This window comes from Mesoplodon bidens (assembly GCF_964165515.1).
Source record: "Mesoplodon bidens genome assembly, chromosome: 7".
In the NCBI taxonomy this organism is placed as follows: Eukaryota; Metazoa; Chordata; class Mammalia; order Artiodactyla; family Ziphiidae; genus Mesoplodon; species Mesoplodon bidens.
The window spans coordinates 78,928,360-79,030,766 of record NC_138164.1 but is presented as its reverse complement, the minus strand read 5'-3'; the positions used below and the strand labels follow the sequence as shown (position 1 = coordinate 79,030,766).

General features: G+C 40.1%; 1 protein-coding gene across 1 annotated transcript; it reads right to left on the bottom strand.

The window, feature by feature from the left end:
* Positions 1-9,131: 9,131 nt before the first annotated feature.
* HEPHL1 (hephaestin like 1) lies at positions 9,132-81,807 on the bottom strand (the record flags this gene model as incomplete). Its single annotated transcript, XM_081238533.1, has 20 exons — positions 81,535-81,807; positions 69,966-70,210; positions 60,785-60,997; positions 59,981-60,160; positions 54,800-55,054; positions 51,683-51,851; positions 47,627-47,766; positions 47,351-47,482; positions 45,551-45,762; positions 42,218-42,368; positions 33,436-33,648; positions 30,327-30,540; positions 26,055-26,194; positions 23,494-23,634; positions 19,854-19,960; positions 16,159-16,381; positions 14,695-14,834; positions 9,950-10,112; positions 9,430-9,501; positions 9,132-9,334 (listed from the first exon to the last, which is right to left on the bottom strand). The coding sequence occupies exons 1-20, from the start codon at positions 81,702-81,704 to the stop codon at positions 9,132-9,134; spliced, it is 3,483 nt and encodes a 1,160-aa protein (XP_081094659.1). The 5' UTR covers positions 81,705-81,807.
* Between the last annotated feature and the right edge of the window lie 20,600 nt (positions 81,808-102,407).

The following is a 102,407-nucleotide window of genomic DNA, read 5'->3' as shown; positions in this document are numbered from 1 at the left end:
AAGGCTATCGAGCGGGTTAGACCAAGCCGGTGCGGAAGAGGGAACGCTGGACTCTTCCAGAAGCACTGCGGGACAGGGAGGCGCGGGGTCAGTGGTGGTGAGCCCTGCGTCTGACTAGGTCTCAGGTGTCTGTGCTTAGCCTCCTGCTTTCCCCGTGGGAGCCTCGGTCTGGGAGCCAGCAGTGGGTGTCTGCGGGAAGCGGGTGCTGGGGGAGAGCTACTTCTGAACCACTTTCAGGTAGTGGATGCTGAGAAATAGTCAAGAGACGCTCTAATCAGCAACATTTGGGGGCAGACAGGACCTTTGAACGTGAGGGCTCCTTGGGGTTGGGCTGCCTTTTCTGCTCTTTGTACATGGGCAGGTCCCTGCACACAAGCCTCTTCTTTGTGCCCTCAACTGCCATATGTACATCTCCACCCTGCCCTGCCCTCTGAGCCCTCATCCAATGGCCTGCACCACTCTCCACTTAGATGACTCACAAGACCAGGACCACACAGTGGCCAGGACCGCAATCCTTATCCTCAACTGAACCTGAACTCCAGTCTTCCCCATCTTGCTCAGTGCACCACCATCCACCGGTATGCCCAAAGCAGAAAACTGGAGTGCCCTGTGTAACATTGCAATCTCTCCCCAGGTGCCATAACCAATTTCCAAATCTTGCGGCGTCTCTCTCCTAAATGTAGAAAATCTCATAGTTTTTCTCCACCTGCGCTGCCAACGCTCCTTGCCGCCATCCTCTCTCCTAACCGCATACAGGTTATGTACCCTGCAGGCCCGCAAGCCATTCGCCCCCATGGCTGCCAGAGGGAGCTTTTAAAAGCGCCCATCTGGGAGCTTCCCTGGTGGCACAGTGGTTGAGAGTCCGCCTGCTGATGGAGGGGACACGGGTTCGTGCCTCGGTCTGGGAAGATCCCACGTACCGTGGAGCAGCTGGGCCCGTGAGCCATGGCCGCTGAGCCTGCACGTCCGGAGCCTGTGCTCCGCAACGGGAGAGGCCACAGCAGTGAAAGGCCCACATACCGCAAAAAATAAAAATAAATAAAACAAAAGCTCCCATCTGATCCTTTCACTCCCCTACTTAAAGTGTACATTGTTTTTAGGATAAAATCCAAATTTCTTAACATGGCCACTGCCTGCCTTATCAGCTTCACTACTTTCCGGTCAGTTCTTCAAGTTAGCCAGCCCCATGCGTCCTCCAGACCTTCCCCTGCCCAAAACACTTCCATGGTAGCCTCTTTGCCTGGCCAACTCAGATTCACCCTCCTGATCTCTACTGGATGTCACTTCCCAGGAGAGTCTTCCCTGATAATGCTAAACTAGATTAGGTCCCTTTGTTAAATATTCTTGTAATACCAGCTGTGGACCTTGGAAAAGTTACTTGCCCCTCCTGTACCTCAGTTTTTTCATCTGTAAAGTGTTTATACTGCTTAGGATTGAGATAAAGATCAAAAGAGTTAATATATGGAAAGCGCCTAGGACATTGCCCGGCAATTGATGAGTGCTCTGTAAATGTTATCCATTACTGTTGCCCTCTATTTTTCCTTCTTAATGAAGATCACAATTATAATTCAACAAATATGTGTTTGTCCATTTATTTAACGTTTGTCTCCCCCTTTATATGGTAAGCTTCATGAGGGCAGGTCCGCACCCGTGTATACCAACCACTCTCATCTCCAGCACTTAGCACAAATGCCTGACACGTAGTAGGTATTTTAATAAAGGTTCATTAAATGAAGGAATCTGAAAATCTTTCACTTTGAAAATTGTTTAAAAACAGGTGGCCCAACTTACATTCATTTTGCCATACATTCAAGGCATGTATTAGAGGGTAGTGATGGGCCAGGTCTGGGCTGGATGGATGGGGAAGCAAAGATGAAGTGACGCATTCCATTTCCTTAAAGATCTCATGGCTTAGTAAGAGAAATAAGGTATGTGCACAATTAACTATGATACAGGTTAGAAAGTGTAAGTAATATTGAGAAATGTGGGGTATGCCAAGGGGTGTACATAAAAAGATGGGGCCTGGTGGGATGCGTCTGTTTGTGGCAGGCAGACCTGGCACAGGAACTTTCTAGGAGGGAGTGAAAGTGGGAAATGGGAAGTGGAGACCTTCCCATTAGGAAATGGGAAGTGGAGACTTCTGACACTGGTATAGGGAAGCAGAAGGTGAGGGAGACAAAAGTGAAGGGGTTGGGGCCAGAGAAGTTAGTCTGGAATTTTTTTTTTTTTCAGTAGGCACTAGAGAGGTTTTGGACAGGAGTAATATACAGAGAGCTGCGCTTTAAAAAGATTAGTCTTCCAGCCACATGTAGAGTGGATTGAAATGCAGAGTGGAAGTGGAGAGGCCAGGTAAGAGGCTGCTGAGATTTTGCACATGAGAAGTAATCAGAGCCCAAACTGGCACCTTGTCTTTGAGAACAGACATGAATGGCACAGAAAAGAGTGGTGGTACGCCCCCAGCCTCCTGTCCGCATGCTGTGGGGCTCAGCACCTCTCCCACCCGGTGCCCCAGATGGCATCGTCAGGGCACTGGCTGGGCAGGGGCTGGCCATGACCCTAGTGGAGCCCCTGGCCAGGAAGGCCTGGAGCCGCCCCTCTCCCCTATATCAGGTGCTCAGCTGCGAGAAGAAGAATTTATTTTTTTAGTTGCTTTTGTCTTGGGCCTGGGATGCTGGCCTGTGAGGGGCCTGGTGGGTGGCAGGACAACTCAGGAGGGAGCTGGGGGTGGTGGTGAGATAGCCCTGGGACCTGGGACGCTTTGCTGCAGTGCTGCAAAGCTTGCAGGTGGACACACCTCTCCTCAAGCTACAAAATACAGAAAGAAAGTTTCCCAAAGAAACTCTATGGGACTAAAAATAACTCTGCATGCACAGTTGAGGCAAATTCTGGACCAAAAGATAACAAAAGACAAAAACAAAAACAACTCAACTGCCACTTCTGAAGAGCAGGGAACAAAAACAGGGTATTGGGGGCTTCCCTGGTGGCGCAGTGGTTGAGAGTCCGCCTGCCGATACAGGGGACACGGGTTCGTGCCCCGGTCTGGGAAGATCCCACATGCTGCGGAGTGGCTGGGCCCATGAGCCATGGCCGCTGAGCCTGCGCGTCCGGAGCCTGTGCTCTGCAACGGGAGAGGCCACAACGATGAGAGGCCCACGTACTGCAAAAAAAAAAAAAAAACAACCAGGGTATTGGGAGCAAAAGCAGGGTACTGCGCATGCCTCCTGCACACAGCACCACCTAAGGGGTGGGCGCGACACCCAAGCCACCCCTCTGGCCTGACCCCTGGACACACCCCTACCCTCACCCCATATAACGAGCAAGCAAGCACAGGAACCTGTGGTTTGTTTTCACTTCCCCCTGCTACAGCAGGGGCCCCAATAAAACCTTCCTGAATTTCTTGTCTGGCCTCTAGTCAATTTCTATTAATTGGGGAAGGCCAAGAACGGTATCGGTGGAATAACCAGGTCTCCTCCAGGCCAACCCTACCCCCTGCCCCCAGGGCCCAGGCTGGTGCTGGGCGGGGCTGTCCCCATTACCTCAGCCACGGCCGACAACGTGACCATATTAACAAGGTAGCACGGAGCATATCAATAAAGATTATTCTGATTAAAAAAAAAAGGGGGTGGTTAAGGGAGCCATTTTTCCTACTGCAAAAATCAGATCAAATAATCTAACGTGTGCCAAGTTTCTCTGGCAGGAAATGAGAAAGTAAGGGCCTGGGTTCAACTCCTGGACTGGCCACTTACTTGCTATGTGACCAAGGGTATATCACTGAGAATCTCTAAGTCTCAGTGTCCTCATTTGCCAAATAAGGGTAAGACCGCCTACCTCATTGGGTTGTTCTAAGGATTACATGGGATCATATATGTAACAGTGCCTGCCACATCATGGGCACTTAGATTTTTTTTTAACATCTTTATTGGAGTATAATTGCTTTACATTGTTGTGTTAGTTTCTGCTGTATAACAAAGTGAATCAGCTATACGTATACATATATCCTCATATGCCCTCCCTCTTGCATTCCCCTCCCACCCTCCGTATCCCACCCCTCTAGGTGGTCACAAAGCACCGAGCTGATCTCCCTGTGCTCTGTGGCTGCTTCCCACTAGCTATCTATTTTACATTTGGTAGTGTATATATGTCCATGCCACTCTCTCACGTCGTCCCAGCTTACCCTTCCCCCTCCCCAGGGCACTTAGCTTTTAATCTGTCACTACCAGTCTCAGGAGTTTAAGGTTCACATGAGAGTATGTATAATGTTGCTTTTTTTAAAAAATAAACTTCAATTTGTAGAACAGTTTCAGATTTACAGAAAAATTGAGTAGATGGTACGGTTTCCCCTATATGGTACATTTGGTACAATTAGCAAACCAATATTGATAAATTAATATTAATTAAAGTCTAGTTTATTGAGATTTCCTTAATTTTTACCTACTATCCTTCTTCTGTTCTAGGATCCCATACAGGGATACCATATTATGTTTCGTTGTCTTGTCTCCTTAGCTCCCCTTAGCTGTGAAAGTTTCTTAGGATTTCCTTATTTTTGATGACATTGCTTTTTATAATTATAATGTGCATTTAGGGATTAAATAACACATCCTCCTCCAAATCCTCCCTTCCCCCACTCCTTATCCCAGTGTCAGTAGTTAGAAGACCAAAGCAGCTGTGGGCTTCACAGCTATGGTGCCAGAACTCTGTTTTGTTTGTTTGGTATCCTTGACACTTGAATATGAGATCTTTCGTGACCAAAATAGTCAAAGTCAAGATAGTTAAGCCCTGTTCTGCCTGTTCTGTTTATATATTCATTTATTCATTCAAGTAATATTTGCTGAGCAACTATTATGTATCTACACTATGGTCTGTGCTGGGGATGCAGCAGTGAGCAAAACAGGTCTGGGGTCCTTGCTTCCATGGAGCCTACATTTCAAAGAAGCAGACAAAAATCAAACTAACGAGTAAAATGGATATGTCCCGTGATATGTGCTACAAAGGAAAACAATGGAAATTGGAAATAACAGGGGGAGGGGCCCACTTTAGAAAGGGCAGTCTGGGGAGCGCACATCTGAAGTAGGAAAGGCAGGAAAGGGGAGGAGGGTGCTAGAGAGAAAGAGCATTCCAGGCACAGAAAGCAGTAGGTGCAAAGGCTCTGAGGCAAGAAGGAACTAGCAGGGCACAGGAACTGATAAAAGCTGGAGCAGAGAGGAGGCAGAGATAAAGTTGGAGAGGTGGACAGGTTGGGCAGCCAAATCGGTCTGAGTCTTACTGGCGAAGGTAAGGAGTTTGGATATTATTGAAAGTGAAGTGGAAAGACAGTAAAGGGGATTCACCAGGGAAGTGATGTGATCAGATGTGGAAGAACACTGCTGCAGCTGTGTGGACTGTGGCTGGAAGGGACAGGAGTGACAAAGGGAGAGACTGGTTAGGGGACTGCTACCATCATCTGCTTGAACAGGACTTGTAGTCTGCAACCCAAGGAGGAACACATTTTGAATTTATTAGCATAAAGATGGTTTTCAGATCCATGAGGATGAGTGAAATAACCTATGGAGAGGGTGTAACAAATTACCACAAACTTGGTGGCACACATTTATCCTCTAACGGTTCTGGAAATCTGAAGTCCGAAATCAGTTTCAATGGAATAAAATCAAGGTGCCAGCAGGACGAAGCTCCCTCCAGAGGCTCTAGGGGGGAATGCATTCCCGTGCCTTTTCCAGCTTTTTTTTTTTTTTTTTTAACATCTTTGTTGGCGTATAATTGCTTTACAATGGTGTGTTAGTTTCTGCTTTATAACAAAGTGAATCAGTTATACATATACATATGTCCCCATATCTCTTCCCTCTTGCGTCTCCCTCCCTCCCACCCTCCCTATCCCACCCCTCTAGGTGGTCACAAAGCACCGAGCTGATCTCCCTGTGCTATATGGCTGCTTCCCACTAGCTATCTATTTTACGTTTGCTAGTGTATATATGTCCAGCTTTTAGAGCAGTGTTCCTCCATCTCCAAAGCCAGCAGCTCAGCATCTTACTTCAGTTGTCACACAGCCTCCTTCTGTAGTCAAATCTCCCTCTGTCTCTCTCTTATAAGAACACTTGTGATTACATTTAGGGCCAATCTAGGTAATCTGGTATAAACTTCCCATCTCAAGATTTTTAACTTAATCATAGCTATAAAGTCTTTTTGCTATATAAGATAACATTCACAGGTTCAGGGATTAGGACATGGAATCTATGGAGATATTATTCAGCCCACTCCGGAGGGCAAAAGGGAGAAAAGGGCCCAGTTCAAGCCCTGGGTCATGCTAACATTTAAGTCAGAGGGAGAAGAAGGAACTAGCAAGAGACTGAGAGGGAATAGCCACTGAGGAAGAAGGAAGGCTGGCAGGTCATGTTGTAGAGCCAAGGAACTGGAGGGTATCTAAAAGGAAGGAGCTGCCAATGGTTACTGAGATGTTAAGTAAAATAAAGATGGGGAAGAAGCCACAGGAAATGGAATCGTTTCCATTATGATTATTATGGTTCTTATGGTTTTGATAACAGCAGATTGGGATGCAAAGTCGGGGTGGGGCAGGGCCCTCTGGATGGGAAGCCATTGGAATGGGTGGAGGGATGCATAGGGTGAGGTGATATAGACAATGTGTGGGCAGTACTTTCAGTTCTGCTATCAAGGGCCCAGAGAAACTGAGTTGGAGGAGGTTATGGAGTTAAAGGCTAGGGCTTTTTGTTCGTTTGTTTGTTTTGCGGGCCTCTCACTGTGTGGCCTCTCCTGTTGCAGAGCACAGGCTCCGGACGCGCAGGCTCAGTGGCCATGGCTCATGGGCCCAGCCGCTCCGCGGCATGTGGGATCTTCCCAGACCGGGGCACGAACCCGTGTCCCCTGCATCAGCAGGCGGACTCTCAACCACTGCGCCACCAGGGAAGCCCTGTTTTCTATTTTTAATGAAGGGTATTGTTGATGACTTCATGCAGGAGGGAAAACTGATAAGTGAGGGAATGAAGTTCTTGGGAAAGCAAGAAGGGATGAGGTCCAGAGTTAAGGGAGAGATTGGCCCTGCTAGGAGCAGGGACACTTCTTCTGTTGTAACAGGAGGAAAAGATGTGTATAAATGTGGTTGATTAGAATGAAGAAATGTGGTACATTTGAGGAAACCATGTTTGGGGAGAGTGTGTTATCTGTAGAGATATATTGTTACTTTGTTTCATTTCTTCTAACGAGTATAACTAGGATAGTTGCTAAATATCTAAAAGATAATTCTCCTTTAACTAAACACCTGCTCCAGGTAAAATAAATTACCTATCACTGTACCCGGGGTAGGGGGTTGGAAAAAAACATGCAAATAGCCATCTTTATGATATGTGAAACTTTATTAAAAAGAGAAATGGTATAATCAAACTACTTTGTGGTTTCATTTTCATTAAAAAATAAACTAAGAGAAAAGGAAAAAACTTATGACTAAATAATTTGTTGTCTAGGTGAGTTATAAGTCTGTCATGTATCATGATGATTATTATGAAATCATACAGCCTACACATGTCTGAAAACTGTAGAGCACATACTACAAAATCTCATTATCAGTGGTTAGCAGGCTGGAATTCAAAATCCTTGGGTACCATGTTTGCTATGACATTCAAGTAGATTATAAACAGAACTATTAGCACTAGCATCCTGTTTTATGTAAGACTATAGCCTCTATCAAAATACCCGTTTCTCCTCACCAAGATGAAGATGAGAAAGTATGAAAAGTCCCTCCACCAGAGTATTCTTTAGGTCCTAATTGTTCACCTGGACAGCCAAATGATCCACTGTTAAGGCAGATGTACTAGTATCACTCATCTGGCAGCAGCGTGGGCTAAAGGCAATTTCTCAGTCTAGTAATAAATGTTGCTTTTATCAATCTTACACCTAAAGCTTAGGCATGCATATAGAGTATGGATTGCCTCGTAATGGCTTGAGTTTAGTTGTTCAATATTTTATTTTGTATTTGAGACTTGAAAACTGTAATACATATCTCAGAGCTGATTTGTTGGTTTAAAAAATTGCCACCAGGACAATTTTGCCTTTTCTTTTCTCTCCTCTTCCCATCAGAGGCTATGTTTTTAAGAGGCATGGACTCGAGGATTTTGTGAACTCCCTTCTCTTCCCAGCCAGTCAGCTGCATCGACTAATTCTTCCTGGTGTTTTTTCACATGATGAGACTGTCTTTATTTCATAAAAGATGGAGACTGGGAAAGATCCTCCTAACTGAATGTAAAATCAGACTCAAGATTCAAGGTCAGACTTGCCTCCTGCAAAGTCCCTCCCCACTCCCCTTAGGAGCTCCCACTAAACTCTCAGGGAGTGTCGTGACTCACAGTGGGAGAACTAGCCTGCTATTTCAGATTCCAGCCCTCCACATTCTGAAATACAAATACAAATTCTCTAGTTGATTTTTGAAAATACAAACATTGCCACAGAAACATCTTGTAAAAATGTGTAACATGAAGTGAGTCGTAAACATTTAATTATCTCTACAGGTTTGCATAAAAATGGCAGAATTTTAAAAAATGCATACAACTCTGCCTTTTGCAGCAAACAGTGCACAAGCTATTTATATGAAAGAGGAAAAGGCCAGGGGAGCTGGCTAAAGCCTCCAAAATTTTCATTTGGTCAAATTCTATCAGCAGATACTGATTTAGACATTTTCATGAACTCCTCAGAAAGTTATTTTTCCTGGAACAACTAAGGGAAGCATGTTACATAACAACGTTGAAAAATCAGCACCATTCAAGTTAGATGTCTGAGGCAGTGTAACTCTTTCTCGAAATTGTCCATCTAGAGAATTTGACAGTTTGTTAAGGAAGCACTATCTAATCTAAGAATTATGAAAGACAGAAAACAAAGATATCTTTCAGAGGTCTTCCTACTTCAGCGAATTCATTCAGAGAACAGACTGGGTCAGTTTTCTCAGTCATGCCCACTCTTCTTTTTCTCTATTTTATCCTGAGGATTATTCACAGCCCCTTTAAAATAAATAAATAAAATAAAATTGCTTTGAATGTGTTCCAGAGGTTCAGAGCCTGATCCAGGAAACAGTGTCAGACTTCCTTGGTGAACGATACCCTGGTCCATTTTCCCTACTGAGGAAGACCGGCAGGTCACAGAGCATCCGTGGGGAGCGCACAGGACTGGACTTCCTGATATGCCACCCGCTTCCTTGCAGAGCACAGTGTGAGGGAGAGAATCACCGTGACAGCCAGAAGGAGGAGTCCGATGATGAAAAGGATGACCAAGGCTGCTTTGGCTCCTCTGGGACCCAGATTCTTGCCGAAGAAGTAGAGCTGCTCCTTGCCAGGTTCTTCTGTGCAAAAGAAAAGTAAGGTGTCAGGCCTCTGCCTTTCCCTGGGGAGTGAATACTGACCCTTCACGTGCAGGATTAGGGGAGGGTATCAATACCATTAGAGGGTGCTGTGGCCGGGTGGGACGCTCCTCCAGAAGGAGGCTTGGTGGAGTAAGGGATCCTGTTGTCTGGACAAAGAAGACAATTTGGTGGTTTATAAACAATAGGAGTAGATTCTTTTCATGACATGAGTTGTTTCAGGAGTTATGTCATTTCACCAACAAAGACTTTATCCCACCAGTATCTGTAAGTCTTTGTTGGATACTCACTGTGCTACTTCATGCCAGTACGCATGCTGTTCGTACCCCATCCACATTACAAGCTTCTGCTCACCTGTTAAGATTCATCTATGGAACCTTGGCTCATGTCTCCAAACTGTTAATCATTGCTTCCTTCTGCTGTCACTGAACCCTGCACTCTGCACTCTATCTTGGCATATGTCATATTCTATTATGGTTAAATGTCTGTCTCTCTTCCTTGACTCTGAGCTCCTTGGGGGCTCTCATGCCTCCTATTTTCAGGGTATACAGGAAGCCTGGTGCTATCTAAGCCAGCATCACTGACAGATAACAGTACCAATGTTTCGAAGGACTGTGTAGGTTGTCTCCATGCCAGCATGGATGTGGTCAGATACGTGACAATGTAATAACCATGTCCCTGGGTGATCCGCAAACAGTTCAATGGTTTGGAATGTCCCAGGAAAGAGGTCATATACATCTTCTCGGTAAGATTTATCTATCTGCAGAAAGAAGGGAGTAATAAAGATAAGAACAGAAATCAATAAAATCAAGAATAGGAACATAATAAAGGTAAATCAAAGAAACCAAAAGCTGGTTCTTTGAACAGATTGATAAAATTGTTAAACCCTGTGGAAGCCAGCTTGTGATGGCCTCCAAGGATCCCTGCCTCCTGATATTCATAACCTTTGTAGTCTCCTCCTACATTGTCTGAGGGTTCGTCCTTGAAAGCAATAGCATATGGCAGAAGTCATGGCATTCTACTTCCAAGGGTCTTAGACCCTCTCTCTCACTCTCTCCCCTTGGATCATTCACTCTGGGGAAAGCCAGCTCCCATGTCATACCCACATGGTGAGGAACTTAAGCCTCTGGTCAATAGTCCTATAAGTGAGCTTGGAAGTGGATCATCCAGCATCAGTCAAACCTGATGACTGTAGTTTCAGCTGACATCTTGACTGTAGCCTGATGAGAGGTGCTGATTCAGAACCAACTAACTAAACTATTTCCAGCCTAACCCAGAGAAATTGTGAGATAATAAGAGTGTGTTGTTTTAGGCCACTATGTTTTGGGTTGATGTGTTATGCAACAATAGATAACTAATACAAACCTCTAGACAAACTGACCAAGAAAAAATTTAAAAAACACAAATTACAAATATCAGAGATGAAAGAGGAGATATCACTAAGACTTTATAGACATTAAAAAGGATAATAAAGGAATGTTTTGAACAACTGTTTTGTCCATGAATTCTACAACTTAGATGGTATGGACAAGTTGCTTAAGATGAAAACTACCAAAGTTTACTCAAGAAGAAATAGATGACCTGAATAGATTATCTATTCAGGTTAGATCTATTCAGGTTATCTGTTAAAGAAACTGAAATTATATCTATTAAAGAAACTGAAATCATATTAAGACCTTCCAACAGATTAAACTCCAGGTCCAGATTGCTTCATTGGCAAATTCTACCAAACATTTAGAGAAAAAAATAATACCATTTCTAAACAAACTCTTCCAGAAAACAGAAGAGGACAGAACACTCTCAACTCATTTTATGAGGCCAGCATTAGCCCAATTCTAAAACCAGACAAATAATTTACAAGAGAAGAAAGCCACAACCGATATTCTTTATGAACGTATATGCAAAAATCCTTAACAAAACACTAGCAAACTAAATCCAGCAATATATAAAAAAGGATAGTGCATCATGACAAAGTAAGGTTTACCGGGGAATGAAAAGCTGGTTCAACATTTGAAAATCAGTCAATGTAATTCACCAGTAGACTAAAGAAAAAAAATATGATCATCGCAATAGATGCAGAAAAAATAGGATTTAACATCTGTTCATGATTAAAACCCTCAGCAAACCGAAAGTAGAAGGAAGCTTCCTCAACCTGGTAATGGGGTCTACAAAAACCTACAGCTCACTTTATATTCAATAGTGAGTGACTGAATGCTTTCCCCCTAAGATTAAGAATAAGGCAGGGATCTCTACTTTTGCCACTAATATTCAACATTTTACTGGAGATCCTGGCTAGTGCAATAACACCAAAAAGGAGTGGGGGAGGGGGTGCATATAGATTGAAAATAAAGAAATAAAACCATCTCTATTCACAGACAACATGATTTGCCATGTAGGAACCCCCGCCCCCCAAAAATAACCATCTACAAAAAGAAAATCTACAAAAGATACTAGAATTTGTCAGCAAAGTTGCAGGATACAAGGTCAATTATACAAAAATCAGTTATATTTCTATATACTGGCATGACAATTAGAAATTGAAATAAAAAGAATACCATTTATACTATCACCAAAACCCATGATATTGGTAATCTAACAAAATATATGCAAGATCTGTGTGATGACAACTACAAAACATTGATGAAAAAAATCAAAGAAGTTCTAAATAAGTAGAGAGATATGCCATGTTTGTGGATTGAAAGTCTCAATATTGTTAAGATATCAATTCTCCCCAAATCAGTGTACAGGTTCAATGCAATCTCAATCAAAATCCCAGCACAATTTTAAAAGCTGATTTTAAAATTTATATGGCAAAGATCTAGAATAGCTCAAACAATCACCATCTGATTTCAAGACTTTTTATTACACTAAAGCAATCAAGACAGTGTGGCATTTAAGAAAGGACAGGCATATAAATCAATGTAATAGAACAGAGAGCCCAGAAATAACCCACATGTATATGATCAATATGATTTTGACACAGAGGGAAAAAGGATAGTCTTTTTGCTGAAAGGTGATGGAAGAATTGGACGTCTAGGGACTTCCCTGGTGGTCCAGTGGTTAAGACTCCATGCTTCCAATGCAGGGGGCATGGGTTTGAACCCTGCTTGGGGAACTAAGATCCCACATGCCATGGTGCAGCCAAAAAAGAAAAAGAAAAAAGGAAAAGAAAACTTGGATGTCTCTATGCAAAAAATAAACCTTGAACCACATATAAAAATTAACCTAAGATGGACAAGAGACCTAAATATAAAACCTAAAACCATAAAACTTCTAGAAGAAAATCTTTGTGACCTTGAGTTAAACAAAGATTTCTTAAACATGACACCAAAATCATGATCCATAAAAGAAAAAAATGATAATTTGGACTATATCAAAATTAAGAATTTCTGCTCTTTGATAGATAATGTTAAGGGAATGAAAAGATAAGCCACAGACTAGGAGCAAATATTTACAGATCATATAGATAGAAAGGATTTGTATCCAGAATATATACAGCACGCAAACTCAACAATAAGGAAACAAACAATCCAATTTAAAAATGGGCATAAAATTTGGACATCTCACCAAAGATTTACAGATGGAAGATGGTAGAAAAGATAATCAGTATCATAGCCATTAGGAAAATTCAAATAAAAAACGAGATACCAGAATATACTTAAATGGATGGCTGAGAAAAAATAAAGTAAGAATGGAAGATACCAAGTGCTGATGTGGATGTAGTTGTGGTCAAGTGGTACTCTCATATATTTCTGGTAGGTGTGCAAAATGTACTGCCTCTGTGGAAAACAGTTTGGCAGTTTTCATAAAGTTAAGCATATACTTAGCACATGGCCTAGCAATCCAACCCCTAGATATTTTCTCAAGGAAAATGAAAACTTATGTTCCCACAAAAGCATGTACACAAAGGTTTATAATGACTTTATTTTTAGCAACCCCAAACTGGAAACAACCCAAATGTCCTTCAGTGGGGGAACGGATAAACAAACTGCAATACAATGGAATATTGCTCAAAGATCGAATGGAACAAACTGCCGTTACAACAAGGTGGATGCAATTCAAATGCCGATACAAAATGAAACAAGCCAGATTCATAATGCTACAGACTGTATGATTTCATTTGTATAACATTTCAGAAAAGGCAAAACTAAAGAGACAAAAAATAGTTCAGTGGTTGCCAGGGGTTAAACATAGGGAAGTAGATGACTCTAGAGGGTGCAAAGGGGACATTTTAGGGGGTTGATGGAGGTGTTCCATATTTTGATTAGTGTTGGTTACACCACTGTATGTGTTTACCACAATAGAACTGTATACTAAATAGCGTGCATTTTGCTCAGTGTAAATTATAGCTTAATTTAAAATATTTATGTATGTATATAAAATAATTTGTATATATATGTAAAATAATTGTATGATTTTATAAATTTTACTACATTTTATATATTTTTAATATAATTTTAAAAATGCAGATTGAAAAAGCCAAGTTCTGAAAAGCAGCATAGCCATTTAATATGTGAAACTAAAATCATTGTAGGTTAGTACTTGGTGTCTTAAACTGTGTTGAATGAATATACAGAGGGGAGAGGATATTAGATGTTTCATTAGTCGCTCTTCATTCCTGTATAATTGGAAAAGGAGCAGTGCAGGTTTTCCCTGCAGGTTAGATGTGATTATCCTTTTCTATTCTACTTCCTTGTAGACTGCACAGCTCTTGAGATGACAGAATATTTGGATCTTATCCCTGAGATTCTGATTCATCAGGTCTGGGGTGGGGCCTGGCAGTCTGCTTCATTAATGGCTCCCCAGGTGATTCAGCACAGCCAGCACCACCCATATGGTGCAGCTTGATGCTGCAAAGCCAGAAAGCCACGCATGGTCCAGCCCAGCCCACTAGGGCAAAAGTCAAGGTAAAATTTTGGGCCCAAGCCAAAGCTTGAAATACCTCCTTTACTAGAGAGGACTATTCTGTTGGCTAATCACATAGAAAAGAAATGGAAAAAGGGAAGGGAAAGAGAAAAGAGAAAAGAAAAAAAAAAAGAGGAAAAAGAACAAAATACTATGGGTACTTTCATATACGATACTCCAGAGTGGTCAGAATTATCCCCATATAACTGATGAGAAAACTCATCTGAAGCTCAGAGGTTTTTTTTTTTAACAAGCATAATAAAGTATATATTAAGAAATATCTACCAGTGGAAGGACACAATCATATTTTTCTGTTCCATTCTCTAATATTCACTAACACCCCTCACAAGCCTTATTGCCAAATAACTCTCATTTCACAATGGAAATATATTGAGTCTATTAGTAAGTCTTCCCCAAAACACTTTTCTTATACTTACCTTGAAAAGAAAGCTCTCAGCATGATAATGAATGGTGTGTATGTCCACTTCACTTCCTATTCCTAATAGATACCAGTTTGTCATTGTATTTTCATTCATGATGAGGCCATGGAGATTCCCAAAAATCTTTCCATTAATAGCTAAGAAGGTAAAAAGAGAACAGCCTTTGATTAGTGATGATTACTTAATCTGGTTTTAGAACTGATTCAAGAAGATCTTTAGGTCACCAATATTTTCATCTGCCTGGTAAACATGTAATAATCTCACTCACACTTGCCAATGTCCCCACCATCTAAGACCCTAAATTCAGAGTACTAAGAAATCCCTATAAAAGATAGCCAGAAAAGAGGAATAGTAGTTTGTTTTTAAAAGCGATCTCTTGGGTAGCAGTACATGTTGGTTGGAATATGCCAAATAGCCATATTCCCTTTATGGGGTGGATTACCACCTCATGTGTGAGGTCGCCAGATTTATACCGTTCTACAGTTGAGTGGACAAAGGCCAGAGAATTAAGTTTATATAAATCAAAACTGAAGCAATTAAAAGGTATTTACTTAATATTTCACTTTCTGAGAACTAGTTTGGGGCAAGTTCCTAAACCTAGCTGAATCTCCTAAAAAAGGAAAACTTCACATGGGCTGAGCCCATGATCTAACAATTACCAAAGCAAGCTCAGTTGGGCGGACATGGCGGGGACTTTCACTCCTCTGCTTTCTACTAACTTTTTATTCTTTGCATCATGACCCAACCAAATGAGTTACATTCATTAAAAAGAGAGAGCCTACTAAGAAACTTTTGGGAGAGGGAGGCAAAATTGTAGGGGAAAGAATAGCTGAATCAGAGATCAGGCTACTATATTCTAATCAATGTTAGCAATTAACTAGTTTTGTTATCTTGGGCAAGACCTATCTTTTTGCACACTTTTGGTCAAAAGTAGATCTCAGTGAGAAAGGATAGGTATGTCAATTAGAACACATTACTTACACTTAAAAAAAAAGTACCTTAAATTTCAAAGAATTAAATAACATAGACACATTAAAACAGAAATTTGGGGATGGTGTTTCATGTTCCAGAGACAGTTAAACCAGCCCCTCAAATTTGATCAACTAGAAGTTATCCTGTATTCTTACAGAAATATACCAATAAGTGATGATTCATTTCCTAGGAATTACTTTACAGTCTGATAGTTTAGGGATCCCAGCATTCAGAGATACAGCTCCCTAAACAGTTGGTCCAAAACCTTATTGGACCTTGCGGGCAGCCAATCAATGGCTTGGCTGGTTCCCTCTGAAGGAAAGCTTTAGAGGACTTTCTTCAGTCCAGGTGCCCCTGGGAATAAAGAAGGGCTCAGAGAGGGAGGCTGGGACCTTGCACAGATTTCTGTGAGCTTATCTCAACAAGAGGGAGGCTGGGACCTTCCACAGATTTCTATGAGCTTGTCTCCTTTTTAAACCTCTGATATACCATGCATTTTGTTGCTCTCCTCAAAATCATCAGAGGGTTTAAAATCCCGTGGATCTTTATTAAGATACTTCTTAATATTGTCATCCAGATACCAGGATTCATTCTCATTAAATACCAAAAACAAGAGAACAAATTCAGAGTCAACGTCGCTTCTTCTTCCCTTTTCATTCAACACTCCTTCCCTGCATGTAATCAGAGGACCCATCAAACCACTATAGGTATCCTGAAAGAAAAATAAACTGAATTAGAAGAGCCTTTGAATAATTTAATAACACAGATTGCTTGTAAGAAAGTCATTGTAAAAATACTAAAAGACTATCTACCAAGGAATAAGTACTAAGAAATCATGAAGAATAGGGTGATCTTTGTGAAAATTTAGGACTATTCCTAAAAATTTGTTCAGAGTGAGCTTTTTTTTTTTGCGGTACACGGGCCTCTCACCGTTGTGGCCTCTCCTGTTGCGGAGCACAGGCTCCGGACACGCAGGCTCAGCAGTCATGGCTCACGGGTCCAGCTGCTCCGCGGCACGTGGGATCTTCCCGGACCGGGGCACGAACCCATGTCCACTGCATCAGCAGGCGGACTCTCAACCACTGCACCACCAGGGAAGCCCAAGAGTGAGCTTTTTGAGGGCTGAGGCTGTGTCCTTCACTCATAGCTGAGTCTCCAGAGCAGAGGCCAGTGTCTACTACATAGAAGGTGTTAAATAAATATTTGTTGAATAAACAAATGCTTATTTCTATTTTCCTGTGTGCTTTTCAAGTGAGACTGTATTTTTTTATAGAAATGTAGTTCATTTACAACGTTGTGTTAGTTTCAGGTGTATAGCACAGTGATTCAGTTATGCATATATACATATATATATATAAATATGTAATATTCTTTTTCAGATTTTTTCCATTATAGGTTATTACAGGATGTTGAATATAGTTCTCTGTGCTATACATTAGGTCCTTGTTTATCTATTTTATATGTAGTGTGTATCTGTTAATCCCAAACTCCTAATTTATCCCCTACCCCCGGTTTCCCCTTTGGTAACCATAAGTTTGTTTGCTATGTCTGTGAGTCTATTTCTGTTTTGTAAATATGTTCATTTGTATCATTTTTTTAGATTCCACATACAAGTGATATCATATGATATTTGTCTTTGTCTGTCTGGCTTACTTCACTTAGTATGATCATCTCTAGTTCCACCCATGTTGCTGCAAATGATGTTCTTTCATTGTTTTTAATTACTGAGTAATATTCTATTGTGTGTGTGTGTGTATATATATATATATATATATATATATATATATATATACCACATCTTCTTTATCCATTCATCTGTTGATAGACATTTAGGTTGCTTCCATGTCTTGGCTACTGTAAATAGTGCTGCTATGAACATTGGGGTGCATGTATCTTTTTGAATTAGAGTTTTTATCTTTTCTGGATATATACCCAGTAGTGCAATTGCTGGGTCATATGGTAACTGTATTTTTAGTTTTTTAAGGAGCCTCCATAATGTTCTCCATAGTGGCTGCACCAATTCACATTCCCACCAACAGTGTAGGAGGGTTCCCTTTTCTCCACACCCACTCCAGCATTTATTATTTGTAGACTTTTTGATGATGGCCATTTTGACTGGTGTGAGGTGAAACCCAAGTGAGACTGTATTTATAGGTATATACAGATGCTTATATTCTACGTCCTATGGGTAAAAGTTAGCTGGATGATTTAGGAATTGATATGAGCCCATGGATGACTTCCATGTCGAGTTACTCAGCCCTGAGCTTTCTTTTGATGGAAAACTCCCACATTTTCAACTGCCTATTAGCTATTCTACCTGGATGTGCCTCTTGCAACAATTCAATCTGCTAAGCGTTTCTAAAGAGAATTTTAGTATTTCCCTCAAACCATTTCCTTCTCCTGAATTCTCTATATCTGCTAATAGCACTATGATATTCCTTGTCATTTAGTTCAGGAAACTTGATTTCAGTGTTTACTTCCTCCATCTTCCTCACTCCATCCCATCTCATTTGCTATCAAATCTTACATTTCTTTTCCCTTCACAGTGTCTCTCCATTCTGTGACTTCCTTTCCACTCTATCTGCCATCCTTCTAGTGTAGGATATTAATACCTCACCCTGGACTAGAAATTGGCTCCTCTCTGGTCTCTGCTTTCCACACCTCCAGCGCATCCTGTTGACAACCATCAGATTAATGTCATCACTCCCATATCTAGAGGTCTTCAGTGACTTTCCAGTGATGGTCCTACTGAATAAAAGACTAATCCTTGACAGGTCCTGAAGCCCCTCATGTGCTCTCCCAGTGGACTTTTCTAGCTTATGCTCCCTTGCTGCTTTCCTTTTCTACCCTAGATGATAGCTGCACGGGACTCTCAACATTTCCCAAACACACCTTCTACTTCCCTATTTTCAGCTTGACTCATGATGTTCTCTCTTCCTAGACTCTCTTCCCAATGCCTCCTCTATAGCCCTGCACTCCTATAAAACTCACCAGATTCAGAGTTGTAATATCATTATGGGTGTGCACACATATTATTTTCCCCGAAGATGATAAGTTCCTTCAAGACAAGAATATTTGCAACCCTCATAGTACTTGGTGGGGTCATTTGCGCATCAAAAGGGCTCAATAAATACTTGTTGGGATGCACAAAGGAATCAACAAATAAATGTGGGTTTCCCATAATTCTAATATGTAAGTTTTTTTTTCCAGTGTCTGGTATGTTTCTCCTGAACTCTTGTGCTCTCCAATACAACTCAAGGACATTAATGCAGCCATCTAATATTTAAAATGAAGGCTAAGATAATCCCTCACTTTTTAAAATAATGGGCAATGTTTACATTTTATATCAGATATGACCTTAATTTGGACTTTGATTTACGAAGTATAATTCTAGACTAGTTTTATATACACATACCTGACTCAAGTTCAATATTGAATCTTTGCCTTTAATTTCTAAGTAAAGTTAGCCTATTTATCATTCAAATAGTTTGTAGTTTCAGTTACTAAGTTTACTTGGAGTGTATTTTCTTTCCTGAGCCCTTTTTCACACATCAAAAACCATGGTATATTGGGCTTCCCTGGTGGTGCAGTGGTTGAGAGTCCACCTGCTGATGCAGGGGACACGGGTTCGTGCCCCGGTCCGGGAGGATCCCACATGCCGTGGAGTGGCTGGGCCCGTGAGCTATGGCCGCTGAGCCTGCACGTCCAGAGCCTGTGCTCCACAACGGGAGAGGCCAGAACAGTGAGAGGTCCGCATACCGCAAAAAACAAAACAAAACAAAACAAAAAAAACATGGTATATATTAAATTAAAATATATATTTATTTTATGGTTATCTGTTTTACATATGACTCTTGCTTCAAACTACCTTGTAAGTTCTAAATTCGGTAACTGAAACATTGAGATTTTATTTTTTTCCCCTATACTTTAGATCAAGTGTTGGCAAACTTTGTTTTTGTAAAGCACCAGATAGCAAGTATTTTTTACTGTGTGACCCATACCATTTCCATCACAACTACTCAACTTCATCATCAATAATGCAAACAAACAGGCATGGCCATAGTTTGAGACCCCTGCTCTAAACCAATACATCTCTTCACATATACCCACCATAGTTGTGATAACTTGAATAGTCAGCTTAAAGCCATATCACCTTGAGCATTTTGGTGGCCCTCTCCACTTACCTTCACAAAGTTTACTGTTGAATAGTAAACCCATGGAATACAATTTGGATCAGATGGCCCTGGACCGGACCTTTTAGGGACATTCCATCTGTAAGTTTTTATTTCTCCTGAAACAAATGAGAAGAAATAGAAAAAATTTTTATTCATGTTACCTCTGTTCCAGACAACTTACTTGAAGAAATACAAACAGATTCTTCTTATATTTTGGTTAAAGTTTATTGCTGAGTAGAATTGCCCATTCATTAGAAATGTTCCCATTAAATTCACATCTTGACTTTCTGCAGGTTCAAAATGATAGATTTTCACTTCAGACTATAGCCTTCCATCTTAGTTTACCTTTTCTATTATCAACTGATGTTTATTCAGGAAATGAAGACTTATTTTACACCTCAATGTTTTTTTTCCTCAAATTTTGTATCTTTTTCTTAAGAGTTATGCTTGAGCATGCTTGAGTTACTGTGGGCCTCAGCCTTGGCTTCTTGTGGAATCAGCAGGGAGCTTTGTAAACTCTCACTGCTCAGGCCTCATCCCAAACCAATGAAATTAGAGTATCTGGGATCTGGCACTAGGGTACCAGTATATTCCTTAAGCTTCTCAGGTGATTCTAATGTGCAGGCAGGTGAGATCTAGTTGGAAGCAGAGAGAATCAGAGAGGTCTAGCTTCAAATCTCAACCCTAATGACTTGTTTTCACTTAACCTTGACAAGCTACTTAATCTCACTGACTTTTAGTTTCCTTATTTGTAAAGTGGATTAGTCATCCCAGTTTTCAAATTGTTGTAAGGATTAAATGAAATAAAATACCTAGAATAGTGCCTCACATTGAAGGCAGTCACTAATTGCTAATTTGTATGTATACTAATAGTAAATACATGCACTCCCTCTTATCAGGCCCAATATCTGTGCATCCCCTGGGGCTGACCCAGAGCCTTGCAAAGGAATCATAAATATATTCATGAATTATCAAGATAATCACATTGTAAAAGACTCATTTAAATTGTTGTCTCCTTTTGAACTGTGTCCCTTCCCCACCCTATCAGGACAAGTAACCTACAGCTGAATGTGAGCCACAAAGCAAAACAAAAGTTATGCTTACATGAAACTTTGCTCCATGTTTGCTCATGCACCAGTTGGTTAGCGATATAATTTTAGGTCTAGTTTCCATGATTTTCATTATAGCCCCTATGCCTTGGTAATCACAAGATAAACAACTGATATTTAGCTTTCTAAATGCAAGTGACTACAGGGGTGGTGTTAAAGTTGGAACAATCCATCGTCTACCCCAGCTGGGAGCCCAGCTCTCAACAAAAAGAGGATGCTAAGTAAATGTTTGTTGAGTGATTTAATAAAAAGGAGAAGAAGAAGAGGGAGAAGAAGAAGAGGAAGAAGAAGAAGAGGAAAGAGGAGAAGAAGGAGAAGAGGAAGAGGAAGGAGAAGGAGGAGAAGAAGAAAGAGGAGAAGGAGGAGGAGGAGGAAAGGGAGGAGGAGGAGGAAGTGGGGGAAGAGGAGGGAGGGGGAGGAGGAGGAGGAGAAGAAGAAGAAGAGGAAGGAGAAGGAGAAGAAGAAGGAGAAGGAGAAGAAGAAGGAGGGTGAGGGGGAGGAGGAGGAGGAGAAAACTGATAGGGGCTTACTTTTCTTAAAATACTAGTTTGCTCTCTTCATCGCATGCATGCCCTGATTAAACTTTCTTCTCCAAGTTGCCTGGACTTCCTGCACAAAGTTAGTTTATTGCTCCTACATCCAATCTCTGGGTTCTTCCAAATCTTTCTGCCTTGTGGGGACTGAATCTCTCTGAGTTCCAGTAAAAAAAATAGTAATAATTTCTCCTTTGCCATGCTCTAAACATTTTTCTCCCTACTCTCATAACCCTCACATCTAGGACTCTTGGAAGGCCAGTCACCATAGAGAAATTGTGTCCCTTGCCACTCCTCACCACCAGGGCACAACAACCTGGGAGGGGTCACACCAGCTTGCCCACAGCGCTACCAGAGCTCCCTGCTCCCCATGGCTAATAGGCACCTTTCTTCCCTTTAGAGTTGCTTTCAACCATCAAAAATAAATATATTTAATAGCTTTTTTGATCCATTTTAAACCATTTCCCTCTTCATCAAAGCAAGACACATCCATTATAGAAAACCTAGAAAGTATAAAAAATGTGAGGAAGTAGGAAAGATGATCACTCTGCTGTTTAAAATACCACCACAAAGATAAAACCATTATTAACATTTTGGCTTATTTCCTTCTGGTCTTTCTTCTATGCTTGTATTTTGCTCAACAAGTATTTCCCATGTTATTAAAACTTTCTTAAGTGTCATTTAATGGTTGTACAATGGTCCATTCTAAGAATATTCCAAAATTGACTATTTCTCTGTAGATAGCGTTTAGATGTTCATGAGAAGTTTCTTGAAGCAGCTTCTGATACTGGGAGTAGGAGGTGGCAGAAGTTGGAATAGTAGCCAATAATGATTTTCCTTCCCACAACCCAACCTTGAATAGATACCTTGCTAACTTTTTCTAGTGATGCATTAGATTGTTTTCTTTTCTTTATATCTATTTAAATTTTTAAAAATTTATATGACCTTTATTGCAATTATATAGCATTATTATAATGTTATTATGTGTTCATCAGAGGTAAAATGGAATATAACTCCCCTGTAATTATACCTATGGTTGCTATCAATTTCATAACTGAAGGTCACAGGGGCTCTTGACATTTATCACAAGCACACTTTAACTGTGTAAATGTTATGGAAGCTCCTTAAATTGTGAGCTCTTCTCTCCCTTCAATGCATCTTTTAAAAGCCAGTTGGAGTTCTATCTCCTTTATTAAGCCTTCCCTAATTGTTCCTAATTAAACAATCAGTCTTCACGGTTTTCCTTCTCTGAAATTTTATCAACACTCTCAGATATATTCTTGAAATTCTTCACCACTTAGAATTTCATCTTGTATAATATGCACTCTTGCTGAAATGATTCATCTTTTTTTCTTCCAAACTCATTTCAAGCATCTTGAGAGAAATGTGTGGTTAAGAGCTCAGGTCCTGAAGTCAAACAAACTGAGTTCCACTATCACCAACGTCTGACCTGGTTAAGTTCTTTACTCCTCTTTGCTTCAGTCACCTGTTAAATGGGCATAACTACCATACTTCATCAATTACAGGATGCACATTTTTTCACAATTTAGCACTTCTGATGTCAGCATGTATTTTTCAATCAGTGGCATGTTAAAGTTTAATTGGCAGCATGTTTTTTTTCTTTTTTTAGTAACAGATAAAGTAATCATGGCCATTACAATTGATGGTATTAGGTTAAATGAAATATGTTAGTGTCTACCTCCCCGGGTTATTTTAAGGATAAATGAGTTTTAAAAAATTTGTTTTAAATGTAAAAGCTGGGACAATGTTAACACTGAATATGTGTTAGCTGTTATGTCTTAATACCCTTTAAGGTTCCTAATGGAGCCGTAGGAACTCCATAAGCACTTGGTCATTGGATGAATGGTGATTTCATATTGGGGTAATGGTTGGAACACATTGACATTACAATGAGCTCTCCAAAACCCTTCAGAGTTCAGAAAAGATCAGAGAAGAGTTGAGTCTGCAGTACTCATCAGGATGGAGCAGATCTGTGGGATAAGTTACCTGGCTTTGTGACAGGCACTGGGAGTCCCTTCCCACTCTCCGTGTCCTCCACTCCGTGGGCTGAGATGGAGTAGGGCCGATTGGCCTTGTTCATAAATATGATCAGGATGGAGTCGCCCACCTCAGCATGAATCATTGGGCCTAAAGGCAAAACACAGACCTGTGTGCATTGTCGTTGCTCTTTTCAACATTGGTGTAATTTACATGTAGGTAGTATTCGACAAAATAAACGAAGGTTAGCATCGTTATTAGTGTATTTCCTCTAGAGGGAGATATTGGTAGCATTAAATATCATGTCATGTTTGGCAATTGCACCAACCTGGGTTCAAATTCTGCCTCCTTCACTTACTTATTGGAGAGGCCTTGAGTAAGTTAAGTGACCTGAGTCAACTTCCTTATCTGTAACATGAGTTTAATAACACCTTTCTCAGAGGGTTACAGTAAGGATTGAAGCACAGTAAATACTCAATAAATGCTTAAACTTTTATATTGCTGAGACATACTCTCCAGGAAAAGCTATAGCCACAGGACATGGTGACTTTTTTTGATTGTTTGTTTGTTTTTATTTCAGAAACAAGTGCCCGTTTTGTTATCATTAAGGGATTGGAAACCAAATGACTATGAAAATATAATGTCAATTAAAATTTTTTAAATTAAAATATATGTATATTTTATATATATAATTCCATGCATACTAATGATGTAGGATATGGTGACTTTCAGTTGTAATCCCCCTGTGTGTAACCTTTGGTAAGCCTAAAACTACTCATTATCTGGTTAATGGATATAATAGTGAGGATGCAATGAAATGATGTGTATAAAAGGGATTTCTGGGCTTCCCTGGTGGCGCAGTGGTTGAGAGTCTGCCTACCAATTCAGGGGACACGGGTTCGTGCCCCGGTCCGGGAAGATCCCACATGCCGCGGAGCGGCTGGGCCCATGGGCCCGTGAGCCGTGGCTGCTGAGCCTGCGTGTGTGGAGCCTGTGCTCTGCAACGAGAGTGGCCACAACAGTGAGAGGCCCATGTACCGCAAAAAAAAAAAAAAAAAGAGACTTGAGTATTTTGGTACCCATGGAGGTCCTGGAACAAATCCCCTGTGGATACCAAAGGATAACTGTACTGATGAAAGGCCTAAATAAATCTAAAATTTGTTGGACTATTATTATCTTCAGAAGAAATACTTAGTATGAATCAGAAAGTGTCTGAAAAGCACTCTTTTCATGATAAAGCTAGAAAAGAAAAATCTAGACATGTTTTTAAACAGTAGTTTGGGGTAGAGTTACAGATGGGGCATGTGCATACATATATTAAAATCACTATTTATGTATACATTACCACGTAAATTGCACATGCCTTGCTGTATTGGTGAGGGGGAGCAGATGCTTTCTGATTTACCGCCTGGTGGGTCACAGGGAACAGTAATGACCAGAGGTGGGCCTGTCCTGTGCCATTTGCAGCTTCAGAAGTGCAGACCTCTTCCTGAGCTGCAGAAAATGAATAGATGGGCCTCCCGCTCCACTGGCTGAAGTGCTGCTGGGCTTGCCTCTGATGAAGTCACTGGTTTGTGTCATTTTACTGAGCAAACCAAACCGGGGCTCTTTGGGGGGGGCGGCCCAGCCCCCTCTGCAAGATCAGCATCCTTTCTTCAAAGATCTGTCCACACACAGGGCTCAAAAGAAGGAATGTTCCCATGGGAGATTACTCATTTGGTATGACAAACAAGCTTGGGAGCTGATGTTAATAGATGGTGCAGATGGATGGGCTGTTTAATAATTTATGAATCTAGTAATCTCATGGTGCCTTATTTTAATAATAAAACACATTACAGCCTTACTATTTATATAAGTTGCCTTGTACTTTTAAAAATGGAGACGGATTTCTAAAAGTCATCTAGATTAGCCCTCTGCTTTAAGATTGCATCTTCATAATGGAGTCAGGTTTGGTGATGCTCAGGTGAAGAAAAGTGGGGAAGGTTAGCAGGAAGAGCTTATCTGATCTCCAGGTCAGGCAGCCCGGGGCATCAGACAGGCAGAGTCGGTTCTGAGAAGGCCAGGAGTTAGGGCCCCTGGAACTGAATCTAGGCCACTCACCCAAACACCCCTCTTAAGTAAGGGGTTCCTCTTTTGTCAGAATGATTTTCATGGTGTGTTGGTAAGGCACCGTGCATGGATGATTGAGAACCTTGGTGAAGTTATGCAAACACTCTGCCCGCTGTTCTGAGGCATCAACTTGTTTCAGATGAAAATTTCCTGGCTCAGCAGAGGGGTGGCAAAGGAACTTCAGGGCAACAGGTACTGGGTAGACTGCCCTGATTATATGGATTCCTGTTTGCACGTCATCTGGTAGTCTTCTTATGGCTACTGTTTGTATGAGCTGAGCATGCAGCACACTCCCTGATAATGGGAGAGCAGGAAGTTGTCATACTTGGATGAATGCAGTCAGGCTACTCTGTTCCTTCCATCCCTTCTCGGGCAGAAGTCTAACCAGACGTGTGTGTGTGTGTGTGTGTGTGTGTGTGTGTGTGTGTGCTGGCAGTGCACGGCTGCGATCTGTGCCATACCCAGGAGTGCCAAGTGCTCCTCTCGTGGCAGTTGGGCTTTGATCTCCACAAATTCTCCATTGGTGTATTCCCTGTAAACCACTTTCTTGTACTGAGAGCCAATCCAGTTTTCAGTGCGGTTCATAAATATATCTCCATGTCTGCAAATCAGAAGCAACAGGAATTAAAGTTGTTAGAGGGTAGGAAAATCCTTGAGTGCTTCTGCATGATTCAGGGGTGCACTGGAGCAGTGCTTCCCAAATCTGGCAGCAATCAGGATCTCTGTGCGGAGCTGGGTTTTTGCACCAGGCTCTCGGGGAGTGAGACCAGGATTCTGCATTTGAAGTCATCCCTGGGTGCTCAGATGTGGGCAGTCCAGCACTGGCCTATGGTCCACTCTTGGGAACCATTGCTCTAAAGCCCTACTGGGCGCTCAATCCCTGACCAGCCTTAGTTAGAGACTCATAAGAGCCCTTTGAGGTTGCACTTCTCTTCTTGGAACTAACCTCACACACATGCTCACCCATGTGCATACACACACATTCTACTACCCTGCATTCCTCCAGATTTTATACGTATCATTCTGTACCTTGTTATGCTTTTCCATTTTAAAGAGCTCAAGAAAGTCTGTGGGTTGTGTATTGTGCATATACATACAAATATATACATATATTTTGGCCATGTTGCATGGCTTGCAGGATCTTAGTTCCCTGATCAGGGATTGAACCGGGACCCCAACCGTGAGAGTGCCGAGTCCTAATCACTGGACCATCAGGGAATTCCCTAAATATAGACATAGTTGACTCTTGTTATTCACAATAGTTACATTCTAGAGAGTCACCCCAAACACTGAATTAACAAATACTAAATCATTTTTCCTTGGGGAAACACAGGGTTAGGTTCCTTTGAACCTCGGATCACAATATTTTCATCAACAGATCAATATATAACCTTGTTTGATGTGTGTTTCTGTTTAAAGACATGCAATATATATCACTGATCCATAAATACTGAACTCATGGCCAATAGTACTATGACTCATAGAATAAACTGCTAGAATGAAGCTTATCTAGCACCTGTATTTCCTCCATAAGGGCACATTACAGCCTTCCCGTGCTTAGGGACCCTAGACAGCACTTCACACCCAAGCTGGGGGAGCCATTTTAAACAGCTAAATCACCAACAAAAAGCACAAAGAAGAAAAATAAGTGGCACTAAATAGATGACCAAAAGGACACTTGTTTCCGCAGGAGAGCTGAAACAAGAAGGCAGAAGAATGCATTGTTGGTTTGACTTCTGCTGGGAATGTGAACATTAAGTGACATACATTTTTTACTGCTTTATTCATATCAGCAAATGACCACAAAAGCACCACAAGAATTGACTTGGTGGTTACAGATAAATTTCAGCGAGTAGGCAAATTCACAAACATGGAATCTGCAAATAATGAGGATCAACTATATATTTTATCTAGCACCAAGCGAGATCATCACAGAAGATGGTAGTGTATATATGTCAATGCTACTCTCTCACTTTGTCCCAGCTTCCCTTTCCCCCCGTGTCCTTAAGTCTGTCTTCTACATCCATGTCTTTATTCTTGCCCTGTCACTGGGTTCATCAGTACTGTTATTGTAGATTCCATATACGTGCCTTTGCATACGGTATTTGTTTTTCTCTTTCTGACTTATTTCACTCTGTATGACAGACTCTAGGTAGATGGCGAGTCTTGTCTGGAATCCCAGGTTAGTTAAATTACATGCATATCAGTCCACAAGCTCAGGAGTGCTAGGTATAACTTTATTTCTCTATAGCAACCTACTCTCTATTTTCAAATTCCTTCTCACTGCACAGACCCTGGCATTGTGCCAATGCTCCCATTTGTTGCCTTTCTGGGATCCTGAGGTCTCCCCAGCATGTTCTTAGGAAGCCCCAGGGAAAGACTTCCAGGTTCCAAGTTGAGGCAGAGGGTCTGTGCTGACCAGGACAATAAATGTCTCAGGGAAAACACATACTGAGGGGTAGTCTGAAAACTAGAGGTGTCCTATGATATGGCCTTGGGTCAAACAGCAGAGGCATAGCAACGGGGGTGCAGAGGGGCATTCGTTCCTGGGCTCTGATCTACAGGGGTGCCACAGATTGCCACTAGGATGACTTGGCATTTCAATTCTGTACTGCATTTTTATCTACAGATCTGTTGTATTTTTAATAGGTGAAAATGCTCTCATCCCACTTTGTTTTTATTTATTTATGGGCACAATCCAGAGTGGTAGGGGCAGGGTGCAGACACACTCAGCACCCTCTATCTATCTCTCTATGCAGCTTGGGAGACAATATCAGAAGACCAAAGCTAGCTCTTCCTGCCAGCCCAGAGGGATGGGGCTGAGAATAGAAATTACACTGAGTTTCAAGAAAATTAATTTCTTACACACTCATGGGCTAAGATTGTACACGTGACAAAATTATTATACGATGATTTCTTCAGTGATAGCAGCCTGTTAATGAAATAATCATTTTATAAAAAGAAAAATTAATATTCATTTCATTTTCTACTGCAGTATCAGTCTTTAACTTGTATTGGCAGCACTGGTTTAGCAGGAGGGGTGTCTGGTTTAGCAAACTGGGTTGGTGAATCATTGAATGAATTTTAAACCGTCCTGGCCTTGAGGCAAATCTTTTAAAAATGGAGAGTCATTGTGTTTCTTCATTTGTCCATAAGGTGGCACCATTACATTCTTTGCATTAACCTGAACCCTCAAAACAGGCCAAGTAAGAAAAGAAACAAAACAGGTTAATACTCGGAACAGCTGGGTGTGGGAGAGTTGGTGGCGGGGGCATAACCACAGAGGATTAGTATGAGGGCTGGGGAGGGGAGGGCAAGGGAAGTGTGATAATAAATATCAAAGAGGAACAAGGGTGTGAAAGTCAGCTTATGTTGAGAACAGGATTTGTCCTTCGAAAGGTCTATGTTCAACTCCAACTCTGCCAGTGACTAGTTGGACCACTTAACTGGGCCAAGTCTCCTCGTCCGTATATGGGACAGTGATATCCAAGCAGAGGGTGTTAACTTTGGGGGAAAGATCTGCAGGTCTGTGCCTGAGATGCTTCTATTCCTTTCCTCCTTGGCTTTACCCGGCGGCCCTGGTGGGCTTAGGGCAGTAGAGACCAGTGCTCATCAGCCAGCAGGGGGCTTGCAGCCAGGTGAGGGAAGGGGTCTTGGGCTATGCCCCTTAACCCTTGGGTGTCTGGCATGATACTCCCGTTTTCTTTCTTTTTTAAAATTTATTTATATTATTTATTTATTTTTAAAATTTTTGGCTGCGTTGGGTCTTAGTTGCTGTGCGCGGGCCTTCGCTAGTTGCAGTGAGCGGGGGCTACTCTTTGTTGCTGTGCGGTGGCTTCTCTTGTTGTAGAGCACGGGCTCTAGGAGCACGGGCTTCAGTAGTGGTGGCTTGCAGGCTCTAGAGCGCAGGCTCAGTAGTTGTGGCGCACGGGCTTAGCTGCTCTGCGGCATGTGGGATCTTCCCGGACCAGGGCTTGAACCCATGTCCGCTGCACTGGCAGCTGGATTCCCAACCACTGCGCCACCAGGGAAGCCCCGTGCTGTGGTTCTTAATCTAGAATCTGATATTCGAATTATTTGGGGAGCTTTTAAAAATACCAATGCCTGGGTGTTACCCCAGCATCTCATTGCCTCCGCTCATTCATTGGTGCTTAGTATTGGCCGACAGCGCTGCCCAGGAGGGTCAATCTGGAGGACTTTCTGGGTACCAGGTCATCCAAAGAGACCTGCTTTTCCTGTCCCAACTCGGGGATCTCTGCCAATGCCTCCCACGTGCTCCCTGGTTGTCCCCCACGGTCAGCGCTCGGCCAACGGCCCCCGTGGTCCTCAATCTACAGCTGCACATCCTCTCACCCCAGATCTACGCACCATGTCTGCCTCCCTCTGCATCCTTTTGTCCTCCCAGGATCACTGTGAGATGGGCCTCTTTGCCTAAACCCTTTCAGTCCAGACGCTCACTCAAAGCCACATTCGCTGGTCCGACAGCCACCCTTGAAACTAGCCAGAAGTTGTGGACCGAGCCCGCCACGGGAGTGCCCTTAAAATGACTTCAGACCCCTTCCCGGGACGGAGAGGGCAGCTTCCCTAAGCTTTCGTGCCCCTGAGTAAAATCTCTTGTCTGCCAGAACTGAGCAGACAAAACCAGGGCATTTTTAGTTTCCACGTTTGACAAACGTCCACGGAGCATGTGCGACCCCACCCAAAAGACTCCGCGGTGGCTTCGCCTGTGGTACCTTTCCCATCCTCCGTCCGAGTGCTGCTTTTCGAACTCCCAGTTTTTGTTAGGGGCATAATCCCATTCTACCTCTTCAGCGGCGATGTAAAAGGTTCTTATCATCCTGTATGGCTGTTCAGAAGGGTCCTTGTTGCCGCAGCTGCTGACCTCATATATTTGATTCATGCCTCTCGTGAAGTGGTACAGGGTGGAGCAAAACACCCTGAAGATGCCTGGAAGAGAAATAGCTTGGCGTTGTGTGCGATGCTCGAGAGTTTGATTTTGGTTTGCTAGCAAACCTATGTAATTTATTTCAAAATAACCGATAAGGTGGATTTTTAAAATATCATCTTTATATAGTATTTAAAAATCAGACACCAAGGGGAATAAGTTACTCTGAATATATTTACTTATGGGGAAAAATACCATCTGAAATTCATTTGTCATGGACAAATAAAACTTGCAAAGTTGTTGCCAACAGATGATTTCTCTGGGTCTTCCCTATTGTACACACCTATTAGAAGATGGTCAGTCCTACAAAATCACTGATAGGTAATGATTATCTTCATCCCACCCAGTTTAAAAGGAACTCATTACCCGTAAGATGAATATTCTAGACAAAGTTCAAATTAGGTCACGTTTCTGAAGTCATGACTTTTGCTCTAAAGGTGTTCATAAGCTATAAAGTGCAACACACAAGTAAGGTATTATTATTAAAGCCAAATGTATTTCTTCATTAAGCCCTTGAGCAGAGGATGGTCTTGTTTCCAATGGTAAGTCTACATTATGCCAGATGAAAAGAAAAAAGAAAAACCAACAATCATGTCTGACTGAGAACAATATAATTTTTAAGCTGAATTTTCTAGATGCCTTGGCATCAGGTATACATATCTTAACTGAATTCACCATAAAATCATATAAAACCAAATTATTGGAAAGTATCAACTTTCAGTGAAATTACTGGATCAATAAATCTTCCCTTCCTCTGGTAGACTCTGTTCTCAGAGGTGAGTGAGAGTGCGTGTCTTGTTAACTACCTACAAAGCACAGAGATAGCTTCTATCATGCTACACATGTCTAAATACTGCCAAGTTACCCCTTCAGGATGAGCCCAAACCATTGGTTCATGGGGTACCCTAACACCCCGTGGTGACCGTCATGAGGAAGGGTCTCTATAAAACCAGAGAGAAGACACCTCAGAAGACAGACATGGCGAGAGCTTCCTCTGCCTATGTGGGTCTCCAGGCAGCTCATTATTTATGTGTACATCATTCCTTCAACAGATGAGGAATTATCTTCTCTAAGAACAAAGAGGAGCTTAAGGCCTCGATTGTGGTGATGTTTTCACAGATGCATACTTCTCTCCAAACTCATCAATTTACATATACTAAATATACAGCTTTTTGTGTATCAGTCATACATCAGTAAAGTGGTTTAAAAAAAAAAGATTCAAAGAGAAAACGTTTGACTTGCAACTGACAAGCTCCTCTACCCATGTTTTGGGCACTCCTTTTGGCTTAGAGATATGGGACAGGAATTGGTGAAATAACTAAGCTTTTCAGCAATAACCGATTTATACTCACCACTAAATATAAACTGGAAAACATCATCATGTAGCTCTTTAGAAGCCTGTAGGGCACATGAGTAAGTAGCCAAAACCCTAAAATTATTCCAGCCATCTCTAGTTTTGAATGCCTCTTTCTATGAGTTAAACCTATTTGGCTGTTTTCCTCCTCTTCCTTCTTTGACCTTGAAGAATGCATTAAAAAAAGATCATTGTTCCCAAGGTATCCCTTGGGATGATTCATAATTGATCAATTATATTAATATAGAAATGTTGAATACTAGAAGTTTACAAGGCAATGATTATGGAGCTCCTATTCTGAGACAGTTCTTAGGCAAAAGTTTTGAAGCTCAAACCTCAGGTTCTTAACCAGTGACACGGAGAGGCATCTAAACTGAAGTTCTAGTGTGGAGTGAAGAAGTAAATACCTATTCATAAAGGAGACAGAGCTGGCAAGTACTCATCTTGGGTAGAATATTGGTTTCTTCTTAAGACTAATGAAAAAGTTGGGTTGGAGAAACATGTTGAACACCCGTAGCACTTGCTATTCTTATTTTTCATGAGACAGCATATGCTGCCATATATTGTTCTATATCTTTTATTAAAATGCCCTCGTTATCTAATTAGCTTGGGAATCTCTAAGAGAAGGGACAGGTACTAGTATTTCAATGGGCTCTCCATGAAATTAAGACCCAATGCAGCTTGCTTTCTGGGTGCCCAAGAGAATGAAAATAGGGAAGTCACCATTTGGGACTCATCAAGAGACCACCATCAATCTCTAAAGATAAGACAAGTTCATGTCCATAACCTGGAAGCAACCACTGGGCTGCTCATGCCTGGTTGATGCTTCAGAGCAGTAACTAAAATGATGTTTGTGCTTAAAGAGAACAACAACAACAACAACAAAAATTCCTCTTTCTTGGCCTGAATTGTTCATGGATATAAATCAAGAGCATTCTTCTAGGATTTGTGAGGCAAGGTCATTTGGAGTACTCCCACTTCTGCTTTGTGGATGTTATTTTAGACGCCTATCCTTTGTCCTTTACACTATATATTTGAAATAAAATAGTCAGTATTCTCTGATTCTAATCAGGACTATACCTCTTTCTGTACACCCGGGAGTGTCCTAATTCAAACAATTTCTTCTGGGGGAGGGCCCTAAGAGTATATGCCTGGGACAGGAATAAAGACGTAGAGAATGGACTTGAGGACATGGGGAGGGGGAAGGGTAAGCTGGGACAAAGTGACAGAGTGGTATGGACTTATATATACACTACCAAATGTAAAATAGATAGCTAGTGGGAAGCAGCCACATAGCACAGGGAGATCATCTCGGTGTTTTGTGACCACCTAGAGGGATGGGATAGGGAGGGTGGGAGGGAGACACAAGAGGGAGGGGATGTGGGGATATATGTATATGTATAGCTGATTCACTTTGTTATAAAGCAGAAACTAACACACCATTGTAAAGCAATTATACTCCAATAAAGATGTTAAAAAAAAAAAAAGAGTATATGCCTGAAGATAGGAATTTGATCACCTGAGCTGGCCCTGCCAAGTTTACCTGCATGGTCCGGCTGCATGAATGCTGTTGTGGAGACATGGGGAAACAGGGCCAGGGAGTCGCGGTGAGTCCCTCGTAGGTGGATGGTGTTCCCTTGAAAATAAACTCCATGCATGTCAGTGTCGGTGCCCATTCCAATCATATGCCAGGAAACTCTATCCTTTTTGCACATGGTTAGGCCTGGCTGGTTGCCATACATATAGCCGTTAATAGCTAAATGGAAGGAAAAAGATAGCACAGCCCACTATAAGTTTGTAGATGTACTGAAAACACATCATCTTAGTGAAAGATTATCAGTGTGTGTAGGGGCAGTGGTGTTCAAGTTCAAACTGTTGACAGAAGATCCTTATTATCAGAGAATAAATAGTCCTGGGGAAAAGTCACGTGGTGAATCAAATTTAAATGGAGACTGAAATTAACAATGAATAATGAAAATACACTAAAACTGTGCATCTGTTCTATTTAATAATATATACACAGGGCATTAATTCTAAGAATCAATAAGAAATAAACCAGGTTGTTTTTTGGAGTAATGTTTTCTGACAAAATTGTTTGATAGTATAATATGATAGCCTTCATTTCACATTTTAGGTTTGCAGATTATAAAGAGTATCATCCTTGCAAAAATATTTACAGACTTCGTTAATTTTCTCGAAGTCTTTTTTAAAGGTCTCGATATGAAAATCATTTTCTTTTGAGGTTCTTATCCTGTCATCTCCCTTGTTAAGTGTCTTTTCCTCAGTTATTCATTTAATTTTGTCAGATCCTCATTTGCAAATGGCTTTGCATTTGATTCTAGAAGTTATCATCACACATCTCTTCACTGATTTCATGGATCTTGCATCATTTGAAAAAATTGCAGTTGATTGACATTATATTTGCATGTCTAGTCAGTGGAGATGGCTTTTGGGGTTGGGGGAAGGGACACTAAATTATAAGAGGTTGGCCCTTGAGTAAATAATTTGGCCTTATGATAACTTTGATTTCCATTCCCCGATAAAATAACTGACAGAACTTTGAATAATGATCACTTAGATATGAAAACACTTTGTATCTCCAGAAATGAAAATTGTTTTTCTCTTTTACATCAACCTCAATCCATCAATAGTGGTTACCTGGAGCAGTGCCTTGAGAAGAATTGAGAAACTACATTCCCACTCTGGGAGATGAATGCTGTGATTGAATAGTACTGAAGAGTGACTGCACCTAATTATGTCTCATGCTTGATGGCCCTTAGAGAGATATTTCCACTCCCACTCCTTCTAATGCCCATTCATCATGCACATGAATGATCTGTTACAATCTCATTGTCAAATAAAATTACTTTTTGTTTCTCTATCTGCAGAATGAGTGGTGCTTGGTAATTTTACTCAAATATCTGGAATTATTAGTAGAAATTCCAAGAAGCCCTGGGGCTGCTGAGAAGAATATCACATTTTCTGAAAAAAAATCTTTGATAATGCTCTTGCAAATAAACTAAGTCTTGTCTGTTGAATGTTAAAGAGATATCATTGTAAATTGTGATGCTAATAATTTAGTCCTTGGCTGGCTGGTAGAGAATCCTCTGTTGCCTTGGAACTCTAGTTTAAAGCCTCTCTTTCCCGGGAATTCCCTGGTGGTCCACTGGTTAGGACTCGGCGCTCTCACTGCCAAGGGCCCGAGGGCCTGGGTCAGGGAACTAAGATCCCACAAGCCAAACACCGTGCCCCCCAACCCTCCAAAAAAGCCTCTCTTTCTGGAACATTCATTCAGATATTCAACAAACAGCGTTGAATATAGACTATATAATACGAGCAATGCAAAGCATTGTATGCTATATAAGGCATTTTCTCTTTGGTATTGTTGCCAACTTTCTTTCTCCCACTCATGCAAGCAAGACTGGAGACAAAATTTAATTTTTAATTAATGTGAAATTTAAAGTAAAACACGTAATTTTCCTTGAATTTTGCTTGAAAAATGACATATTCTACATGTTCAAAATATACAAATGTATTTCAAATTGCCAAACCAGGATGGGACTGGATTTGACATGGTCCATTAGATTGTTTTCTGTTTTCTATATACAGGCCTCTCATGATAAATTTCTTTTGCAACCTAGCTTCTCCACTAAGGAATTGCTATGTTTCCTAATTTATAGTTGAATTTACCTTTTCTATTGGCTACTAGAGAGGTAGGAACTACATTTTGTATTCAGTTATAACAAAATTTTTCATAGAAGATGATATTGAAGGTGCACTATTCCATGCTTTCCATTGGCCCAAGAGGGGACTCTGTTGGAACAGAACATCCAGGACCACAGGAGTCTGAGCTGGTGCTGTGCATCACTTGAAACCTTGAACTTTTTTTGGACTTCCTTGGGAGAGAGGGAAAGGGCTATTTCATTATTTTCCCATAATGTTTCCCATAATTTTTCCCATAATGTTTAATAAACATTTGTTTATTGTTTCCCAATAATCAGATGTTATGCTTGGTCCTAAGACAAGGCCTGTTATCTCGCCATGCTTGCTTTAAGCACTGAAAAAAACTTTTATTGAAGTATATTTGATTTACAATATTATACTAGTTTTAGGTGTACAACATAGTGATTCAATATTTTTATACATTATACTACATTTAAAGTTATTACAAAATGATGGCAATATTTCCCTGTGTTGTACAATATATCCTTATAGCTTATTTATTTTATTCATAGTAGTTATTTTCTCTTAATCCCATAGCCCTATCTTGCACCTTCACCCTTCCCTCTCCCCACTGGTAACCCCTAGTTTATTCTCTATGTCTGAGTCTGTTCCTTTTTTGTTATATACATTCATTTGTTTTACTTTTTAGATTCCACATATAAGTGAAACATACAGTATTTCTATTTCTCTGTCTGACATTTCACTAAGCATAATACTCTCTAGGACCATCACATAGTTGCAAATGGCAGAATTTCATTCCTTTTTATGACTAAGCTTTATTTCCATATATATATATATATATATATATATATATATATGTGTGTATATATATATATATATATGTATATATATATATATATATATATGTACATATACACCATGTCTTTATCCATTTCATCTCTTCATGGACACTTAGGTTGCTTCCATATCTTGGCTATTGTAAATAATGTTGCTATGAACATTGGAGTGCATGTATCTTTTCTTTTCTTTTTTTTTTTTTGGCTATACCACATGGCATGCGGGATCTTAGTTACCCTTCCAGGGATCGAAGCTGGGCCCCCTGCATTGGAAGTCCGGAGTTTTAACCACTGGACCACCAGGGAAGTCCTGCATGTATCTTTTCGAATTAGTGGTTTTGGGTTTTTTTGTTTGTTTGTTTGGATATATATATACCCAGGAGTGGTATTGCTGGGTCATATAGTAGTTCTATTTTTAGTTTTTTGAGACACTTCCATACTGTTTTCCACAGTGGCTGTACCAATTTACATTCTCACCAACTGTGTAGGAGGGTTCCCTTTTCTCCACATCCTCACCAACATTTGCTATTTGTGTTCTTTTTGATAATAGCTGTTCTGACAGGTGTGAGGTGATATCTCATTGTGGTTTTGATTTGCATTTCTCAGATGACTAGCAACGTTCAACATCTTTTCATGTGCCTGTTGGCCATCTGCATTTCCTCTTTGGAAAAGTGTCTACTCAGTTCTTCTGCCCATTTTTTTTTTTTTTTTTTTTTTTTTTTTTTTTTGCGGTAGGCGGGCCTCTCACTGTTGTGGCCTCTCCCCTTGCAGAGCACAGGCTCCGGACGCGCAGACTCAGCAGCCATGGCTCACGGGCCTAGCCGCTCTGCGGCATGTGGGATCTTCCCAGACCGGGGCACGAACCCGTGTCCCCTGCATCGGCAGGCGGACTCTCAACCACTGCGCCACCAGGGAAGCCCTTTCTGCCCATTTTTAATCAGGTTGTTTGTTTCTTTGATTTTGAGTTGCACAAGCTGTTTACATATGTTGGCTATTAATCCCTTATCAGGCATATCATTTGCAAATATTTTCTCCCATTCAGTAGGTTGTCTTTTCATTTTATTGATGGCTTCCTTTGCTGTGCAAAAGCTTTTATGTTTAGTTAGATCCAATTTGTTTAGTTTTGCTTTTATTTCCTTTAATTTAGGAGGCAGATGCAAAAAAACTATTGTTGGGATTTATGTCAAAGAATGTTCTGCCAATGTTTTTCTCTAGGAGTTTCATTGTACCCAGTCTTACATTTAGGTCTTTAATCTATCTTAATTTTATTTTCATATATGGTGTTATAGAATGTTCTAATTTCATTCCTTTACATGTAGCTGTCCAGTTTTCCCAGAACTACTTATTGAAGAGACTGTCTTCTCTCTGTTGTATATTCCTGCCTCCTTTGTCATAGAGTAATTGACCATAAGTGCATGGGTTCATTTCTGGGCTCACTATTCTCTTCTGTGGATCCATGTGTCTGTTTTTGTGCCAGTACCAAACTGTTTTGATTACTATAGCTTTGTATATTGTCAGAAGTCAGGGAGCATGAATCCTCCAGTTCTGTTCTTTCTTGAGATTGTCTTGGCTATTTGGGGTCTTTTGTGTTTCCATACAAATTTTAAAATTATTTGTTCTATGCTCAACATCACTAATTATTAGAGAAATGCAAATCAAAACTACCATGAGATATCACCTCACACTGGTCACAATGGCCATCATCAAAAAAATCTACCAATAATAAATGCTGGAGAGGGTGTGAAGAAAAGGGAACCCTCCTACACTGTTGGTGGAAATGTAAATTGGTACAGCCACTATGGAGAACAGTATGGAGGTTCCTTAGAAAACTAAAAATAGGGCTTCCCTGGTGGCGCAGTGGTTGGGAGTCCACCTGCCAATGCAGGGGACGCGGGTTCGTGCCCTGGTCCGGGAGGATCCCACATACCACAGAGCGGCTGGGCCCGTGGGCCATGGCTGCTGGGCCTGCACGTCTGGAGCCTGTGCTCTGCAACGGGAGAGGCTGCAACAGTGAGAGGCCCGCGTACTGCAAAAAAAAAACAAACATTTAGTTCATTTACATTTAAGGTAATTATTGATATGTATGTTCCTATTCCCATTTTCTTAATTGTTTTGGGTTTGTTATTGTAGGTCTTTTCCTTCTCTTGTGTTTCTTGCCTAGAGAAGTTCCTTTAGCATTTGTTGTAAAGCTGGTTTGGTGGTGCTGAACTCTCTCAGCTTTTGCTTGTCTGCAAAAGTTTTAATTTCTCCATCAAATCTGAATGAGATCCTTGCTGGGTAGAGCAATCTTGGTTGCAGGTTTTTCTCCTTCATCACTTTAAATGTCCTGCCAGTCCCTTCTGGCTTGCAGGGTTTCTGCTGAAAGATCAGCTGTTAACCTTATGGGGATTCCCTTGTGTGTTATTTGTTGTTTTTCCCTTGCTGCTTTTAATATGTTTTCTTTGTATTTAATTTTGGACAGTTTGATTAATATGTGTCTTGGCATATTTCTCCTTGGATTTATCCTGTATGGGACTCTCTGTGCTTCCTGGACTTGATTAACTATTTCCTTTCCCATATTAGGGAAGTTTTCAACTATAATCTCTTCAAATATTTTCTCAGTCCCTTTCTTTTTCTCTTCTTCTTCTGGGACTCCTGTAATTTGAATGTTGGTGCATTTAATGTTGTCCCAGAGGTCTCTGAGACTGTTCTCAATTCTTTTCATTCTTTGTTCTTTATTCTGCTCTGCAGTAGTTATTTCCACTATTTTATCTTTCGGGTCACTTATTCATTCTTCTGTCTCCGTTATTCTGCTATTGATCCCTTCTAGAGAATTTTTAATTTCATTTATTATGTTGTTAATCACTGTTTGTTTGCTCTTTAGTTCTTCTAGTTCCTTGTTAAACGTTTCTTGTATTTTCTCCATTCTATTTCCAAGATTTTGGATCATCTTTACTATGATTATTCTGAATTTTTTTCAGGTAGACTGCCTATTTCCTCTTTGTTAGGTCTGGTGGGTTTTTACCTTGCTCCTTCATCTGCTCTGAGTTTCTCTGTCTTCTCATTTTGCTTAACTTACTGTGTTTGGGGTCTCCTTTTCACAGGCTGCAGGTTCGTAGTTCCTGTTGTTTTTGGTGTCTGCCCCCAATGGCTAAAGTTGGTTCAGTGGGTTGTGTAGGCTTCCTGGTGGAGGGGGCTAGTGCCTGTGTTCTGGTAGATGAGGCTGGATCTTGTCTTTCTGGTGGGCAGGTCCACGTCTGGTGCTGTGTTTTGGGGTGTCTGTGGGCTTATTATGATTTTAGGTAGCCTCTCTGCTAATGGGTAGGGTTGTGTTCCTGTCTTGTTAGTTGTTTGGCATAGGGTGTCCAGTACTGTAGCTTGCTGGTTGTTGAGTGGAGCTGGGTCTTGGCATTGAGATGGAGATTTCTGGGAGATTTTCTCCATTTGATATTACATGGAGCTGGGAGGTCTCTTGTGGACCAATGTCCTGAACTTGCCTCTCCCACCCCAGAGGCACAGCCCTAATGCCTGGCTGGGGCACCAAGAGCCTGTCCTCCACACGGCTCAGAATAAAAGGGAGAAAAAAAAAGAAAGAAAGGAAGAAGAAGATAAAATAAAATAAAATAGTTACTAAAATAAAAAATAATTATTAAAAATAATTTTTAAGTAATTTTTAAAAAGAAAGAAAGAAGAGAGCACCCAAACCAAAAAACAAGTCCACCAATGATAACCAGTGCTAAAAACTATACTAAAAAAACCAAAAAGACGGACAGACAGAACCCTAGGAGAAATGGTAAAAGCAAAGCTATACAGACAAAATGACACACAGAAACATACACAAACACACTCACAGAAGGAGAAAAGGGGGAAAATATATATATATATCGTTGCTCCTAAAGTCCACCTCCTCATTTAGGATGTTTCGTTGTCTATTCAGGTATTCCACAGATGCAGGGTACATCAAGTTGATTGTGGAGATTTAATCCGCTGCTCCTGAGGCTGCTGGGAGAGATTTCCCTTTCTCCTCTTTGCACAGCTCCCGGGTCTCAGCTTTGGATTTGGCCCTGCCTCTGCATGTAGGTCGCCTGAGGATGTCTGTTCTTCGGCCAGACAGGACGGGGTTAAAGGAGCAACTGATTTGGGGGCTCTGGCTCACTCAGGCCGGGGGGAGGGAGGGGTACGGATGCGGGGCGAGCCTGCGGCAGCAGAGGCCAGCGTGACATTGCACCAGCCTGAGGCGCACCGTGCGTTCTCCCAGGGAAGTTGTCCCTGGATCACGGGACCCTGGCAGTGGCGGGCTGCACAGGCTCCCGGGAGGGGAGGTGTGGGTAGTGACCTGTGCTTGCACCCAGGCTTCTTGGTGGCGGCAGCAGCAGCCTTAGCGTCTCATGCCCGTCTCTGGGGTCCGCGCTGTTAGCCGCGGCTCGCGTCCATCTCTGGAGCTCCTTTAAGCCGCGCTCTTAATCCCCTCTCCTCGCGCACCAGGAAACAAAGAGGGAAGAAAAAGTCTCTTTCCTCTTCGGCAGGTCCAGACTTTTTCCCGGACTCCCTCCCGGCTAGCTGTGGTGCACTAGCCCCTTCAGGCTGTGTTCACGCCGCCAATCCCAGTCCTCTCCCTGGGATCCGACCTCCGAAGCCCAAGCCTCAGCTCCCAGCCCCCGCTCGTCCCGGCGGGTGAGCAGACAAGCCTCTCGGGCTGGTGAGTGCTGGTCGGCACCAATCCTGTGTGGGAATCTCTCCGCTTTGCCCTCCGCACCCCTGTTGCTGTGCTCTCCTCCATGGCTCTGAAGCTTCCCCCTCCGCCACCCGCAGTCTCCGCCCGGGGGGGGTGCTTCCTAGTGTGTGGAAACCTTTCCTCCTTCACGGCTCCCTCCCACTGGTGCAGGTCCCATCCCTATCCTTTTGTCTCTGTTTATTCTTTTTTCTTTTGCCCTACTGAGGTACGTGGGGAGTTTCTTGCCTTTGGGGAGGTCTGAGGTCCTCTGCCAGCGTTCAGTAGGTGTTCTGTAGGAGCTGTTCCACATGTAGATGTATTTCTGATGTATCTGTGGGGAGGAAGGTGCTCTCCACGTCTTACTCTTCTGCCATCTTCCTCTGTATCCTGTAGATGTGTTTTTGATGTGTTTGTGGGAGGAGATGAATTCCACATTCTCCTACCCCACCATCTTGATCCCTCCCCTCTAGGCATTTTTGTTGACTCCACACTCTGGTGGCCATTTGAGTTTGGAGTCTTGTGCATTACTCTGCCACCTTGGGTAATCTCTCCAAGACTAACAAGAATCCCATGTTACTCACACCAATTACAATGTGGGTTTGGTATTGTTAACAACTGATATAAAAGAGACAGAGAAGGATAATTAACTAATTTCTCCTACATGAAGATCTTGGATAGGAATGGCTAATGTTTTACAAATTAACACTTTAGATAGTTATACATACAACTTGATAAGAGATGCCTTGCTGGATAATAATTATCTCCAATTATCAGCTGCATTGTCAGACTTAATGACATTATTGCAAACCCAAGGGAGGGCATTTTGTCAGTAATTTCTACATTTATGATGTACTGTGATCTTTGCTAGTTCAAATTTTATATTGCTTTATCTAAGGCTGATAAAGTGCTTTAGAAGTATTAATTAAGTTTCACATCTCTCGAGATAGGGAGGTTTCACCATACCTTGTGAGTCTGAAGCCACGAAACATTTTACTCATGACCAAGAACAATACCCAAGAAACCAAACTTAAGATAGTTAAAGCATTCCAAACATTTTCACTTCAAATGCAATTATGCCTTTCCTTTACAGGAGGGAAAAACATTTTTCATACCATGCATTCGGTTGGACTTCACAAACCCTTTGTCTTCCTTGTCAACACTGAAGGGACGCCAGGTAAACTTCTGAATATTTTCATCAAGATACCTGCTCAGATTCTCATCAAAGACTGTGAATAATAGGTAAAATTCCTTGTCTATTCCTTTCTACAGAGAAGAAAGAAATGAATGTATTAAAGTACAGCTTGGAGGACTTCTTAGCTCTATTTCACTTTCAAAATTAAGTGACACAAAGTAAATTAGGGTCAATGTCAGTCATAGATTTACTAGGTCATTTTGTAAATCAGGATTCTGATAAATTCATTCTACACCCAACAAATTCATCTTCCTCATTATATCCTTCTCCCTGTCCATATGACCTCCTCAGAGGAAATAAGTCATTGCTAGAAGCTTTCCTTCCCTGTGGTACTCCTATTTTCAGGCTGGTCATCACTGTCTTATTTTCCTTACCCTAGACTCCAAGTCCTGGCCTCGGCCTCTCTCTCTGGCCTCATCTCTGTGTATTCACCCCCTAACTTATTCCAGCTACCCTGGCCTTTTGCTCTTCTGTGAACACACCAACTTCATTCCTGCCTCAGGGCCTTTGTGTGTGCTATTCCTATTGTCTAGGAGGTTCTCCTAGGTCTTGCCTGGCTCACTCCTTTATTCTGTTCCATTCCCTACACCAATATCACCTCCTCAGAGTGCCCTTCCCCGACCACCTTATACAAAACAGTCACTCATCTTCCATCCTGCCTGCAAACTCACTCTACTTTACCACACTTTACTTTTCTTCATAGCACTTATCTCCACCTGAAATTATATTTATTTATGCGCTTATATTTTTTGATGTTGCCCCACTGCAATGTAGGCTTTGTGAGAGTAGGGAAGTTTTGGGTCCCTCTCTGGATCCCCAGCTCCAACAAAAATGACTGGACAAGTAGGCACTCAATAGGTGTTTTTGAGTGAAATAATGAATTCATGTAACCCATGGACTTTGCTATGTTATGTTAATTTGAGTTGATATTCAGGGGTTACTTCCCACTGTGTATATTCCTAATCCATCTTTTTTGAGCATGTCTGACCAAACAGCATGCTGAACTGCTGAAATCTACTTTTCTTTAAAGCTGAACCGGAGAGGTAACTGTATTTTCTGTCTCTCAACCATCTTCCCTTCTCTAATATGCTCCCTTCCAATCTACCCTTCAGCCTGCTGCCTGCTCCAGAGGGATCCTCAGCAGTGCCAACTGATCATATCTCTCTACTTAATCTGGAGAATACAATCTAAACTCAACAGTGATCAGTCCCTGCCTACCTGTTCAGCCTCATCTCTCAGCCCTTCCCTCCTGGCACTTGGACTGAAGTAAGGCCAAGATCTTTGCAGCAATCTGAACTTGCTAAGTTCAGCAAGCCTGTCCTCTATGCGTGTACCCCCTCAACTTTGATGGTCTCCCACTGTAATCCAACTTCAAGGGTCAGCTTAGCTGTCCCACCCCTGTGAAGCTTTAACTCTTCATTGAAGATAAGGGTATTCTTTGCTTTATGTTCTTACTATACCTTATGTACACTTACTGCTTTTATCACATGGTGTTTTAGAAAGCAATAATTTAAGATCATTGGCTATGGAAAGAAACAACATAGGCTTAAAATTTTTCAAAATACAATATAAAAAATTGGGGGGGGTGGACAAGGGGTCAAACATATTTTAAAAGATCCTGGGCTCTAGTGCCATTCTGCTTACATGCTGTGAAAACTGGGACAAATGACTTGTCTTCTCTAAGTCCTAATTCCCTCATTTGCAAACTGAGTATGAGTAGTCCCTACTTCATGTTTTTTTGGAAGGTAAATTAGATACTATAGGTAAAACACTCAACACAACATCTGGCAAATACTAAGTACTCAATGTTAACTGTTATTAACTGTGATTGCAATTGTCCACAAGATGAGAAGGAACCATTGAAAGGAGTTCAGTTGAAGAACCTCATCATCTGAGAGTTATTTGGAATGTAACTGGGTCTATAAAAGTGGGATATTAGCTCAGGAGAAGGTTAGAAGGTAGGTGATAGGACCCTGTGTAATGATTAATTTTATGTGCCAACTTGACTGGGCTATAGGGTGCCCAGATATTTGGTCAAACCTTATTCTAGCTGTTTCCATGAGGATGTGCTTGGATGAGATTAACATTTGATTCAGTAGACTGAGTAAAGCAGATTGCCCTCCTTAATGTGGGTGGGCCTCATCCAATCAGTTGAAGGCCTTAGCAGAACAACAAAAAGTCTGACCCTCTCACAAGTAAATGGGGATTCCTCCTGCCTTTGAACTGGAACAACAGCTTTTTCCTGCCTTTGGACTCAAATTCAAACACAGGCTCCTCCTGGGTCTTGAGCCTGCTGGCCTTTTGGGTCTCCTGGGTCTCTTTCTCTGACTCACCCTGCAGATCTTGAAACTTGTCATCCTCCATAGTCATGTGAGCCAACTCCTTATAATAGTTTTCTTTCTATCTTTATACACATCCTAATGGTTCCTTTTCTCTACAGAACTAGGATTAATGCCAAATATTACAAAATATACCATTTAAATAAATAGCTTGCTATTTCCGCTTGGTAAAGTAATTTAAAATGGTTAAATGGCTGGCTTTTCCTTTTTCCATGAATGTGTTTAATATCATGCAGACAAAGCTTGAAATGCTATGCTTTGCCACACTAATCAGTGTGACTTAATTGAAACTTCTAAGTTGGGACTTGCAAGAAACAGTCTACTTGCTTTCTTGTTCCTTTGGTCATAGTGACTAATTTCCAGATTATAGTGGTGAGCTACAGGGGTTCTCAAACTTGGCTGCACATTGGAGTCACCTGGAGATTCTGATTTAATTGGTCTGGAACACCTGAATAAAGGATGTTTAAAAGGTCCCCAGGTGATTCCAATGTGTGGCCAAGTTTGAGAAAACTTGCCCCCCCAAAAGATCCCAATTTGCATTTCATATAGATCTCTGAAGCTTCTAGAATCAAAGCAATACATAGGGAAAGAGACCCACCAAATTCCAGCCACAACAAGCAGAAATCCTGGTTTTCTAAGTGGACATATGTAACTTTCAGATCTTAAATTTATATTTAAGATCTGAAACTTAAAATTTTAATTACATCAAAATTACCTTAAATTAAAATTCAGAGGTTAAATTTAGGAAAAACAAAATAAAATAAAATCCTCATTTCGTAGAAGTCAATTTCAAGAGCAATGAGGAAAAATCACTTTTTGTAACTGACTCTTTATTAATATTTACTCTCTAGCCGTATTACTGATCTCTCTCACATACAGCCCTGAGAAGAACTTGGTGACCTTTGATGGCCTACCTGTGTCCCATCAGCATTGAGAATGCCCTTTTTACAGACTAGCAAAGGCCCTACAAGGCCAGAGCTAGTGTCCTTGATTGGCTCAACAGCTGAGAAGTAAAGATAGGTCAGACAGGGGGGATCATCAGCTGTTGGGCTTATGCTTTCAGGCACCGTCCACCTGTATGTGAAAGTTTCACCTGGCTTAACGTGTGCCCCTGGTTTCAGAAATCCTGAGGAGATAAATGAAACAGTTATTCAAAGCAACAGCCAAGAACACTAACTTGTCACACTGGGTCTTCCAGCCCTGGTATGTCTCTCTCTGATGATGTACTTTGTGGAAGGACAGTTATTTTCACTGTATCCTACCAGGGAGGCCACTGCCACAATCTGCTGTTTCATGAGATAGAAGCTTATATCAAAGGATTATCTTCTTCACAGATTACATTTAATATCTACACAGATACTACTTCTTACTCAACTACCAGGTTTAGCAAATGTTAGAAGAAGAATAATTGCCCATTTATATATTAATATATAAATGTAAATTCATAAAATATCATTGAGTACCTTCTATGTGGAATATATTATACTTGGCCTTGCAGAGGATACCCCAATAAGTTAAACAAGAGACTTATCTTTAAAGAGTTTGAAATCTAGAAGGTTGAACTAGGAATAACCCAAATAACTACAAGTTACAGGAGGTAAGTGAAGGCCCAAGGTAACAAAGCTGATAAATGGCAGATCTGGGATTCAAATTCAGGGCTGTCTGATTCCAAAGACTTTGCACTTAACCCTCACATTATATTGCCAAATGAACACATTGAATCTCTCCAACTAGACTGGGGCCAGAGACTTTCTGTATCTTGTCCAGAGCTTTGCAAAAAGGTGCCCAGTAAGTTTTCTGAGTTAAACAATAGAAAATGTGGACATTTGCACTGTCATTAGTGTTCTTTCTGCACACACACAAAAGTCATTGTGAGCATTTTGACCAAGGAAGAGACTGCAGGGACAGGAAATGTTGCTGCAGCAGGGGGAGGGGAGGGTGGGTGTAGACAGGGGGAATACTCCCTCCATTCCTTCCTTCTCTGTCCCCTCCCCATCACCTGCTCTGGACTGTGACTGGCCTCATACTTGGGCATGAAGAAGTAAGTATCCCAGGAGTCATGATGTCTGTTGTAGTGATGGGGAAGGCTTCCAACGCAACCAGGAGTTTCCCAAAAGCAGTATAATGAGTGGAAGGATAATTCCTGCAGCCACTTGGTAGAAGCTGCCTTTCTTACATGTAGAGAGCCTGTGCTACATACTCTGTGATTGGGAGAGGCCATGTATGATGGTAAGCACATAATACTGGTTTTAAATAAATATTTGTCGATAGAGACAAAGCAAAGACCACGTGTAAGATTTTGATTTCAACAAAACATTGGAAATCAGAGTTCCCTTTCAGCCTTCAGCCATAGATCCCATCCAAATGCAGTAGAAAAGCTCTCCATCTTAGAGAAGTGGGGGTGACTGTAAAAGTAGATCACTTTGAGATTTATTACATTACTGAGGGAAAAGGAAAGGCATTAACATTTCCTAAGTACCTACTGTGGGCCAGACCCTGTCCTAAATTCTCTCCATCCTTTTCCAAAGCCCTATGAGGTGAGTGTCATTATCTGCATTTGATAGGTGAGAAGAATAAGGTTCAGAAGGTTGAAATAGCTGCTCAAGCTCACAGGGCTGGTAAGTAAAGGGACAAGGATTTGAACCAGGTCTGTCCAGTTCTAAGTCCTTTGCTCACTCATCCTGTTTCCTACGAAGGCTGAGGCTGGGACTTACCATCTACATTTGGGGCTGCATCAGAGGCCTTGTCATAGATCACACCGTGGGGCAAAATACTGTAGACCTTGTCGGCTTTGTTAGCAAAGGTCACTAACAGAGTATCACCCACCTCTGCCTTGATGATGGGACCTGAGAAATATTAAGAGAAGGAGAGGTAAGAGGATGAAAAGAGAGAAGTGGATAGGAACAGGAGAAGAGTCATTCCATGTTAGGTGTGCATGTCCTACTAAAACATTTCCCCTGTTCAAAACATGACAGATGGTTTCACTGTACCAAGAATTCCAAGGTGGGCTTCTGCCTCAGAGAGTCTTTTTCTTCGAGTAAAAGTTGCATCAACATACTCTATATACTGAGCCTTCCAATATTTTCCTCCTATTCTGTTGTCCCCTTGTGTGAAGTAGAGCTCAGAGTCACTGTGGAAAGAATAGGAAGTTGGCTGAGATCACACCTCTGCATATCTACCAAGTGCCTTAATTATGGAGCTTTACTGTATTGCCTTTAGCCCACTTATCGACCCTTATCTCCAGAAAAGATAGCACAGTTTTCAACAAAGTTCCCAGGAATAGTGAACCAGCCTTAAAATTCTTCAGAAGCTGTTTGATGCTCAAGCTCATTTCTCTCTTAGCCATTGTACTTTCTTCCCCAGAGGTCCAGCAACTGAAGAAGGCACAGGCAAACTCCTTCATTATCAATATTGGTATCCCAGAATGATGTCCTACAAAGTAACCAAGAGCTAACTGGTTTCTTTGCAGAATAAGCATCCCTCTATCTCTTGCTGATGTCAATATGAATAGACTCTGCATAGAGTATGCTCTGATATGTGGCATGATTAAGGAATGGAGTGTCTAGTTAATCTAATAATTTAATCAATGGAGTTACCGTACAAACTATATACATGAAATACCAAATTTCAAAGCTGTGAAATACAATGATATAACTATTAGTACTATTACTAATTAGTACTAATATCCAATTAGTATTAATACTAATATACTAATTAGTATCCAATTAGTACTATCTCTATTCTATTTCTGTCAATGGTGCCATCACTCTTGCAGACGTGCAGGCTTTGTCTTCTTTTTCTGCCTCAACTCCTTATCTTGTTCATCCTGACTTTGTAACCATTTATTTTGCACCCTTCCTTTTCTTCACCTTCATTTCTCCATCTTTTCCTTTCCTTTCTTCCCATGGTCACAACCCCAGTACATGCATGCCCTCCTCACCTTGTGCTTGGACCATTATATAAACCTCCTAACTGTGCATGCAGCATCGTCTATCTCACATTGGCTTACTCTTTTTTTTTTTTTTACCTTTTTTTAAATTGCATTTTTTGGGGAATTTTTTTATATAGCAGGTTCTGATTAGCTATCTATTTTATACATATTAGTGTATATATGTCAGTCCCAATCTCCCAATTAATCCCCCCCCCGCAGCTTTCCCCCCTTGGTGTCCATACATTCAATTTTTTTCTCAGCATACACACTACTACTACATTAATCTTCAAAATAGTAATTTTTAGTGTCATTTTACTTGCTCCAAAATCTTCAGTTGCTTTCAATTGCCAATTGCCAATCAAGTAAAGTTCAAATGATTGGAGGGCCTCTGCAATGGATATCCAGTTTACCCCAATTCTCTCTGCATTGCTCTATGTGAGTGCCCATTCCCCATGCAAATCCCCCACACCAGGCATTCACTCTCTGATCTAATCACTCTGCTTTATGGCAGATGCTTTGCATTAACCCCTGCATCTAAAATTTCCCTCTCTTTACAATTCACTTATATAAATTCTACCATTCTTTAAGACCCTATTTAAGTTCCACTTCCTCTGTGAAGTCTTTCTGGTTATCGTAGCTCTCTCTGAATGTGCAGAGAACTCACTGTCTGGACAACTCATCTAAATCTTATTTGTAACTTGCAAAATCACTTCTCTTCTCCTGTGCATTCAGCATCTTTCTCTACCTGAGATTGGGAACATTGTCTTAGACCTCCCTTCATCCCTTATGTCATTCAGTACATTGTGCTGTCACATATTACATTAAATATTGATTGAATATAGCTTAATATTTCATATTTTATAAGGAGCTTCTGAATTCTGGAAGGCTTCTAAGAAATAATTTTCAAAGTTAATTTTCATTATTTTGTTTATGGAGAAATACTGGTCAATAGAGAATGTTCATATCAAAGAGTTTTTTGTATATGGTCCACACAAATTCTTTAGGCAAGCCTCAAGTGCATTGGTTTGGTGGAAGAATGAATGAATGAATGACATTTACAATGAAAGAAACAAAGGGTATCTTATTGACCACAAAGACAATTTTTAAAACAATCCCTCAAACATTAAAAGGATTATAGGATAGATTCTTGCTGGGGATGCGGGCCTGGATGGCCACAGGAAGCCAAGGATACAGCATTATCCTTTGCAAGCAGCTCATGCAGCTCAATATCAAAAAAAACCCGAACAACCCAATCAAAAATGGGCAGAAGACCTAAATAGACATTCCTCCAAAGAAGATATACAGATTGCCAACAAACACGTGAAAGGAGGCTCAACATCACTAGTCATTAGAGAAATGACTCAAAACCCATGTCTCAAAACTACAATGCAGTATCACCTCACACCAATCAGAATGGCCATCATCAAAAAATCTACAAACAATAAGTGCTGGAGAGGGTGTGGAGAAAAGAGAACGCTGTTGCACTGTTGGTGGTAATGTAATTTGATACAGCCATTATGGAGAACAGTATGAAGGTTCCTTAAAAAACTAAAATAGAGCTACCATATGACCCAGCAATCCCACTACTGGGCATATACCCTGAGAAAACCATAATTCCCAAAGAGTCATGTACCACAGTGTTCATTGCAGCTCTATTTACAATAGTCAGGACATGGAAGCAACCTATGTGTCCATCGACAGATGAATGGGTAAAGAAGATGTGGCTCATACATACAATGGAATATTACTGAGCCATAAAAAGAAACGAAATTGAGTTATTTGCAGTGAGGTGGATGGACCTAGAGTCTGTCATACACAGTGAAGTAAGTCAGAAAGAGAAAAACAAATACCGTTTGCTAACACATATATATGGGATCTTAAAAAAAAAAAAAGGTTATGAAGAACCTAGGGGCAGGAGAGGAATAAAGACGTGGACTTAGAGAATGGACTTGAGGACATGGGGAGGGGGAAGGGTAAGCTAGGACGAAGTGAGAGAGTGGCATGGACATATGTACCAAATGTAAAATAGCTAGCTAGGGGGAAGCAGCCACATAGCACAGGGAGATCATCTCGGTGCTTTGTGACCACCTGGAGGGGTGGGTTAGGGAGGGTGGGAGGGAGACACAAGAGGGAGGAGATATGGGGATATATTTATATGTATAGCTGATTCACATTGTTATAAAGCAGAAACTAACACACCACTGTAAAGCAATTATATTCCAATAAAGATGTTAAAAAAAGGATTATAGGATAATAGCAATACTTGTTAGTATCACACTGTACATTTTATAATGCTTTCACAGACATCTTTCCATATGATTCTACAATAAGAAGTCACAGGAGTCTGCATCCACTTAATGAATTGTTCGATTAAATTTGAAAAAATACTATATGCTGCAGAAGCCCAGAGAAAATTATTCAGGTGTCAGGGGAGGCTTTACTTAAGAGGTGACATTAGAGTTAGAGTTGGAAGAAAAAAATGGCATTATACTGGACAGGGAGAAAAAGGAATTCTGCATAGAGGGAGCTTAAGTTATATCAGGCTGTCCTTGAGCCAAAAAGATTAACCTTCTTTGACTAGTTCATCATCTCCAATGAAAGAGAGTCCTGCTGAGACTTCCCTGGTGGTCCAGTAGTTAAGACACTGTGTTTCCATGCAGGAGGCTCAGGTTGGATCCCTGGTCAGGGAACTAAGATCCCACATGCCGCGTGGTGGCCAAAACAAAACAAAACAAAAAGAGAGAGTCCTGCCATATTCCCTTTTCAAAACTGTCTGCTTCATATGTGCAAGCACCTTACTCTCTTCTCTGTCAGCTTAGTATTTCTCATGGCATTTAACGCTGCAGCTTGCATACAGTAGATGCTCATAAAATGTTTGATGAATCAATGAATCTAGTGCTTTGATTTAGCCAGCAAATCATGAAGCAATAAACACTCCTCCATGTCTCAGCTGTACACATTACAGGGCTCAGAGCTCCTTAAGTGATGCCATTATGCTATCTATGCAGTATGTGCTCATAAGAGCAGTGCCTAGACTACAAATGAGATCACAACGAAAAGCCTAATAGATGCCTCTCTTATGAGAGGCTTAGCAACACCAGCAAAGAGAGCTTACCTGCCAGAGGCATTTAGGGGAAGACCACTGAATTTGTTATGGCCTTGAGGACCATAATTCCAAAGAATTTTTTCAGCTGCTATAAAATAGCGCCTCTGTTGACCCTTCATCTTGGGATGAAAAATACCACTTTTGCAGTTACCAACATTGTATTGCCCCAGCATGCCAGCTGCAGAAGAGAGGAAATCCATGAGCCAAGGTATAAATGCTCCAAAAAGAAATCATACAGGAAAAGAATGATAGATTTGACTTCATGAACATTTAAAACTTTTGTATGGAAAACAGGACCATAAACAAAGTTAAAAGTAAAAAATAAACAGTGGGTAGGAGGATATTTTAGCACATATGACAAAAGATTAATATGTAAATACCTTTGATAATAAGAAAGAAAAAAGTAAATATCCCAATAGAAAATGTGCAAGGGACATTTATAGGTTATTCACAGTAGAAATACTGCTGACCCATGAACAAATGAAGAAAAAAGAAAAGTTCAACCTTAATAGTAATCAAGTGATACTGTTGTTCATTTATGAGATTGGTAAAGACTAGAGAGACTAGTAATTATCAGTGTTGTCAGATGAACAAGGAAAAGGGAATGCTCACACACTGAATGAAGAGTAACAATTTCTAAAGGAGAATTCGGCAATATATGTCCATAGCTTAAAAAAAAATTAAACTATTCAACCCAGGAATTCTAAATCTAGTAGTTTTCCCAAGGAAATGTCAGACAAAGTACAAACATTTCTATAAATTGATGTTTATGAGTGTTTAGCAAAAAATAGGGAAAATATAAGTGTTAATAAGGACTGTTGGTTGAGTAAATTGTAATCTCCTTACAAAGGACACTGGAAGGATTAACGACGATGTAGTAGATCTATATTCACTGACATATAAATTTATTTCTGGTATATTAACAAGTGGAAAAGTAAGCTACAGGGCACTATTAATAGATTGATTTCATTTTATATATAACATAAGCATTTATATATTAAGGTCTAGAAAATAGGAAGGATATTCATCAAAATGTGACACCATTATCTCTAGAGGTAATTACTAATTTTAAAATTGAATTATACGTATCTTCTAATTTTAAACATTTTTTTCTGAGGCTATGGACAATTTAGGAAACATTGTATTTCAGTAACGTATTCCAGCTTATGTCCACAACTACTGGCCACGTTTAGCAATCTTACTAATCTCAAATGGCTGCTAATGCCTTGATTAGTTTCTTCTCAGATTTAGGGATCGTGTGTGGAGAACACTTACGATTTACCCTTTTAGGGAGTTTCATGGGGTATACCCATGGGGTATATTAGACCTCCAGAACCCATTCATCTTGCATAACTGAAACTCTGTATTCTTTGAGCTCTCAAGTGTTCTCACCACCACCACAACAAAAATGTTTAACTACATGAGGTAATAGGTATATTAATTAGCTTGAGTGTAAGGTAATCACACCTTACAAGTATAGCAAAACATCAAGTTGTACCTCTTAAATACATACAAATCCTATTTGTCAATTATACCTCAATAAAGCTGGGGGTAGGAGCAGGGAAGAATAGTAACCTTGTCTTGTTCATCTTTGTCTTCCCAGGAGAGTGTCTTATACATATTAACTGAGCAGCTCAACATTTACTGAATTGAATTTAACTGGAATAACCCAGTGGACAAATGTGAGGTTTGCTTAAGGTTGATGGGAACAAAAATGTGTTATGAAAGCAGCCCTGAAGAGCTGCATCCCTGGCCTCATAGTGACTGTGTGTAGTTAGTCAGTATCCAAGTGGAATCACACATTATTTCTTCTATGTTTATCCCATTGACACGTTTTCTTTTTATATTCTTGTTTTTACTATGTTAGGCCAAACTTTTAATATGTCATAACTCTAATGTTGCCAATGCTTCTTAACTGGCATCCAGTGGCCAGAGTCTCTCCATTGTGTCCTTTCTGCACACAGGCATCATATTTATCTTCCTAAACCACTGCACTGATCATGGCACTAGTGTGCCTAAGGATCTAGAAGGACTTACTCTTGCCTTCTAGACAATCCTTAGTCTTGCCATTCAAAGATGCTTGCCTGGGGCCCAATCTGCCTCTCTAAGGCTTCTCCTTCATCACTCCTCTGACATGAGCCTAAGGTCCAGCTAAGTAAAGACCTATTCCCAAGGAACCTGAACCAAATCATTCAACAGGTATTTGTCAACAAATGTTAATCACTCATCTTTCATAGGATTTTGTACCTATCATTGCATTGTGTCTCAATATAAGGAAGAATGTTCTCACAGAGCAGCCCAGAGATGAAACAAGCTGCTACATTACTAGGCTGGGATTAAAATATACACACTACTATATATAAAATAAGTAATCAACAAGGACCTACTGTATAGCACAGGGAACTATACTCAATACTCTGTAATAACCTATATAGGAAAAGAATCTGAAAAAGAATAGATATAAGAATATGTATAACTTACTTTGCTGTACACCTGAAACTAACACATTGTAAATCAAATATACTCCAATATAAAATGAAATAAAAATTTTAAAAAGAGATGTCCAAAAGAGAATTCAAGAATTGGATGGGGGATTGGTCCAGATTATCTATAAATTCCTTTTCAGTGCTAAAAATTTATTATTCTATTTACAATTGCCCATGTGTTTTTCCCAGTTCATGTTGCTTCCTCTGCCGGGAAAACCTTTTTCCCCTTCTTCATCTATCAGATTCCTAACCTTTCTAGGCTCAGATTAGGGACCACCTCCTCAGGAAGCCTCTCTGCTCCAGCAAAGTGATAAAGCACTTAAAGAGCATTTATCATTCTGCCTCAAGTTTTATTCATTTTGTAAATGTCTAACTATATTTAACTACTAGATTCCAGGTTCATAGAAGGTCTTATCATTTCTTTCAATCACCTCTTACCTGGTTCATAGGGATGTGATTAATAAATACCTGTTGATAAGATGCCAAATAGACATTATACATTTTTTCCTATGTTTAATATTTAATTAAATATAACACGTACAAGAATCTATCCAACAGCAGGCACTGAATGAGCACCATTGATTGCATGGTTTAATTGTACCATTGTAAGCATCTCTACACTGGTCTCTGTCCTTTTTACCTTGAAAGTGATCACTGACTTGGCAGGTTATCATCCACTTCCCAGGATTCTCAACTATCATTTCTGTTGTCAGGAAGGTGGCTGGAAAGAGGTTGACGACATCAGTCCGATGGCCTCTGCTGATGAAGGTGTTACCATAAAAATAGATGGAATGGATGTCTATCTCATTCCCCATTCCAAATAGGTGCCAGGACACTGATTCACCAACACACATATCAGGCTCGGGGAAGTTTCCAAAGAGGTATCCATTGAGCGCTGAAAAACAGAAACACTAGTGGGAGAGATTCCCCTGCAGAGGCAAGCAGATCCAGTAGAAATGGTAACACATGCTCTAGCACAGTTGAAAATTATCACAGATTATTGCTTGTAATGTTTTTGTGCAGAAAGGCATGATTTCTTTGGTAAAATACAGTCCCAGAAAGGAATGAAAAGCATTAGTCTTTTCAAGAGAAAAGCACTCAATAAAAGTGATCAGCAGCATGAAAACAGCCTTCGAGCTGTTATGTGAACACAATGAGATCAGGAGCAAACAAAAGCACTGTTCATACTTCTAGGACAACTTGGCCACCTCTTACCTCCATCTCTATTTACATATTTACCTTCCCCACCAGATCTGTTCCTTGTAATTAGAAACCCTGTCTTACCTCACAGTGGGAAAGCTGGCACATAGTAGCTACTTAAATGACAAAAGCATGCAGAAAGAAGAAAAGGATTAGAAGGGACTTATGAGACTTGTTACTTTTTTTGCCATTTCTCCCATCCCCATCCCCTGCCTCTTTAACCACCAATTTGTTCTCTGGATCTATGAACTTGGTTTGGGGGATTTTGTTTGTTTGTTTGTTTGCTTAGATTCCACATATAAAAGAGGTCCTACAATATTTGCCTTCCGTGTCTGACTTATTTCACTTAGTATAATGCCCTAAAAGTCCACCATGCTGTTGCAAATGGCAAGACTTCATTCTTTTTTATGGCTGAATAATATTCTATTATTATATACCACAATTTCTTTATCCATTCATCCATCAATGGACACTTAGGCTGTTTCCATGTATTGGCTATTGTAAATAATGCTGCAATGATCATGGGGGGTGCATGTAACTTTTTGAATTAGTGTTTTCATTTTCTTCAGATAAATACCCAGGAGCAGAATTGCTTATTTTTTAGTTTTTTTAAGGAAACTCCATACTGGTTTTCATAGTGGCTGTACCAATTTACACTTGTTATTTCTTCTCTTTTTGATAATAGCCATTCTAACAGGTATGAGGTGATATTTCGTGGGGTTTTTTGTTTGTTTGTTTTTAGTATTTATTTATTTATTTGGCTGTGCCAGGTCTTAGTTGCAATGTGTGGGATCTTTTTTTTTTTTAGTTGCAGTATGCATGTGGGATCTAGTTCCCTGACCAGGGATCGAACCCGGGCCCCCTGCATTGGGAGCTCGGTCTTAACCACTGGACCACAGGGAAGCCCCTCTCACTGTGGTTTTGATTTGCATTTCCTGATGAGTAATGATGTTGAGCATCTTTTCACATACCTATTGGCCATCTCTATTTCTTCTTTAGAAATATATCTATTCAGATCTTCTGCTCATTTTTAAAAAATAAGATTGTTTGGCTTTTTGCTATTGAGTTGTATGAGTTCTTTATATATTTGGATATTAGTTTCTTATCAGATATACAATTTACAAATATTTTCTCCCATTCAGTCAGTTGGCTTTTCATTTCGTTGATGGTTTCCTTTGCTGTGCAGAAGTTTTTACTTTGATGTAGTCCCACTTGTTTATTTTTGCTTTTGGTGTCAGATTAAAAAAATCATTACCAAGACCTATGTCAAGGAGCTCACCACCTATGTTTTCTTCTAGGAGTTCTAGAATTTCAGATCTTATATTCAAGTCTTTAATCCAATTTGAGTTAATATTTGTGTATGTGTGTAAGACAGTGGTCCACCTTCATTCTTTTGTATGTGGCTGTTCAATTTTCCCAACACCATTTATTGAAGAGACTGTCTTTTTCCGCTTGTATATTCTTACATGGGTTTATTTCAGGGCTCTCTATTCTGTTCCATTGATCTCTGTGTCTGTTTTTATGCCAATATCATACTGTGTTAATTACTATGGTTTTGTAATATCATTTAAAATCAAGGATCACGATGCCTCTAGCTTTGTTCTTTCTCAAGATTGCTTTGGCTATTCAGGGTCTTTTGTGGTTCCATACAAATTTTTCGATTGTTCTAATTCTGTAAAAAATACCATTGGGATTTTAATAGAGATTGCATTGTGACTATAGATTGCTTTGTGTAGTATGAACATTTTAACTATATTAATTCATTCAATCCATGGACACAGAATATCTTTCCATTTATTTGTGTCTTCTTAAATTTTTTTATTAATGTCATAATTTTCAATATATGGTTTTTTCACCTCCTTGGTTAAATTTATTCCTAGGTATTTTATTCTTTTTGAGGCAGTTGTGAGATTGTTTTCTTAATTTCTCTTTCTGATAGTTCATTATTAGTGTAAAGAACTGCAACAGATTTTTGTGTATCGATTTTATATCCCTCAAATTTACTTATTCGTCCTAACAGTTTTTTGGAGCCTTTAAGGTTTTCTATATATAGTATCATGTCATCTGCAAATAATGACTGTTACTTCTTCCTTTCGGATTTGGATGAATTTATTTCTTTTCCTTGCCTAATTGCTCTGGCTTGGACTTCCAATGCTATGTTGAATAAAAGTGGCAACAGTGCACATCCTTCTCTTGTTCCTGATATTAGAGGATTAGCTTTCAGCTTTTCACCATTGAGTATAACATTAGCTGTGGGCTTTTCATATATGGTCTTTATTATGTTGAGGTATGTTCCCTTTATACTCTCTTTGTTAAGAGTTTTTATTATAAATGGATGTTGAATTTTGTCAAATGCTTTCTCTGTGTCTATTGTGGTGATCATATGATTTTTATCCTTCATTTTGTTACTGTGGTATATCACCTTAATGGATTTGTGGAAGCTGAACTGTACTTTCATGGTTAAAATCCCATGGATTAATAAATCCCACTTAATCACAGTGTATGAACCTTTTAATGTATTGTTGAATTTGGCTTGCTGATATTTTGTTGAGGACTTTTGCATCTGTGTTCATCAGGAATACTGGCCTGTATTTTTTCTTTTTCTGTGTGGCATCCTTGTCCACTTTTGGTACCAGCACAATGCTGGCTTCATAAAACATGTTTGGAAGGGTTCTCCCTCTTCTATTTTTTGGAAGATTTTGAAAAGAATTGGTATTAATTCTTCTTTGAATTGTGGAATTAACCAGTGAAGCCATCTGTTTCCTGGACTTTTGTTTGTCGGAAGGTTGTTTTTTGTTTTTGTTTTTGTTTTGCAGTACATGGGCCTCTCTCTGCTGTGGCCTCTCCCATTGCAGAGCACAGGCTCCGGACGCACAGGCTCAGCGGCCATGGGTCATGGGCCTAGCCACTCCGTGACATGTGGGATCTTCCCGGACCGGGCAGGAACCTGTGTCCCCTTCATCGGCAGGCAGACTCCCAACCACTTCGCCACCAGGGAAGCCCTGTTGGAAGGTTTTTGATTACTGATTCAATCTCCTTGCTAGTATCAGTCTGTTCAGATTCTATTTCATCCTGATTCAGTCTTGGTAGGTTGTATGGTTCTTATTCATTTCTTATAGGTTATCTAATTTGTTGGCATATACTTGTTCATAGTAGTCTCTTATGATCCTTCTTATTTCTGTGGTGTCAGTTATAATATCTCATCTGTCATCTCTGATTTTATTTATTTGAGACCTTTCTGTTTTTTTCTTAGTGAGTCTAGTTAAATGTTTGTTAATTTTGTTTATCTTCTCAAAGAACCAGATCTTAGTTTTATTGATTTTTTATTGTCTTTTTAGTATCTATTTCACTTATTTCTGCTCTAATCTTTGTTATTTCCTTCCTTCTAGTAACTTTGGGCTTAATTTTTTCTTTTTCTAGTTCTTTGATGTGTAAAGTTAGGTTGCATACTTGCAACTTTTTTTGTTTCTTGAGGTAGGCGTTTATCACTATGAACTTCCCTCTTAGAACTGCTTTTGCTGCATCCCATAAATTTTGATATATTACATTTCTATTTTCATTTGTTTCAAGTTTTTAAAAAATTTCTCTTTTGATTTCTTCTTCAATATGTTGGTTGTTCAGTAACATGCTGTTTAATCTCCACATGTTTGTGAATTTTCCAGTTTTCTTCATGTAATTAATTTCTAGTTTCACATCATTGTGGTCAGAAAAGATGCTTGATATAATTTCAATCCTCTTAAATTTATTTATTAAGACTTGTTTTATGGCCCAACATATCTATCTTGGAAAATGTCCCATGTGCACTTGAGAAGAATGTGTATCCTGTTGTTTTTGGATGGAATGTTCTATAAGTATCTGTTAAGTCTGTCTGATCTAACATATTGATTAAGGCTAAAGTTTCTTAACTGATTTTCTTTCTGGATACCTACATTGATATAAGTGGGATATTAAAGTACTTTACTATTACTGTATTGCTGTCTACTTCTCCCTTTATGTTTGTTAATATTTGCTTTATATATTTAAGCACTTCTGTGTTGGGTGCACAAATATTTTAAATGTTATATATTCTTGTTGGATTGGCCATTATGTAACACCCTTCTTATTATAGTCTTTGTTTTAAAGTCAATTTAAAGTTTGATATAAGTGTAGCTACTCCAACTTTCTTTTGGTTTCCATTTGCATGGAATAGTTTTTTCCATCCCTTCAGAGTCAGTCTACATGTGTCCTTACAACTAAAGTGTGTCTCTTGTACATAGTATATAGATGGGTTTTGGTATTTTTGCTGTTGTTTTTTTTTAACCCATTCATCCCCTTTATGTCTTTTGAATGGAGAATTTAGTCCCTTTACATTTAAAGTTATTATTGATAAGTATGTGCTTATTTCCGTTTGTAAATTGCTATCAGTTTTTGTAGTTCCTCTCTGTTCCTTTCTTCTTCTCTTGCTCTTTCTTTGTTTTAGGTTCTGACAGGGATTATGTTTCTTCACTTTCTTATTATTCTCATTACAAAGTTATAAATCTTGGAAAACTAGGTTTAATATTTCTGTGTGTTCTGTATCCCGTGTAGTGCCAGATACACAAAAGGCAGTCAGTATGTACTTGATAACATGAGAGGCACTCACCGTGCATTTTGTTACTCTTCTGGAAAACAGCATCTTCTTTGTCAACTGAATCAGGGTCAGTGCAGAAATGTCTGATATTTTCCTCAAGGTACCAGCTTTGATTCTCATCCACAACAGTAAACATTATAACAAACTCTTGATCCACATCAGTCCTTGTCCCTGAATATTTATGCAGGATACCTATCAGGCACATTCAAAAGAGTAAGAAAAAAATTCAAAGTGGACTAAATCAAGATGAGCTTTTCTTCCTGCCAATGGTATCAGGTAAGTTTGAAAGACCTACATGTACAAGAGTAACCCACAACATAAAATCAGTGAAAGGCTTTGATGGAAATGATAGAACCATAGAAAACTCATAAAACAGAAATCCTCACAACCACAGACTTGGAAACCTGGCTGTCCTTAAAGGAAATATATTTTACTGACAGAGCACAGATACACTAAATCAATTAATAGGGAATAAAATAACAAAGTGATTATGTGGGTGAAATAATAAAGCAAAAGCATTCCTGGTCATTTGACTACATTTTACACTTTCCTATGTGTGGTGTCAGTGTGTATTTTTTTAAAGCATGTAAGTTTCAGAATGCTATGATTTTTTAGGCAGAAGCCTGAATTATTGTCCCTGTTATGGATCTTCTATGTTAGAAGAATTTCTTTAATCTTACAGAAAGTTTGGAAGAAGAGGCACACTCTGTGTGAAGCAAGGGAGGTAGGCAAGACGACCTGAAGATTATATACACTTTTCAACACACCTGGGAATAGGCTCTTAGGGACAGAGAGGGTGGGGAAGAGACATCTTACCCTCTTTGCACACCAGCAGTGGGCCAATTAGCCCAGAGCAGATGTCCTTAGGGGCATCGATGTGCGAATGGTACACCCAGGTCAGGCAATTTGCATCTGCTGGGGAAGGAGCATATTCTTCTCTCACTGACCAGACATAGGTATAGTTTTTGCCAGGAGGAACATTGTCATCATCCTTGTTAGTTCCATATGTTCCATCTGGGTACAGGGCTCCTTCCAAGAAAATATAAAACATAGTTAAAATGCAGAGATCACACACTACAGTGGAAAGAGCTAGAGCTTTGAAATCAAACACACATGAATTAAAATTTATTTGCTATGGGACTTGAGGCTAGTTACTTAAATTCTCACTGTCTTTGTTTTCTACCAGTAAAGCTGGAATGTTTATATCTACCCCCACAGAGATGTAAGAACTACATGAGGCAGTGTATATGAAGTGTCCTGCACAGAGCCAGATGTTTAATAAATATTCATGAAGACCCCTTCTGACAGGCCTCTAGTACCAATCAGGAAGACTTCAATCTACTTCACTTAACATCAACTGAAGAAGGAAAGGAGAAGCAGCAGAAGAAATAACAAACACTTCTTGGGCACTTACTACACATTCAGCACCTAAATTTGAGACCTGAGAGATTTTGGGTCTCATGAAAAAGATCTGCTGACCTCAAAGCTAAGCAAGTGTAGAGGTGAACACTCAGCATCCAGGCTTAAAAATAAAAACAAGGAAAAAAAAGAGCAGAAACCTTAATGGCCAACACACTATAAGGAATACAGATTTCACAGGTTTAACCCAGACAGGTTACTAAACAAAAAAGCAAGTAACATAAACAAACTTGGATGATGGCGGGATCAGAATCCAGAATCCAAAGTTGCTACAGTATATTCTCAATAATTTCCAGTTTTCAACAAGAAAAACAACAGCCACAGCAAAATGAAAAATACAAAGAAATAAGAAAGTATGATCCATACTCAAGGAAAAAAAAAGCAGCCAATAGAAACTATCTCTTAGTGCTTCTAGGTGTTGAATTCAGCAGATAAAGACTTTAAAGCAGCTATTATAAATATATTCAAGCAACTGAAAGAAACTATGTTTAAATAATTAAAGGAAAGTAGGACAAATTATTCAACAAATAGAGAATCTCAATAAGGAGATAAAATTTATACATTAAAAAAAAGAACCAATTTGGAGTTTTGGCATTGAAACATACAATAAATGAAATAAAATATTCACTAGAGTGGCTTGGCAACAGATTCAAGATGGCAAAAGAGTCATTGAACTTGAAGAGACATTGACAGAATTATCCTATCTGAAAAAGAGAGGGTTAAAAAAAAGGATTGAAGAAAATAAACAGAACCTCAGAGAACTATGGGACTAAATCAAGTATATTAACATGTGTGTGATGTAGTCTGCCAAAGGAGAGGAGAAAGAAATGGGGGCAGAAAAAAATATGTGAAGAAATAATTGCAGAAAATTTTACCAAATTTGATGAAAACACTAACTTACACATCAAAGGAGCACAACAAAGCACAAGTAGAATACATACAAAGAATTCATACACAAATATATTGTTGTCAAGCTGTTGGGGAAGAAAAAAAAGGCAAAGAGAAATGATCACATACTAAGGAGCCCCAACCTGATTAACAGTTGACTTCCCATTTAAATATTTGATATGAGAAGACAGTGGGATGACATACTAAAAGTGCTAGAGGAAAAATACCAACCAAGAATACTACATCCAGCAAAACTAGCCCTCAAAACAATAAGGCAAAATAAAGATGCTCTAGATAAGCAAAAATAAGTGAGTTTGTTGCTAGCACACCTGTCTTACAAGCAATACTAAAAGAGTTTTTCATACTAAAAGGAAATAACACCAGAGAATGTGAATCCACAGAAAGAAGTGAAAAGCACCAAAAATAGGAAAAATGGGAGTTAATATAAAAGATTGTATAAATATATTTTCCTTTGTTATCCTGACATCTTTAAAATTCATAAGATAATATACAGTTCCAAGTATAACATCACATTGCTGGGTTTACAGAGAGAGAGATGTAATGACAATATAACAATAATAGCACAAAAGGGGTGGGTGAGAATGATGTTCTGTTGGAGTAAAGCTTTTATATATTTCCAGAATTAAGTAGGTAAAAAATATGAAGTATATTGTGATATGTTAAAATGCATATTACAATCCATAGGCCAACCAATAAGAAATGAACTCAAAATATATAGTTGAAAAATCAACAGAGAAGTATAAATAGTAGATTTTAAAACATTGTTTCACACCAAAGAAGACAGTAAAGGAAGAACAGGGGAATAAAAAAGACAGAATGCATATAGAAAATAATTAGCAAGATAAGTGTAGCTCAAACTAATCAATAATTACATTAAATATGAATGGTCTAAACACTCCAATCAGTATGCAGAGATTGTCAAATTGGACAAAGAAGTAACATCCAACTATATGCAGTCTATATTTTAGATTCAAAACACAAATAGATTGAAAGCAAAAGAATGCAAATAGCAACAACATGAGAGCTGAAGTGGCTCTCAATACAGACAAACTAGATTTTTTTTTTTTGTGGTACGCAGGCCTCTCACTGCTTTGGCCTCTCCCCTTGCGAAGCACAGGCTCCAGACACGCAGGCCCAGCAGCCATGGCTCACGGGCCCAGCCACTCCGCGGCATGTGGGATCTTCCCGGACTGGGGCACGAACCCGTGTCCCCTGCATCGGCAGGCAGACTCTCAACCACTGCGCCACCAGGGAAGCCCGACAAACTAAATTTTAAGACAAAAAATGTAACAAGAGACAAAGATATTTCATAATGATAAAAGAGTCAATATATCAGGAAGATAAAACAATTATAAAGGTATTCATACATAACAAGAGTCTCAAAACACATAAAGCAAAAACTGACATAACTGAAAGGAGAAATACACAACTCAACAGTAATTATTAGAGATTTCAATACCCTTCTCTAAATAACTAGGAGAAAAACTGGGCAGAAAATCAGCAAGGATATAGAAGACTTCAACCATGCTGTCAAACTTCTCAACCTAACTGATACCTATAGAATATTCCACCCAATGACTGCAGAACACACCTTCTTTACAAGGGCACATGGAACATTCTTCAGGAAAGAAAGTAACCTAAACATAAAATAAATCTCAATAATTTAAAAGGAAAAATACTTCCATCCAAAAACAACAGAATACACTTTCTGCTCAAGTGCACATGGAACATTCTCCAGGATAGAGCATATCTTGGGTCACAAATCAAGCCTAGGTAAATTTAAGAAAACTAAAATCACATCAAGCATCTTTTCCAACCACAATGCTATGAGGCTAGATATCAATTACAGGAAAAATCTGTAAAAAATGCAAACACATGGAGGCTAAACAATATGCTACTAGACAACCAAGAGATCATGGAAGAAGTCAAAGAGGAAATAAAAAACACTTAGGAAAAAATGACAATGAAAACATGACAACCCAAAACCTATGGGATGCAACAAAAGCAGTTCTAAGATGGTAGTTTATAGCAATACAAATCCTACCTCAAGAAAAAAGAAAAATCTCAAATAAACAGCCTAACCTTACACCTAAAGCAATTAGAGAAAGAAGAACAAAAATTCCCAAAGTTAGCAAAAAGAAAGAAAATAAAAATCAGATCAGAAATAAAGGAAAAATAAATGAAGGCAACAATAGCAAAGATCAATAAAACTAAAAGCCAATTCTTTGAGAAGATAAACAAAATTCATAAACCATCAGCCAGACTCATCAAGAAAAAAAAGGAGAAGACTCAAATCAACAGAATTAGAAATGAAAAAGGAGAAGTAACAACTGACACTGCAGAAATACAAAAGATCATGAGAGACTACTACAAGCAACTATATGCCAATAAAATGGACAACCTGGAAGAAATGGACAAATTCTTAGAAAAGTACAGCCTTCCAAGACTGAACCAGGAAGAAATCGAAAACATGAACATACCAATCACAAGCACTGAGATTGAAACTGTGATTGAAAATCTTCCAACAAACAAAAGCCCAGGGCCAGATGGCTTCACAGGCGAATTCTATCAAACATTTAGAGAAGAGCTAACACCAATCATTCCAGACTCTTCCAAAATATAGCAGAGGGAGGAACACTCCCAAACTCACTCTACGAGGTCACCATCACCCTGACACCAAAACCAAAGATGTCACAAAAAAGAAAACTACAGGCCAATATCATTGATGAACATAGATGCAAAAATCCTCAACAAAATACTAGTAAACAGAATCCAACAGCACATTAAAAGGGTCATACACCATGATCAAGTGGGGTTTATCCCAGGAATGCAAGGATTCTTCAATATATGCAAATCAATCAATGTGATACACCATAGTAAGCAATTGAAGGATAAAAACCATATGATAATCTCAAAAGATGCAGAAAAAGCTTTTGACAAAATTCAACACCCATTTATGATAAATGGGTGAGCATAGAGGGAACCTACCTCAACATAATAAAAGCCATATATGACAAGCCCACAGGCAACACCATTCTCAATGGTGAAAAACTGAAAGCATTTCCTCTAAGATCAGGGAAAAGAAAAGGATATCCACTCTCACCACTGTTACTCAACATAGTTTTGGAAGTTTTAGCCACAGCAATCAGAGAAGAAAAGGATATAAAAGGAAACCAAATTGTAAAAGAAGAAGTAAAACTGTCACTGATGCAGATGACATGATACTAAACATAGAGAATCCTAAAAATGCTACCAGAAAACTACTAGAGCTAATCAATGAATTTGGTAAAGTTGCAGGATAGAAAATTCATGCACAGAAATCTCTTGCATTCCTATACACTAATGATGAAAAATCTGAAAGAGAAATTAAGGAAACACTCCCATTTACCATTGCAACAAAAAGAATAAAATACCAGGAATAAGCCTACTTAAGGAGGCAAAAGACCTGTATGCAGAAAACTATGACACTGATGAAAGAAATCAAAGATGATACAAATAGATGGAAAGATATACCATGTTCTTGGATTGGAAGAATCAAAATTGTGAAAATGACTATACTACCTAAAGGAATCTACAGATTCAATGCAATCTCTATCAAATTACCAATGGCATTTTTCACAGGACTAGAAGAAAAAATCTTCCAATTTTTATGTAAAAGTCTTTACAAAAGACCCTGAATAGCCAAAGCAATCTTGAGAAAGAAAAACAGAGCTGGAGGAATCAGGCTCCCTGACTTCAGACTATACTACAAAGCTACAGTAACCAAGACAATATGGTACTGGCACAAAAACAGAAATATAGATCAATGGAACAGGATAGAAAGCCCAGAGATAAACCCACGCACCTAGGGTCATCTTTGACAAAAGAGGTAAGAATAAACAATGGAGAAAAGATAGCCTCTTCAATAAGTGGTGCTGGGAAAACTAGACAGCTACATGTAAAAGAATGAAGTTAGAACACTTCCAAACACCATACACAAAAATAAACTGAGAATGGATCAAAGACCTAAATGTAAGGCCAGACACTATAAAACTCTTAGAGGAAAACATAGGCAAAACACTCTATGACATAAATCACAGCAAGATCTTTTTTGACCCACCTCCTAGAGTAATGGAAATAAAATGAAAAACAAACAGATGGGACCTAATGAAACTTAAAAGGTTTTGCACAGTAAAGGAAGTCATACACAAAACAAAAAAAAACAACCCACAGAATGGGAGAAAGTATTTGCAAATGAAGAGACCAACAAGGGATTAATCTCCAAAATATGCAAACAGCTTATGCAGCTCAATATCAAAAAAACCAGACAATCCAATCAAAGAATGGGAAGAAGATCTAAATAGACATTTCTACAAAGAAGACATATGGATGGCCAAAAAACACAAGAAAAGATACTCAACATTACTAATTATTAGAGAAATGTGAATTGAAACTACAGTGAGGTGTCACCTCACACCAGTCAAAATGGCCATGATCAAAACGTCTACAAACAATAAATGCTAGAGAGGGTGTGGAGAAAAGGGACCATCTTACACTATTGGTGGCAATGTAAATTGGTGTAGCCACTGTGGAGAAGAGTATGGAGTTTTCTTTAAAAACTAAATATAGAGCTACCATATGGTCCAGGAATCCCAATCCTGGGCATATATCCAGAGAAAACTATAATTTGAAAAGATACATGCACTCCAATGTTCATTGCAGCACTATTTACAATAGCCAGGACATGGAAGCAACCTAAATGTCCATAGACACAGGAATGGATAAAGAAGATGTTGTACATATATACAACGGAATATTACTCAACCATAAAAAAGAATGAAATAATGCCATTTGCAGCAACATGGATGGACCTAGAGATTATCATACTAAGTGAAGTAAGTCAGATGAAGACAAATATCATAAGATTTCATTTATATGTGGAATCTAAAGAAAATGGTAGAAAATTTGAAACTTATTTACAAAACAGAAACAGACTCACAGACTTCAAAAACAAACATATCATCACCAAAGGGGAAATGTGGAGGGGGGATAAATAAGGAGTTTGGGATTAACACATACACACTACTATATATAAAATAGATAGTCAACAAGGACCTACTATATAGTACAGGGAACTTTACTCAGTATTCTGTAATAACCTATATGGGAAAAGAATCTGAAAAAGAATGGATATATGTGTATGTATAAGTGAATCACTTAGCTGCACACCTGAAACAGACATAACATTGTAAATCAACTACACCCCAATATAAAATAAAGATTAAATTTTTAAAAATCCAGTACTTATCAAATTAAAAACTCTCAAACTAGGAATAGACGGGAACTTCCTTCTAAGAATAATCCACATCTAACATCATGCTTAATGGGAGGGAGACTGCATGCTTTCTTCCTATGACTGGGAACAGGGGAAGAATGTTTGCTCTTGCCACTATTCTTAAATACTGTCCTGAAAGTTCTAGCCAGTGCAATAAACCAAAGAAAAAACTAAGTTATACCCATTGGTAAGGAAGAAATAAAACGTTATATTCATAGTGACATGATTCTGTATTCAGAAAATTCCAAGGAACACTTTAAACATCTACTAATAAACAAGTTTAACAAGATAGTAGGATTCAAGATAAATATATAAAACTCAATTGTATTTCTACACACTAGTAACAAACAATCAAAAATAAAATTAAGAAAACTATTCCATTTATAACAGTATCAGAAAGAATAAGATATTTCTGAATAAATTTAACAAAAGAAATGCAAATCTTGTACACTAAAAGCTAGACATTGTTTAGAGACAATAGAAGTCTAAATTCCATGTTCCGATTGAAAGACTCAATATTGTCAAGATGGCAATTCATCTTTTAAATGCAGGTGACAATTTCCCCCCAACTGATTGATAAAACTCAATGCAATCCTAATCAAAACCCGGCTGAGGTTTCGTGGGTTTTTTGGTAAAAATTAATGAGTTCATCTGATATTTATATGGAAATGCAAAGGACTTAGAGTAGCTAAGTCTCGAGAAGAGCAAAGTTGGAGGATTTATGCTACCCAATTTCAAAACTTACTATAAATTCGTAGTAATCAAGACAGTGTGGTGTTTGTGCAAGGGTAAGCACATAGATCAGGGGAACAGAATTGAGAGCCCTGAAATACACCCTTATACTTATAGTTATTGATTTTCAAATATAGCCTATGAATCATTTATCTTCTATTCCCAGGACCCACAGTCAGTCTCTGGCACCTGGTGGGCACTCAGTGGAAGTATCATGAAGGTAATGAATTCTACATGCTCACCTTCACCTACTCAGAACTAACCAAATCTGGGACCTAGAGGTTTGCTGCACTTCAGATTGAGGAAAAGCACCAAGAATGAAGGGCACTCCTAATCTTGTGTCCATCATCAGAGGTGTCTCCTCTGGCTGCTTAGACAGACCTGTCTATGGCAACAGCCAGGCAAGTTTCATTGCCTTAGGACAATATTTAATAGCCAGAAGCCCGTCCTTGATGGTAAAGTAAGCTGCATCAGAGTTAATGGTGCTGTTCCTGGCATGTTCCTCAGAGCCAGTAGTGTAGCAGGTTTAACATCATTTGACACATTCCACCTGGTCACGAGCAAGAATAAAATGAAAGATGTGAAAAATACTTCTGAAGATGGAGAAATACTTCCATCTCAAAAGCCTAAGAATGTTGCTTTTAAAAAGAATTTAACTTTAGGGAGTACTCAGGAAACTGTGTTATTGAAGCTATTTAAGTACAAACAAGAAGACAGGGATGGGGGACCTCCCTGGTGGCGCAGTGGTTAAGAATCTGCCTGCCAATGCAGGGGACACAGGTTCGAGCCCTGGTCCGGGAAGATCCAACATGCCGCGGGGCAACTAAGCCTGTGTGCCACAACTACTGAGCCTGCACTCTAGAGCCTTCAAGCCACAACTACTGAGCCCATGTGCCTAGAGCCCGAGCTCCACAACAAGAGAAGCCCACGCACTGCAAAAGTAGCCCCTGCTTGCCGCAACTAGAGAAAGCCCGCGCGCAACAAAGAAGACCCAGCACAGCCTAAATAAACAAACAAATAAATAAATCAAATTTTAAAAACAAACAAACAAAAGAAGGCAGGGATGCTTCAGAAAGGAAGCACCAAAGACAGTAGACTTAAGCAGGGAAGTTGAGGTCCATGTGCACTGAGACACCCTCCCCATAGCTGAGGCTGTTATGGGTGATAGGACACAGGAATCCGTTGTGCACTCTGCTCCTTATCCAACATGGGGCCCAGTCAAGACTGATTAACAGGAAGGTTAGCATGCTTCTGGGGCCACGGTGGAGCATGTGTCAAGGGACGCCAACACTCAGTTCTGTAGCAACATAAACAACAGTGAGAAAGAAGAGAGGAAGGAAATAGGGTAAGAAAAAGGAAAAAGAGAAAGAAAAGGTGGGGAGAGATGGGGTGGGGGGGTGGGGGGGTGGGGGGGTGGGGGGTTGGGGGGGTGGGGGGGTGGGGGTATGGGGGGGTATGGGGGGGTATGGGGGTAAGGGGGTAAGGGGGAGGGGGAGGCAGGGAGAAGACAAAAGAACTTGTGTAATCTTAGAATGCGCTCTTAGAATCCCTTTCACTGCAACTGACAGTTGCCTTACTTAAGAAGGAGAGAGAAGACACCAATAATATAGGATTGATATTTACCTTCTGAATCTTTGTTGTAGAAAACGCCATGTGGATGCAAGGAGTAGGGTCGGGAAGCAAAGTTCTTTAAATGGATGACAATCACATCACCCACTTCAGCTCTCAAGATAGGGCCCAAGAATCCAAGCCAGGGAGGTTTGGGGATCTCCGTGGAATAGGTCTCATCTGTGTAGTGTCTGTATACAGCCTTTTTATAAATACTGCCTATCCTGTTGGGTCCTCTTTTGAGAAATAAGGTTGCAAGTCTAAAAGTAAGAAGGAAAATATTTTATAATTGAAATTAAAAGAGAAATCCTAATAGCTTACCTTAATAGTCCATAAAGTACTTGTAAGCATGATTTCTTATTTGGTGTTCACCAAAACCCTTCAGCCTCTGTAAAGTTGGTAAGATTAGCCTCAATTTATTAGTGAGGAAATGGAGCCTAAGAGTTAAGTGACAAGCCAGAAACAAATAGTATTCACAACCAAACGAAAACAAAACCAAAATATTCTAAAGTCACACTGTCCATTTGCCCCTTTTCATTCAACAAACACTTATTTATGCATTTACTGCATTCTCAGTAGGAGTCTATGATCTAATAATGAAAAAATTAAGTAACTACTCAGAGCAATATATGATTAAGTAAGTGCCAATTGAGTGGCTGATGCAATGGATATTGGCTCAAGTTTTCTAGGAATATATTTGTTCACAGAAAGAAACGATTGCTGTGGTGGTGGATTGGGAAGATGGCGGAAGAGTAAGATGCCATCTTCCCCACAGATACACCAGAAATACATCTACACGTGGAACAACTCCTACAGAACACCTACTGAATGCCAGGAGAAGACCTCAGACCCCCCAAAAGGCAAGAAACTCCCCACGTAGCTGGGTAGGGCAAAAGAAAAAAGAATAAACAGAGACAAAAGAATAGGGACGGGGGCTTCCCTGGTGGCGCAGTGGTTGAGAGTCTGCCTGCCGATGCAGGGGACACGGGTTCGTGCCCCGGTCCGGGAGGATCCCACGTGCCGCGGAGCGGCTGGGCCCGTGGGCCATGGCCGCTGGGCCCGCATGTCCGGAGCCTGTGCTCCGCAGCGGGAGAGGCCACAACAGCGAGAGGCCCGCGTATCGCAAAAAAAAAAAAAAAAAAGAATAGGGACGGGACCTGCACCAGTGGGAGGGAGCCGTGAAGGAGGAAAGGTTTCCACACACTAGAAGACCCTTCGCGGGTGGAGACTGCAGGTGGCGGAGGGGGAGAGCTTCGGAGCCACGGAGGAGAGCGCAGCAACAGGGGTGCGGAGGGCAAAGCGGAGAGATTCCCGCACAGAGGATCAGTGCCGACCAGCACTCACCAGCCCGAGAGGCTTGTCTGCTCACCTGCCGGGGTGGGCGGGGCTGGGAACTGAGGCTAGGGCTTGGTAGGTCAGATCCCAGGGAGAGGGGTTGGCAGCGTGAACACAGCCTGTAGGGGGCTAGTGCGCCACGGCTAGCTGGGAGGGAGTCCGGGAAAAAGTCTGGAGCTGCCGAAGACACAAGAGAATTTTTCTTCCCTCTTTGTTTCCTGGTGCGCGAGGAGAGGGGATTAAGAGCGCTGCTTAAAGGAGCTCCAGAGACAGGCGCAAGCCGCGGCTAACAGCGCGGACCCCAGAGATGGGCATGAGATGCTAAGGCTGCTGCTGCCACCAACAAGAAGCCTGTGTGCGAGCACAGGTCACTCTCCACACCTCCCTTCTGGGAGCCTGTGCAGCCCGCCACTGCCGGGGTCCCGGGATCCAGGGACAACTTCCCTGGGAGAACGCTTGGTGCGCCTCAGGCTGGTGCAACGTCATGCCGGCCTCTGCCGCCGCAGGCTCGCCACACATCCGTGCCCCTCCCTTTCCCCGGCCTGAGTGAGCCACAGTCCCCGAAGCGGCTGCTCCTTTAACCCCGTCCTGTCTGAGTGAAGAACAGACGCCCGCCGGCGACCTACACGCAGAGGCGGGGCCAAATCCAAAGCTGAACCCCGGGAGCTGTGTGAACAAAGAAGAGAAAGGGAAATCTCTCCCAGCTGCCTCAGGGGCAGCGGATTAAATCTCCACAATCAACTTGTTGTACCCTGCATCTGTGGAATACCTGAATAGACAACGAATCATCCCAAATTGAGGAGGTGGACTTTGAGAGCAAGATTTATTGTTTTTTTCCCCTTTTCCTCTTTTTGTGAGTGTGTATGTGTATGCTTCTTTGTGAGATTTTGTCTGTATAGCTTTGCTTTCACCATTTGTCCTAGGGTTCTATCCATCCGTTTTTTTTTTTTACATAAAAAATTTTTTTCTTAATAATTATTTTTTATTTTAATAACTTATTTTATCTTTATTTTATTTTATCATCTTTCTTTCTTTCCTTCTTTCTACTTTTTCTCCCTTTTATTCTGAGCCGTGTGGATGAAAGGCTCTTGGTGCTGCATCCAGGAGTCAGTGCTGTGCCTCTAAGGTGGGAGAGCCAAATTCAGGACACTGGTCCACAAGAGACCTCCCAGCTCCACGTAATATCAAATGGAGAAAATCTCCCAGAGATCTCCATCTCAACACCAACATCCAGCTCCACTCAACGACCAGCAAGCTACAATTCTGGATACCCTATGCCAAGCAACTAGCAAGACAGGAACACAACCCCATCCATTAGCAGAATGGCTGCCTAAAATCATAATAAGTCCATAGACACCCCAAAACACAGCACCAGACGTGGACCTGCCCACCAGAAAGACAAGATCCAGCCTCATCCTCCAGAACACAGGCACTAGTCCCCTCCACCAGGAAGCCTACACAACCCACTGAACCAACTTTAGCCACTGGGGACAGACACCAAAAACAACGGCAACTATGAACCTGCAGCCTGCAAAAAGGAGACCCCAAACACAGTAAGATAAGCAAAATGAGAAGACAGAAAAACACACAGCAGGAGAAGGAGCAAGATAAAAACCCACCAGACCTAACAAATGAAGAGGAAATAGGCAGTGTACCTGAAAAAGAATTCAGAATAATGATAGTAAAGATGATCCAAAATTTTGGAAATACAATAGAGAAAATGCAAGAAACAGTTAACGAGGACCTAGAAGACCTAAAGATGAAACAAGCAACGACGAACAACACAATAAATGAAATTTTAAAAACTCTAGAAGGGATCAATAACAGAATAACTGAGGGCAGAAGAACGGATAAGTGAGGTGGAAGATAAAATAGTGGAAATAACTACTGCAGAGCAGAATAAAGAAAAAAGAATGAAAAGAACTGAGGACAGTTTCAGAGACCTCTGGGACAATATAAAATGCACCAACATTCGAATTATAGGGGTTCCAGAAGAAGAAGAGAAAAAGAAAGGGACTGAGAAAATATTTGAAGAGATTATAGTTGAAAACTTCCCTAATATGGGAAAGGAAATAGTTAATCAAGTCCAGGAAGCACAGAGAGTCCCATACAGGATAAATCCAAGGAGAAACATGCCAAGACACATATTAATCAAACTGTCCAAAATTAAATACAAAGAAAACATATTAAAAGCAGCAAGGGAAAAACAACAAATAACACACAAGGGAATCCCCATAAGGTTAACAGCTGATCTTTCAGCAGAAACTCTGCAAGCTAGAAGGGACTGGCAGGACATATTTAAAGTGATGAAGGAGAAAAACCTGCAACCAAGATTGCTCTACCCAGCAAGGATCTCATTCAGATTTGATGGAGAAATTAAAATCTTTACAGACAAGCAAAAGCTGAGAGACTTCAGCACCACCAAACCAGCTTTACAACAAATGCTAAAGGATCTTCTCTAGGCAAGAAACACAAGAGAAGGAAAAGACCTACAATAACAAACCCAAAACAATTAAGAAAATGGGAATAGGAACATACATATCGATAATTACCTTAAATATAAATGGATTAAATGCTCCCACCAAAAGACACAGACTGGCTGAATGGATACAAAAACAAGACCCATATATATGCTGTCTACAAGAGACCCACTTCAGACCTAGAGACACATACAGACTGAAAGTGAGGGGATGGAAGAAGATATTCCATGCAAATGGAAAGCAGAAGAAAGCTGGAGTAGCAATTCTTATATCAGACAAAATAGACTTTAAAATAAAGACTATTAGAAGAGACAAAGAAGGACACTGTATAATGATCAAGGGATCGATCCAAGAAGAGGATATAACAATTGTAATTATTTATGCACCCAACATAGGAGCACCTCAATACATAAGGCAAATACTAACAGCCATAAAAGGGGAAATCGACAGTAACACAATCATAGTAGGGGACTTTAACACCCCACTTTCACCAAAGGACAGATCATCCAAAATGAAAATAAATAAGGAAACACAAGCTTTAAATGATACATTAAACAAGATGGACTTAATTGATATTTATAGAACATTGCATCCAAAAACAACAGAATACACATTTTCCTCAAGTACTCATGGAACATTCTCGAGAATAGATCACAAATCAAGCCTTGGTAAATTTAAGAAAATTGAAATCGTATCAAATATCTTTTCTGACCACAATGCTATGAGACTAGATATCAATTGCAGGAAAAGATCTGTAAAAAATACAAACAGATGGAGGCTAAACAGTACACTACTTAATAATGAAGTGATCACTGAAGAAATCAAAGAGGAAATCAAAAAATACCTAGAAACAACTGACAATGGAGACACGATGACCCAAAACCTATGGGATGCAGCAAAAGCAGTTCTAAGAGGGAAGTTTATAGCAATACCATCCTACCTTAAGAAACAGGATATATCTCGAATAAACAACTTAACCTTGCACCTAGAGCAATTAGAGAAAGAAGAACAAAAAATCCCCAAAGTTAGCCAAAGGAAAGAAATCATAAAGATCAGATCAGAAATAAATGAAAAAGAAATGAAGGAAATGATAGCAAAGATCAATAAAACTAAAAGCTGGTTCTTTGAGAAGGTAAACAAAATTGATAAACCATTAGCCAGATTCATCAAGAAAAAAAGGGAGAAGACTCAAATCAATAGAATTAGAAATGAAAAAGGAGAAGTAACAACTGCCACTGCAGAAATACAAAGGATAATGAGAGATTACTACAAACAACTATATGCCAATAAAATGGACAACCTGGAAGAAATGGACAAATTCTTAGTAATGCACAACCTGCCAAGACTGAACCAGAAAGAAATAGAAAATGTGATCAGACCAATCACAAGCACTGAAATTGAAACTGTGATTAAAAATCTTCCAACAAACAAAAGCCCAGGACCAGATGGCTTCACAGGCGAATTCTATCAAACATTTAGTGTAGAGCTAACACCTATCCTTCTCAAACTCTTCCAAAATATAGCAGAGGGAGGAACACTCCCAAACTCATTCTACGAGGGCACCATCACCCTGGTACCAACACCCGACAAGGATGTCACAAAGAAAGAAAACTACAGGCCACTATCACTGATGAACATAGATGCAAAAATCCTCAACAAAATACTAGCAAACAGAATCCAAGAGCACATTAAAAGGATCATACACAATGATCAAGTGGGGTTTATTCCAGGAATGCAAGGATTCTTCAATATATGCAAATCAATCAATGTGATACACCATATTAAGAAATTGAAGGAGAAAAACCATATGGTCATCTCAATAGATGCAGAGAAAGCTTTCGACAAAATTCAACACCGATTTATGATAAAAACCCTGCAGATAGTAGGCATAGATGGAACTTTCCTCAACATAATAAAGGCCATATATGACAAACCCACAGCCTACATCCTCCTCAATGGTGAAAAACTGAAAGCATTTCCCCTAAGATCAGGAACAAGACAAGGTTGCCCACTCTCACCACTCTTATTCAACATAGTTTTGGAAGTTTTAGCTACAGAAATCAGAGAAGAAAAGGAAATAAAAGGAATCCAAATCGGAAAAGAAGAAGTAAAGCTGTCACTGTTTGCAGATGACATGATACTATACATAGAGAATCCTAAAGATGCTACCAGAAAATGACTAGAGCTAATCAATGAATTTGATAAAGTAGCAGGATACAAAATTAATGCACAGAAATCTCTGGCATTCCTATACACTAATGATGAAAAATCTGAAAGTGAAATCAAGAGAACACTCCCATTTACCACTGCAACAAAAAGAAAAAATATCTAAGAATAAACCTACCTAAGGAGACAAAAGACCTGTATGCAGAAAATTATAAGACACTGATGAAAGAAATTAAAGATGATACAAATAGATGGAGAGATATACCATGCTCCTGGATTGGAAGAATCAATATTGTGAAAATGACTCTACTACCCAAAGCAATCTACAGATTCAATGCAATCCCTATCAAACTACCACTGGCATTTTTCACAGAACTAGAACAAAAAATTTCACAATTTGTATGGAAACACAAAAGACCCCAAATAGCCAAAGCAATCTTGAGAACGAAAAACGGAGCTGGAGGAATCAGGCTCCCAGACTTCAGACTATACTACAAAGCTACAGTAATCAAGACAGTATGGTACTGGCACAAGAACAGAAAGATAGATCAATGGAACAGGATAGAAAGCCCAGAGATAAACCCACACACATATGGTCAACTTATCTTTGATAAAGGAGGCAGGAATATACAGTGGAGAAAGGACAGCCTCTTCAATAAGTGGTGCTGGGAAAACTGGACACGGACATGTAAAAGTATGAGATTAGATCATTCCCTAACACCATACACAAAAATAAACTCAAAATGGATTAAAGACCTAAATGTAAGGCCAGACACTATCAAACTCTTAGAGGAAAACATAGGCAGAACACTCTATGACATAAATCACAGCAAGATCCTTTTTGACCCACCTCCTAGAGAAATGGAAATAAAATAAAAAACAAACAAATAAGACCTAATGAAACTTCAAAGCTTTTGCACAGCAAGGGAAACCATAAACAAGAGGAAAAGACAACCCTCAGAATGGTAGAAAATATTTGCAAACGAAGCAACTGACAAAGGATTAATCTCCAAAATTTACAAGCATCTCATGTAACTCAATAACAAAAATCCAACAACCCAATCCAAAAATGAGCAGAAGACCTAAATACACATTTCTCCAAAGAAGATATACAGACTGCCAACAAACACATGAAAGAATGCTCAACATCATTAATCATTAGAGAAATGCAAATCAAAACTACAATGAGATATCATCTCACAGCAGTCAGAATGGCCATCATCAAAAAATCTAGAAACAATAAATGCTGGAGAGGGTGTGGAGAAAAGGGAACACTCTTGCACTGCTGGTGGGAATGTGAATTGGTACAGCCACTATGGAGAACAGTATGGAGGTTCCTTAAAAAACTGCAAATAGAACTACCATACGACACAGCAATCCCACTACTGGGCATATACCCTGAGAAAACCATAATTCAAAAAGAGTCATGTACCAAAATGTTCATTGCAGCTCTATTTACAATAGCCAGGAGATGGAAACAACCTACGTGTCCATCATCGGATGAATGGATAAAGAAGATGTGGCACATATATACAATGGAATATTACTCAGCCATAAAAAGAAACGAAATTGAGCTATTTGTAATGAAGTGGATGGACCTAGAGTCTGTCATACAGAATGAAGTAAGTCAGAAAGAGAAAGACAAATACCGTATGCTAACACATATATTTGAAATCTAAGAAAAAAAAAAAAGGTCATGAAGAGCCTAGGGGTAAGACGGGATACTTAGGTTGCTTCCATGTCGTGGCTATTGTAAATAGAGCTGCAATGAACATTGTGGTACATGACTCTTTTTGAATTATGGTTTTCTCAGGGTATATGCCCAGTAGTGGGATTGCTGGGTCTTATGGTAGTTCTATTTGTAGTTTTTTAAGGAAACTCTGATTCCAAATGACCAGCTTTTCTCAGTCCTCCATGGGTTACTGTCACTGACAAACTCTGTGTAGGGTAGAGGGGTTATTTTACATATGCTGGGCCTTCCTCTCCACCAACAGAGCACTCATCCTTCAGCTGCAGAGGTGACTGGTGTACATCAAACCACTAGAGAGCAAAGCAGGGAGAAGGAAACACTGTGTCCAAGGCCAGATAAAGACACCAGATAAAGCTCCATGAGGGGTTGGGAAGGAAGCTGATCAGAATAAGCCAGGGCTATGGGGAAAAACTCTGTGGGTGAAGTGAAGAATTGGAGACCATTCTTAAAGAATTGGGAAAAAAATAAATGGGTAAATAAAAATATAGAAAACTTCAAAAATTGTCACATATCCCCATTCTCAGGCTTTCTTCAACTCTGATTTCTAGGCTGAACATTTGCAAATCATCTCTCTCCTTGCATTGCAAAAAATCTTTCTAGAACTGGCAAGTAAGGTAAGATGTTTTTCATTTAGTTTTGAAAATTATGTCTAATGCCTTGGAATTATACTTCTCAAGTGACTTTAAGGATTGTGTTTCAACTCCCTTGTTATACAAAGTAAGGAAATTGATGTTCAGAGAGATTATGTGACATGTTCAAGGTTACACAGCAGGTTGGGGCAGAGCAAGGACCAGAAGTCAGGTCTCCTGGTTTCTAGTCTAGGCTCTTTCCACTCATAATGGAATACTAGGCACCTGGTTGTCATGAACTTCTAAATATTGGGCACTTTCTGGGTGTGAATATCTAACCAGCAGAGAGTCCTCAGAAGTGCCGTCTACTCAACCTGCAGAAGCTAAGAGGCATGGTCACATCACCCAAGATGATTCCTTGCTCTGGGAGAAATGGCACAATGCAGAGCACACATAGTGAACTCCATACTTGTCCCATAATTGTGACATCTTCACATATGTCACCTGTGGCACCCATGACACTTGTGAACCATGGCACCTGAGACATGTGTCCTGTGGTCTTCAAGCAAGACTCAGCAGCCAGCCACAACTGTACCTTCTTAGAAACTTGCCCTGAGCCACTGGCCACATGAGTAGCACTTCCTGGCATGATTGCTGCTAAAAGCCAGCACTCATCACATCCTCACTCAGGTTCCCTTTTAAGAGTCAGGAGTCTGCCCTGCATAAACATTGCTCCTTGACACACCAGAAGGGAACCCTTGGGGACCTTGGCATTCCAGGTATGACATCTAGTATGCCAGCTTCCCCTAAAGGGCAGGAGTACTCTTCTATGGAACCACAGCATTTGTTAAACCACCTTACTCTAATCTGATGACAAACTGTGTTTTAGTCATGCCTATTTTTTTTTCCTTTTCTTTTTCACCATAACTATTTTCATACATTTTACTGTAATTTCTTCAAAGCACCATCTTCTGGCTGAAATGATCAACAGAGATCCCCTAACTTCTTCCTGCACCCAGACTTGTGAAAATGGCATTTTAGTATTTGAGTATTTAAAGTACTCTGGGCTTTTAAACAGACTCCCAGACATAGAAAACAAACTTATGGGTACCAAAGGGGAAAGGTGGGGCAGGGGGAGGGATAAATTGGGAGTTTGGGATTAATACATACACACTACTATATTTAAAATAGATAACCAACAAGGACCTACTGTATAGCACAGGGAACTCTGCTCAATTCTCTGTAATAACCTAAATGGGAAAAGAATTTGAAAAAGAATAGACATCTGTATATGTATAACTGAATCACCTTGCTATACACCTGAAACTAACACAACATTGTAAATCAACTATAGTCCAATATAAAATAAAAATAATAAAAATAATAAAGTACTTTGGGCTTTTTGAATGAACCCAGGTAATTGGTTTGGTCACTGACACCAGTGATCATTTTCAATGTCTTTCTGGAAAGAGTGACAAGTGAGACTAAAACTGCCCTTGGTAAAGAATTGGGTCTTTCTAGAAAGTTCTTATTAATGGAATCCCTGACTTCCCTCGAAGTTGAGTTTAATTCAATGGGAAAGGATCACCTTTGCCAGGAAAAGGTTGCATCGTGAAAAAATATTGGCTCTGAAGTCAAAGCAATGTGAGTTTGGTGCTGCCTTTTACATTATAAACAAGTACTTAACTTCAGAGCCTCAGTTCCTTGTTTGTAGAGTGGGAATAATAACATCTGTGAGCAGTAATGAAATAAAAGTCTCTGGTGCAATCACTGGGTCAGAGTAAATGCTACAAAACAGCTATACTGGCATGGGCATTTTAGGAGAAAGATAGAATTCTGTGTATATGGAAATGTGTCCAACATCACATTGAGCTTAAAGACTACACTCACTACCCTCAATGCACACATCTTGAATATTTTCCCATCCAATAGCTGCTCACAATGATTATTTTTCTATTGATGGCTTTTTGAGGACAGCAGAGCTCTATTTTCAGGGAAAGCCCCTGGCAGTTAGGGGAGTCTTTCAACCCCATATCCATTGTCACAGTACAAACTACCACCATCAATTGTCAGCAGAAGTGAGATTGAAAGAAGTCAAGAGCATTCTCTGGAAATAGCCCCTGGACATTAAATTTCCTGGTACAAAGCTAAAGGAAAATTCTTTCTTGGTAGCCTGGCTGGCATGAGCATCATCCTTTTTGAATAAACAAAACATGACTATACCTCTTCTGTGTTGTTAGAAAACCTGGAAGCCGTGTGTCCAAGCCAACTGGATCTTTGGTCTTTCCCCAGGGCAGGGGGACCTGGCATTTAAAGACCTACTGGCAGACCCCATGAATCTTAGCAACTAACCTCATCTTTAAAAAATGGAACTTGGATTTGAATGCACTGGGCTCTGCCTATCAAGAAAGGAACAAGCATCCGAATATATGACTATTTTCCAAAACATCTCAAAAGATGTTCTAAGAACCACAACATTGAAAATATGCACGACAGTTCTGTAGCCAGAAGGTGATTTCAGAGGGAACTCCAGGGAGCAAATGAGAGATTTAAGACACAGCACTCTGGGAGCAAGAGGGATAACAAGCACTATTTTCTGCAAAAATAAAAAGTCAGGGACATAGAAGACTGAAGCATCATCTCACCCAGCTATGCCCTGGGCTCTGGAGATAAATATTGCCCTCAGATTGAATGAGCTGGGGCTGGAACAAACCTCTCACCAGCAAAATAAAGCCATTTCTAAGTGGACTCAAGGAAACTTTTAATATACCAGCCAAATCTATTATAACTGTCCCCCTTTTTTAAATGTTACAAAACAAAATGTCACTACCTAGAGCATACTTATCTCTAATTATGATGTTTCATTCCAAAAATAAAAACTAAGAAAACACTATGTGTTTTAACAGTGAAGAATTCTTGAAATTTCTCAAATTTTTATCCCAAGTTTTAACTTTTTTTTTTTTTTAACACAGTGAGTCCGGAACCCCTGGAAGTTCTTAGTGGTACCTAGTGAAATTTATCCATATAGAGAGTAAGCCATTATTCAAAACACATGGTTTTGTACATGGCTTTTCACAGACGAGGCTGTGAATAGATGGAGCTAAGATGTCTCTTCCAGATTACACACTCGCCCATGCAAGGGCTCTCCAAGCAAACACAAAACCCCTCCTATTGATTTAGGTCAACTCACCCCCACTGTAGCCACCCAAGGAGTACAACCTTCCCCAAGCAGAGTCAAAAAGGAGCCAAACCTGGGAGTCTATGGGGACCCCAATTTCACTCACTTGTCTTCTGCGAAACTTTTCCCAGTAATAACGTTCTTTCCTTGGGGTACATAGTTCCAGTATTCTTCCACAATCCCAATGTGGTATGTTCTGGTAACTGCGCCAACCATCCCAGACAGACTCAGGAATGTAAGGAGAAGGATGCAGCCAGCCAGCCGCTTCTGAGGCATTTGTGGATGTAACTCAGGCAAGCAGCCTGCACAGGAGACAACACTGCCTGTCCCTCCCGCTCACTCAGAGCTAGTTATAAATAAGGAATGGACAAGGTTCAGCTCCTCCTACTTAGGTAGTTTGGGGTTGGGACAGATACTGACAACTTGTATAAGCAGAGAAAGCTCGATGGGGTAGTTGCTATGATGATAAAACTTTTGCCAGCCATCCAAGTAATGTAACTGGCTTGTTTATTTACTCTCCAAACCAAACAGACTTGTTTCTGTAAGGTTTTGTGCTCTGCTCTGACATTAGTCTTTCATCTTTGCCAGGAATGTCAGTACAACAAGTTGGGCTGATGACTTCCCCCTGCTTTCTCTTTTTTTCTCTACACCTATTAGAAGAACATATTAAAATTGGAAAACTGGGTGGGTCTGTGTGAAGCATCAGGAAATAATCCCAAGCATTAAAGAAGACTTCATCTCTGTCGAAAAGGCAGAGGGAGTGATGTAATCACCCTCCACCTTCTCCAACTTGTTTCATGAGGCTACATGAAACAATCAACTCACATCATAAAGTTTGTAACAACATTGTAAAACCTCACTAATTCTCCATTGCTCATGCACCATCTTCCCCAGATGCTCTCAAATCCCATCAGCAAAAATGAGGCACTCAATCGCCCAGTTCAGCCAAAATTTTAGAGGCCATCACCCCCAAGGGCAGAGAGTTGCTTTTCTTAGAATGAATGAAAATAATAAGGAAGAAGTACCCTTCAGGCACATGAAGACAAAATTCAGTAGCAGGTCTTTGAGTCAAAAAGGTGAAGGGATGGTCATTCTTCTATTTATTCTAATCTGTGACCTAGAATCTCCGTATTGAAAGAGACCTCATCCAACGCTGGAAGAGAGCCAATCTGATTCCCATGCAGAGTTGCTCTTGAGGCAGCAGCCATGGAATGAAGGAGACAGCCTCCTGGCTGGTCTTTGAGGTTAGACAGACCTGTGTCTGAATCTAGTCCTACCAGTTACTAATTTAGTGGCACTGAAGAATAACTTAACCTCGCTAAGTCTGGGTTTGTAAAATGGGGTTGGAGGGATTGTTAAGAAAATTTAAAGGATGATATAGGAGCAAATCTAGATGAGTTTGAGCTTGATAACTTTTTAGATAAAACAGCAAAGACATGATCCATGGAAGAAATAATTGATAAGCTGGACTTCAAAAATAAATTTGTGCTCTGTGAGAGACACTGTCAAAAGAATGAGAAGAAAAGCCACAGACTGGGAGAAAATACTTGCAAAATACACATCTGATAAAGAACTGTTATCCAAAATATACAAGTAACTCTTAAAACTCAGCAGTAAAAAAACAAACAACCTGATTAAAAAATGGGCAAAAGACCTCAACAGACACCTGGTCAAAGAAGATATACGGTTGGAAAATAAACATATGAAAAGATGCTCCACATCATATGTCATTAGGGAAATGCAAATTAAAATGACAATGAGATACTACTACACACCTATCAGAATGGCCAAAATCTGGAACACTGAAAACACCGAACGCTGGTGAGGATGTGGAGCAATAGGAACTCTCATTCTTGGTAGGAATGCAAAATGGTACAGCCATGTCAGGACACAGATTGCCAGTTTATTATAAAACTAAGTGTACAGTGCACATTAAATATCTTACAATTTTTTGTCAACTGTACCTCAGTAAAACTTTTTTTAAAAACCCTAAAATTTTGTCATATGATAGCAATCACATTCTTTGGTATTTACACAAAGGACTTGAAAACTTATGTCTAGACAAAAACCTGCACAGAATAAATGAACAGTAGTTTATTTATGCCATTATTCCAGATAATGGAATATTATTCAACAAATAAATGAGCTATCAAGCAATGAAAAGACATGGAAGAACCTCACATGCATATTACTAAATGAAAGAAGCCAATCTGAAAATCTACATATTGTAGGATTCCAACTAGATGACACATGGGCAAAGACAAAACTATGGAGACAGTAAAAAGATCAGGGATTATCAGAGGTTTGTGAGGAGGCAGGGGTGAATAGGCAGAGCACAGAGGATTTTTAGGGCAGTGAAACTACTCTGTATAATACTATAACATGTGGTGGATACATGTCACTATACATTTGTCCAAACCCGCAGAATATAGAACACCAAGAGTGAACCCTAAAGTGAACCCGTTATCATTGGGTGATAATGATGTATCACTGAAGGTTCATCGATTGTAATAAATGTACCACTCTGGTGGGGATGCGGATAATAGGGGCGCTCAGCATGCGCGGGGGAAGGAGGTGTGTGAGAAAACTCTGCAGCTCAGTATTGCTGTGAACCTAAAACTTCTCTGTAACAGTCAAATCTGTTTTTTTAAAAGAAGATCTGAAAAGATGATGTCTGCAAAGTGCCTACCATACCCACAGAGTAGGTTTGCAATAAATGTTAACGTCCTTATTCCTCATCTACACCCTCTAAGAGAGCCTCTGCCTCAGCCCGTGTTATGACAGATGTTATGACAGATGCATTTTCACCAACATTCTTCTGTTTTCTTTCCCAGAGTCCCATCCACCACACCTCCCACTAGCCTCAAGAAGAGAGTTATTTCTCTTTAAATTGTAGGTATGCTATAGATACGCCATAGCATGGGTTTTGAGTTGACATCCATCTTAGCTAATAAAATACGTGCTGAGTATCTTGTTTCAGAGCCAAGCTCTTAATAACTTTGATTTATTGACTTGTTTTTATGTCAGGACACTTGTACAATAGAATAATTGCCATAGCACATTATCCTTTAACTGAAATCTATTCTTTAGTATAAGTTTGGAGGCTTTGTGTGAGTTCGTCACTTTAATATCCACTACAGAGGACGGATTCACAGGGCGAACCTGAGCACGACCTCCAAAGAAGTAGGGCCTTAGGAGTTCTTGGAATTTGGAAATGTCCCAGGACAAATAGCTTTTTGTTTATACCCCAGAGAAGCAGGCTATTTGGGGCCAAACAGGCTTGATGTGGTATCAAAAACTTCATTAGGACATATTCCACACAATTCTTTTAGACGGGAGAAACAGGTATAAATGACACAAATCAAAAACATACAGTTAACTTTTCTACTCAGGATACTGAATGCATATAATGAAGACCCTGAGGAAGGCATCACCTAACTTCTGATTCAAAATGAGGCCCACGGAGAAGACCCAGAGCACAGGAGGTGTTGTAGCTGATGAGATGTGTGCACTCAATCCATTCGAAGCAGAGAACGTGGTTCCTGAGGGGCAAAAGAGTCAGGGAAAGAGTTTACTAAAAGTGATGAAATAAAGTTCTGGAAATTTCTCTGACTTTCTTCCTTATTCTAGGACAGTAGCATCTGGATTACCTAAGAGCTGAGGAGCAGAAAAGAAAGGTGTGTGAGTGAATGAATTTTTCCTGTAACACTCATTTCTGAAAACCCACTGCTAAATACAAGGGGTCATGGACAATGTCGAGAGTTTGATTAGGAAGTCTGAGTAATAATGTGAACAAATACTTTAAACTCCATTGGACACTCTTCAGACATAAATAAAGCAGAAAAATGCAACATTTATAAAGCACCTACTATGTGGGATGGACAGTCCAGATATTCACACCATGATTTCCTCAGTATACTCACCGGGTTTAAGACATGGTAAATCTGATGCCATGCATCAATAGGATCATATCATATTTCTCTGAAACATACTACAGGATACTTAGAGAATAAAACTTTTAGTGGGAGAAGCCAATTCAGATAAATAGTATTCCAGCTAGCCTTAGCTGAGGTGTCATTTTAAGTAATAAATAAACTGTAAATGACAAAATTGGCTGTCCCATTCTTTAGACTTTTTGTGTGTTTTAAGAGAAATGTTAAATATTCCTTAAGAGATTTTCGATATTCCAAACTCTGACCCAAAACTTTCACCGGTCTAGCCCTCTCACTGCCCTGCCACAGTAGATCATGGCTCTTCAACCTCCTTGGGTCCCGTAGTTTTTTTTTTTTTTTCTTTTTTTTGGTCCCGTAGTTTCTTGATGGGATCTTTTTATTTCTCACCTGGAGGAAACTTAGAGCTTTCTAGTTGCTCTCACAGGGCCCAGAGTGATCATTCTGAATGTAGATGGGACCAGGATTCTCCACTGCCTGAGATTTTTCAGTAGCTCCCCATGGCCTTCAGGATAAGGGCTGATAGCCTTGACTTGACTTTCAAGACTGGTCCTGATCTGGCTCCTAGGGACTGGAGCCCTCTCCTCAACATTTAGCTCAGGTTCTCATCATCATCATCATCATCATCTTGGCAACCAGTTTGCCCTTCATCTGTGCTCCCATCATCACTTTTTGTGTGCCTTTGCCATGGCATTTATCACACTCATATGGTGCAGTAATCATCTGTTTGTCTGCCATCCCACACAACACTCATCAGAGGCTTCTTATGGGCAGGGACTGAGCCTTGTTCATCCCTGTATTCCCGGTGTCTGATGTTAAATGGTGAACCAACGCATGTGCAAATGAATGAATGAATATATTAGATGCTACCCGTATGTACCACGTGTGTGTTATGTGGTGGTTTCTATGCTAAGCCCTTTATGTGTATTATCTCATTTAATTATAAGAACATCTCCATCAGGTGTGCACCATTTTATCCATTTTACAGATGAAGAAACTGAAGTTTAGGGGGATTCCATAATTTTCTCAGCACCCCGCGCTGGTAAGTGGTAGCGTTCTGTGAGACTCCAACACCAGCATTTCTACCCGGACAAAGGAGAATGGGGACGTCAGAGCTTATGGCTTCCTGCCTTATACTACTGATTGGGACCCGCTCTCTGTAAAGAAATATGAACCAGAACTGTTCAAGGACCTGTCCATTGCAGGAGGATCCCCAAATGCCACCCCACCAGCCCAGTTCATGCACCCCTGACAGCCAAGGAAAGCCCTAATTATTACAGAACACCCAAACATGCCATTCTGCTTCATCCCTCCTGTTCTGACCCTCCATCCACTCCACATCTCACGCGCACTAAATTCCTCACCATCCTCCTGAACCTTCCTAGGCTCTTCCTCTGGGAAGCCTTCCTTGTTTCCTGCTACACCCACCACACCTTCCCTCCCATGTGTCCCTCCTCTGTGCTTCTTCTGGACTTTGCATACATGCTTATCCTTGTTTATATGATTATTTGCTTACATGTCAGTCTTCCTTACTAGGCTCTAAACTCCTTGAGAACAGGGTCTGACCAGCCCTCAACACCTCCCTCCTGCTATGCCTGAAGTCCTGAGGCTTTACTAAAAGAACTCACTGCTCAGGGCCTGCTCCAACCTCCACTTGCCACCCCTGGGTCCCCCATCTCAAAACTCTTGCTCTCCTGAGACTCTCACTTGCCCATTCTTTTTGCACCATCCACTCACCTGGGATGGGATTTTGCCTTCCCTCCTCCCCTCCCTTCCTCCTTCCCACCCTCCTATCTTCCACTTATGCCTCTGCTCCAAACTCTGAGGTCTGAGAACCAGTCCTGCCTCATCCCTACATCCAGTTCTGTGCTCAGGCCCCATCATATGTGGACTGGGAGATTTGAAAGGCATCCTGTTCATCTCTGCATCCTCAGTGGTAAGCACAGAACCAGTGGTTAGCAGTATGCACTGAGGAAAAAAAGGGAATAACAACTGTAGCATTTACAACACGCCAGGCAAGGTACTAAATGTTTTACATGTATCATTTCTTATTCCTTGCCACCACATTACTCTATGAGGTAGATATTTTTGTTCTTGTATTGCAGGTGGGAAAACTAAGGTTTGGGAAGATTAATAACTTGCCCACATCACACAGCTAGAAAATAGTAGAGCCAGGATTCAAAGCAGGGTCTGTCTGATACAGAAGCCTACACTCCAGACCACCACACTGGACTAAATGAAAGCCAAGGCCAGTTCAGGAGACCATTTCAAGAAAGGAAACATGAGCAGTATACAGAAATTTCTCCAAACATAAACATGACCTATGATTTTTAAAGAAGCAGAATGTAGAATGCACATGGACAGCCACTCCACCAGACAAAAGTCCAGTTATAAAATCATTCATTTCACTATTTGAAACTATTTGCTGAGCACCTACTTTGTTAACTGTTCTGGTCAACTGAGAATGAGACAGGCCCTGCCCTCAAAGAGTTTATGTTCTAGTGAGGGAAACAGACTGTCGATAATAAACAAGTATTAAAGTATTTATTTAAAAATATTAACCAAATATCATGATGAGTTCAGTGAAGTTCAAGTAAAATCAAATGTGAATGGTGTGGGGAGAACATCAGGGCTGTACCCAGGGGGTGTCTGAGATGTTTGTGGAGGTGGCCCAGCAGCTTGCTGTGAAGCATGCTGATATTTTATAGAGTGGAATAGAGCATCTTAAAGTCCCATCCCTAAAGCCTCACCCACTGCCATCATCAAAAGGAAGGAAGGAAGCAAGCAAGCAAGCAAGCAAGGAAGGAGGGGGGAAAGAAAGAGAGAGAGAGGAAGAGAAAGAAAGAAAGAAAGAAAGAAAGAAAGAAAGAAAGAAAGAAAGAAAGAAAGAAAGAAAGAAAGAAAGAAAGAAAGAGAAAGAAAGAAAATAGAGCTGCAATGAACATATTGGTACATGACTCTTTTTGAATTATGCTTTGCTCAGGGTATATGCCCAATAGTGGGATTGCTGGCTCATATGGTAGTTCTATTTTTAGTTTTTAGTTTTTTAAGGAACCTCCATACTGTTCTCCACAGTGGCTGTATCAATTTGCATTCCCACCAACAGTGCAAGAGGGTTCCCTGGTACAGTTCTCTGGTACAGTAATCAAGATAGTATGGTACTGGCACAAAAACAGAAATATACAACAATGGAATGGGTTAGAAAGCCCAGAGATAAACCCACACACATATGGTTACATTATTTTTGATAAAGGAGGCAAGAATATACAATGGAGAAAAGATAGCCTGTTCAATAAGTGGTGCTGAGAAAACTGTACAGCTATATGTAAAAGAATGAAATTAGAACACTCCCTAACACCATACACAAAAGTAAACTCAAAATGGATTAAAGCCCTAAATGTAAGGCCAGACACTATCAAACTCTTAGAGGAAAACATAGGCAGAACACTCTATGACATGAATCACAGCAAGATCCTTTTTGACCCACCTCCTAGAGAAATGGAAATAAAAACAAAAATAAACAAATGGGACTTAATGAAACTTAGAAGCTTTTGCACAGTGAAAGAAAACATAAGCAAGACAAAAAGACAACCCTCAGAATGGGAGAAAATATTTGCAAAAGAAGCAACTGACAGAGGATTAATCTCCAAAATTTACAAGCAGCTCATGCAGCTCAATATCAAAAAAACAAACAGCCCAACACAAAAATGGGCAGAAGACCTAAATAGACATTTCTTCCAAGAAGATATACAGATTGCCAACAAACACATGAAAGGATGCTCAACATCAGTAATCATTAGAGAAATGCAAATCAAAACTACAATGAGGTATCACCTTACACCAGTCAGAATGGCCATCATCAAAAAATCTAGAAACAATAAATGCTGGAGAGGGTGTGGAGAAAAGGGAACCCTCTTGCATTGTTGGTGGGAATGTAAATTGATACAGCCACTATGGAGAATAGTATGGAAGTTCCTTAAAAAACTGCAAATAGAACTACCATATGACCCAGCAATCCCACTACTGGGCATATACCCTGAGAAAAACCATAATTCAAAAAGAGTCATGTACCACAATGTTCATTGCAGCTTTATTTACAATAGCCAGGACATGGAAGCAACCTAAGTGTCCATCGACAGATGAATGGATAAAGAAGATGTGGCACATATATACAATGGAATATTACTCAGCCATAAAAAGAAATGAAATTGAGTTATTTGTAGTGAGGTGGATGGACTTAGAGACTGTCATACAGAGTGAAGTAAGTCAGAAAGAGAAAAACAAATACTGTATGCTAACACATATGTATATGGAATCTAAAAAAAAAATGGTTATGAAGAACCTAGGGGCAGGACAGGAATAAAGATGCAGATGTAGAGAATGGACTTGAGGACACGGGGAGGGGGAAGAGTAAGCTGGAATGAAGTGAGAGAGGCATGGACATATATACACTACCAAACGTAAAGTAGATCGCTAGTGGGAAGCAGCCGCATAGCACAGGGAGATCAGCTCTCAGTGTTTTGTGACCACCTAGAGGGGTGGGATAGGGAGGGTGGGAGGGAGGGAGACGCAAGAGGGAAGAGATATGGGGATATATGTATATGTATAGCTGATTCACTTTGTTGTAAAGCAGAAACTAACACACCATTGTAAAGCAATTATACTCCAATAAAGATGTTAAAAAAAAATCAGCTCTGGGATGTGTTGTTGGTCCACTTGCTGATAAAATACCTATCAGTACCTCATATGTTAGCTTGACCTGTGCAGATATTATTCCAGTTTCACTTACTTACATGATAATGTCAAAAGGTATAATGTTGATTGCTATCATTTTGATGTCAAATATTGAACTGTTCCAACACTGAGAATGCTTGCTAAATATTTCAATCCTTGCTGTGCCACTGCTAAATTAAAACCAATATTCATCAGCAAGGTAAACACAGCAATCCAGTTCATCTTGGTGGCAGCTTATTTTGCAGCTCTGGTTTTGAATTACAGTTGATCCCTTAACACACAGGCATTAGGGGCACTAACCCTCCTTGCAGTCAAAATCTTGGGAATATAAAATGATATGGCCACTGCAGAAACAGTTTGATGGTTCCTGAAAAACTTAAACATAGAATTACCCTATGATCTGGCAATTCCAGTTCTAGGTATACACCAATGTTTATAGAAGCATTGTTCACCATAGCCAAAAGACGGAACAAGCCAAATGTTCTTCAACAGATGAATGGATAAACAAAAGGTGGTATACACATGCAATGGAATATTATTTGGACCTAAAAAGGAATGAAATTCTGATACATGCTACAACATTGGTGAACCTGAAAAACATTACACTAAGTCAAATAAGCCAGACACATAAAACAAATATTGTATGACTCAACTTACATAAAGTACCTAGAATAGGCAAATTCATAGAGACAGGAAGTACTATAGTAGATGTTACTAGGGGATCTTGGGGGCGGTGAGGAGTTATTTTACAAGGGGTACAGTTTCTATTTGGAATGATGAAAAAGTTCTGGAAATGCATAATGGTGATGGTGGCACAACATTGTGAATGTACTTAACACCACTGAATTGTATACTTGAAAACGGCTAAACGAGTAAATTTTATGTATTTTATTACAATAAAAAATACGGGACCACCAAATTACATTTGAAATTCACATAAGCTATGAATAACTTTTTAGCCTAAGTATGTCCCTTGCAATATTTGGGACATACAAAAAAATTAATGTGTTGTTTTCCTGACATTCAAATGTAATGGGGCATCCTGTGTTTCATCTGGCAACCCTGACAAGAGATGCTCAGAGTCTTGACTAGGGTACGGACAAGTAACGAAGAGGATTCGAGGGATGTTTTAGGATTAAAACTGACGGACTTGGTGACCAAATGGAATAAGCAGGCGCTGAAGGGGGAAGAAGTGTGAATAGCACTGAGGCTTCTGTTTTATAACACAGAGGAGCCATTCATGTTGGTAAAGAGCCATCCGAACCCTTCAGTTCATTCATTTGTCCAACTAACCTGTATACTTTGCCGACACTGTGGTAAGGGCTGTCCAGACCTCAGTGACTAAACAAGCAGCTTACAGTCCAGAGGGGCCTGTGGGCAAGTGAGGAGACAGTGACAATAGGTTATAAGGAATCCCGTGATGGGGGCAGTATCTGCTGCAGGTTGTGGGGGGGGGCATGGGGGTGTCTGTGGCCAAGGTCATGGGATCGGATGGCAGCGCACTGGAATCTGGAACGGGGGAGCAGCAGCAGGAGTGCCTGGAAGAAAACTGAGGACAGTCCTGGCCTCCTGGACTGTCACGTGGAGTGGCTCAGCAGACCATGAGGAAGCTTACTTCCTTCTTTCCTTCCAAAGATCGGTGTCCTTCTAAGGAGGAACTTCACAGCTCCCAAGCCCAGTAGAACCTGTTGCCAGCAGGTTCAGATATAATCTTGCAAACTGGAATGACCGTCTCCCCTGCTGCTTTCCTGGAACAATGATTTGAAAGTAAAATATAAAATATATTGTTACGGGGACTTCCCTGGTGGCGCAGTAGTTAAGAATCCGCCTGCCAATGCAGGGGACATGGGTTTGAGCCCTGGTCCGGTAAGATCCCACATGCTGTGGAGCAACGAAACCCTTGCGCGACAACTACTGAGCCCGTGAGCCACAGCTGCTGAAGCCCACGCACCTAGAGCCCGTGCTCCATGACAAGAGAAGCCCAGGTACTGCAACGAAGAGCAGCCCCTGCTCTCTGCAACTAGAGCAAGCCTCCGCGCAGCAATGAAGACCCAAGGCAGCCAATAAATAAATAAATAAATAGTAACTTTAAAAAACCCATATATATATAAATTGTAAGGACCCTTGCCAACCACAGGTTTCCAAAGGCCCAATGAGCAGCAGCCACAGGGGCCGGGGAAATGGGCAGCTTCTAAATCAGGTCCATGTCTTGGCTTTTCTTTCTAGCTGGAGCGGCCTAAACTGGTCCCCCTGCTGCTTCATATACCCTGTGCACTCATAAATTATTACTTCATTAGACACATTGTAGCACCACTAAAATTACATCTGCAAAAATGCTCCATTAAAGGACTGGGGCTGGCTTAGGAGGAGTGAGTCGTCAAGATTAAAGAAAAGCCACTTATTCTATCTTGGCATTTCTTGGGAAATTCCCTGAGGCTGCTAAGCAGAAAATTAAATTGCCCTGCTAGCCAGCTGGATTCTTTGTAACTTTCTGAGCCTAGAGACCCAGTCTCTTCTCATCTCTCTGTGGATCTTTCCACCGGGTATGCAGAGTGAATTTCCTGTCAAGTTTGGTGGAGATTTAGAGATGTCTGGGTGGTACATCAGCCAAAATCCTGGGGTTGGGCAAGGTGACCTGAGTATATGCTGCCCCTTTATTTCAATCCAGTGGAGTGTAATCTTACTGTATTAGGTGGGCAGGGGAGGTATGGAGACAGACCCTGAGAAAAGCAAGATGGATGAGCAAAAGGGGCTACAGACAGGGGACTTTTAGGGCAGTGAAACTATTCTATATGACATTGTAATTGTGGGTATGTGTCATTCTTTCTTTCTTTCATCGTCCTGTTGTTGTTAGAATTAACAACGTACTCCTGCTGTCCAATTTCTTAGCTTGTCTAAGAGGTAAGGCAGGATGAGTTCAGTCCATGGGAGCTCAGAAAAGATTTCCCTAAACCAGGAAACAGCACAGCGTGTCTCACATAGAAGCCTGTGATACCAGCTGAGCAAAGTATTAACTTTATGAATTACACTAGTGCTTCACAAACTTTAGTGTGCATACAAGTCACCTGGGGATCTTATAAATTACAGGTTCTCATTCAGTCAAGCCCGGCTGGAGCCTGAAATGCTACATTTCTAACAAACTCCCAGATGTTGCTGATGCTGCTGATTGATGGGATCCACTCTGAATAGCAAAAGATACTCCACATCAATGCACAGGGGAGCAAATTCTTACACTCTTTTCGGTGGAGTGTATGAAAGAATGTTCAGCTAACACCAGTTTGCCCATGGCTACTTCCAGGTACCAATTTCTAAGACCTGAAGAGATATGTTGTGGTTTGACTGGTTGCTTAAGAGCATATTTATATACACTTTATCCCTACCCCCAGAGAGTAGGCATCACCCAATGCTGTGTTTCCCTAAGGGTCTTTCAACTGAACTATGCATGAATAAGGCAAGTCTCCAGAGTACAGGCAAGAATGACAACTGGCCACAAGAAGGTATAAAGAAAGCTTTGACCTAAGCTTTACCACTTAAGTCTGTTAGCCTCAGCAAGTTATGTAAGCATCAGTTGACCCACCAGGAGAATGGGAATTAGTCAACACTCCCATCTTATTGTGAGAAAGAAATGAGATAATTTATGTAAAGAGCTTGATACATACTCTATGCTTGGTATGTGATAACTACTATTATTCACTCATTCACATACATACTTAGTGCCTATCATGTGCCAAAGTCTGTTCTATGTTAAATGCTATGAATAAAGTGGTAAGACAAAAATCCCTAACCTCCTTGAGCTTATATTTTAATGAAGGTTAATGCCTTTTTTTATCACATGGGGGAAAAAAAAGAATTTAGATTTCCTAGCAAGCACTTTTCATCTCTGAAATATATAATTTTTACTCAGAGGCACAGTTTCACTCAAAGCATAACCAACATTTATAATCATTCAACATTAGACATAAATTAATCCATGCTTCCTATCACTGGAGATAGCCCACATTAATGTAAATGGCACTTGCCAAGACAGCTATAGCAAGGATTTTTCATTGGATAATTGGATTACATCACATGGCCTCAAAAATCCTTTCTATGTTTATGATAAATGCAATCTAGACCTAAAGCTCTTTAAGATCTGTGTTGGGAATTCCCTGGCGGTCCAGTGGAATACCCAACTCCGTGCTTTCACTGCCAAGGGCCCGGGTTCGATCCCTGTTTGGGGAGCTAAGATATCACAAGCCACAAGGCGCAACTGAAAAATAAAAGATCTGTCTCTCCCACCATAATATTCCCAATACCTAGCACAGTACCTGGCATTTAACAGATACCTAGTAAATATTTGTTAAATAAATGATTGGTGGTTTTTTCATTCTTGAACCTATGATTCTATTATTGTTGCCTGGGGCTTATTTTAGCACTTACCACATTGTGTTGTAGTTGTTATTTTATCTGTCTGTCATCCATACTTACTTCTGGTCTCCCTAAAGATGGGGCTGTTTTCTTAATCTCTGCTAATCAAGACTGCACACAACAAAAAGCCAATACAGTTGACCCTTCAACAACACAGGGGTTAGGGGTGTCTACCATCCATGCAGTTAAAACTCCTTGTATAATTTATAGTCAGCCCTCCCTATATGGTTCCTCCATATCCGTGGTTCTGCATCCGGGGATTCAATCAAACTTCATTATGCAGTAATAACTTGGATTGTTTACTACTGAAAAAATCTGCATATAAGTAGACCCGTGCAGTTCAAACCTGTGTTGTTCAAGGGTCAATTGTACTAAGTGAATGTTTGTTGGAGGGAGGAAGGGACAATATATGAACAAATGAATGAATTCTTTGATTCAAATTTTTATGATTTATGAACATATCAACTATACATCTCTTGTCAGAGATTCACTTTTTAAAAAAATCAAGACATAAGTGATAAGACCCATCAGCAAAATGGAAGAAGGGATTTTAGGGACCTGGGAGAAAGTTGACTACGGAAATAATTGCTAACATTCCAGACAGGTCATTTTGTATCACAAATCAGTCAGATTAGAGCAGAAACCTACTAGGTTCACATCCCCTCAGTGAGTGCTGAGAAGCAACAATTCAAACTTTCCAGAACTCATGGTCAAGGCTAGGGGTTAGCAGACTTCTTCTGCAAGGGGCCAGAGAGTAAATATTTTCAGCTTTGCAGGCCAGCTGTCCCTGTTGCAACCACTCAACTCTGTTGTAGAGCAAAAGCAGCCGTAGACAATATGTAAGCAAATGGGTGTGACTGTGTCCCATTGAACCTGTTTATGGACATTGCAGTTTGAATTTCACATCATTTTCACATGTCAGGAAATATTATTGTCCTTTTTATTTCTTAAATAAGTGAGGCACAGGAGAACTTTAGGGAGGTGAAACTACTCTATACAACACGGTAATGGTACATTTGTCAAATCCTTAGAATGTACAACACAAAGAATATAAACTATGAGCTTTAGTGAATAATAAAGTGTTAATATTGGCCTATTGATTTTAACAAATAAACCACACTAAGGCAAGACGTGAATAGGGGAAATTGTGTGCTGGGGGCGTCAGGGTAGGGGAGGTAGGTACATGGAATTCTATGTACTATTTGTTTCATCATTCTGTAAATCCAAAATTGTACTTTAAAAAAGGGGGGGGGCTTCCCTGGTGGTGCAGTGGTTAAGAATCCGCCTGCCAGTGCCGTGGACACGGGTTTGAGCCCTGGTCCAGGAAGATCCCACATGCTGCGGAGCAACTAAGCCCGTGCACAACAACTACTGAGTCTGCGCTCTAGAGCCCACGAGCCACAACTACTGAGCCTGCGGACCACAGCTACTGAAGCCTGAGCGCCTAGAGCCTGTGCTCCCCAGCAAGAGAAGCCACCACAATGAGAAACCCGCGCACCTTAACAAAGAGAGGCCCCCACTCGCCACAACTAGAGAAAGCTCATGCACAGCAACAAAGACCCAACACAGCCAAAAATAAATAAATAAAAATTTTAAAAAAGCCTCCCCAAAAGTGTAAAAATATATCTCACATGAAGCCTGCTTTGTGAGGTCCCAGGTAGCACGGTGATTTAATTGGGCCCAACAGTGATGGGAGTGGCTTGGCAGGTAGTGTCAGGGCTGCCACTCACTCTGGTCTTCACTGAGATGAGAGTCAGGGTCCCAATCTGACCATTGTCCTCTCACAGAGCAGTGACCAAGGCTTTCTGCAGAGATCATCAGATGGGAAGAGAAGTCCCCAGATTTTTTAAATGCTGTGGAATAACTTTCTGTGTTCATTTTAGAAATTAATCCTAATATAAGAGAAACAAGGGTAGGAAGGGAAGAAGGACTGGAGAAGAAGGAAAAAGGAGGAAACACCCAAATCAAGTTCTGTTCAACCTACTTTTCTGACTCTCGCCCCACGTTCTCTAATTCAGGGGCCCTGAGAGGCAGGCAGAAACATGCTTCCTTGTCCCCTCTCTGCGATCAGAGGCTGAGTATGACTAGAAGGTGAAGTTCAGACAGATGTGAACAAACCATTGTGCTCTGAGAAGGCGGAAAGGAATTCAAGACTTAAGTTGAAGTGGTTTCCTTAGGTCAGCGAGTATTTAACAAGCACTTACCGCCTTTCAGGCCTTGTGCTGACGAAGCTGAAAAGAAAAGCGAGCAGAATTGTGTCAAGCAACTTATAAGGTAACATTTTTAGACACAAGGAGACCACCTTTATTCCCTCTAGGGAGAAATAATTTGCTGCCTGTGCACTTTAGTGCATCAAGAGAAGCACAGTTCTGATGGAAACTCCCTCCACTCAAGCTCCTATCCCCAGTTGTCTCTCTAGAGCCAGCCTCTGCCCTTGAGCTGTGCATATGGCAGCCACTAGTGACATGAGGCCACTGAGCACGCAAAATATGGCTTGGAAAATGGAGACGCTGAATTTTTTACTTTTATTTAATTTTAATTAATTTTAATTTAATAGTTCATACTCAATCCAGCTATTGGGAGACATTTAAGTATCTTTGAAATAACATGAGTATGTGAATCAACTTTTTTAACCATAAATTTTATAAAATCTAAATACAGATCAAGGATTTCTAATGAAAATTTAATATCCAAATTGAGATGTGCCATAAATAAAAATGCACACTGTGGGGGGACTTCCCTTGTGGTCCAGTGGTTAAGAATCCACCTTCCAATGCAGGGGACATGGGTTCGATCCCTGGTCAGGGAACTAAGATCTCACATGCCATGGGGAAACTAAGCCCACGAGCCACAACTAGGGAGATGACAGCGCCACAACAAAAAGCCCATTTGCTACAATGAAAGATCCTGCATGCCACAACGAAGATCCCATGTGCCACAACTAAGATCTGATGCAGTCTAATTAATTAATTAATTAATTAATTAATTTTTCAATGCACACTGGAATTCAAAGACTCAGTATAAAAAAACTGTTAAGTGGTTTATTAATAATTTGTATACTGATTACATGTTAATGTCATATTTTCAATATATCAGGATAAAGTATATTATTTAAATTAATTTTTCTTTTTTCAATGTGACTATAAAAAAACATATAATTCCATATGTGGCTTGCACTGTATTTCTAGTATATGGCACTGCTGTAGAACTATTACAGTTTCCTAGTTGGTCTCCAACCTCCAGAGACTCCAAACTTTGCTCCTTCATCCCTCTATACCAGATAGTCCCTTCTCAAGCTCTCTTTTTCACACTGTCTTTTTCCATTTAGTGCCTCCTTTCCGGTTACCTGTCATAACTAATTATAACCTCTCAGCTTGTAGTCAGGACTCCCAACCGTGTCTTGGCTCCCCACAGCCCACAGCTTGTACCTCTGCAATCTCATCCAGTAAGTCCCCTACATACAAACGAGCTTCATTCCAAGAGTGGGTTTGCTAAGTCCAATTTGTTCGTAAGTCCAACAAAGTTAGCCCAGGTACCCAGCTAACACAATCGGCTATACAGTACTGTACTGTAATAGGTTTATAATACTTTTCACACAAATACTTTTCACACAAATAATACATAAAAAACAAACACAAAAAATAAAACATTTTTAATCTTACAGTACAGTACCTTGAAAAGTACAGAAGTACTGTACAACAGCTGGCATACAAGGGCTGGCATCAAGTGAACAGGAAAGAAGAGTTACTGACTGGAGGAGGGAGAGGAGGTGGGAGATGGTAGAGCTGAAGGATCATCAGCAACAGGAGATGGAGGGCAAGCTGCAATTTCACTCACATCTGACGTTGATGGCACAGGTTCTGGTTCCTTGCTGGAAATTTCACAACTTGAAGGTTCATATGTAGGCGACCTACTGTATTTACTTCCTACCATGTTGCCTTTGATATAGCTGAATAAATGTTCTACCAAGTTTATTTTAGTGTCTTTATACTTTTATTCCTTCTCACAACTCTCCTTTCCTCCAATTCCATCATTTCTCCTCTCTAATCCACAGCTTCTACCTCCTTCAAGGTATGTATCAAAATACAACTCTTCCAGAAATTGTTCCCATAGTAACATGAGCCCTACCTCTTTTTCCTCATCCCCAGTGACTAGAGACTAAGTCCAGCTGTAGCACGATGCTCTTGTCAGTGTCTCTGATGGCTGGGCCACAGCCCTTGTACAAGCTGCCCTGTGCCCATGATGGTGCCCCAGCTAGCCAACAAGCTCCTGCACAACAGACCCATACTTGCTCAGTTTTATATCCCTTAACAACACCTTCTGCAGTACTTAATAAATGCTTATGAATGAACAGCCAATACTATAATAAACCCTAATGAAAGAATTGTCTAGCAGAGAATAGGGTTTTCATGTGTTGATACTTCTTCCTACAGATGTGTTTTATGTGCTGTGAGACCACATCTGGCACGTCACCTTTCATGTTATCTGCGGAAGACACAAGCCTTCATCAAAGACTTCATTTGCCCAAGGCACTTACAATCAAGAACCTTGGTTATAAAGCAGATATTTGTACAAGCAGAGCAGTTAGCATTCTATCTAAAGCATTACTTGGCATTTCTCCACATCAAAAGTAATCCTTTTCCAGATACACTTAGTAGCCTTAGTGTTCTCTCACAATCATTAGGACTTCTCATAATTTGCTTTTTGATGGAAGTATTGAGCTAATACAGTCTTAGAAAAATTCCCTATAAATTTCAGTTCAAAAACATTCTTCCAACCTCTGATGGACACACAGGGAAAATAGTCTTCAAAAATGAGGATGAAATAAAGACATTTTAAGGTAAAATTTAGCTGAGAGAATTTGTCACCAGTATACCCATACTACCAAGAATGCTAAAAGATGTTTCTCAAGTTTAGGGAAATACTACCAGACAGAAACTTGCTTCTACAGAAGGAAAAAAACCACCAGAAATTGTGGGTAAATGTAAAATATTACATTTTTTCTTCTTATAATTTTCTTAAAACCACCTGACTATTTAAGGTGAAAATAATTAACATTGTAAGGAAAGGTTTGTAGTGTATCTACAACTAAAAGTCATGACAACAATAAAACAAAGGATAAGGAGAGTAGGTAAATGGAATAACACAGTTGTAAAAATTATTATATTTGTGGAGTAGAAAGTGTCAGGTATGAGGTGGAAAGTTGGAATGTGAAGAGTAAGGTATAAAAAGGGAAGGAAAATGTGAAGGGTTACAATATTGATATAAACAGCCTTTGACAAATTAAGGATAAATATTGCTATGACCAGGGCAGACACAAAAAAATGAAATAAAGTAAGTATAGCTAAGAAGCCAACAGAGGAAATTAGATGGAATAGAGGTATACTTAATTTTATTGTGCTTTGTTTAACTGTACTTCACAGACACTGCATTTTCTACAGGTTGAAGTTTTGTGGCAACCCTGCATTGTCAGATAATGATTAGCACTTTATAGCAATAAAGTATTTTTTAATTCAGGTATGTACATTGATTGTTTTAAACATAATGCTATTGCACACTTAATAGACCACAGTATAGTGCAAACTAACTTTTATATGCACTGGGAAACAGAAAAAATCCTGTGAGTCACTTTATTGAGATATTCACTTTATTGTGATGGTCTGGAAGCAAACCTGCAATATCTCCGAGGTATGCCTGTACTAAAAAAAATTCGATTAAACCATAAGAAGAAAGAAAACGAGCAACAGAAGAACAAAAAACAGCAGGTGCAAATAGAAAACAAGTACCAAGCTGGGAGACTATAAACTATCAATAATTACATTAAATGTAAATGAAATAAGCATTCCAATTAAAAGAGACAGATTGTCAGACAGGGTTAAAAAAAAAGAAAGCACAATCCAACTGAATTGTATGAATTCTACAAGCAATTCACTTTAAACATTAAGGCATAAGTAGTTTGAAAATATGGAAAAGAATGGAAAAAATACAACAAACAACCAATAAACATAAGGAAGCCATTGTGGCTATGTTACTATCAAACAAAATAGACTGCAAGACAAAAATTAACACAAGAAATGAAGAGGGATGTTTCATAATAATACAATGGCCGGTTCCTTAGGAAGACATATCAATCATAAATTGCATAAGTGTATATGCATGTAATAAAAGAGCTTCAAAATACAGAAAGCAAAAATGACAAAACTAAAGGGGGAAATAGACAAATCCATAATCATATTTAGAGATTTTAGTATCCTATTCTCGGTAACTGTAGAGCAAGGAGACAAGAATCAGTAAGAATATAGAGAATCTGTGCAACCCTCACAACCCACCAAAATTAATTGATAGATACAGAACTCTTTACCTAACAACTGTAGAGTATGCATTCTTCTCAAGTGTACATAGAACATTCACCAAGATAGACATATTCTGGGCCTAAAGCTTTCCCATAGCTCTAAGACTCTTGCTCTGTCTAGTGAGAATGAGCACAGTTTTTTGCAGCAGCCATTGACTTTCAAGGGATTTCACTGATAGCTGCCAACTGTTGCCAGATCTACTTAAAAAGTGCTCCAGACACCATTCCATGTATCGCCATGCATCCATCCATCTAATGTACATATATCAGGAGATAGGTGTGGATCCAGCACTTTGCTAGGCAGTCTGCAGGGGTCAGACAAAATGGTTACATGCTTTAGCTTTAAAGAGTTTACCATCTAGATGAGAAAATGGGGGAAAAAATTACACACAGGGCCAAAACAGAGGGCAGGTATACAAATAACATAGGACTTCAGAGCAAAGAAAATATTTCAAGTAAGAGTTAGGGAACTTGAGTTTTTGTGTCAGAGAGATCTGAGTTTGAATCCCAATTTTATCAATTGCTAGTGTCATCTTAGGAGATTTATTTAAAGTTTCTGAACCTTAGTCTCCTCATCTGTAAAAGAGATATAATACCTCATTGGGTTGTGAAACTACATGAAATAAAACCTGTAAAGCATTTAACACAGAGCAAGTGTTCAATAAATGTTAGTTATTTTTGAAAATTCTTCATTTACCAACCTGGAAATGTTTTTAAAGTATCTAAAAATATAACAATGGAGAGTTGGTTACCTCAGGGTAACCCTAAACAATTTTCAACTGGTCTGTATATGCTTCCTCATCTGTTAAACGGGGGATATCATATATTAGAGGATATAAAGCACTTAGCACAATAAGTGCTCAAAAAATAACTATCATCACTAATACATGGTAGAGGAAGCGGGGTCATTAGATGCATCTTGAAGGAAATATACAATTTGACTTTATGGAGAGGTGTGAAGAGAGCATACCTGTCTCTTAAGATGTTATATATGAAAGTATTCAGCAGTGTTGAAAACTTAGTAAGTCTGCATTATATTTCAGAGTGTGTGTGTGTGTGTGTGTGTGCGTGCACACACACACACATGCACACAAGTTTTAAAGAAAAGAATACAGGAAACATAAAAGCAAAAAAAATGAGAAAAGCAGGTTTTTTAAAATATATACTACTTTATGCAAAAAGTCATAAAATGCAAGCCATAATTAGGAAGCAATCTGGAAAGAAAATAAGCCACAGGTCCAATCACCAAATACGTGCAAATTTTAACAGATATGAGATCCTACTTTTCTTAATATATTAGTCATTGTTTTATAGTGAGTTTTATAGGATCCTGTTCTTATGTGCTGATACAGGGTCCCAGTCTCCTGCGAAGACCTCACCTAGCATCTGGGATCCTCAGGTTATGTCTCCTCCATGCTCATGAACAAGCCCTATCCAGCTACTACATAAATACTCTATTTTAAGCATCTTCTGACCTGGTCTGTGCTCTGGTGATGCTGACTTCCGAGGCCCTGGTGCTTTAGAAGCTGCATGAAG